Source organism: Rhinoraja longicauda, chromosome 1 (genome assembly GCF_053455715.1).
Source record: "Rhinoraja longicauda isolate Sanriku21f chromosome 1, sRhiLon1.1, whole genome shotgun sequence".
Taxonomy (NCBI): Eukaryota; Metazoa; Chordata; class Chondrichthyes; order Rajiformes; family Arhynchobatidae; genus Rhinoraja; species Rhinoraja longicauda.
The window spans coordinates 56,345,528-56,489,706 of NC_135953.1; the positions used below are offsets into that span (position 1 = coordinate 56,345,528).

The following is a 144,179-nucleotide window of genomic DNA, read 5'->3' on the forward strand; positions in this document are numbered from 1 at the left end:
TGAATATCTGGACTTTCTCTTATTATCAAGGATTTCAGTTGGTATATTCCCCATTATCAACTCTAATAACAATAAACCTCAATTATTAGTCCTTACATTTTAACACTAAATACACAAGCAATTAACAGATTCAAATAGTTGCAGTCAGGATCAATTAGCACTTTCAATAATGAATTATTAATAGAGTTAACAAAATGAACGTAACTTCCAATGGCACAAAATGGCAGCGTGGCGCAGCAGCTGCAGCTCACCTGCAGTCCGTTTGTCTTTTTTGTCTTAATTGTAGTGTTTAGATGTGGTGTAGTATTTTTTGTGGTTGTGTATTATGTGGAGGGGGGGGGGGGGGGAACTGTAAAATTGTCTCCTCCAAATGGAGACCCGACCTTTTTTTACTGGGTCGTTCCCGCTGCGGCCTACCATTGACCAAACACCTGGAGCTGGCGGCCTCCAGCTGGGACCACCTGGGGCTCTGGTTCGCAGAGCCCGCAGACCGTACTGTACTTACCATCTGCGGGGCTGGTTGCCATCGGAGGCTGGGGTAGCGCTGCGAGAGCGGCTGCGACTCGCCTTCGGAGGCTCTGGAGGCTTCGGCCATGGGCCGCGTGGACGTCGGAGGCCCGCAGGCCCTGCCCTGGGTGGGGGCCGACATCAGGAACTCCGGCAGCGGCAGCGTCTTCGCCCGCCCCGAATCGCGGGGCTTGGGTCGGCCCGCTGCGGACCTTTCACCGTCCGGCGCGGCCTGGAATAGGCCACGGGATTTTTTTATGCCCGGCGGGGGCTTCAATGTCGGGAGCCCCGACCGCCCCGACGTGGCAAGTTCCACAGCCTGACCGCGGGAGAAGACAGCAGAGGAAGAAAAATGACATTCTGGCCTTTCATCACAGTGAGGAGGTGACTGGAGGAGACTCACTGTGATGGATGTTTCTTCTTTTTTTTGTTTTGTGTTGATTTGTGATTGTGTGCGTTATTGCTTATTTTTATTGCTCTTATTGTTGGACTGTGGGTAACGGAATTTCATCCAAAAGACTTGTTTTTTTGAATGACAATAAAGGTTATTCTGATTCTGATTCTCAATATGAACTGAATCACAGATTAAATTGTAACTGAGTCCTTGTATGAGACTATTTCAAAGGAAAAAATCCCAGGATGCTAATAAGTTAACTAAAGGTTGATCATGCAGCATTTAATGGGAATCGAAGGACTTAAGTTGACAATCAATATGTGAATGCTTGCTCCATGTCCAAGTCGCTCCACCCACAAGATTGTACGACTAACCATTCAGAACACTTTATTTGGCCAACACTTGCAACGTTGAGGAGCAGTACGATGGCGCAGCAGTAGAAGGTACTCCAGTTTCCTCCCACATTCCAAAGAAATACAGGTTTGTAGATTAATTGGCTTCGGTAAAATTGAAAATTGTCCCTAGTGTTTAGAATATGGGGTGATCGCTGGTCTGCACGGACTCGGTGGGCCGAAGGACCTGTTTTCACACTGTATACCTAAACTGAACTAAAATCGCTCTGTGGATCTGGAGAGCGTGTCTACAGTTTGCAGAGTCTCTGTGGGTGTGATCAATATTCAAGCAAGGAACAGCACATGCTGGCTTAGAAACACCACAAACTGTTAGAGTAACTCAGCGGGTCAGGAGGAATATCTGGAGAATGTAGATAGGTGATGTTTCAGATCATGACCCTTCATCAGATTCATAGTTGACATTTTGGGTTGGGACTCTTCTTCACCTATCCATGATATCCAGATATTCTGCCTGACCCATTGAGTTACTCCAGCATTGCGTTTTTTGGATATTCAATATCCAGTCTCAAAAGGCTTATTGCTCACCTCGGTTTTCTAACAGAGCAGCAAAATTTGACACAGACACAAGGAACTGCATATGCTGGTTTACAAAACAAAACAAAGCACTGGACTAACTCAGTCACAGCATCTCTGTACAAAATAGATAGGCAACAGACACAAAAGGCTGGAGGAAATTCAGCAGGACAGGCAGCATCTTTGGAGAGAAGGAATCGGTGACATTACGGGTCGAGACCCTTCTTCAGACTGAGAATCGGGAAGGGGAGGAGGATATACAAAGATAAGGAAGTGAAAGGTGTGAGAACGAGACATCAAAAGGGGTGGAGATTAAGGAAAATGTAGAATAGATCATTGTTTGCTCGGAGAAGGCAACAACAAAGCAAACAGATGAAATGTAATCAGGGACAGTCAGACTGGTCAGAGAACTAGGAAGGGGTAGGGATGGACAGAGGGAAAGCAAGGGATACATGAAGTTAAATAAATCAATATCATACCACTGGGGTGTAAGCTACCCAAGCAAAATATGTGGTGCTGTTCCTCCAATTTGCGCTGGGCCTCACTCTGACAATGGAGGAGGCCCAAGACAGAAAGGTCAGTGTGGGAATGGGAGGGGGAGTTAAAGTGTTTAGCAACCAGGAGATCAGGTAGGTTTAGGCAGACCGAGCGAAGGTGTTCAGTGAAACGATCGCCGAGCCTGCGTTTGGTCTCACTGATACATCAGAGTCCACACCTGGAAAAAAAAGTGTCAAATAGGGAAATAAGGATGGCGGAAGTGCAAATTGTAAAGCTGGAGGAAGGATTACAAGCAGACAAGGGGCAGGGGGAAGGGGAAAGGGAGAAATGAGTATGCATCTAGGAGGAGCACAGGAAAGAAGGGGGTGTGTTAGCAGATTAATTATTTAAAATTAGAGAATTTTATATTCATCCTGTTGGGTTGTAAGGTACTCAGGCAACACGCGAGTTCTTGCTCCTCCAATCTGTGTGTGGCCTCCATCTAGCAATAGAGTAGGCCTAGAACAGAAATATCAGTACGAGAATGGGAAAGGGAGTTAAATTGGTTGGCAATCGGGACTTTCAATAGGCCTTGGTGGACCGAGCGCATGTTCAGTGAAACAGTCACCAAGTCTAGTCTAAGCTTGATAAACACAAAATGATGGAGTAACTCAGCAGGACAGGCAGCATCTCTGGAGAGAAGGAATGGGTGACGTTTCGGGTCGAGACCCTTCTTCAGACTAAGCTTGATCTAGCCGATGGAAAGTCCATATCCTGAACACTGAATGTAGTAGATGTGGTTAGAGGAAGTGCACGTGACCCTCTGTCTTATCTGGAAGAACTACTGGGGACACTGGATGAATGTAAGTGAGGAGGCATAGAGACAGGTGTCTCATTGCCTGCAGTTGCAGTGGGAAACAAAGATTTTCCTTTAATCTCTGATCTCATAGGGAGTTTGTTAATTTCAAAGTTTATCCACGCATTGGCAACCTAAATCAAATTACCTGTTTATATCTGCAGAGATTATATATCATCCTTTCCAGTCTCTTATTACCAATTGGCTCTCAATGAGAGAATATTTATATTTAATTATCCCGTTGCCACCAGCATCGTGAAGACAAATATCTTTTACTGTTGTCGAGATTGCTGGAGCAGCCAGAAATCAAATAAATAGATCTCTGCATGAATGCAGAGACTAAGAAGATCCTCAGCACTCAATCCAGAGAGATTTAATTCTAATACAAAACCAAAATCTGACCTTCTCAAAATATCTAATGTTCTATCTTAGAAAACTCCCCCTATTATTAATATCCTACTGTGCAATAACTATAATTCACAACTTTAATGGTCCTCCAGCATTTGGCGAAAGCAGCAGATTGTAGACAAAAAGATCGGGAAGGGTGACCAAAAGATTGGACTACAAAACAGATTTTCAGTGGGTTCTTTGAAGGACAGAGAAGGTACAAGGTTGAGTAATGCAGGAAGAGAATTCAATGGAAGGAGCCTGGAGAATCCACCTTTCATTAACAATGAAAGTAGTGGAAGCACAAAAAGCAAGTGTGATTGGAAGCAAGGTTGTGGAGATGCGGGAGAGGTTGTGGAAAAATGTGAAAGAGTTTCGGACTGACTCAGGGCCAAATTTACACTCTTTGTTTACTATTAACTCTTCTGTCTTAATGAAGACACAAGAGACTGCAGATCCTGAAATCTGAAGCAACAAACACTCTGCTGGAGGAACTCAGCAGATTGAACAGGATGAAAAGGAATGATTGACATTTCGGATTGAAGCTCTCCCTCAGAACAGGGGCAGGGTTTTGATCTGAAATGTCGACCATTGCTTTCTATCCACAGATGCTGCTTGACACGCTGAGTTCCTCCAGCAGAATGTATATTGAAAAAAAGGCACAAAGTGCTGGAGTAACTCAGCAGGTCAGGCAGCATCTCTCTCTCTCTCTCGAGAATATAAATAGTGACGTTTGGAGTCAGAACCGTTCTTCAGATTGCTTGATGTTTCTGTCTCAAAGAGTTTGGCTCGTGATTTTACTACCCACCTTCTCTTTCAATTCTGATGTACAAGTTGCGTAATAAGGAGAGCATTCAATTAAACCTCTTTCAGAAATACACTTTGTTCAGTGGCCTTGCCATTTAATCACTGCAAATTAGTTTTGCCTGCAAAGCAGGGTGAAAATTTGGAAAAATATTCATGAAATATTAATTGATTGATAGGACTTGTCAAGCATTCATGTTATGCACCAATAGTAATGTTTTAAGTCAGAAAATCATTTGAAAATACATTTTAGATCCATTATAATTTAGTAGAGTTTTATATGCAGTTTTGCAGTTAATGAAAGACTTTCTGACTGACAACAAGAACACACAGCTTTTAAGGCTTTGTGTTTATCATATTGTCACGGCAATGGTTTAGGGCTACAATACCTGTGGTGCAGCTACTTATCCAGGCTATTAACTGATTCTCCTTGTGAAAGACCCAGTGTGAGGATATTATAACAAATTTTCTAAGTAGGTTGCCCATTCCCTTAGGACCATAAAGAATCTGCGGGGGATCACCAAACTCATCAGAAATCTGCCTGACAATGACTTTCTCTTTCAGCGTTTGCAGAAATTGTTAGTATTTGTTTTACAGGACCTCCACCCCCTGCATTGAAAATCCGTTTTAGAGATTCAAGAAATCCGCTGCAAACCCTCAAAATCTGACATAAAAAACGGAAAGGCTTGCAAATGCTCAGCAGGTGGGTTGGCACCCATGGAGAGAGAAACAGGAAAATGCAGATTCATAACCAATGTGCATTTCCCCTTCTACCTGCTCAGTTACCGCAGTCAGCTGGACACCGGATTCATTTTCATTTCAATTAACATATCATTGCAGATACCAATTCAGGTTAGGAACAGTAGTGCACTGATTTTGTCAAATGGAATAATTTGCCTTGTGGGTACTAGTAGCTGCATAAACTAACAAGTGCAGAATTAAACTGCATTCCAAGGACATCAACTACCCTCAAGTGCATAGGATCAAGTGATTGGTCTTCCACCCTGCCATCTCTGACACCTCCCTCCCCTTTCTCGACCTCTCAGTCTCCATCACAGGGAACAGACTATCAACCAACGTCAAACCTACCACAAACCCATGACTCCACAATTACCATGACCCTGCCCACCCTGCCTCCTGCAAGGACTCCATCCCTTACTCTCAATGTCTTCATCTCCACTGCAACGCCTCCTAAAATGAGACATTCCACTTTCCGAGATGTCCTCTTTTTTAACTAAACGTGATTTCCCCCTAAGTTGTGGATGGACCCCTTACCTGCGCCTCCTCTGTATCCTGCAGCTCTGTTTTCACTTCCTTTACTTGCAGACGGAACAACGATAGAGTTCTCCTCCCTCTGCAACTTCTTGGTTGAAGTGCTCAGAAAGAACAAGAGCAACAAAGGGCCGCTGGGGAGTGAGATTAAGGGCCCTTGCCTACCTCAGCCACTGACAGAAGTACCCATCAAATCCAGCCACAGAAACTTCACCAATGGATTCCATACTTCCTTGTTCAAGTTAAGACTTTCTATTGGAGGAAGTATTGAGACCCATGAACAAAGGAACTCGGAGGCTGAAACCGGTGGTTATAAAAGTCTAACAAGTGCAGGACCAAACAGTATCCCAAGGATATCAACTGCCCTCCAGCGCATAGGATCAAATGACTGTCTTCCACCCTGACCCCGTATTCACTTGGACTATCTCTGACACCTCTCCCCCCTTTCTCAGCCTCTCTGTCCCCATCACAGGGAACCGACATTGTCTCAGTAGAATCTCCCAAACTCAAAGTACATCAGTTTTTATACTTTTAAATTCAAAGATACCAGCAAGTGATTCAAGACAATTCCATTAACTACAATAATATTGTTAATTTCGATATTTTGAGACTGACAAAGGTTCTATTGAATTACAATGCAACTGACAATGCATCTCTAAATGTTGCAACACCTTTCCTGGTTCAAAATAATTCATTTGAATGGTCCACAAGCTTCTGAGGACAGAGATCCCAGATACTAAGGAAGATACAAACAATCTCCCAGATGTTCTAGTGGCCAGACATCCTAGGGTGACGGGGGAACTGAAGGAAATCCACATTAGGCAGGAAATGGTGTTGGGTAGACTGATGGGACTGAAGGCTGATAAATCCCCAGGGCCTGATGGTCTGCATCCCAGGGTACTTAAGGAGGTGGCTCTAGAAATTGTGGATGCATTGGTAATCATTTTCCAATGTTCTATAGATTCAGGATCAGTTCCTGTGGATTGGAGGGTAGCTAATGTTATCCCACTTTTTAAGAAAGGAGGGAGAGAGAAAACGGGAAATTATAGACCAGTTAGTCTGACATCAGTGGTGGGGAAGATGTTGGAGTCAATTATAAAAGACGAAAATGCGGAGCATTTGGATAGCAGTAACAGGATCGTTCCAATCAGCATGGATTTATGAAGGGGAAATCATGCTTGACTAATCTTCTGGAATTTTTTGAGGATGTAACTAGGAAAATTGACAGCGGAGAGCCGGTGAATGTGATGTACCTCGACTTTCAGAAAGCCTTCGACAAGGTCCCACATAGGAGATTAGTGGGCAAAATTAGAGCACATGATATTGGGGGTAGGGTACTGACATGGATAGAAAATTGGTTGGCAGACAGAAAGCAAAGAGTGGGGATAAATGGATCCCTTTCAGAATGGCAGCCAGTAACTAGTGGGGTACCGCAAGGCTCGGTGCTGGGACCGCAGCTATTTACAATATACATTAATGACTTGGATGAAGGGATTAAAAGTACCATTAGCAAATTTACAGATGACACAAAGCTGGGTGGCAGTGTGAACTGTAAGGAAGATGCTATGAGGTTGCAGGGTGACTTGGACAGGTTGTGTGAGTGGGCGGATGCATGGCAGATGCAGTTTAATGTGGATAAGTGTGAGGTTATCCACTTTGGTGGTAAGAATAGGAAGGCAGATTATTATTTGAATGGTGTCAAGTTCGGAAAAGGGGATGTACAACGAGATCTGGGTGTCCTACTGCATCAGTCACTGAAAGGAAGCATGCAGGTACAGCAGGCAGTGAAGAAAGCCAATGGAATGTTGGCCTTCGTAACAAGAGGAGTTGAGTAAAGGAGCAAAGAGGTCCTTCTGCAGTTGTACAGGGCCCTAGTGAGACTGCACCTGGAGTACTGTGTGCAGTTTTGGTCTCCAAATTTGAGGAAGGATGTTCTTGCTATTGAGGGCTTGCAGCGTACGTTTACTAGGTTAATTCCCAGAATGGCGGGACTGTCATATGTTGAAAGACTGGAGCGACTAGGCTTGTATACACTGCAATTTAGAAGGATGAGAGGGGATATAATTTTCGAAACATATAAGATTATTAAGGGGTTGGACACGCTAGAGGCAGGAAACATGTTCCCAATGTTGGGGGAGTCCAGAACCAGGGGCCACAGTTTAGGAATAAGGGGTAGGCCATTTAGAACGGAGATGAGGAAAAACTTTTTCAGTCAGAGAGTTGTAAATCTGTGGAATTCTCTGTCTCAGAAGGCAGTGGAGGCCAATTCTCTGAATGCATTCAAGAGAGAGCTAGATAGAGCTCTTAAAGATAGCGGAGTCAGGGGGTATGGGGAGAAGACAGGAACGGGGTACTGATTGAGAATGATCAGCCATGATCACATTAAATGGTGGTGCTGGCTCGAAGGGCCGAAGGGCCGAATGGCCTCCTCCTGCACCTATTGTCTATTGTCTATACCCAAAATTAATATTGTGAGAGCCAGCTCTTTGGAGTACATAAACATCCCAATTATTGATGGACATCAAACATGCCTATGACCTCATGACCCATGATACTGGACCTGGTAATATCTATAATCCAGAAAAAGATCTCTGAATAAGGCAAAGGCTCCAAATCTTATCAAAATCCCAAACATTCTGCTGCTGAAGAGCAGACCACATCACTAGTCAGGCTGTTATCAAATGGCACAACACTTCCATCTACCAAGAGTGGAAAAATGTTCAAGTAAATTCTACATCTTGTGGACAGGATAATTCCATTAAAATTAACTACTCACATTTCCACTCTCCGTCATCAGCAAACTGATGAGAGGTATTGATGAAAGTATTAACAATACTCACCATTATCACTTCTCAAAACTGGGCATAACATTTTTGGAATGGAAGGAACTGTGGATGCTGGTTTACACCAAAGATAGTCTGAAGTATTTAGTCTGAAGGGTGGTGAATCTGTGGAATTCCTTGCAAAGGATGTGGAGGCCAGGTCAATGGATATTTTTAGGCCAGAGATAGATGGATTCTTGATTTGTACGGGTGTCAGGGGTTCTTGGGAGAAGTCAGTAGAATGGGTTTAGGAAGAAGATATAGATCAGCCATGATTGAATGGCGGGGTAGTCTTGATGGGCCAAATGGCCTAATTCTGCACCTATCACTTATGAACTTATGACCATGCTTGATGTGCCAAGTGCCAAAATAATTCTGGTGTTGGAAGCTTCCTTCATTTCTATCACAAGGTGCATAATAACTTAAGATGAAGATACATGGTTTGATGTAGACCAATTGATAAACCACATTGCCTTACATTTAGTTTAGAGATACACCGTGGAAATAGGACCTTCAAACCACAGAGTCCATGCGGTGCATTGATCACTCATACACTAGTTCTATGTTATCCCACTTTTGCATCCTATACAGATGGGGCAATTTATAGAAGCCAATTCATTTATTAACCTGCTCGTCTTTGGAATGTGGGAGGAAATCGAAACACCCGGAGAAAATCCATGTACTCACAGGAAGAACATACAATCTCTGCAGAGAACCGGCACCCATAGTCAGGATTGAACTCGGTTCTCTGGGGCTGTGAGGCAGCAGCTCTACCTCTGTGCCACTGTACTGCCCTATGTTACATATGAGAATGGGAAGCCTGTCTGTTTGCAAAGCTATCCTTTCAATTTCAAACTGATTACTGCTTCCAAACAAGAGATAACACCACACATGCATTCAAGAGAGAGCTAGATAGAGCTCTTAAGGATAGCGGAGTCAGGGGGCATGGGGAGAAGGCAGGTACGGGGTACTGATTGAGAATGATCAGCCATGATCACATTAAATGGCGGTGCTGGCTCGAAGGGCCGAATGGCCTCCTCCTGCACCTATTGTCTATTGTCTACTCTTACCACCACTATGACTCATTATCTGACTGGGACAAGATGTGAGCACGGCTGTGCACAACCACCAAAATTGGTTCGGATCAGTTTCAGGATCACTAATCAATAGCTTCTGAAATAGCATGTTTTCACAAAGCTTAACTGCACTGAAGTTCTGGGAATCACACAATTACCGACTGACGGGGCGGCATGGTGGCGCAGCGGTAGAGTTGCTGCCTTACAGCGCCAGAGACCCAGGTACAATCCTGCCTACGGGTGCTGTCTGTATGGAGTTTGTACGTTCTCCCCGTAACTTGCATGGGTTTTCTCCGGGAAGCTCCCATTTCCTCCCACACTCCAAAGACGCATGGGGTTTGTAGGCTAATTGGCTTGGTATAAATGTAAATTGTCCCTAGTGCGTGTCGGATAGTGTTAGTGTGCAGGGATCGCTGGTCAGCACAGACTCGGTGGGCAGAAGGGTCTGTACCTCTAAAACTAAAACAAGCATGGATACCTTGGCATCAACCAGAGGGGAATATCTATCCACCTGGAGTTCCAGAAAAAAAAAATGTTGTTGAGGGTGAGAGTTGGTGGTGGTTACTGGAGATCAACCCTGGGGATAGACATAAATTGCTGGAGTAACTCAGCAGGACAGGCAGCATCTCTGATGAGAAGGAATGGGTGACGTTTCAGGTCAAGACCCTTCTTCAGAGAGTCAGGGGAGAATGAGATATAGAGATATGGGAGGGTAAGATGTGAAAACACAGAACAAAAGGGAAGCTGACTGGTTCCCCGATGTTCATCATTCACCTCGCCACTGGATCCACACTTGCAAACCGAGATCAGAGCAGTGACGTTCCGAATGAAGCCGGCTCCAATCTGGTCACCAAGACTCAGCACCGATCAGCGTTTTCCAATCATAACCGAGGGATGTGCTCACGCAAATGATTTTCCAAAGTGGGAAGCCTCTCTCAGACCCAACCTTCTGCCATAACTGTAAAATAATTTCAATATTGTGAATGCCTCTGACATTCAGAAAGTATTAAAAAGTAATCATACAATTAAAATCAATAATTCATTCAAGACATTTTGGTTTCAACTGAGAAATTCAAAACACTTAAAGACTCGCTTGGAAATGCAGAACTGTCAGCTTTGGAGAGGAAAATTAAGAGATGCTGTTGCACAAATTAATGGTTAGTTGAAGTGATTAAACACATGTGTAAACATCTATTTTCTAAACTTACTTCAATATTGCAAACTTTAGTAATTTAAAATGCATCACCCTTAAAGCTCTGCCATACCAAAAAAAACATTTAATTTTGCTTCCAAAAAACATTCCTACAGTTTCAGCAGTTGAAAATTCTATTTTATTAAAGGACATTCCTTTAAGAAGGAGATAAGGAGGAATTTGTTTAGTCAGTGGGAGGTGAATCTGTGGAATTCTTTGCCACAGAAGGCTATGGATCAATGTATATTTTTAAGGCAAAGATAGATAGATAGATTGATTAGTACAGGTGTCAGGGGTTATGGGGAGAAGGCAGGAGAATGGGGTTGTGAAGGAGAGATAGATCAGCTATGATTGAATGGCGGAGTAGTCTTGATGGGCCGAATGGCCTAATTCTGCTCTATCACTTATGACTTTTATCAGAAAAAAAAAAATCCTTTCGGTTCTTATGAAACTAAGTTCATGATTTGTTCAGTTTGACTGTGTCTGCAAAAGAACCTCAGCTCCTCAATTTGGTTTTCACTCAGAGATGGCAGAGATGGACATAGAATTGGTAATCTGTCAATTAAGCACAATTGTTTAATTGGCAGATTACCAATTAAGGTATCATATATTTTAGTTGTATTTTTGATTTCTTTGTTTTCCATCGAATGCCTCAAGGGTCAGAATGTTTCACTGTTTATTGTTTGTAACTCTAATTCAGATATTTTGTTGGATAGATTATCACAGTATTTAGATGACCAAACTTTAAATTGAATTATTCTATTAATAACAATTTGCAATCCTAAAGATATAGAAAAATCTGCAAGTAATTTAGTTGTAGGGTTCAATAACTATCATAAAACAGAACCACTATATGAATCAAGATTAAGGTTACAATTAATAAGGAATTAATTGTAACCTTATTTTTATTCACTTTCTGTGAGTAACAATGATTCTGTAACAACAGTGGTCAGCTGCCAATTCAACTTTTATTGTAAAGCAGAGCTTGAAAATTAATGTGACTTTCTTCAGCATACAAAATTCCCTTCACCATTATTTAAATGCCAGTGCTGTTGAAGCCTATTCTCAAGTAATCACTATGTCCTAATAAATCTTCTTTCTGTTCAGCTTGAATGTGTCTGCAAAAAGAACTTCAATTTGGTTTTCACTCAGAGACGGAGATAGGATTGGTAATCTGCTCCTTACTTCTTCCATTCCATTGGTTACAGCCACAGAATGGAATTTACAGAGTCTTACATCCAGGGTCCATTTGCTGTGAAAAGTTAGCAACACATGCACCTAAAAAGAAATTGAAATAAAGAAAAATAACTTTTTTAATTGAGCCCAGTCCACCACACAAGCACAATGTCCCTCCGTTGACTCCATCTTCACTTCACGATGCCTTGGAAAAAGAGCCCACCCTGGTCATTCCTTCTTCGCCCTGCTCCTGTCAGGCAGAAGTTACAGAACCTTTAAAGCACACACCACCAGACTCAGGAACAACTTCTTGAGCAGTTCTTGGCCCCATGTCTGAGAAAGGATGTGCTGGTGTTGGAGAGGGTCCAAAGGAGATTTACAAGACTGTTACCGTGGATGAATAGATTAACAATATGATGAGCATTCGATGCCACTGGTCCTGCACTCACTGGAGTTTAGAAGGATGAGGGGGGACCTCATTGAAACTTACCAAATAGTGAAAGGCCTGGATAGAATGGATGTGGAGAGGATAATTCCATTAGTGGGAGAGTCCAGAACCCGAGTGCATAGCCTCAGAATAAAAGGATGTCCTATTAGAAAGGAGATGAGCAGGAATTTCTTCAGTCAAAGGGTGGTGAATGTGTGGAATTCATTGCCAGAGACGGTTGTGGAGGCCAAGTCAGTGAGTATTTTTAAGGCGGAGATTGACAGATATTTGATTGGTAAAGATGTCGAGGGTTATGGGGAGAAGGCAGAGGAATGGGGTTGAGAAGGAAAGATAGATCAGCCATGATTGAATGGCGGAGTACACTCGATAAGCCGAAAGGCCTACTTGTGCTTAGATGATTTATGAATTTATGAAATATCTCGATAAAATGATACAGTTGAGTTAATTCTGTAAATCAATCGATACAGTGTTTCACTATAATAAAAATAACCTGTATAGTTGGCTTCAAGAGATACACAAAATCTACATTAGTTGAAAACATGTCAGTGGAATTGTGCAAGTTAATAACACCCTTCCTTCCCTACTTGCACTCAAATTCACTTGGACCATCTCCAACATCGCCCTTCCATTTCGTGATCTCACCATCTCCATCGCAGACTATCGATGGACTTCTATTATAAACTCACTGACTCCCACCGCTATCTGGACTACACTTCTTCCCACCCTGCCTCCTGCAAAGACTCTATCCCTTACTCCCAATTCCTCACTCTTGTCTCCTCGGTGCCCCGCACCTCTGCTCTTGCTCCCCCTCCGCCCAGTCGTAACAGGGACAGAGTCCCCCCGGTCCTCACCTTTCACCCCATTAGCCGTTGTTTACAGCACGTAATCCTCCAACATTTTCGCCAACTCCAACGGGATCCCGCCACTAGCCACATCTTCCCATCTCCACTCCTTTCTGCTTTCTGCAGAGACTGTTCCCTCCGCAACTCCCTGGTTAACTCATCCATTTCTACCCATACCACCCCCTCCCCAGGTACTTTGCCCTGCAATCGCAAGAGATCCAACACCTCTCTCGATTCCGTCCGACCCTGACTGTCTTTTCAGGAGAGGCAGAGGTTCACTTGCACCTCCTCCAACCTCATCTATGGTATCCACTATCCAAGGTATGGACTCTTATATATGATCGAGACCAAGCGCATGCTCAGTGGTCATTTCGCTGAACACCTCCGTTCAGTCCACCTAGACCTACGTGATATCCTGGTTGCTAAACACTAACTCCTCCTTCCATTCCCATACTGACCTTTCTGACCTGGACCTCGTCCACTGTCAGAAAGAGGCCCAACGCAAATTGTAGCATCTCATATTTTGCTTGGGCAGCTTACAACCCAGTCGTATAAATATTGACTTCTTTAACTTCAAGTAATCCTTGCTTTCTCTCTCTCTCCATCGCTCCCCCATCCTAGTTCTCCAACTAGTTTTACCGTCCTCCTGATTACATTTTAATAACTGTATGCCCCATTGTCACCTTCCCCTGAACTAACAATGATCCATTCTACATTTTCCTACTTTTGTCCCCTTTGATCTCTCGCTTTCACACTTTACCCTTTCATATCTCTATGTTTCTCTTTCCCCTGAAGAAGGGTCTTGACCCAAACCATCACCCAGGAACGGGGTACTGATTGAGAATGATCAGCCATGATCACATTGAATGGCGGTGCTGGCTCAAAGGGCCGAATGGCCTACTCCTGCACCTATTGTCTATTGTCTATTGTCATTCCTTCGATCCAGAGATGCTGCCTGTCCCACTGAGTTATTCCAGCATTTTGTGTCTATCTTAGCTACGATTTTGATTAGAAGCAGAACACACGTATGGGGCTGTAAAGTATCATTACTATACTGATTTTTTTAATCATTTCCCCAAAAACTTTACCACCGTACTGTGTTCTACTACACCTCTGGGCCTGGTTATTTTGGCCTCCTTGGTGCATTTTGAAATGCTATGTTAAAGCTATTATAAAAATATGTGCTATTAACTTTATAATACCACTGGGATTTTCTTACTGTACCTCTCACTGAATCCAATGTTTGGTACGGCCTTTATTTAATTTACAATTATATTTTTGAAACAGTAAATTATATTTTTTATTTAATTTTAATTTTATAGCCAGATAAAAAGCTAGGTTTGTAAATCCACCCAAGTATTTGAGACTCCCACTACAATCTCACTGCTCTCCCCTTACTCCAATGATTTATTAGCAGAATGAGAAACCAAGGTCAGACTTGTAAGTTCCTGAGTCATAGATGCAGAATTAGGCCATTTAGTCTACTCCACCATTCAATCATGACTGATCTATCTTTCCCGCTCAACCCCATTCTCCTGCCTTCTCGCCATAACCCCTAACACCCTTGCTAATCAAGAACTTGTCAAAGGTAGACACAAAATGCTACAAGCATCTCGGGAGAGAAGGAATGAGCGACGTTTCAGGTCGAGACCCTTCTTCAGACTCATTTCAATCTCCACTTTAAAAATACCCATTGACTTGGCCCCCACAGCCATCTGTGGCAATGAATTCAACAGATTCACAATCCTCTAGCTAAAGAAATTCCTCCCCATCTCCTTTCTAAAGGTACATTCTTTTGTTCTGAGGCTGTCTTCTGGTCCCAGACTCTCCCACAAGTGGAAATATCCTCTCCACATCCACTCTATCCAGGCCTATCACTATTCGGTAAGTTTCAATGAAATCTTCCCTCATCCTTCCAAACACCAGCAAGTGCAACATGCACCTCCAGATACATGAAACTTTATTGGCCAGTTGTGATTATTTTGTTAACATTTTTGGGAGACAAAGTGTTTTAATGCAGTGCTTTTAGAGTGGAAACCAGATTTCTCTTTAGGTAAATATATTGTGTTTGTACCTATCTGTGAAAGGGCTGGATAGAGTGAACATGGAGAGGATGTTTCCTCAAATAAAAGGACATACCTTTAGAAAGGATATGAGGAGGAATTTCTTTAGCCAGAGGGTGGTGAGTCTGTTGAATTCATTGCCACAGACGGTTGTGGAGGCCAAAGTCAATGGATATTTTTAAGGCGATTTATAATTAGGAGATTGACAGATTGGTGATTAGAAAGGGTGTCAGGGGTTATGATGAGAAGGCAGGAGAATGGGGTTGAGGGGGAAAGATAGATCAGCCATGATTGAATAGCAGTTGACTTGATTGGCCAAATGGCCCAGGACTGCTCTTGTAACATTATGAACTATCTGACTCACATGATGAGGGAGAAATTTAAAATAAAAATTATGATTTTAAAAAAAAATAATGATTCTGTGAAGTGGAAGAGACAAAATATATCAGGATTATTTGTTATTGCTAGTCTTTATATGTTACATAAAATGGAGGTGTGTATTTAGATCCAATATTTTACCGCTTGATCTGGATGAGGTTGGAGTTTCTGTCAACATAATACGCGTGCAAATAACCAAATGTATATAATTCGGTCTTCTAAAATGCTTTTTTGTATATCATCCCGCACTAAATACATCGTTATTTCTGCTAACTGTGCTGCAGCCCTTATGAACTTTATTTATCTCACCTTTGTTCGCCAAGCAGCATGCAGGATTCTGCGGGACATAAAACCTGGACTTCAAAAGGAGAAAGAGTTCAGGATACAAAGCTGGATTAAGGTTTTTGATTGGGCATCAGGTTGGATTTGGTTGAAGGAAATTGCCACGAGGCAGGAGCATGAACTCAATGGCAGACTGGCGTGATTGTACCAGCCATCGGGCAAGTTCAGAGCAGGTCTTTGAAAGCAATCTGGAGAGCATGGAATGAAGGGTACCCAAAGCTTCCTTGTCCATATCCGCTTGAGATTCTGATTTGTTAATGCCCTCTTGAGCCTGGAGCAACATTTACAGGCGAGAACGCAACCAGCCGCCCCCTCCCATATTTGTGTGGATGCATTTGCTTAGGCTGTACACTACTGTCCCAGGAAACAGGTGCTCCCACAACAGTGATCTCATCACTGTGCAGCTCAGTGTAGCATTCATAGAGTCATAGAGTGATACAGTGTGGAAACAGGCCCTTCGGGCCAACTTGCCCACACCGGCCAACATGTCCCAGCTACACTAGTTCCACCAGCCTGCGCTTGGTCCATATCCCTCCAAACTTGTCCTATCCATGTACCTGTCTAACTGTTTCCTAAACGTTGGGATAGTCCCAGCCTCAACTACCTCCTCTGGCAGCTTGTTCCATTCACCCACCGCCCTTTGTGTGGAAAAGGTTACCCCTCAGATTCCTATTAAATCTATTCCCCTTCACCATGAACCTGTGTCCTCTGGTCCACGATTCCCCTACTCTGGGCACTCTTCACCCCTGTCGAGTGATTTCTGAATGGCAACAAGCTCCAATGGATGGAGTTGTGCAGCCAATCAAGGAGGTGGGGAGAAGTAGCTTCATCACATCCAACCATCAGTGATGAAAGTGCAGAGACCGAGCAGTCAGGCAGTCTGTTAGCAGATGGAGGAGCCGTTGTGGCTGCATTCACCTCGCAGCCAGGGGGCAGTACATAAACCCCACAGCTCTGTGCTGAGCAGCCAGCTTATGCTCCAGTCTGCCTCACAACAGCCCTCACTGGCTGACTTTGCAACAATGCCTCAGCGGTTCACTCTGCACCAAGCCATGTAGCGCTGAGATCATGAGAACTGTTGCATTGTTGTGAGAGTGCCAACGAAAAGGATGACCCCCTCATTCAGGATCCCAGCACAGCAGCACTGTCAGTAATGCATCAATCCATATATAATGCTGTAATTAACTTTTTACCACTGATTCCATTAATCCTCTCAATCTCTTGGAATTCATCACAGAACAAGCACCAGTGTACTGATGCCAGCCGTGTTCCACCCCCGCCTCTTTTCCATCTTTCTCCCCCCTCCCACTATAATCAGAAGGTCCCAACCTGAATTGTCACCTATCCACGTCCTCCAAAGATGCTGCCTGACTCATGGAGTTACTCCAGCACTTTGTGTTCTAATGTAAAGACTAATCATTGTATCATGCAGGAGCAACTTCAGGGTGGCCCAGTGGCGCAGCGGTACAGTTGCTGTCTTACTGCGCCAGAGACCCACGTTCGATCCTAACTACCGGTGCTGTCTTTACAGAACTTGTATGTTCCCCTGTGGCCACATCGGTTTCCTCTGAATGCTCTGGTTTCCTCCCACACTCCAAAGATGTACAGGTTTGTAGGTCTGAGGAAGGGTCTCGACCCGAAACGTCATCCATTCCTTCTCTCCAGAGATGCTGCCTGTTCCGCTGAGTTATTCCAGCTTTTTGTGTCTATCTTAGGTTTGTAGGTTCATTGGCTTCAGTAAAAATTGTAAATTGTCCCTAGTGTGTAGGATAGTGCTAGTGTACGGGGGTGATCGCTGGTCGGTGTGTACTCGATGGGCCAAAGGGCCTGTTTCCACGCTTTATCTCCAAGTCTTCACTTTCATTTATCAGATATTTAGCAGCTTTCGAGATACACAGGGAAAGGTGGCAACACACAGTACTTCAGAACCTTTTGTGACCACCCAACAGTCCAAACGCCGAATACAAAACTGACATCAATCTCTGTGGCCAAAAGTTTTAACAGATTTAACTAAATAATGGCAAAGATTTTACAAATCTTTTGCAAAGATCACAAATTCTTCGGGTGGGATTTAAGTTCTCCCTTAAATCAAAGGGCACTGCTGCCATCTACATGTCAGTATGGAAATGTACAACAACTGATTTACAATGGCCAAAGCAGTAGTTAAAACGTAAAGACACCAGCTTTATTTCTCTTCTGCATACTGATCCATTGAAGATATTGGCCAATTTGTCTGTATGACAATTGGAGAGTTCAGCATGTTCTTCCAAAACCATTCTTTGGATGAACTGTCGATGAGCAACCCTCACATCATTCACTGAAAAGGTCCTTACAATGAAACACCAGTAGTTTCCTTATTTTATTGTGTTTCAAATGATTTTCCTGCACCCAAGGTGCTGTTCCTGTGGGCAAATTGTTCAACAAGCACCTGTCTACTCTGCAGTACCTTGTCCAAGTAAGTAAGCTCCACTTATTTGATTGTAATTGAGTTGGATCCTGACTGGGCCTGATTGGGCCGGGTCCTATCATATATCTGATATTAATAGATGCATACTTTCTGCTCAATGGGTAACATCTCTTTCTTCCACCACATGCAGAGGTAGAGAATAATTGTAATAACCCAACACCACCAACTACTCACAAATCAGACTGGGAGAAATAAATAATGCACGGGCCTGAAATCATAGCCCTTTGTGATCTTTGTTTAGAGATACAGTGTGGAAATACGCCCTTCGGCCCACCAAGTCCACGTCGATCATCAATCATCCGTTTACACTAGCCCTTTGCTATCCCGCTTTCTCATCCACTCCCTGCACTCTTGGGGCAATTTACAGAGGCCAATTAACCAACAAACCTGCATATCTTTCGGATGTAGGAGGAAAAGTACGCACCTGGAGGAAATCCACGTGGCCACAGGGGAACGTGCAAACTCCACACAAACTGCACCCGAGTTCAGGATCGAGCCCACTGTGTTGCCCTCATTGAGCTTCACATGGTGCATTGGAATTTATAGGAAAACCAATTTATTTTTATATTGGAAATGACCGGTAATGTTCAGTGATGGCTAAAAAGTTCCAATATTCTCTGTATATAAGTGTCAAGAATGGCATAATTGAAAAGAGAACATCTAACAACACCCCACCTAATTCAGCATCCTGGGCCATAACAAAAACCAAAATCAGTGAGGCAATGAGGAGGCAATAAGTTTACGAAGGGATTTGGATCAACTACAGAAACAGGCCAAGGAATGCAGATGCAATTTACCTCTAACAAGTTTAGTTTAGTTTAAAGTTACAGCGCGGAAATAAGCCCATTGGCCCACCGAGACCGCGCCAACCAGCGATCCCCGCACACTACCACTATCCTACACACAGGAACAATTTACATTTATACCAAGCCAATTAACCTCCAAACCTTTGGAGTGTGGGTGGAAAGTGAAGATCCCTGAGAAAACCCATGCAGGTCACGGGGAGAACATACAAACTCCAGACTGGCAGCACCCATAGTTAGGATCCATCCCGGGTTTCTGGTGCTGTGAGGCAGTAGCTCTACCGCTGCGCCACCACGCCGCCAAGTGTGAAGTAATGTATTCTGGTAAGTCAAACCAGTGTAGGACATACAGTAGATGATGGGGCCCTATGGAGTAGAGAGATATGGGGATAAAAGTACACATTTCCCTGAAAGTCGTGACACAGGTAGACAGGTAGTGAAAAAAGCATTTAGTACACTTGGTAAGGTGTTATACCAGAATTTTGCCCAAACAGTCTATGACCCATAGCGCTGTGGCCAGAGTGTAAGAAGTGTAGATTTCCACAAATCGTTTAACTTCTACATAAGCGTTTTATTAAATACAATGCAGAGAGCCAGTGAGAAAACCTCTGCATGGCACACCTCATGGTTACAAAGTGAAACGAATTTAATCAGCAGCATAATACAAGTAACACTACCAAAACCAGGCATGGATCATAAATCAGGTCAGCAATACGAAAGTCAGGCATGGATCAATCCACCTAGGGGATTGATCTACATCTTCCCTTTCTAGGCTTAAACCTTACAACTACTTACATCTTACAACTACTCACAAGCATGCAAAAACACAAAGAAAATAGACTGCAGCGCAGCAACCCAAAGTACAAGGCAGCAGAAAATACGGGATGCTCATGTCAGCGAGTCCTGGAAATACCCCTAGACATAGTCCTTATATCGTGGATTGGACTTGCAGATCCGCACGAGTCCGATAAGGCCCCTCCGAGGCACCCTTCGCTGGGGATGCTGCAACCGGCACTGGCTTCCCCGGGGATCCCACCACAGGCCTCGCAGGTGATTGAGACACTGGCACCAGCCTCACTGACGGCGCATTCATCGGTGTTGAAACTGCCTCTTGCCCCAGGTCTGTGGGTACCCGACCATCGTTACCTCCCTCCGACCATAACACATCGTCCGGGTCATCCGGCAACACATTTTAGGACCCACTGTGATGGCATCGGCTCGCTCACCAGCAAGATGTGTCTCCGGTTCCGCCTGCACAGGCCTCCTTCCGATTGAATGAGGTAAGACCGGGGCTCCGCACACACCTCCTGAACAACACCCATGCGGTCGTATTCCTTCGGGGACTGCAGCCGGACAACCTGACCCGCAGACAACTGGGGAAGGGGGCGGCTGGATCGGTCGTAGCAAACCTTCTGGGTCAGCCTCTTGTGGTGCCGCCAGGTCTGAACAATAGCAGGGTCGTGGACTTCCGGCTGAAGCAACTGTTTTGAAATGGGCAGCGTAGTGCGGGTCCGCCTGGACATCAGGCGCTGAGCCGGAGAGACGAGAGTTGCGTCCCGCGGGATGTTGCGGAGATTGAGGAGATCCATGAAGATGGCCGAACCCAATCTGCTGGACTTCTCCAGGGCCTGCTTCGCACTGCGGACTGCCCGCTCCGCCAGCCCGTTCGACTGCGGATACTCAGGGCTGCTGGTGACGTGTCCCAACGTTTCGCAAAGTCCCGGAAACGCTGGCTGGTAAACTGCCCAGCATTGTCAGAGACTGGAGGCGTGGGTTCGGATCCCACTTCTGACACCATGTAAGAAGTATAGATTTCCACAAATCGTTTAACTTCTATATAAGCGTTTTATTACAAATACAATGCAGAGAGCCAGTGAGAAAACCTCTGCACGGCACAACTCATGGTTACAAAGTGAAATGAATTTAATCAGCAGCATAATACAGGTAACACTACCAAAACCAGGCATGGACTATAGATCAGGTCAGCAATACGAAAGTCAGGCATGGATCAATCCGCCTAGGGGATTGATCTACACAGCTATATTTAAAGCCCATAGCGCTGTGGCCCGTAGCCCTATATTTAGAACCCATAGCGCTGCAGCCGACAGCTCTTTGTTTAAATTCCTACGCACTACGCCAACAGCAATGTTTAAACCTTTGCATGCCAAGTCTGTAGCGCTGTATTACCTTTAGGGGCCAAATCTGTAGAGCTGTGTATCACTTTCCCCGCCAGTCTGCGGCTGATAGCACTTTGTTCCCAAAATGGGGGGGGGGAGGGGGCCGTGCTCAGATGCAGGGTTTGGGACCTCCAACAAAACAAGTTAATTTGTGCCATACATGGTCATACAGACCCGGCGACTGGTTTGACCCTGAGTGGGGTAAAAGAGAACCAACCTTGCTGACCACATCCAATTCGAAGGGTCAGAGAACAGTACCACAACCACAGTCCCTCGGGAGGGTGGTGGACAACAGTGGTGCACTGGGGACTGACCATTGGGACAATCTCGTTGGCCATAATATTACGACGTGTATGTGCGGATTGGCATCAGGACCGCGTGGACTTTACTACAGCCTGTGGGTCGGATGTAACGAGGTAATGCCTGCGGGGCCGGATATGACGGTAACCAGTCTGTTCGAGGGGTGGAATGTTATCCGAGAATTTTGCCCGAACAGTCTGTGACCCATAGCGGTGTGGCCATGGCGCCATCTTTAACGCCCATAGCGCTGTGGCCATTGCGCCATCTTTAACGCCCATAGCGCTGTAGCCATCGCGCCATCTTTAACGCCCATAGGCAGTGCTGTGGCCAGTAACACTACATTTAGAGCCCGTAGCCCTGCAGCCGGCAGCTCTTTGTTTAAATTCCCACGCACTGCGCTGTTTAAACCTTTGCACGCCAAACCGGCAGCGCTGTGTGTATTACCTTTACACGCCAAGTCTGTAGCGCTGTGTGTATTGCTTTGCATGCCAGTCTGCGGCTGATAGCACTTTGTTCCCAAAGAGGGGGGATGCAGTCCCCTGCCATTAGTTATAGTTTGAATTTGGGAGCAGCGCTATTGGCCAGGACTTACCGGCGGTTATTTCAACAGCTGATCTCTTACCTGTATAAAGGCGGGCGCCAGTAAGCCATAAGTTAGTTTATGTACGAGAGGGGTTCACCGACGGGCTGCGTTGCGATCAGCGCCGCGGACGGAGGCAGAGACAGAGAGAGGTGTGCTGCTGTAAACCAGACCCTGTGCACACCAAGACAAGTATTGTTTTTGTTCTCTCTTGCCAATAAAACTGATTTTTTAACTAAACAGATGAGTGTGCCTTTTTTTCTGTCAGATCCTTGAACCTTTTCCCTTGTAACATAAGGATACTGAGTACAGAAGTTGAGACCGCATTCTACAGCTGTACAAGACTTTGATGAGTCCACATTTGGAGCATTGTGTTCAGTTCTGATTGCCTGGCTATTAGAAACATAGAAACATAGAAAATAGGTGCAGGAGTCGGCCATTCGGCCCTTCGAGCCTGCACCGCCATTCAATATGATCATGGCTGATCATCCAACTCAGTATCCCGTACCTGCCTTCTCTCCATACCCCCTAATCCCTTTAGCCACAAGGGCCACATCTAACTCCCTCTTAAATATAGCCAATGAATTGGCCTCAACTACCTTCTGTGGCAGAGAATTCCACAGATTCACCACTCTGTGTGAAAAAAAAACGTTCTCATCTCGGTCCTAAAAGACTTCCCCCTTATCCTTAAACTGTGACCCCTTGTTATGGACTTCCCCAACATCGGGAACAATCTTCCTGCATCTAGCCTGTCCAACCCCTTAAGAATTTTGTAAGTTTCTATAAGATCCCCCCTCAATCTTCTAAATTCCAGCGAGTACAAGCCGTTGGAAGGACGTGATTAAGCTCGAGAGGGTGCAGAATAAGATTCACAAGGATGTTGCGGGGACTGGTGGGATTGAGTTATAAGGACTGACTGGATAAACTAGTACTTTTTACCTCAGGTCATGAGACTGAGGGGTGATCTTATATAGGTAAAGAAAATCATGAGAGACACAGATAAGGTTAATAGTCACAGTGGTCTTCCCAGGGAGGAGGAGACCAGAACAAAAGGCTGTGGGGTTAAGGGGAGTGAAGAAAGATTTTTAAAAAGACAAAAAAGAAGGGCAATCCCTTCACAGAGGTTGATGCATATGAGGAATGAGTTGCCGGAGGAAGCAAGAATCTTTCTCCTGGGCTGGAAATGACAAAAGCTGGAGGGCATGGCTTTAAGGTCAGAGGGGGAAAGGAGATGTGCAGAACATGTTTTATTACACAGGGAGTTGTAGATGCCTGGAACACATTGTCAGAGATGGTGGTGGAAGCAGATATGATAGTTGCATGGAAGACACTTTAGATAGGCACATTGATATGCAGGGAATGGAGAGATATAGATTACATGCAGGCAGAGAAGGTTAACTTGGCATCACGTTTGGCACAGATATTGTGGGCCAAAGATCCTGTTCATGTGATGTAGTATTTTATGTATGTTTTGTGGGATATGGGATAAACACATGCAGTCGGGACTAGCTCAGCTATGAAACCTGGTCGGCAGGGATGAATTGAGCCTAAAGGCCTGTTTCGGTGTTGCATGATTCTATGACACTATACCTTATTGCGCTGGCCACATAAACAAAAGAACATGACTGAGTGTTCTACAGCAAATAACTCACCTCCGGATTCTCCAGAGCCATCTACAAGACAAAGATCAGAGCTTTGATGAAACACTCGACAGTCTCCTGAATAAGTTATATCAATAACTCTCAGGTAACTCTCTACCATCCAAAACAAAGTCACACCCTATCTTGAGTTGGAAATACATCTCCATTCCTTCTTCATCACAGGGTACAAATCCTGGAACTTTCCTTAACAATAGTTCACTTCAAGAAAGTAGCTCGCCTCTACTTTCTCAATACATTCAAGAATAAATGCATGTGTTACTGTTAAGGGCCTGTTTCACTTAGGCAATTTTTTAGGCGACTGCCGGCGACTGTCGTAGCAAATCGCCGAAATTTTATTTTACCCCACGACAATGACCACGACAATGCCGAGTCAGGTCGAGATGACACCGTCTTCGGAAACATCGTGAAATTCCCACGCTTATCAATGCTTCTCCGGCGTCCTAATTTTCGCTGAAATCACTGACAAGTCTGTAATTACTTGAAAGTTTTGAAATATGACATCTTGCCTGGGTTACTTGAAAACCAAGCTTCACGGTAACAAGGCATAAACTGGATTGACTTCCAGTTTACTAATAGCAGTATTAAGAAATTTAATTTTAAACGTGGTTAAATGGATTATTGTGCGGAGTGTGGGCATTCTTTGAAAATGTACGGGAGATGCATATCTGGTTTCTGGGTTGCATATCTGAGTTGGGAGCCTACTTTAAATGTAATCGCTGAAACATCGCGAAAATTCCCACGCTTACCTGACCGTCAAACTGTCGCCTCCAATCTACCTGTCAAATGTCCTGACGGTAAATAAATTGGTTAAACACAAGTATTTTATGGTATCTTCAAATGGCTTTACTTAATTTAATATTACGTGCTTCTAAATGCATCTAAGACAACCTAGCAAACCTGGGGACAGCATGCGACAGTGCCCGCAATAAGCAACGATAGCTGGCGACAAGCCAGCTGTCGCCGAGAAATTTCAATCCGGTTGATTTCTCAGCGGCGCGCCGAGATCCACTACGATTCTTTGAAGACTCCTCACGATCATGCCTGCGACACCCCGGCGAACTGTCGGCGACAGCCTAGTCGCCGGCAGTCGCCTTAAAATCGCCTAAGTGGGACAGGCCCTTTAGTGAATACATACATATTTTTTAAGCAACTCTTTCTACTTAATAGCAGACCATAAAAATCTTAGTAGCTGCCGCAACCATGCAATAAACTATATTAAAGGGTCTGGACAGCTGTAGAATTATGGCAGTATTGCAACAAAATCTCACAGACATTGATCAAACTTAATATGTCACAGCATATCTTGAGGAATTAAGGGGCTTTGTAAGGAGCTGCTAAAGAACAAGCTGTGAGAGGAACCAGATACAAGAGCCACCAACATGTACTTGCCAAAGGTCAAGGATTTTTTTTCTTCTCTGATCCCCTGTGGTTTTGGCTGTTCACAAACCCCTAAAATTCACAGGAAAGTAACAAGCTTGGCTCCAGTATTTCTGGATTCATACCCAAGGTCTTTGGAGATGATAATACTTAAATGCTTGTTAGGACCAAAGGGCTCCTCAAACTGCCTGTAAACATAACTTTTCCCACCAGAAATGTTTTTGCATACTGATGATCAATTTTTCAATGAATTAAATTTCCTTTGTGGGAATGATCTTATTAATTCAGGCAACTGCAATAAATAGAATGAAGGTGATGCAATCAAAGGAGGCAAGTGGGGGAAGTAACAAGACCAGTTGTATGAGGACAGGTTGACCTAAGATGATAAAGTAAGAGAAGATCCTGCATTCCCAAGGCCAAGGGAGTATTAGTAGTTTAGTTTAATTTAGTTTAGTTTAGTTTATTGTCACATGTGAAAAGTTTTTGTCGCGTGCTAACCAGTCAGCGGAAATACAATACATGATTACAATCAAGCCATCCAAAGCGTACAAATACATGATAAAAGGAATAATGTTTCGTACAAGGTGAAGTTCAGTAAAGTGCGATCAAAGAAAGTCTGAGGGTCTCCAATGTACAAACCTTGGTTGATGATCAAAAGGGGAAAGTGAAAAGACAAGTTGATAATGGCGATCAGAGTTTTACTTTAAATGTACAACCTCTCAGCTAGCACAATGCAGTCCGGGAACAGTGACCCAGTCAGTCACTAGAATATATCAACCGGGGTTAATGACCGGGTCAGATAGTGCACAGGGGAAGAGTGATTTGCACATGTGCCCAGGATCACCCAATCGTCAGCAGGTTGAACCTAAATCAGCCAGCAGCAAAGTGTTCATCTCATAACTTGGAATGATAGTGTATATCATAGTGCCAGCCGTTACATTTGAGTTATTGTGATCCCGAAACTCAAGTAAAGGTATATAATCAGAAAATGCTGCAAACAATTAGCAGGTCAGGGACCATCAGTAGAAGGAGAAATTGGTTAATATTTCGAGCCGGAGACCTTTCATCAGAATTAGAAGATGCCATGCTATCACAAAAAATCACTTTCAATCTTAAAATATTTTTGTTCCTACTTTCATCTTATGAGGTAATGAACATCGATTTGATATGTGAACTGAAAACAAAACGAAAGGTAAAGTCACCTATAATTTCAGAATGTTGGACTTCTAAACAGTGGACAGAAGTGTAAAGCTGTTAATACCTTAGAACAAAATCAAAAATCAATACGTTATTTCCTATGTGTTATTATTCTTCCTGGTTTGCAGCACAATAAATAATTTTCCAACAATCGTTCATTTGATGCTACTTGCTGCAGCTATTCAGCAGTTCAGCTACAATAAAACCCACTGTAGTGAGTACAGTGCCCATTTTCAGATGACTAAGGCAATACAACAGGCTGAAAATCACCACAGTAAACATCCCTGAACACTTGTATGTGACCAATGTGCATTCTGCTTTGATGATGGACCAGAAATCAGGGAAGTAGAAATGGCAGTACAGTACAATGCCTATCAAGTGCAAATCATGGCCTTTCACTGAAACAATGACCCCAATATAGCTTTATTTAAATTAGTGCCAGTGAAGGCTCTTCCGGTTGCATGACTATCTTTCCATTCGTAGAATCTATTTTTCTGAGTGGAGAAAAAAAGACACAAAGTCCTAGTGTAACTCAGCAGGTCAGGCAGCATCTCTGGAAAACATGAATAGGTGTCAAGCCATTCCATCGGACATTCCACCAATTGAACAACCGGAGCACCAGATGGACATTAGTCCCCCAAAGTGGAGGGAGGTGGAACAGACAGTAAAGCGGGCAAGAGCATCTTCAGCCCCAGGGCCAAATGGGGTTCCATATCGACTCTACAAGGGTGCTCCTGATGTTCTTCGCTTCCTGTGGAGACTAATGAGAGTGGCTTAGGAGGAGAGAATCATACCCAAAGCATGGCGTAGGGCAGGAGGAGTCCTGATTCAGAAAGAGAAGGAATCCACAGATATCAGCCAATTCTGCCCTATCAGTCTCCTCAATGTAGAGGGGAAGATCTGCTTCAGCATCATAGCTCAAGAGGATGACCAACTATTTAGAGAGAAACAACCTTGTGGATACAACAGTCCAAAAAGCAGGCATCCCAGGGTTCTCTGGATGTCTTGATCACACCTGCATGATTTGGCATTAAATCCAGACTGCAAGAAAAGAGAAGAGAGATCTGCATGTCATTTTCCTTGACCTTACCAACGCGTTCGGAACTGTCCCTCACAGTTTCCTGTGGGCATCCTTTGACTTCTTTAGGATACCAGCGACTATTGCAAACCGTGTCAAGGCTTATTTTGAAGATCTGCCGCTCTGTTTCACCACGCCAGACTTCACCACCACATGGCACTGCATGGAGATTGGCATAATGGCAGGGTGTACCATCTTCCCATTGATTTTTACAATGGCAATGGAAGTCATCATAAGGGCCTCCAAATGGGTAGTGGGTGGCGAGCGGCTGAAGTCTGGAGTCCGTCTACCACCCATCAGGACCTACATGGATGACATGACAATCATAACAACAACAGCACCTTGCACCAGGCGCCTTTTAAGGAAGCTTCAAGAGAACATCACTGGGGTCAGAATGAAATTCAAGCCATCCATATCAAGAAGCATTTCTAAAATCAAAGGCAAACTGACAGACCAAAGGTTGATCAAGAACCTATCCCAACTGTGTCAGAGAAGCCAATCAAAAGTCTGGGAAGATGGTATGACTCGAAACTGAAGGACACTGATCAGGCAAACGAGCAGGCAAGAAATGATCAAAGGCCTGGCGAACATTGACCGATCCATGCTGCCTGGAAAGCTGAAAATCTGGTTCCTGCAGTTTGGGTTACTACCTCGCCTTATGTGGCCACTAACCATGTATGACATCACCCTCACAAGAGTCGAGAAGATGGAAAGAACAATCAGCTGTTTTGTGAGAAAATGGTTAGGTGTTCCTCGATGCCTGAGCAGCGTAGGCTTGTACGGTCAGGGGGTACTTCAGCTGCCTCTCTCTAGCCTCACAGAGGAGTTCAAGTGCATTAAAGTCAGACTAGAGATGACCCTGGCAGAATCAAGGGACACTGTCATCCGAGCAGCTGCCCCAACCCCGGCAACAGGAAAGAAGTGGACGGCTAAGAATGCGACACAGCAGGCAAAATCTGCTCTCCACCAAGGTGACATGATAGGGCAAGTCCAACACGGACAAAGTGGCTTGGGGCTTGGCGGAAAGCAACCTTGCTGGAACAAGGCATCCTCACTGGAGCACCGGAAGTTGGTCGCGGCCGAAGTGCGCCGACAGGAAGAGTCGAGTAGGTGTGCCAAGCCTGTGTCGCAAGCTAAACAGGGCCAGTGGATGAGATGGGAGAGTGTGGAAAAGCGGAAGATCAGCTGGAAGGACATGTGGGAGATGGAGGCGAGCAGGATAAGCTTCCTCATTCGGGCAACCTATGATGTCCTTCCTAGCCCAAAAAATCTCAACCAATGGCTGGGCGAAGATCCATCATGCCCCCTGTGTTCAACACCAGCCACGCTTAAGCACATCCTCACTGGGTGTAAAGTAAGCCTCTCCCAAGGACGGTACACCTGGAGACATAATCAAGTGCTCAAATGCCTGGCAGCGACTCTGGAAAGCAGGAGAACAACCAACAATGCCCTGCCACCCAGAACAACCAACCCAGTTATGTCAATTGCCTTTGTTCGGGAGGGGGAACAAAGGCAACAGAAGATTCCACCAAGGACAAGGCTTGGACAGTTGGAGGCAGCCCGGGATTGGCAGATGCTGGTGGATGTGGACCAACGGCTTACAGTTCCATCAGAGATAGCCATCACCAACTTGAGGCCTGATCTTGTCCTCTGGTCCAACTTTCAGCGCATGGTGTATTTTGTGGAGCTCACAGTCCCTTGGGAGGATGCTGTGCAGGAAGCCTTCGAAAGAAAGAAACTGCAATATACAGAGCTTGCAGTGGAGGCAGAACAACAGGGCTGGAGAGCAAAGATCTGCCCGGTAGAAGTTGGATGTCAGGGATTCGTGGCAATATCTACCGTAAGACTGATGAAGGACTTGGGGATCAGTGGACAAGCTCTACGCCAGGCCATCAAGGAAACATCAGGGGTGGCAGAGCGGAGTAGCCAGTGGCTCTGGCTGAAGAGGAAAGACCCCCATCTGGTCTCCCAAATAAGCCAGCTAGGCAGATGCAGAGGGGGGTGGTTCTGGGACGCCAGAGTGCACTGCTGAGCCTACTGGAGACGTCCAGGGCCCAATCAGCGAAACGTCGATGCACTGGAAGAAATTCAATTTTAGCTCAGCCACACTTGGCAATTTGACCAGTTGCAATGACGCACCTTGTGGTCCATATCCACCCTGACAACCATGACCCACTGCGCACTGAGACAACAAAAGATAAAAAAGAAATGGACAGCCAACCCAACCCCAACCACAGTGTACAGAGTGCAGCCCTTGTCTTTCACCACCACCCTTGTGGTACAAGTAAATGGAGGAAACTCTGCCTCCTAAACAGAAGTTACACCGTGGAACTTCAACAAACTCTGTAAAAGTAAAAATCAGCTAACAATTTCCCCTTACAATCTGAAAATCAACCTTCCTGTCAATGACTAATCACTGAAACCCTATTTCTTTCACTATTTTATCGCTCCTTTCCCCTCCCTCTTTTTAGTCTCTCTCTCTCTCTTTTCCTTCTCCTTTATCTGTTGTTCCCCTTCCCCTTTCTCCCATCCATTTATTTTTATCTCCCTTTTTCCACTCCTCTGGTCTCATGGTTCTGTTCCTTTACCTCTTACCTCCTTCACCTTCTCCCAAACATCCCTCACCTTTCTTTCTCTCATTTCCCTGCACTCTGCTCCCCAAATTATTTCAACTTGAATTCAGTCTCACTGCTTCAATGTACTTGGGTCAGCTGCTCTAGTGTGAAAAGCCTGTTCATTTCTTTTCGTAGACCTGCTTTCATCTGGTGCTAATCCCGATAGCCGGTCTGTGATTACCAACTCATTATCTGGGTGACATATTACTGTTTCAGATCTCATGCCTCAATCTCGGCCATCCTCACATCTTTAACAAGAATCAAAAGTAATGTTCAATGGTGAACGACTCTCCATTTCAGAATCCAACGTACGGAAGAAAATAATAAATTACCAAATAGATAACAGCAGCTGATTGATCTAAAGTGTCACTATTTGCTAAGTGTAGTGCCAAGTAACAAATTCTAAGCAGGCACATACTTGGCATTACTTCATACAACACATGTTTAAAGAAAAACAACTTTAAGGACATCACAGAGTAAAAGAAACCAAAGAACTTGGCCCTGAACCTCCTCAGGGAATTTCCCAATCTCCTGCTGCAGTTTTGGCAGGAGATTAACAGAGTCTGAAAGAAACAGCAGGAACAGCCATTTGCTCCATTTCTCCAGAGATCAAATCAATCTCCCAACAAAACCACAGCAGGAGTTTGGAAGATCCCTCGTGTAGTGCTTCTACAAACTTAAGATATCCCAAAGTGCACCAAACCTAATTACCCATTTTCAAACTAAAATCTCCTTTGTTTTATGAGCAAACATAATTCTCCTGCTGCAGAGTCCCTCGAACAACAATGAGACAAGCAGCAGGTAAGCTCTTTTGAGTGGTGTTGTCCAGGACCCCAGCAATAGAGTGATACAGTGTGGAAACAGGCCATTCGGCCAACTTGCCCACATTGGCCAACATGTCCCAGCTACACTAGTCCCACCTGCTCGCATTTGGCCCATATCCCTCCAAACCTGTCCTATCCATGAACCTGTCTAACTTTTTCTTAAATGTTGGGATAGTCCCTGCCTCGACTACCTCCTCCACAACCACCACCTTTTCTGTGAAAAAGTTACCCCTCAAATTCCTATTAAATCCTTTCCCCTTCACCTTAAACCTATGTCCTCTAGTCCTCGATTCACCTACTCTGGGCAAGAGACTCTGTGCATCTACCCAACTACTGAAGAAGGGCCTCGACCCGAAACGTCACCCATTCCTCTCCAGAGATGCTGCCTATCCCACTGAGTTACTCCAGCTTTTTGTATCTACCTTTGGTTTAAACCAGCAGCTGCAGTTCCTTCTTACACACTGTGCATCTACCCGATCTATTCCTTTCATGATTTTATGCACCTCTATAAATCACCACTCATCCTCCTGTGCTCCAAGTAATAGAGTCCCAGCCCATTCAACCTCTCCCTATAGCTCAGACCCTCCCTCTAGTCCTGGCAACATAAATCTTCTCTGGACCTTTTCCAGCTCGATAATATTTTTCCTATAACATTGTGCCCAGAACTGAACACAATAATGTAAATGCGGCCTCACTAACATCTTATACAATTGCACCTCGACCTCCCAAATTCTATAATGCTCTGATTGATGAAGACAAATCTGCCAAAAGCCTTTTTGACCACCTTTTCTACCTGCGACTCCACCTTCAAGGAACCATGCAATTGCACTCCTCGATCCCTCTGCTCTATAACACTCCCCAGAACCCTTCCATTCACTGTGTTGGTCCTGCCCATGTTAGACTTCCAAAAATGCAACACCTCACATTTCTCTGTATTCATCAACCATTTCTCAGCCAATCGATCAAGATCCTGCTGCAATTTTTCACAACCATCTTCACTATCTGCAAAATCACTCTTTTGTATCATCTGCAAACTTGCTAATCTTGCCATGCATGTTCTCGTCCAAATCATTGATATCGATAATCATTGATATAGACTGGAGCTTGTACTGTAAAACTCTGGGAATGTTACCATCAAGTCCAAATTATTTTGAGCTCATTGAATTTGAAAGTATTGGTATTGGTGTTGCTTCATTATTGTCATGGTTACCAAGATACAATGAGAAGCTTTTGTTTGCAAACTGTCCAGTCAAATTAAACCACATTATTCATAAGTACAATCAAGCCATACGCAAGTACAACAGATAGTGCAAAGAGAAAAATACCATAGTGTGTTTTACAGCCTTTGTATTATTACAGTAACAGAGAGAAAGTCTGATGTCCACAATGAGGTATGCTGGAAGATCAGGACTACACCCTTGCTTATGGGAAGACCGTTCAGTAGTCTGACAACAGAGGCGAAGAAGCTGATCTTGAATCTGGCGATACGTGCTCTCTAGCTTTTGTATCTTCTGTCTGATAGGAGAGGGAAGAAAATTGAATTATCATGGTAAGAAAGGTTCTTGGTTACATCCCGGAGGCAGTGTAAAGTGTAGATGGTTGATGGTGAAGAGGCTGGTCTATGTGATGGACTGGGCGATAACCACAACTCTGCAATTTCTTGCTGCCTTCAGCAGAACACAGGAGGAGAGAGGGCATCAAAAGAAGAAAATGAAAGGGTTGGGGAGGCGGGGGGGGGGGGGTGGGTCCAGCTGAATTACTCCAGCACTTTTTTTTTGTTGTAAACCAGCATCTGCAGTTCCTCGTTTCTTCAAACTGCATGCAAATAGTTTCATCACATTTTAATGGCGTTCAATATGTTTGAGACAGTTGAAAAATATTTTAAATATTATGAAGGCTCAGAGATTGTAGCTCAAAACCCACCAAAAGAAAAGGGAGTTGAGAATTCAAAAGTTAATTTCTTCCTGCCACATGCCATTCCAACAACATGCACCATAAATAATATTCCTCAGGAATGTCTGCAATTTAAACAAACAGACCATGTTTTATGATTATTTCCATCTTTCACAAGCTGTTTTAAAATGGTCAATGGAGTGGAAGTATTGAAAGTCCACTCTCACTTCCATTGTAAGTGTTACAGTAGGTATCAGGAGAATGCTGGGATAAACTGTTTCTACTTCCCTTCCTTCTCTGTGCCAAATCTATTTAAAACCACTTGGAAATGGCAAGAAACATCCTCCCTGAACTTCTACATGTGTACAGTGGAGAGCATAGACAGCATGACTGGCAACTTGAACACCCAAGAACAAAGGAGATTACAAACAAATGGTGGACACTTGCCTGGTCCATCAGGGGTACTGACCTCCCCACCATCGAAGGGATTTATGGAAGATGCTGCCTCAAAAAGGCAGCCATCGTTATCAAGGACCCACACCACCCTGACCATGCTCTCGTTTCACTTCTGCCATCGGTAAGAAGGGATAGGGGCGTGAAAATTGCGACCTCCACATTCAAACCAACAACTATCAGGCTCTTAAACACAACAAATACCAACTAAATTACAAACTGTCTTGGTTGCACAAAGGATTTTGGTTTTTTGATTTCCATTAATATTGGATTTTTTTTAAATGTATTTAACATTTGTTTGTCTATTGTGTTATATATGAGTATTTTGTTGTTCAGTTTTCTGTACATATGAGAATTAAGCACTTTTAACTCTCTTGACTTGAATGAAACCTTACATATAATGGAAAGAATTACTACAGTGATTCAGTGATGTGCTGACCTTTCCTACTGACCTAGACGTGTAAGATTTAAAAATGAATAAAAGTATATTTTTAAAAATGTCACTCTCATAGAGTCATAGTCATACAGCGGGGAAACATGCCCTTCGGCCAACTTGCCCACAGCAACCTTCATGCCCTATACTGGAAAGCAATGTCAGTTTTCCACAAGTTTACAAAGATAGTATACTGTTTGCCATATTGAGCTATCACAAAGGATAATTAGATTCAAACTTAAATGATGTGCAGAACAGTCTTACCATTCATCCTCACCACCTCAGTAACCCTACCCCACAATCACCCACTCACCCCCTTGGCCTCCCACTTCATGGTCTTCTGACACAGTCAGATACAGGATCCATACACAGGGATGGTTAGTTGGCTGGCTGGAGAATATTCTAGATTGCTTTGTAGATGTTTCCTGCCCAATGAAAGAAACGTGCCTTTTGGGTAGTTCTCGTAGTTTTAAATAGTTATGAATAAGGCAAGGCTGGTCCACAAGTTAAAGTTCTGAATTAGAACAGGGCCAACTTTAATGGTACTAGACAGGAACCTGCAAAAGTTCATATCATATCATCATCATATCATCATCATATATATACAGCCGGAAACAGGCCTTTTCGGCCCTCCAAGTCCGTGCCGCCCAGCGATCCCCGTACATTAACACTATCCTACACCCACTAGGGACAATTTTTTTTAAAACATTTTACCCAGCCAATTAACCTACATACCTGTACGTCTTTGGAGTGTGGGAGGAAACCGAAGATCTCGGAGAAAACCCACGCAGGTCACGGGGAGAACGTACAAACTCCTTACAGTGCAGTACCCGTAGTCAGGATCGAACCTGAGTCTCCGGCGCTGCATTCGCTGTAAAGCATCACATTTTAATGGCGTTCAATGTGTTTGAGACAGTTGAAAAATATTTTAAATATTATGAAGGCTCAGAGATTGTAGCTCAAAACCCACCAAAAGAAAAGGGAGTTGAGAATTCAAAAGTTAATTTCTTCCTGCCCCATGCCATTCCAACAACATGCACGGAGTGGATTGTTTGTGGGTAAAGGACGTCCGTAAAATGGGATTCTTTTAAAAGTGTGATGGTGAGAGTTCAAAGCACACATGTTCCTGTTGGAGTGAAGGGCAAGGCAGGTGGGAGTAGGGAAGCCTGGATGATGAGGCTCTGGTCAGGAAAAAGTAGAAGGCATGAGCCAGGTCATGGCAGCTGGGATCAAGTGTATCCCTGCAGTTTACATGGAGGAGCATACTTAAGAATGAAATCAGGAGGGCAAAAGGACATAAGAGATAGCTCTGGCAGATACGATTATGGAGAATCCAAAGATATAAAATATATATGTACATTAAGAGAAAGAAGCTAACTGGAGAGAGAATCGGGCCCCTCAGAAACCAAAGCAGTCATCTGTATGAGGAGCCACAGGAGATGAGCAAGACTTCTGTGAATATTGCTCCTGTTTTTACTTTGAGAAAGACATGAAGTCTTGAGAACTTCTGACAGGTAATGGAGACGTCTTGAGGATAGTCCATATTACAGTTGAGGAGGTGCTCAACATCCTCAGATATATAAAGATGGATCATTATCCTGGGTCGGATCAGATATATTCAAGGACACTGTAGGAAGCTCGAGAAGTAATTGCAAGAATCCTAGCTGAGATATACGAATCACTGTTAGACAGGGGTGAGGTCCAGATCTTAAGTGCTGCCAGCAGGAAAGCTATTACTAGGAAGTGGTTGAAACCTGGAAAACCTAATGTGGATGACTGGATTAACATTGTATATGATATTTTTATAATGGAAAGGATAACTTTTGCTTTAAGATTGCAACAGGGAATATTTTTGAAAAGGTGGGAAAAATGGATGTTGTACATCATGCCCGTACGGCCATCATTCGTTTAAAGCGGATCTTTGTATCCTACTTCCGTGTCCTATCTAATTTTCCTTGATTTCGTACCGCTCCAGAAGTAGTGATGAAATATTATAGAGGTATACCCCAAATGTTGGTTTTAGTTGTTTTTGTTTTTGTTTTTGTATGTAGTTAAGTTTTGGACATGATCAAATGTCCAGTAAGTCATTACCCATCCTTGTAGTGCTTCCAATACCTGTGGTATGCTTTATTTTGGGATATGCAGTATTTGTTAACTAAGGAGGGTTTAAGGTGAATGAGAATGTGTATCATTGCGGAATGTATGGAACTGGAAAATCAAAATAAAAATAGAATTATTTTTTAAAAAAGACAGGGGTGAGGTGCTGGAAAACAGGAGGGTGGCCAATGTTGTGCCTCTATTTAAGAAGGGCTGCAAAGAAAAAACTGGGAAGTTTAGACCAGTAACCCTAACACCTGTGGTAGGAAAGTTACTGGAGGGGATTCTGAGGGAAACGATGTGCATGCATTTGGAATGACAAGGATTAATTATGGATAGTCAGCATGGTATTGTGCATGGGAGATCAAGTCTCACAAATTTGGTTGTTTTTTGAAGAAGTATAAAAATATTGATGGCTATAAACATAGTTTATATGGACATCAGCAGAGCATCTGATCAGGTTTTGAATGGTGGTCGGCTCTGGAAGGTTAGATCATATGGGATCCAGGGAGAGCTAGCTGCCTGGATACAGATTTGGATTCATAAAAGGAAGCAGAGGGTGGTGGTGAAAAAACTCAAAAGGCTGAGCTATAGGGTGAGATTGGGCAAGCTAACTAAGACTAACTCAGTCTGAAGAAGGGTCTCGACCCGAAACGTCGCCCATTCCTTCTCTCCTGAGATGCTGCCGGACCTGCTGAGTTACTCCAGCATTTTGTGAATAAAGACTATTCTTTGGAACACATGAGGCTTAAGGGCCTGGTCCACAGGCGATTTTTAGACGACTGTCGGCGACTAGGCTGTCACCGACAGTTCGCCGGGGTGTCGTGGGCATGATCGTGAGGAGTCTTCAAAGAATCGGCCTTCAAAGATCTCGGCGCGTCGCTGAGATATTTTCCGGATAGAAATTTCTCCGGGACAGCTGGCTTGTCGCCAGGTATCGTTGCTTATTGCGGGCGCTGCGCAAGCTGTCCCCAGGTTTGCTAGGTTGTCGCAGATGCATTTAGAAGCACGTAATATTAAATTAAGTAAAGTCATTTGAAGTTACCATAAAATACTTGTGTTTAACCAATTTATTTACCGTCAGGCCATTTGACAGGTAGATTGGAGGCGACAGTTTGACAGTCAGGTAAGCGTGGGAATTTTGCGATGTTTATGGCCATCAGCGGTTACTTTTAAAGTAGGCTCCCAACCCAGATATGCAACCCAGAAACCAGATATGCATCTCCCGTACATTTTCAAAGAATACCCACAATCCGCACAAAAATCCATTTAATCACATTTAAAATTAAATTTCTTAATACTGCTATTAGTAAACTGGAAGTCAATCCAGTTTATGCTTTGTTACCATGAAGCTTGGTTTTCAGGTAACCCGGGCAAGATGTCATATTTCAAAACTCTCAAGTAATTACAGACTTGTCAGTGATTTCAGCGAAAATTAGGATGCCGGAGAAGCATTGATAAGCGTGGGAATTTCGCGATGTTTCCGAAGACAGTGTAATCTCTTAGCCAGGTGCTAGTTTCACAAAAAAAGTAACTTGTATCGACCTGACTCGGCATTGTCGTGGTCAATGTCGTAGGGTAAAAGAACATTTTGGCGATCTGCTATGTCTTTGACAGTCGCCGGCAGTTGCCTAAAAAAATCGCCTAAGTGGGACAGGCCCCTAAGGGATGATCTTACAGAGGTGTATAAAATCAGGAGGGGAACTGATAGGGTGAAAGCACAGAGTCCTTTACCTAAGGTAGGGGATCGAGAACCAGAGGACATGAGGTTTAAGATGAGAGAGGAAAGATTTAATAGGAACCAGAGGGGCAACAATTTCACTCAGAGGGTGGTGGATATATGGAATCAGCTGCCGGAGCAGGTAATTGAGGCAGGTACAACATTTGAATGACACGTGGACAGGTACATGAATAACAAAGGTTCAGAGTGATAGGGGCCAAATATGGGCAATTGGGACTAGCTCAGATGGCATATCTTGGTCGACATGGGCAAGTTGGACTGAAGGGCTGTTTCTATGCTATATGACTATGACAGCGATAGAAATACATTTGCTTTGCAGGGGGAAAGTGTCAGAAGCACACTCATTACCCAAGTTAAAAAAAAGAAAATAAGAGATATTCAAGTGTGATTCAAGGGCTGGAGATGGTTGGGGGGGGGGGTTTACCTTCTTGGGGCATTGGAGCCAGGGAAGAGTCGCATTAATCTAAACTGAAATGCCGTCAATTTTTTTTTGTTAGAGTATTAACAGAACAATGGGTAAAAATTCAAACCAAAATGGCAAGAGATGCAGATAGCCTTTACTTGATACAAAAGATAGAAAGGAATGTAGTTAAATACTTAAAACTATCATAACATAACATAACATAACATAACAACACTTTATTGTCACTCGGCACAACACCGAGCGAAATTTCAGCAGTCACACAAAATACAGCAAAAAGAAAAGAACACAGGACACCCGACCCCAACACAAACATCCATCACAGTGACTCCAAACACCCCCTCACTGTGATGGAGGCAACAAAACTTCCCCTCTCTTCCCCCCGCACCCACGGACAGGCAGCTCGACCCCTACCGAGGCAAACGACACGCACAGCCCCCGCAAGGGGATGGAAGGCCCCCCGGCCGAGCCGCCCCGGGCACCGAAACGTCCCGCGGCCACACCGGGCGATGTTAAGTCCAACGGCCGAGCCGCACCGGGCACTGAAACGTCCCGCGGCCGAACAGCGCTGACGATGTTAAGTCCAGCGGCCAAGCCGCGCCGGGCACTGAAACGTCCCGCGGCCACACCGGGCGATGTTAAGTCCAGCGGCCAAGCCGCACCGGGCATTGAAACGTCCCGCGGTCGAGCCGCACCGGGCACTGAAACGTCCCGCGGCCACACCGGGCACTGAAACGTCCCGCGGCCGAGCCGCACCGGGCACTGAAACGTCCCGCGGCCACACCGGGCGATGTTAAGTCCAGCGGCCGAGCCGCACCGGGCACTGAAACGTCCCGCGGCCGCACCGGGCGATGTTAAGTCCAGCGGCCGAGCCGCACCGGGCACTGAAACGTCCCGCGGCCGAGCTGCGCCGGCAATGTTAAGGCCCGCAGCCGAGCTGCACCGGGCACTGAAACGTCCCGCAGCCGAGCTGCGCCGGCAATGTTAAGGCCCGCAGCCGAGCCGCGCCCCGGGGAAGAGACCTAAAAAAATAAAGGTTTCCCCCCGCCCCACCCCCCCACCCCACCCCACACCCCCACCACACACCCCCACCACACATACACAGCCAAAAACAGAAACAAAAACCATCCCAACACCGACACAAACAAAAAAAAAAGAAAAAAAGACAACAGACTGCCAGAGAGCCGCAGCCGTTAGGCGCAGCCAACTCCTCCCAGAATGGGAACATAACCAAACCTCACAATGTAAGCATTTGGAAATGAAGGCAGTCCATCAACTAATTCACTCCACTGATCCTGTTGAGTTCCTCCAGCAGCTCTCCTTTTTTTGAACTATTTGGAAATAGAGGGTTAATCAAAGAAAACCATGGATCTGTTAAAGGAAAGCCTGACAAGTTAATAGAGTATTTTAAGTAACTGATTGGATTACGGAATTCAATGATATGGTGTATATACTATTTTAGAGGCTGATAACGTCTCTCACAAGAGAACTGATAGAACATTTCAATTTGTATTGTCTGAGAGGAAATGTAATTGCAAGAATAGAAAGTTAGTTGATAGAGAGGAAACAAAAGTAAATTGATGTTGCTGGGAATAGATTAGAGAATAAGGGGATAAACCCAAGGCCCAGTGCTGTGACCAATTTTGTTCTCTTTAAACACAGTTGATTTAACAGTAGATATAGGGAACACGATATTACAAAAAAGTGAGGATGTTTAGAAGAACTGTAAAAAAACAAAAAGATGCACCTGACTAGAAATTCAAGCCTGGTTAGCAGTGCTAAATGTCATTGCACTGTACTCTCTCTCCAACGTTAGTTTAATTGACTTTACTGGTATGAATTTGGGAGGCTGAGTACAACACGTCAACGTTCCTACACAATGGGCCAGAAGGTGCCGGACTTGACATGCTGCCCAAAATGACCTGTTCTAAGTTCAGAAGGCCAATTGAGTTGACCCTCCATGTCGAAGAGGCAATGCCAGGTGACTAAACCACAGGCATCAGATCCTAAGGCCTCACCCTGATGGACATTTAATGGCTCACTGGGTCCTAGGCTTTAAACTGTTCCTTGGTGTCAGAAGCAATTGAGACTTCAATAATTTTTTTTAATGTAATTAAAAATACCTTGACTTTTGGTGTTTTTAATTACATTTTTTAATATTTTCTATGAGAAATTAGTTAAAAGCTACAGGATAGTAAGTAGAGGTACTACTTCATAGCGCAGAGACCCGGGCTTGATCCTGACCTCTGGTGCTATTTGTGTGGATTTAGCTCATTCCCCCTGTGATCGTGTGGACTTTCTCTGGATGCTCTGGTTTACTCCCACATCCCCAAGTCATGCAGGTTTGTAGATTAATCGGTCTCTGTAAAAATTGCCGCTAAAATGCAGGGAGTGGATGAGAAAATGGAATATCATAAAACTAGTGCGAACAGATCAATAGTTGGCATAGACTCATTGGGCTGAAGAACCTGATTCCATGCTGTATCTCTAAACTACAATAAACGATATATTGAATGTACCTTTTCATGCTGAACTTCGTCACTAGCTTAAGACTAAGCTGACAGATGCAAGTTTGGCCCCTCTCTCTCTCAGTACATCCATCTCCTTAGCTGGGCCCAGTAGCAAGTCCAGCAGCAGAGTGGAAAATCAGATATTTAGCATTTGACCTCCAGCTTGTTTCTGACTTCTTCATTTCAGCTTTTCAGCATGGAAATTGGAGATGAGTTAAAGGGTGAGGAATAGATAGCCACTTGTTCATTATGGAACCACCAGCTAAAGGGGTGTATGATCCAGCCCAGAGTGCATAGACATTAAGCCAGGGATGGATTTCGAGGCAACAGATTTTGGCAGAGTTGGTGTCCAGTGTTGGTTACGATTTAACATGAGGTATTACATTCCATGAGAAAAAAACAGGAACTGAAATATATTCTAATGGAATGAATCTAGAAAGACACAGTTGAACAGACAGACCTCGGAGTTCAAATACATAATTCCCTGAAAGTGCAGGAGCAGATAGATAAAGTCATAAAAGGTGACGGTATCATTAGTAATACGGCAGTGAAATGTACTGTGCTTGCTATTTGATACCCAATATACAGGACATTAAAGATATGAAGAGATAGATTGATCAGGATGATGCTACAGGTAGTAATTTAAAGTCGTAAAGTAAACCTTGAGTTACTGCTGATAGTTTCACTGGAGTGCAGACTGAGAAGAGATCTAACAGATGGTAATAAAATAATGAGAAGTTTTAATAGAATGAAGGAAGAAACACTATTTGCTCCAGCAGGGCCATCTGTAATGAGTAGTCATTCTGTTGATGTTATCACGAAGACAGTAAGGGAGGAAATCATTTGCAGGAGAGTTGTGGCAGACTGCTCCATCACAAAAAATGACCAAGGCAGAGAGACTAATGCTGAAGGAAAATTGGATAAATACTTGTAGATGAGGAAAACATCAGGGCATTGAAGAGAGTGTAGCAATAGGATAAGGATCGTATTGCTTTTTAAATGAGTCACAAGAAACATGATGTGCGAAAAGATCTATGTGCTAAACTTCAATAATATTAGGGCAATGAAGGTTTGGCCTAGATTCTCTTCTTTATCTCAGTAACAAAATGCTACTAAAGGAATGGAATACCATTCTCTTGGCTTTAGATAGGAGGAAGGGAGTCAATCTGAAAAGTCATCTTTGTCTGAAAATCAAAAGTTATCCGTCCATTTCCCTCCATCAAAACAAAACAAAAACACAACAATCAACAAACTAATCTCCAGGAAAGATAACTTAAAAATAGGAAGAATGCAAAACCTTACCAAGGTCAACTAATCAAAGAATTAATCTTGTTGAAAAATTATTGTGATCTGAATCTCGAGCTACGACAAAAAGTCACTTGAGACTTTTACTAGGCAATGAAATCAATTGACCAAAGTCATGCTATACTCAGTGCTTGCCTAACACTAACACTATATAACATTAGTTTCACCAGGGGGAGGAGACAGTTCTTGATGTGCTTGCTCTTGAGCTGCAGGTTAGGAACTTTTCAGGACAGGTTCAAATCCTTTGTTTAGAAATAGTCTGCATTTATTAAGAGGAGTAGCATTATCAGTACGATTCACACAAGATTACATGGCAAAAACTACAAATAAATAAGGGCAATCACCCCCTTCTTCACTCATTCATCCAGAAAACCACCATTCATTTCTTAAATTGATCCAAACTTTCATTCTGTGAAACTGGGTCCATTTCATGTTTTATATATATAAAGAACATAGTGTCTAAAAATTGTACAATTTACTCATTTAGACGTGTTTTACTGCCATATTGCTATAATTTGTTGTTGATATTTTTAAATTATCTTATCCGTTCCTTTGACCATCTCAGAATATCAACTCACAGCACAGCAATTAATCACGGAGCTATTCAAAGGCTCTTTTGGACATTACCAAAGAGGGTCAGGTCAAGAGAGCAGTTTTGAGCTCCTCTTGGGTAAACTGCCTTCCTCACAACAAAGGGTGACTGCCATTTCAGAGTGATCGATGATCTCTACAGCTCAAGCGATAAGTCATGGCACCTGAACAAAAGGGTGCTTATTGACCACCTAGCCGAGGATCAGATCAGTACGATTACTACAAATAATGTTGCCAAAGATTTCCTTCCCTGTGCAACTGAAATCCTGAACAAACTGTAACTAGAGCCCACTAGCCACTTATTTACTAAGCAGAGCTCTGCTATGGTAACAACAAAGGGAAGAAGAACTACTGAGGTAAAAATAGAGCATCTTTCAATCTGTACTTAAACCCACTTCAAAGTATTCAAGAGCAACTGCAGAGGTATATTATCTCTCAGTGAGTCATGAAGCAGGAGTATTGTTAGGAAAATAAAGCAGCATCAAGAGATGCATTTTTCTTACAAGGCATGAAATTATACAAAACATTTCCCTACTAATTTCTTCATTTACTAGAATTTGCCATCGACTGTTAGTCTCTGGGTTATTATCAATATCCACGTCGTTGCAACATGCCCATTAGGGGCAAGAATAGCTTGTGTCTGTGTAGCACCAATAAAGTGGCAACATGTTCCAAGCTGCTTCATGGGGTACCAACAAATTTGTCTCCACGGCATATCTGGAAATATGAGGACAAATAATCTTGAAGGGGTATTCAAATGGGGCTAGAGAATTGGCAAAGTAGATGGATAGACAATAGATAATAGACAATAGACAATAGGTGCAGGAGTAGGCCATTCGGCCCTTCGAGCCAGCACCGCCATTCACCGTGATCATGGCTGATCATATACAATCAGTACCCCGTTCCTGCCTTCTCCCCATATCCCTTGACTCTGCTATCATTAAGAGCTCTATCTAACTCTCTCTTGAAAGCATCCAGAGAATTGGCCTCCACTGCCTTCTGAGGCAGAGAATTCCACAGCTTCACAACTCTCTGAGTGAAAAAGTATTTCCTCATCTCCGTTCTAAATGGCCTACCCCTTATTCTTAAACTGTGGCCCCTGGTTCGGGACTCCCCCGACATCGGCAACATGTTTCCTGCCTCTAGCATGTCCAATCCCTTAATAATCTTATATGTTTCAAAAAGATCCCCTCTCATCCTTCTAAATTCTAGAGTATACAAGCCCAGCCGCTCCAGTCTTTCAAAGTACGACAGTCATGCCATTCCGGGAATTAACCTCATGAACCTACACTGCACGCCCTCAATAGCAAGAATGTCCTTCCTCAAGTTTGGAGACCAAAACTGCACACAATAATTCCAGGTGTGGTCTCACTAGGGCCCTGTACAACTGCAGAAGGACCTCTTTGCTCCGATAGTCAACTCCTCTTGTTATGAAGGCCAACATTCCATTGGCTTTCTTCACTGCCTGCTGTACCTGCATGCTTCCTTTCAGTGACTGATGAACTAGGACACCCAGATCTCGTTGTATTTCCCCTTTTCCTAACTTGACACCATTCAGATAATAATCTGCCTTCCTGTTCTTACCACCAGTGGATAACCTCATATTTATCCACATTAAACTGCATCTGCCATGCATCTGCCATGCATCTGCCCACTCACACAACCTGTCCAAGTCACCCTGCAACCTCATAGCATCTTCCTCACAATTCACACTACCACCCAGCTTTGTGTCATCACAATGTGTTTCAAATTCAAATGATGTTGAACGCTAGGCAAAGCTACCAAGAATCTCAAACAGGTGGATCAAGGTCCATATCAGAGGATTTTAAGGCTGGTTTGAAAGTTGAGGGCCTGTCCCACAGGCGAATCTTTAGGAGACTACAGGCGGCTAGGCTGTCGCCACATGGTCGCCGGGGTGTCGCCTGTATGGTCATGAGTAGACTCCAAAGAGTCGTAGCGTCTTTCTGGTCGCCACTGGATTTTCAGAATGTTGAACATTTTTCGGCGACAGTGGGTTTGACGCCAATGAGCGTAGCTTGACGTATCCTGACGTAGGTAATGTCGTAGGTTGGTGCCAGGTGATGTAGTTTGTTGCCGGTGCTGACTTCGGTGAATTCCAAGTGTGGATTTGATCTGATCACGCATCAGTGTAATGTGCCCATAAATGATGTTAGGTTTTGTATCTTTTTGCACGTGTATTCTGTTTAAAGTTTGAATTTTAAAGTTTGAAGTTTATTGAGATTTATTGAAGTTTATTACAATATTTTTGTATGCACTGTTGTATATTCTTATCAACCTTTTTAAAAATTTTGTTTGTTTCAATATCAATAAAGGAAATTCTTGACATTTTGATAGAAAATTGATGTATGAAGTTATTGTATTTCAGAGTAGTTTCTCATGGCATCACTTTCAAATAGTCATGATGCAGAATGATTGGAAACCCTACCATGCACCCCCTTTTATAGAGAAATTGGGTGAAACGTGAATTGTCTTCAGTTGTCAATAGACAATAGGTGCAGGAGTAGGCCATTTGGTCCTTTGAGCCAGCACCACCATTCAATGTGATCATGGCTGATCATTCTCAATCAGTACCCCTTTCCTGCCTTCTCCCTATACCCCCTGACTCCGCTATCCTTAAGAGCTCTATCTAGCTCTCTCTTGAATGCATTCAGAGAATTGGCCTCCACTGCCTTCTGAGGCAGTGAATTCCACAGATTTACAACTCTCTGACTGAAAAGGTTTTTCCTCATCTCCGTTCTAAATGGCCTACCCCTTATTCTTAAATTGTGGCCCCTGATTCTGGACTCCCCCGACATTGGGAACATGTTTCCTGCCTCTAACGTGTCCAACCCCTTAATAATCTTATATGTTTCGATAAGATCCCCTCTCATCTTTCTAACTTCCAGTGTATACAAGCCTAGCTGCTCCAGTCTTTCAACATATGACAGTCCCGCCATTCCGGGAATTAACCTAGTGAACCTACGCTGCACACCCTCAATAGCAAGAATATCCTTCCTCAAATTTGGAGTCCAAAATTGCACACAGTACTCCATGTGCGGTTTCACTATGGCCCTATACAACTGCAGAAGGACCTCTTTGCGCCTATACTCAACTCCTCTTGTTATGAAGGCCAACATTCCATTAGCTTTCTTCACTGGCTGCTGGACCTGCATGCTTCCTTTCAGTGACTGATGCTCTAGGACACCCAGATCTCGTTGTACGTCCCCTTTTCCTAACTTGATCTGCCTTCTTATTCTTACCACCAAAGTGGATAACCTCACACTTATCCACATTTAACTGCATCTGCCATGCATCCGCCCACTCACACAACCTGTCCAAGTCACCCTGCAACCTCATAGCATCTTCCTCACAGCTCACACTACCACCCAGCTTTGTATCATCTGCAAATTTGCTAATAGTACTTTTAATCCCTTCATCCAAGTCATCAAACTTAAGAGTCTTCAGTCTTCAGGGTCGTAGTTTGTCATAGCTTGTCGTGGGTGGACATAGGTTGACTTCGGTTGTCGTAGGTTGTCGCCTCTGTGGTGGTAGGTTATCGTAGGTGTCGTCATTGGTTGTCATAGGTACGGTCGTAGGTGGACGTCCTACTCGCGACGATTGGGTCGCCGGTTGTCGGTAGCTTGCCGTAGCTTGACGTCAACTAGGTGGTAGGTTGTTGTAGCTTGTTGTTGACGTTGTTGTCGGGGGGTCCAGTCGCCGTTTTTTCGGCGACCTGCTACGACTACGGCAGTCGCCGGCAGTCGCCGGCAGTCGCCTAAAAAATCGTCTCAGTGGGACAGGCCCTTTAGGCGGGGTGAGGCCAAGGAGAGATTTGAGAATAGAGATGAGAATCTTATGGATGAGGATCATATTTAATGAGAGTAAATGCGGGATAGCAAGCACAGGGTGATCAGTACAACAAGGGCTGCAAACCAGGCTACAGAGTACCACACAAATTGGCTAGAAGTGGTTCAAAACTTAAGAGTAGCAGTGGCAGGTATGGGCTAATCAGTCTCTCCATTCATTAAGATCACATCTGATCCAATCATGAACTCACCTCAACTTGACTCTCTTCTAGTTTTAATGTCTGTCAAGAATATACAGATCTCAGGGTAACAAAGGAATAGATGAGAATTTGAACAGCAGATGAGATGAGCTATGGGTGAGGTCAGGTTATGTTACAGAGGTAGGAATCGATGGTCTTAGCAATGTCTCAGATACTTGGTTAAAGATTTACCAGTGAGTGAGATGGTGGTCAAATATGACGCCAAGGTTGCCAATAAGGTCACAGCTTAAGGATAAGGGGGAAGTCTTTTAGGACCGAGATGAGAAAACATTTCTTCACACAGAGAGTGGTGAGTCTGTGGAATTCTCTGCCACAGAAGGTAGTTGAGGCCAGTTCATTGGCTATATTTAAGAGGGAGTTAGATGTGGCCCTTTTTGCTAAAGGGATCAGGGGGTATGGAGAGAAGGCAGGTACAGGCTACTGAGCTGGATGATCAGCCATGATCATATTGAATGGCGGTGCAGGCTCGAAGGGCCGAATGGCCTACTCCTGCACCTATTTTCTATGTTTCTATGTTTCTAATAGTCTGTTTCAGTCTCAATTGTTAGGGAGATCAGTGAAGTCAGTAACTAACATGTGACTGGTCTATTTACATTTCACTGTACAACTTACAGTCATGGGGCCATACTGCATAGAAACAAGCCCTTCAGCCTACTGAGCCCACGCTGACTGTCAAGCACCCATCTTCACCCTAATCCTACCCCAATCGTGGGGTGGCAATGAGTCTATGGGTGATTAGTACTACCAGGAGTCAGTAGGGTTTGGTGTTTAGTTTCTGACTGCTGAGTTTCTTCAGCACTTTGTGTCCTTTTTAGCAATTTTAATATAGCTTTTGACTAGTGAGTGGAAGCTCTTTTTCAGTATGCAAAAGCCTCAGTTCTCTCTTATTTTCTGTGATAACATTTTGCCTGAGCAATGTCAAGCCAGTATAGTTCGCCATCGGACATCAGTGCACAGCACCATGAGGCACCTTGCACACAAACATCGAAGTACTAGTAACAATTTCAATGCACTATCTTTGCTCCTGACATGAAAATGGTATATGCTGCCGTTATGTCCATAAATCCTCAAGTCAGCAGCATTACCACACCAGGTGCATCCTCCCACCAAAAGGCATCCTCTCGCCCCTTTGTATTCCAGCTTCCTCTGTCAGGGGTTATGGGGAGAAGGCAAGAGAATGGGGGCTCGGAGGAAAAGATAGATCAGCCATGATTGAATGGTGCAGATTTGATGGGCCGAATAGCTTAATTCTGCTCTTATCATTTATGACCTTCACATCTGTTGAATCCAGATCTAAAATACCACCTTCTAATTAATGGCTTTGTAGCGCACGGTGGCACAGTGGTAGAATTGCTGCCTTACAGCGCCGGAGACCTGGGTTCAATCCCGACTACGGGTGCTGCCTGTAGGGAGTTTGTATGTTCTCCCCGTGACCAGTATGGATTTTCTCCGAGATCTTCGGTTTCCTCCCACACTCCAAAGACGTAAAGGTTCGTAGGTTAATTGGCTTGGTAAATGTGAAAATTGTCCCTAGTGTGTGTAGGAGTGTTAATGTGTGGGGATCGCTGGTTGCCGCGGACCCGGTGGGCCGAAGGTACACTTCAAGTAGCCCTTGCTTTCCCTCTCTCTCCATCTCTTCCCCCTTCCCAGTTCTCCCACCAGTCTTACTGTCTCCGACTACATTTTATCTCTGTACCGCCCACTCTCCTGACATCAGTCTGAAGAAGGGTCTCAACCCGAAACGTCACGCATTCCTTCTCTCCAGAGATGCTGCCTGTCCTGCTGAATTACTCCAGCATTTTGTGTCTACCTTCGGTGGACCGAAGGGCCTGTTTCCACACTGCATCTCTAAACTAAGCTAAAATATATCGGATGCAGCAAAAAAATCTTATTTGATGTCTATTTTTATTAACAAACTATATCATCTAGTTGACTTGTGGCTGTGCTGTGTTGTCACCATAATCTTGTGCTTGCCTGCTTAACATTGTTCACTACAGGTGTCCCTTAATCCATGATAGATTTACATTCCAGGAAAACATTTTGTTCAGTAGAAATTCATCAAACAAAAGAATATTTTACATTCTACTACAACCAATGGAGGTCCATTTTCAACAACCAATTGTGCCATCAACAAATATGCCAGTAGGCTGTAGGTTCTGTCATTGGGAACTTGAGACAATGGCAATGGCCTCAAAAAGGCAGCCAATACCACCAAAGGCCACACCATCCTATGGTCTCAGTTCACTCCTACCATTAGGAAGAAGAAAAACTGTAGGAGTCAGAAAACTGACCACTGGTTGCTTCCCAACAACCACCGGACTCTTGAACACTGCACCTCATGTTGCAGGTGAGTTGGAGCAAAAATAGCTTTTCACTGTACCTCACTCAGTACATGTGACAATAAATTAAACTAACCAACAACACTAACCTCTGCTATGAACTAGTGGACTGTCTTAGGTTGCACTCCCGACGTAAGGTTTTTTGCACTAGTATTATGGTTATTAATTTGTTATCTTGTTTATTATATATTATCTATGGGTATTGTCCTTACAGGCATGTAATGCTGCTACAAGGATTTCATTGTCAGTACATATACCAATTACACATTGTACTGTACTCCATCTACTCTAGGCCTCCCCCAAACGCCGGCATAGACATTTGCAGCAGTTGTCCATCCAGTGGCCTGTTGATGATGCTGCTGCCTCGCATTTCAACCGCCACTTATTGCTAACATTAAAGATTGGTCGTTAACGCGCCAGCAAATACTTGTTATAAATCGAGTACATGTACCTTCAGCAGTTAATTATGTTTAAATTTATGTCACCCTTCCACTGCGTGTCGCTGCTGCTGGAGATGTCCCTCCGCGCCGCAGGGCGGCGCTGCGCTCGGTTCCGGAGATGCCCCGTCTCCGCCGCTGGGCGGCGCTGTTCCCGATGCCCAGTCCCTCCCGCCGCTGGGCGGCGCTGTTCCCGGTGCCCAGTGGTGTCCCTCTCCCTCCCGCCGCTGGGCGGCGCTGTTCCCGGTGCCAGAGATGCCCTGTCCCCGCCGCTCCCGGTGCCCAGTGGTGTCCCTCTCCCTCCCGCCGCAGGGCGGCGCTGTTCCCGGTGCCAAAGATGCCCCGTCTCCGCCACTCCCGGTGCCCAGTGGTGTCCCTCTCCCTCCCGCCGCAGGGCGGCGCTGCGGGCCTCCCTCCCTCCCTCCCAACATGGCGGAGTATTCCTGTGTGAAGCGCACGAAGCTGGTGCTGAAAGGCGTGAAAAGGTCTGGGTTTAATTGAGCTAAGGTTGAAAGCGCGCGGAGTCGGCGTGTGTGTGTGTCTGTGATCCGCGGGTCGGACTGATATTGAGAGGAAGATTGAGGGGCGTGTGTTTGCAGAGAGCGAGAGAGGCTGGTGTTTACCAGTGAACGCAAGAGTGGGCAGATACGGGGGCAGTGGGCAGATACAGGGGCAGTGGGCAGATGCAGGGGCAGTGGGCAGATACATGGGCAGTGGGCAGATACAGATGCCCACTGCCCCTGTATCTGTCCCCTGCCCCTGTATCTGACTCCTGCCTCTGTATCGGCCCACTGCCCCTGTATCTGTCCCCAGCCCCTGTATCTGCCCCTTGCCAGAGGGCTGATACAGGGTCAGTGGGCATATACGGGGGCAGTAGATAGATGCAGGGGCAGTGGACAGATGCAGGGGTGTCCGAGGGGTGGGGCTGAACGAGGAGATAGTAGTGTTCATAAGTGATAGAAGCAGAATTAGACCATTTGGCCCATCATGTCTACCCTGCCATTCAATCATGGCTGATCTATCTCTCCCCCTAACCCCGTTCTCCTGCCTTCTCCCCATAACCCTTGACACGCGTACTAATCAAGGTTCTATCCATCTCTGGTTTAAAAATGTTAATTGACTTGACCATTTTCAAGTACTGGCAAAGAATTCCACAGATACACCACTCTCTGACTAAAGAGGGTGTCTGAGGAGAGGGGAGTTGTGTCCGAAGAGCAGGGAGGAGGGTTGTGTCCGAGAGGATGGGGGGGGGTCCGAAGAGAGATGGGGGAGAGGAGTGTCCGTAGAGAGGAGAAGGGGGGTGAACGAGGTGAGAGGTTGAGCAAGGAGAGGGATGAAGAGGAACTCCAGAAGAGCGGAGATACGAGGGACTGCAGATGCAGGATTCATGAAGGAAAACAGTACTGGAGTAACAATCGATCAGGCTGCATCTGGAAGGAATGGTAGTTTCATGTCGAGATCCTTCAGACTTATCTCGAACCTGGAAGAGTATCCAATATTTCATTAGAGTAAGGGGTTGACTTTTAGCCCATGAGAAATGCAGAGGAGACACTGGGAGATGGACTCATATTTACACGGAGGCGAAGTGGGTTGCGAGTCCATTTATTAAACTTCTTTTTGTGTCTATATCACAGGCATTGAAATTTGCTTGTTCCTTCTTGAGTGGAACTACATCATTTTTTGTGCTGTATTTCAACTGTAGAATTGAACAGTTTTTCCTGCCAACAATAGTATTGGTTTATTATTGTCGGGTGTGCCAAGATACAGTAAAAAGCTTTCTTTGCATGCTATCAAATTGTTGCCATTCATGAGCATAGGTAGTTCAAAAACTGAAAAGAAATAATGCAGAATATGATGATGCAGCTTCAGAGAAAATTCAGATACCAAAGAAAAATGTAAGGGTTGCAACATGGGAGAATGGATATCTATAAGTTATGAGAGGTCCATTCAAGAGACTGGTGGTGACAGCAGGGAAGAATCTATTCTTGAATCTAGTGGTATGTGTTTTCAAATTTTTCTGCCCGAGGGGTGAAGGGAGAAGTGTAGATGGAGCCGAGACAGGTCCATAAGGTCATTAGGAGTAGAATTAGGTTATTCGGCCCATCAGTGCAGTTGGTTTGCATGGTGGACTGACTGGGCTGTGTACTCAACTCTGCCAGAAATAATTATAGACAATAGGTGCAGGAGTAGGCCATTCGACCTTTCGAGCCAGCACCGCAATTCAATGTGATCATGGCTGATCATTCTCAATCAGTACCCCGTTCCTGCCTTCTCCCCATACCCCCTGACTCCGCTATCCTTAAGAGCTCTATCAAGCTCTCTCTTGAATTGGACCAGCACTTCGGCTAGCAATGTTTTTTTCAATATTTACTTTAAATGAGCAAAAGAAAATCGCTTACCAAGGTAGATGGTAGCTCAGGATCGTACTCTCGCTGATGAGAGGGTCCATTCAGTTGCCTCATAACTGCTGGGAAGATACTGCCCTTGAATCTGGAGGTATGCATTTTCAAACTTTTGTCTTGCCTGATGGGAGAGGGGAGAATAGAGAGTGATCAGAGTGAGACTGGTCCTTAATTATGCTGGCAACTTTGCAGAGGCAGCGTGAAATGTAGATGGAGTCTATGGAAGAGAGGTTGGTTTCTGTGATGATCTGGGTGATGTCCACAACACTGCAATTTATTGCAAACTTGGATTAAGCTATTTCCAAACCAGGCTGTGATGCATCCCGATAAGATGCTTTCTACGGCGCATCTGCAAAAGTTGGTGAGGGTTGTTGGGGGTATGCCAATCTTCTTTAGCTATCTAAGGAAGTAGAGGCGTTGCTGTGTTTTCTTCGCCATAACTTCCCTGTGGCTGATCCAGGACAAATTGCTGGTGATATTTCCTCCTTGGGATTTGACGCTTTTGACCATCTCTACTTCGGCACCCACAATGTATACTGCGGTGTGTGTACTGCTTCCCTTCCTGAAGTCAATCACAATCTCTTTTGTCTGTCAACATTGAGGGAGAGGTTGTTATCTTGGCAACAAGTTATAATGTTCTCAATCTCGTTTCAGTTCTCTATCTCAATATTATTTGGTCATGTGATTGGAGTAGAATTAGGCCATCCGGACCTTCAAGTCTACTCCGACATTCAATCATGGCTGATCTATCCCTCCTAACCCCATTCTGCCTTCTCCCCATAACCTCTGACACCTGTACTAATCAAGAATCTATCTATCTCTGCCTTAAAAATATCCACTGACTTGTCCTCCACAGCCTTCTTTAGCGAAGAATTCCACAGATTCACCACCCTAAATACATTTCTCCTCATTTCCTTCCTAAAAGAACGTCCTTTAATTCTGAAGCTATGACCTCTAGTCCTGGACTCTCCCACTAGTGGAAACATCATCTCCACATCCACTCTATCCAAGCCTTTCACTATTCTGTATTGTTTCACTGAGGTCCCCCCCCCCCCCCCCCCCCCTCATTTTTCTAATCTCCAGCGAGTACAGGCCCAGTGCCGACAAACGCTCATCATAGGTTACCTACTCATTCCTGGGTTCATTCTTGTAAACTACCTCTGGATCCTCTCCAGAGCCAGCATATCCTTCCTCAGATATGGTGCACAAACTTCCTCACATTATTCCAAATGCGTCCTTATCAGTGCCTTATAGAGCCTCAGCATTGCATCCCTGTTTTTGTATACAAGCCCTCTTGAAATAAATGCTAGCATTGAGTTTCCTTTCTTTACTACCGATTTGACTTGCAGATTAAGTTTTGGGGAATCCTGCACCAGCACTCCCAACTCCCTTTGCACCGATTTCTGGATTCTGTCGCCATTTAGAAAATAATCTACGTCTTTATTCCTACTACCAAAATGCATGACTCCACAGTTTGCTACACTATATTCCATCTGCCACTACTCTGCCCACTCTCCCAACCTGTCCAAGTCCTGCACAGTCCCTACTTTCTCTACACTACCTGCTCTTCCATCTATTGTTGTATCATCCACAAACTTGGCCACAAGCCTTCAATCCCCTCACCCAAACCATTAATAGGCACCGTAAAGAGTAGCGGCCCCAGCACCGACCCCCGTGGAAATTCGCTAGTCACTGGCAGCCAACCAGAAAAAAAAAACCTTTATTACCACTCTTTGTCTTCTGCCATCCAGCCAACCTGCTATTCATGCTAGTATCTGCCTTTAAACACCGTGGGCTCTCATCTTCCTTAGTAGCCTCATGTGTGGCACCTTATCAAAGGCTTTCTGAAAATCTAAGTAAACAACATCTACTAACTCTCCTTTATCTGTCAAAAAGGCTTTTGGAACATTGGCCTTCATCAGCCAGAGTATTAAGTATTGAAGTTGGGAGGTCATGTTGTAGTTGTATAAGAAGTTGGTGAAGCCACAGTTAGAATATTGTGTTCAGTTCTGGGCACTATTACAGGAACGATGTTATCAAGTTGGAAAGGGTACAACGAAGATTTGCGAGGATGTTGCCAGGACTAGAGGGTCCGAGCTACAGGCAGAGGTTGAGGAGACTGGGACCTTTTCCTTGGAGCGCAGGAAGATGAGGGGTGATCTTATAGAGGTGTATAAGATCATGGGAGGAATAGATCGGGTAGATGCACAGAGTAGGTGAATCGAGGACATTGGTTTAAGGTGAAGGGGAAAAGATTTAATAGGAATCTGAGGGAAACTTTAATGGTCAGGCATCATAGCGCTAACTCCTGTTCATGGTTTACATATTAAAGTCTGTTATAACATTTCATTTTAAGTAAAAAGAAGAAAAACAAAGAAAAAAGAAAACGAACGGATGAGGAAGAACAAGTGGTTGATATTGTTGGTAAGTGAGTTTAGTAACAAAATATCTATTTGCTCTTTTGAGTTTGTCATGTAAATTTTACACCCTTACATTTTCAAACATGAGAAAATATCTTACTTTAATCTAAATGAGCTTGCCTGGAAGTTTGTTGGTAAAACATTCACTTCAAATACCACAAAAAAGAGGACACTAGAGGCGGGTACAATTACAATGTTTAAAAAACGTTTAGACAGGTACATGGATAGGAAGGATTTAAGGGAATATGGACCAAACATAGGCAAAGAGTATCGGCTCAGATAAGCAACTTGGTCGGCATGGACAAGTTGGACATTCTATGTAACTCTGGCTCTAAATGTCAAGCAGAATGGAGTTACATATTATCATTCTCCAAATTTCAATGTGATTTTTCACTGGATTACAACGATCCAAGTCAGCTCAACTTTCGCAAGACAATGGGCAATAAACGCTAGATTTTTACTATTTAACACTCTTTATCTCCCTCATAACTTTATATACTTGTATCAAGGCAACATATTACCTGTATTGGATTACCAGAGTGATCAGACTTGCAGCATTTAGTATCTAAAGATGATTGTTGGTATTTTTAAGTGGAGAAGGAGCACAATTTTCATGGAGTCTATGAATTACAGAAAATAAACTATTCCTGGTTGCACCCAAGTTATGCGGCCAATACTATTCAGTTTGCTTTGGGATTTAAACTGTATTTATACATGTAGATGCTTCCCCATGATCTTGTATCAAATGTGTCTAAGGTGAGAGAAGTAGAACCTTCACCTCTGAAGAAAAACAACTGAATTCAAACCCCACTTGGTTGCGCCCTAGTTCACATCTCAGTCTCTTACCGAACTGCCATAGGGGCGATGTGTGGTTAACCCACGTTTACAATTGTTTGTTTAGATAAATGTAAAAGATACAATGGTACTATTTTTAAAACAAAATAAGGAAGTTCTTTTCGATTAACATCACAATAAAAGATTTACTAGCATTTATCTCTTTGCTACTTGCGAGACTTTGTTTAACTTGGCCACTTCAATTAGAGTGGCTTCTCATCAAACTCATGCAATAGTTGTGATGTTCTTGAGGTTGTCATCCTTGGTGTTAAGTGATCAACACTTTCAATGTGTTGCTGATTTTATAAATAATGTATTTATACTTTTATTCCAGGAGGATGGTGGGCAGTTCGGAATTTTGGAGAAATTACAGGAAGTGTGGCAATAGAAATGGGAAATGGCACCTATATGCATGCTCTGGATAATGGTCTTTTTACTCTTGGAGCGCCACATAAAGGTTTGTTGACACAATATGAAAAGTTTTAATCTGTAAAGTAAGATTAAGAAGATCAGTACTCTGGATACTCTGCATACAAATTTGTAATGGGGTTTAAAAGGGTGCAATGTTTTCACCTGGCTGGGGTCATTGGAATCAAGGTTTACACGCTCAAAATCAGGGTCAGCCATTCAGGTCTAAGTTGGGTAAAAATGTCTTCACATAGAAGGTAGTGAATCTTTCGAATTCTGCCCCCACGATGTTTAGTAGCTGAGTGCATTAGTCAGAAATCAATAAGCTTTAGGATTTTAAGGAAATCTAGAGGTGTAGCGATGAATTAATCTATGTATAGGACCAAGGGATGTAGGTGAGGTCATATATATATATATATGATGAATTGATTATCTAGCCTAGGTAGGTATTAAAAAGATTAAGGTGTTGTATGTCTTGGGACAATTAAGGCAGATAAACACCCCAGGATCGATGAGATCTAAACCAGAATGCTAAGGGAAACAAGCAAGGAGAGAGCAAGGACAGGAGATTCTTTTTTTGCCACCAGCAAGATACCTATAGCTACTCCTGCTACTTTATTTGAGAAGTAAGGATAAAACAGGTAACTATAGGCTGGTCAGCCTTCAGCCAGTGGAAGGGAAATTAATGAAGATACCCAGGTACAGAATTTGTATTCATTTGGAAAGGCAGATACTGATAAGGAGCAAGGCTTTTTGAGAGGTAAATCGTGCTTCAATGGGTTTTTTGACGGTACAAAGCAAGCAATTCGGGTGCATTTCTGATTGGAAATCTATGACTAGTGATGTACTATAGGGATTGCTGCTGGAATCCTTGCTAACAACTTAATGCAAATGCAGTTATGATTACATTTGCTAATGACACAAAACTTGGTAGTGTTGTGGATAGGAAGGAAGGTTGTCTAGTACTAGAGTAGGATATAGATCAATTGGGTGGAGTATTGGCAGATGGAATTTAACCCCTATAACTGCAAGGTGATGCATTTGTAAAATCAATTAGGGGTAGTAGATACACAGTAAATGTATAGTAAAACCATAACGAATGTCGATGGACAAAGAGACATAGAAACATAGAAAATAGGTGCAGAAATAGGCCATTCGGCCCTTCAAACCAGCACCGCCATTCAATGTGATCATGGCTGTTCATCCACAATCAGTACCCCGTTCCTGCCTTCTCCCCATATCCCTTGATTCCGCTAGCCCTAGGACCTAGGATCCAAGTACATAGTTCACTGAAGATGGCAACAAAGGTTGATAGGGTAGTGAAAAAGGATATGACATGCTTGCTTTCATGAATCAGTTTGCTTTCATGAATCAGGACTTAGAATATAAGAATTGGGACATTGTGATACAACCGTACAAAACACTGGTTAGGACACACATGAAATATTGTGTGCAGTTCTGGTCACTACACTCAAGAAAGGTTATGATTGTGCTGGAGAGAGTGCAGAGGAGATTTCACAAAATGCTGCCTGGATTGGAAGACTTTAGTTATGGGGAACTATTAGATAGGCTGGGCTTAGTTCACCTGGAGCGAAGGATGCTTGACCTGAGTGAAGAATATACGATTGAGAGGCATGAATAGGGTAGATAATACAAATCCCTTCCCAATGATGGCGATATCAAAAACAAGAGGACATAGTTTAAAAATGAGAGGTAGCATGTCAAAGGAAATCTGAAGGGCAATAATTTTCTTACACCAACAGTAGTTGATATCTGGAATGTGCTGCCAGTGTAGGTGGTAGAATCTGATACAATTATTAAATTTAAGAGGCATTTAGCCAAATGAGCATTGAAGATTACAATCCTATTGTAGGCAAATGGGATTAGTCAAGATGGGGGGAAATGTTGACACGAACATGATGGGCTAAAAGTCCGGTTTCTGGGCTACACAACTTTGTCTCCATTAGCCCACCTACTGTCTGTGAAACCTCACCGACAGATTTTGGTTTCGATTGAGTTTTGATTCAGTTGAGATATTTGTTGAAAAGAATATCAGAATATTAACTTAAAGGATATATTGTGCTTTTACATTGTAACTATTCAACATATGTCAGCTTGCTTCAAAACAGCACTCCACGCAGAAGGTTGGGCATTCAAAATAAATGCTGGGAAGACTCAGCAAGTCCAGCAGTGCCCATAGAAAGAGATGCTTAATTATCATTACAGATCAGTGGCATTTCATTAGAGCTGAGAAAAGGTAGAGATGTCTGAAGTTGCAGAGAAAAGGGAGGGATGGAGATTAATTGGCGATAGACTGAGAGAGACTAAATACTGTAAGACCAAAATCCTGCGGCAGAACAAACACTCGATGGACATTTCCAGCAACGGGAAATTAAACAATAATTATACAGCAAAAAAAATCTGAGGATGCTGGAAATCTGAAAATGGTTGACATAGGCAGGTAGTATCTTTGAGAGTAAGAATTCAAACCACACGATGGGATTTGAGCCTATTAATTTCAATTTACCAGGGTATTGCACAGGGATTGCTTTCTTTCAAATAAGACTATTAAACATTGAATCCTATCTATTTCTTCTCATGTTTATAAACAATCCATTAGCACTAACCAGGAACAAACATTGTGCCCTGACCAACTTTCACTCTTCAACAAAGACCGTGGAGGATTAATTGATCATTTATCTGATCAGCGTTTTGTACACAGATTGACTGCAACATTTTCATGCATAACATTAGTCCTGCACAGTAAAAGCAATTGCCCTAAAGGACCCATGTCCTTTTGAGTCGTGAATGATGTGTACGTGCAACTTTGTTCATTGTTTTTGTAGAAAGAACACACTGTTGGAAGTAATGATATTGCTAAAACTTTCAGTATGACAGTTGCACACCATGTCTTTGTCAGATATAATCTGTGTTCATTCATTTTCATTCTGAGCAGATAATGAAACCCCGGATCCCCCAGAGCAGTTAACTGCTATCAAGTTATCTGAAACAAGGTGAGAAATGTAAGTTATTATAAAACGATCATTTTGAAGATTCCTATTTTCTGATTCCGGCCTCAACTGCCCCAATGTTCCTACCCCACTGCCAGCGATTCTCACGGATAATATGAGATGGATGATCAGTGTCAGAATGAATCTGATTAAGTTGCTTGGATACCAATATCACTTATGAAATTCATAAATCATGGTTATCGACACTACAGTCTGTCCAAATTTAATCAGATGGTAAATAGTTGTCTTCTTAATAAATTTGGAAGCATTCGATAAGGTGCCACACAAAAGGCTGGTGCATAAGATAAGAACCCGCGCTATGGGGGAAAATGTGTTAGGCTGAAGACTGATTATCACACAGAGGGCGCTGTCAGAATATGTGCAGTTCATTATCAGGCTGGCAGATGTAGCTAGTAAAGTGCCACAAGGATCTATTCTTGGCCCTCAGTTATTTACTGTTAACTTCAAGGAGGGGACAGGGTGTAAGGTATCCAGGTTTGCAGATTTACACAAATAGGTAGTAGAACATGCTGTGATGAAGATATTTGGACTCTGAACAAGAGATAGATAGGTTGAACAAGTAGGCAAAAATTCAGCAAATGGAGTGTGATTTAAGAAAGTGTGAGCTCATGTACTTCAAAACAAAATTATCTTAATTGAGAGGGATTGTAAATGAGTAGTGTAAAGAGGGAAGATGAATCTAGGTGTACTTGTAAATGAAATACAAAAAGTTAGCATGCAGGTGTAGAAAACAGGAAGGCAAATTATATATTGACCTTTATTGTCAGGGGGTTGATGTTTCAAACTGGAGAAGTACAATTGTACAGGATGTTGATGTGGCTGCATCTGGAGTGCTATGTATAGTTTTGGTCCCCCTTAAGAAAAAATATACTAGCATTTTTTTTCATTTATTCAAGAGACGTAGGCTTCACAGGGTGAACCAACATTTAATTGCCCCTAAGCTGCCTTCGTAACCCACTGCAGACCTTGAGGTGTGGATGTATCCATTCTGCTGGTCAGGAGAGAGTTCCAGAATTTTTACCCGGCAATACGTTTCTAAGTCAGTATGGTGTGTGGCATGGAGGGTAATTTCCAGATGGTGTTGTTCCCATGCTTTTGCCTTTCCAGCAGGTAGAGGTGTGTGTGTGGAAGGCGTTGTGGTGAGTTGCCGCAGTGCATCCAGTAGATGGTACAAACTGCTGCTACTGTTCATTAGTGGGAGAGGGTGGATGATTATGGATGAGGTGCAGTCTATCATGCAGTCTGTTACGTCCTATATGATGTTAAGTTTTAACATAGAACAGCACAGGAACAGACCTTTGGTCCATTCTAAGTTGAACACAATGCCAAATTAAAATATTCTCTTCTGCCTGCACGTGACCCTTATCCCTCCATTCCCTGCTTATCCTTGTGTCTATCTAAAAGCTTCTTATACACCTCAGGATCTGCTTCCCTGGCAGCAATAGACAATAGGTGCAGGAGTAGGCCATTCGGCCCTTCGAGCCAGCACCGCCATTCAATGTGATCATGGCTGATCATTCTCAATCAGTACCCCGTTCCTGCTTTCTCCCCATACCCCCTGACTCCGCTATCCTTAAGAGCTCTATCTAGCTCTCTCTTGAATGTATTCAGAGAATTGGCCTCCACTGCCCTCTGAGGCACGGTAGCGCAGCGGTAGAGTTGCTGCTTTACAGCGAATGCAGCGCCGGAGACTCAGGTTCGATCCTGACTACGGGTGCTGCACTGTAAGGAGTTTGTACGTTCTCCCCGTGACCTGCGTGGGTTTTCTCCGAGATCTTCGGTTTCCTCCCACACTCCAAAGACGTACAGGTATGTAGGTTAATTTTCTGGGTAAATGTAAAAAAATTAAAAAATTGTCCCTAGTGGGTGTAGGATAGTGTTAATGTATGGGGATCGCTGGGCAGCACGGACTTGGTGGGCCGAAAAGGCCTGTTTCCGGCTGTATATATATGATATGATATGATAATTCCACAGATTCACAACTCTCTGACTAAAAAAGTTTTTCTTCATCTCTGTTCTAAATGGCCTACCCCTTATTCTTAAACTGTGGCTCCTGGTTCTGGACTCCCCCAACATTGGGAACATGTTTCCTGCCTCTAACATGTCCAACCCCTTAATAATCTTATACGTTTCGATAAGATCCCCTCTCATCCTTCTAAATTCCAGTGTATACAAACCTAGTCGCTCCAGTCTTTCAACATATGACAGTCCCGCCATTCCGGGAATTAACCTAGTAAACCTACGCTGCACGCCCTCAATAGCAAGAATATCCTTCCTCCAATTTGGAGACCAAAACTGCACACAGTACTCCAGGTGCGGCCTCACTAGGGCCCTGTACAACTGCAGAAGGACCTCTTTGCTCCTATACTCAACTCCTCTTGTTATGAAGGCCAACATTCCATTGGCTTTCTTCACTGCCTGCTGTACCTGCATGCTTCCTTTCAGTGACTGATGCACTAAGACACCCAGATCACGTTGTACGTCCCCTTTTCCTAACTTGACACCATTCAAATAATAATCTGCCTTCCTATTCTTACCACCAAAGTGGATAACCTCACACTTATCCACATTAAACTGCATCTGCCATGCATCCGCCCACTCACACAACCTGTCCAAGTCACCCTGCGACCTCATAGCATCTTCCTCACAGTTCATACTGCCACCTAGCTTTGTATCATCGGCAAATCTGCTAATGGTACTTTTAATCCCTTCATCCAAGTCATTGATGTATATTGTAAATAGCTGCGGTCACAACACCGAGCCTTGCGGTACCCCACTAGTCACTGCCTGCCATTCTGAAAGGGACCCATTTATCCCCACTCTTTGCTTTCTGTCTGTCAACCAACTTTCTATCCATGTCAGTACCCTACCTCCAATACCATGTACTCTAATTTTGCCCACCAATTTCCTATGTGGGACCTTGTCGAAGGCTTTCTGAAAGATGAGGTACACCACATTCACCGGCTCTCCCCTGTTAATTTTCCTAGTTACATCCTAAAAAAATTCCAGTAGATTAGTCAAGCACGATTTCCCCTTCGAAAATCCATGCTGACTCGGAACGATCCTGTTACTGCGATCCAAATGCCACCTCCTTAAGCACCCTGGGATGCAGACCATCAGGCCCTGGGGATCATATCATATCATATCATATATCTACAGCCGGAAACAGGCCTTTTCGGCCCTCCAAGTCCGTGCCGCCCAGTGATCCCACTATCCTACACCCACTAGGGACAATTTTTACATTTACCCAGCCAATTAACCTACATACCTGTACGTCTTTGGAGTGTGGGAGGAAACCGAAGATCTCGGAGAAAACCCACGCAGGTCACGGGGAGAACGTACAAACTCCTTACAGTGCAGCACCCGTAGTCAGGATCGAACCTGAGTCTCCGGCGCTGCATTCGCTGTAAAGCAGCAACTCTACCGCTGCGCTATTAGTCTTGAGTCCCATTAGTCTACCCAAAACTTTTTCCTGCCTAATGTGGATTTCCTCCAGTTCCTCTGTCACCCTAGGATCTCTGGCCACTAGAACATCTGGGAGATTTTTTGTATCCTCCTCAGTGAAGACAGATCCAAAGTACCGGTTCGACTCTTCTGCCATTTCCTTGTTCCCCATAATAAATTCCCCTGCTTCTGTCTTCAAGGGACCCACATTTGCCTTGACTATTTTTTTCCTCTTCACATACCTAAAAAAGCTTTTACTATCCTCCTTTATATTATTGGCTAGTTTACCCTCGTACCTCATCTTTTCTCCCCGTATTGCCTTTTTAGTTATCTTCTGTTGCTCTTTAAAAGAGTCCCAATCCTCTGGCTTCCCACTCTTCTTTGCTATGTTATACTTCTTCCCTTTTATTTTTATGTTGTCCTTGACTTCCCTTGTCAGCCACGGGTGCCTCTTACTCCCCTTAGAATCTTTCCTCCTCTTTGGGATAAATTGATCCTGCAACTTCTGCATTATTCCCAGGAATACCTGCCATTGCTGTTCCACAGTCTTCCCTGCTAGGGCCTCCTTCCAGTCAATTTTGGCCAACTCCTGCCTCATGCCTCTGTAATCCCCTTTGCTATACTGTAATACTGACACCTCCGATTTTCCCTTCTCCCTCTCCATTTGTAGAGTAAAACTTATCATATTGTGGTCACTGCCTCCTAATGGCTCATTTACCTCGAGTCCCCTTATCAGGTCAGGTTCATTACATAACACTAAATCCAGAATTGCCTTCTCCCTGGTAGGCTCCAGTACAAGCTGTTCTAAGAATCCATCTCGGAGACACTCCACAAACTCTCTTTCCCGGGGTCCATTACCAACCTGATTTTCCCAGTCTACCTGCATGTTGAAATCTCCCATGACCACCGTAGCATTACATTTGTGACATGCCACCCACTCACGTGATGAAGCCACCCACCACGCTCTATGTGTAAAAAAAGGTTGCCACACACATCATGTTTAAACTTTGCCTCTCTCACCTTAATGCTGTACCCTCTCGTATTTGGCATTTCCAATCTGGGGAGAAAGGTTCTGGCAGTCTGCCCTATCTATGCTACTCATAATTTTAGTCTCGACCCGAAACGTCATACATTCCTTCTCTCCAGAGATGCTGCCTGTCCTGTTGAGACTCCAGCATTTTGTGTATACCTTTGATTTAAACCAGCATCTGCAGATCTTTCCTTCACCATCAAGTCTCCCCTCGGTCTCCACTGCTACAAAGAAAACAATCCAAGTTTATCCAACTTCCCCTCATAGCTAATAGCTTCTAATCTAGGCAGTATCCTAGTGTACTGCTCTGCATCCACTCCAAAAACCTCCATATTCTTCTGTAATGGGACAACCAGAATTGCACACTTGCCACACATGGTGGCCTAGAGTTCTTCAGTGGGGTCATGGTCATTGGGTAGGTGTGAAAATGTGTTCACAAGTTCAATTATGTGCTACATTGAACAGGTATAAAGATATTTGATATTGATATTATTGGTAATATCTACTATGGTGCCTAAAGATAATGCAAATGTGCAAAGCCATGATACTTAGCAAGCCATTTAGCAAGTGGGAAAAATACATCTCTAACTAGCCATTACAAGAATGAAAAATATTTTATGAAAAATAAACTTTTGAAATTACTTTAAATACAATTACTCTGTATATAAATTTTATACTTTCGTATACATCACTATTGCAGACTGGATTTTCATTACTTCTTGTTTCCTGCAGGATAGCACTGAAGTCTGGCTATGGCAAGTATATGGGAATAAATTCTGATGGAGTTGTTACTGGTCGATCAGATGCAATTGGATCAAGAGAACAGTGGGAGCCAGTGTTTCAAGATGTAATTGCCACCTCTAAACTTTATTTAATCATTATTGTCACAAACAAATATATCTTGCTTTCTTCCAGTATTCCTAACACAAAGTGGTAGTCAGCAAAGCCTCATCTGGAGCATGTTAATTTTAAAGAACCATGCTGTGCAAAGAATATTAGTGTCTCGAGGATACAGTGTAAATTTTCTGGAATGGTACTGGGGTAAGAGATTTGTCTATGTGGAGATATGGAGAAGTTGGTGTTAATTTCCTGAGTGCAAAAGAGAGGAAGAGATTTGATAATTTTTCAAAATCATGAATGATTTTTTTGTTCTTTCTACAATATCCTTCCATAAAAACCAAATCATCCCTCCTTGATAACTGTTTGAAGCTGAGCCAGACTGTTTGATACTCTTTGGAGCCTTCATTCACCCTGATTGAGCTAACCACTACACACTAGCACTCTCAATAAGACTGTTTATATCTCCATTATGTTGTCTAATGCCACTCTGGTCTCACCCCATCTGTTGCTGAAACACATTGTCTTGTTTTTAACTACAGGACCAGACTTTCTTCAATAAGGATCTGCTTGCTCTTTCATCTTCAACCCTACACTGACAAGCTCATTGAAAGTTGTGTTGTTAGTATTCTACACAGCAGTAAATCCTACTCAACTAATATCTTCTGTTTACCGACCTACACTCACCAATGTCTTGAATTTATAATTCTCATCCTTATTTTCATAGTTTCATATCCTCGTTATCCTACTCTTTGATCCTCTGGGCTATCTATGTAATTCTGGCACTTGTGCATCTCTTGTTTTAATTACTGTACAATCGAAAACCATGACTCCATTTCATATCATATCATATCATATATATACAGCCGGAAACAGGCCTTTTCGGCCCACCAAGTCCGTGCCGCCCAGCGATCCCCGCACACTAACACTATCCTACACCCACTAGGGACAATTTTCATTTACCCAGCCAATTAACCTACATACCTGTACGTCTTTGGAGTGTGGGAGGAAACCGAAGATCTCGGAGAAAACCCACACAGGTCACGGTGAGAACGTACAAACTCCTTACAGTGCAGCACCCGTAGTCAGGATCGAACCTGAGTCTCCGGCGCTGCATTCGCTGTAAAGCAGCAACTCTACCGCTGCGCTACCGTGCCGCCCTTTTGCCATGCATAACTTTTGCCATGCATAGTCTAAGATGAGGAAAAAGGGTCTCCTCATCTGCAATTATTTTATCTTTATATAAATGGCCAGGTAAGTTGGAAATAATGGGTGAAGGGGAAATGTTTTTTAGAGCTCTGCAAAATCTCTTGGAAAAAGTTCATACCTTGTAAATTTTGTGTCTGACTTAACTACTAGAAGTGGCAAAGTAGCCTGTTTACTATTTTTAAAGGAAGACACTGCAACAGTGTAGCCTTTATTAGTGTACCAAAATGTTGGTTTCTCTTGTGTAAAATTTGACCTCTTGTGTATTTTGCACCATGTACTAAAATGCATCTGCCTTCTTCACTATCTGATGTACAATTATGAGTGTTGTGTAGACTTCCCAATTTAAAACTACATTGGGTGCTGCATTAATCAGGTATAATTTGTTTTGAATTGGCGTATGTAACTACAGTCAGTTAATTTTCCTACCCAATTTTTGACGGACAAGAAGTGCTATTCAATAACCAGAAATGCCAATAATTATTGACGAAAGCCTTGCCATTAAGTCCAATAATAAAAATAATTAAAAATATAACCTCAGATGCATTTAAGGGAGATGATCAAAAAGCTGTTTAATGATTTTATGGTGCTAGTTAAAGGTGAGAGATATAGCCACAATGGTTTATAAATGGATTTCCACATCCAGAGCTTGGACAGCAATTTATGTGACCGCCAGTGATGGTGTACTCATGACAGAGTTTGCATGCCATGTTTTAGAGTAGATTAACTCGTGACTCATTGTGAAATGTCTAAAGTTGTTTACTGAAAGTGTCTCTAAGTTAAGAGCCTGTATTTTCACTAAATGAGAACCCATTAAGTATCCATCCCATGGTGTAAGCTTAACCTACAGTATTATGACCTACAACAAAAAAAATCGCATAACTCTGGAGAAAAATCAATGACCCTGATCTGAGTTAGGAGATACTAACGATTTATGAGATGAGTTTGTGAACTACCAGTTTCTTTCCTTGTGTTGTCTTAAGATGGTGACGTTGTGATATATTTGGGAGGAGATGGGAAGAATCCAGAAGAGATTCTAATATGTGTGTGATAAGAAACAATTGAATTTTATTTTCCAGGGAAAGCTTGCATTGATGGCTTCAAACAGTTGCTTCATTTCATGTAATGATGAAGGTGACGTTATTGCAAAGCAAAAAACAGCTGGAGAGGAGGAGATGATAAAGGTATTTGTGGGGTGGTGGTGAAGTAGTTAATTGTAAATTTAGCCAGGAAATAAATTGTTTCTTCCGTTTCTGTTTTTAAGTTGACATGGCTATGCTATCAAATGTCTAACATTAAAAGATCTGATTTATTATCATCTTACATTCTGCACGAGTATTCTAAATAGTGTTTTTTTAACATAATCTACTGTTACTGAAAAGACACCGTTGTGCCTTTGCAGATAATTTATGCATTCAGTCTAAACAATGATGGATGTAGGAACCTTAATATCAATCGATATAAATTGGAAGACAGGATGTGCTTGTTGGAAAAACACCTGGCCTTTTCACCTAATGAATCTGAACACAAGCAGTTTAAATGTATACTACTTTTAACCAAGCCCTGGGCAGATTACATATGGTGTACTTTGAACTCTTTGAGCATCAAACCTTATAAAGAATGTATTGATTTTGAAGAGATTGCAGTATTGATTCATGAGATTTATACTTGGACTCCAAGAGTTAAATCAGCATAACTATTTACATGGATTAAAATTATATTCCCTGGAATTTGAAGATTGATTGGGTTGTTGTCGTCAAGATATTAGGGGAAAATATTAGGATTTTGTAGAGAATGTTTTTTTGGTGGTTGGGGAATCAAATAAAATGCAGCCACATCTTTCAGGTGTGAATTTTAGAAATGTGCTTCACACAAGGTATAAAGGAAATTATGAGCATTCTGCTGCAAATGGTAATCGATGCTAGATGAGTGTTAATTGTAACTCTCAGATTGATAAATTTTGCTAACCAATTATATTGACATACAAGGAAAACACAATTATGTGGAGTTTTGTCACAGATCAGCATAGTCTTGTTGGACAGAATAGGTTCAAGACTAAATAGCCTATGTGTTTTCTCAGATCAATAAATTATTATAATAATAATAATAATAATAATTCATTTATTTTATATAGCGCCTTATCGCATGCTCAAAGCGCTTTACAAAAACAATTAACATAGAAACAAACAGACAAACTATCCTGACGGAAAAGCGGCGAATACACAACGCCAGCGTCCTCTCACGTCAGGGTCCGGCAGTAGACATTAAAAAGCACAATACACACAGATATAATTTTTTACACAAACAGCCATCACAGTGATTGCTCTAGGCATACCCTCACTGTGATGGAAGGCAAAGTCTTATCTCCTCCTCATTCTTCTCCCGTGGTGCCACGAGGTGATCGAGGCTCCCAACTTTTTGAAGCCCCCACCGGGCGATGGAAAGTCCCAGTTTGCATATCCCAATTATTCTCATGATCTGCCTTAAGATATTTTCCTTTCTTCCTTTTCCTGAACTAGATCCAGCAATGGTTTTTAATTGGAAATATACTGATCTCAGACCAACTTCATCATTTCTCATTAGTATATTATCCAAGTCTGTCTTGGGTTAGCTGAAATCACATTGTATCATTGTCTTTTTTCATGAAACATTGTGAACTCTCTGCAAATCTATTTCTCAGTTTTACCTCCGCTTCGGATTTATTTGCCATCTTATTTTATTCCATTTGATAGATTGTTTTATTTATACTGCAACATCATCACAACTTTCTTCTCTGTCCTGCAAATCTTGTAACTAGAATTGGTAAATTAGACACAACATATAATGAAAAGTTGCTCTTTCAGATAATATCTATGGAGAGATTTAACATTTTGGTTGATGACCTGTAATTAGAAGTGGAAAATCATGATAGTGGTTTGGTATCTTTATGATTTCCAGTCTCATTACTTAAGTTTCATTAAAATACAACAAAAAATAATTATAATTGCCCAATAACCCATCACATATCATTAAACATCAGTGCTTTTAAGTATGATATTTTGCCTGCAACTGGAAAATCTGGTTTAATATCATTTGCCACTTCATTGGTGTTCTTTCTCACCACTCTTTACATTTCCAGAAATAATTTGGGTCTAGGTTTATTATTGTTATGCGTACTGAGATACATTGAAAAGCTTTGTTTTGCATGCTATTCAATCAAATCAAATAATACTATACATAAATACAATCAAGCCAAACTCGAGTACAATATGTAAAGCAAAGGGAAAGTTACAGAGTGCAGAATATAGTTCGAACTACTAGAAATGTTGCTGGATTTACAGGTAGAAAAAGGATTTAAAAGAGCAGGCTAATTGTATCATATGATCGTACATCCTCCTGTGGGACCAGCACTCAAAGAGTCGCCAGGCACGGGCACCATCTATAATTTCATACTCTTATCGTAGAAAAACTTTATCTTGTTGTGCCTACCTCTTCTCGGTACATGCAGATTTGCCAAATCTAACTATGTACTCATATCAGTAACCTGAATTTTTATTTCAATAGATCCGTTCCTGCGCTGATATTGTAATAAAAGAAAAAGATGAGCTTTTGGATGAAGACAAGGGTAACGTAAAACACTGTGAGATTAACTATATGTAAGTTCTGCAAAACCTTTTAACCACAATTGAGCCAGTACCCAAGTAGATTTAAGTGTTTTATGCTTACTAAGAAATGAGAATGGAAAAGAGAAGCAGGTTATTTAAATAATGAAAATCTTCAAAGCTTGCGATTCTGAGAGGTCTGGATGCCCTAGTGCATAGTCAGGAAAGGTTAGTTTCCAGTGACAGAAAATAATTGTGGATACTCAAGAAGTTTTAAAGAGCAAGAGGGAACTTAATGGAAACTTAAAACATCCTAAGAAATCTTGAAAGTAGATGTTCAGAGGATGTATACTCTTGTGAGATTCTCTGGAACTGGAGATCATTGTTTAGAAATAGAGCCACCTATTTAGCCGCAGATGTCTCTTCAGAATGCTTCCTCAAAGATGGTGGTGGAGTGGGGGCCAGAGGTTTTGAAGCAATTAGATAGAGGCTTGATAAGGTGGACGATATGAAGTTGAGACTATTGGACGTTATCTTATTAAATAACAGTACAGTCAGCAGGGACCAAATGGGTTACTACTCTTTCATCGCATCTTTTCATTACCAGACCTAGGTTCATGTCTTGCCTAAAAAGATGTAGTGAGTAGATCGTAGATTAAATTTTGGTCCTCAATTCCCTGTTGAGTTTGGTTAGTTTTATTAGCTTCAGCTACTGAAGAAGCAATCTGAAATGGTGAAAAGAAATGGTACTGGTGACGCAATTTATCAGGAAAGCAGTAAAGGTGTATCATGGGAGAATGTCATATGATTGCAGTAGAAAGGATCACGTCATGAGTATAAGCCTGGAACACCAGGCAGTTCTGCCCTATGCCAAACACATGCTGAGCAAACCTGTAATAATTTTTTCTAGAATTTAAAACTTGGAAAAGAAATGGCATTCTTCATTCCTCAAATGTCTAAAATATTGCACATAAAATCAAAGGTTTATGAGGACTAGAGGGTCTGAGTTATAGGGAGAGGTTGAGTGGGCTGGGTCTCTATTCCTTGGAGCGCAGGAGGATGAGGGGTGCTCTTATAGAGGTGTAAAAAAACATGAGAGGAATAGATCGTGTAGATGCACAGAATCTCTTGCCCAGAGTAGGGGAATCGAGGACCAGAGGACGTAGATTCAAGGTGAAGGGGAAAAGATTTAATAGGAATCTGAGGGTAACTTTTACCACACAAAGGGTGGTGGGTGTATGGAACAAGCTGCCAGAGGAGGTAGTTGAGGCTGGGACTATCCCAACATTTAAGAAACAGACAAGTACATGGATAGGACGTTTAGAGGGATATGGACCAAGCGCAGGCAGGTGGGACTAGTGTAGCTGGGAGTTGTTGGCTAGATCATGAGTTAGATCATGGACTTTCTTCCTAAATCTCCTTCCAGAGTTGTAGTCCTTAGAAATGAATGTGGTACGGTCAATGCATTCTAAACAGACATGCAAGTAAGATAAATGTCAATATTCCATAAAGTTTAATTATATTTGTAATTGCCCACCAGCTCTTAGTGATTTCTGTTCACAAGTTCCTAAATATCTGGTAGTCAGTCCACAGTTCCAAGTTTCCTATCACTTACAGGGTATTCTGATTGCCCTTTCAGAGATTTAAATTAAATAAGCTCACAACTTTGTGCACTCATTAATGTTAATACCCTTTTAATCTTTTTAACAGCTGAGACCACCAAACAAAGTTGTCAATGATTTTCCATCAAAGGTGTGCACCATCCAATTTAATTCTAACCTGACCCGCTGAGTTACTCCAGCATTTTGTGTCTATCTCCAATTTAATTTTCTCCATCTGTAACATTTGATGATGATGTTTCTCGTCTCAAATTTCAAAACTGAAACTCGATCCAGAGTTAGGACTTGGAGCGGAGGAAAAGTAGAGTAGAACCCGTATTGAGTTTTTTGTTATATTGTGCTGACCACTTATTTTGTGTTCCCACTGTATCCCTTTATTGCAGAAAGAAATTTCAGAGCTTTCAAGATCAAAAATTGAGAGTGAATGCAGAAGACAGTAAAACACTGAAGAAAGCCAGACAAGACGGTGCTTTCCATGAGGCTTTGCTAGACAGGTAACTGTTTAAGTGTTTAACAAATCACAAAATGTTATCCATTTAGATTATTTGGCAGTCTTAAATCTTTAGCTTCATAATACATTTTCTGTGCTTTGCTCTGCAGGAGATCCAAGATGAAAGCAGACCGATATTGCAAATGAAGTCAGGATATATTTTAATGTCTTGTTTTTTTTAACTGGATATGTGACCATTATTTTTGTGTTCCAAGTTGTACAGTAATCAGTGATGGTGTCATGTAAACTTGATATTTTTAAATGCCTTGAAGGATATACAATGAAAGTAACCTTGAGTGGCTACTGTTACGGATATATCTTCTCATAAGAATAAATTGGAAAAAGAAATAGATTTCCAGTTCATTGTGATGATTTAGCATCTTAATCAAATTGTTACTTTAATAAAACTACAGAGTGCTGGAGGAACTCAACAGGTTAAGCAGCAACTGTGGGGGGGGGGGGGGGGGAAGGGAATTGGAAGAAGATATTTCAAGTCGGAACCTCCTTCTTCAGACTCCATGTTTCAATAAATCATCCAAGTAAGAGAACAATGAAAGGGAAGCTCACAAACAGAAATTGAGAAGCAAGGAGGTCATTGACCTGAAACATTAACTGTTTCCCTCTTTCCAGCATTTTATATTTTGATCTCAAAAACAGAATCCTTTTCAGAATTTTATAAGCAGTGCGTTTTGTGCTCAATGTTAATAAATCCTTCTTGGGATCCATTTTTGGCTCACTTTATTTATTCATTCACAATCAACAGTCAGTGATGTAAGCCTTGAATCAGGAACCCCAAAATATTTAGCTAGGTGAAAGATCATAATAATAATCATACTTTATTAGCCAAGTATGTTTTGCAACATATGAGGAATTTCATTTGCCATACAGTCATACCAATGAAAAGCAACAGAACACACAAAATATATTTTAACATGAACATCCACCACAGCGACTCCTCCGCATTCCTCACTGTGATGGAAGGGGGAAAAAAAGTTCAATCTCTTCCTTCTTTGTCCTCCAGCAGTCGGGGGCTCTAACCTTCTGTTGGCGGGACGATCTTGACTCCCGTAGCCGGCGGTGGGCCTCCCAAGTCAGGGCGATCAAGCTTCTGCATCGGGGGCGAATCTCAGCTCCCCCGCACTGGGCAATCTACCTCGGGTTGGGGCTGGTCAAACATCATGCGGCTTTGGGGCCTCCCGACATCGGTCTCAACCCGAGACTACGAGCTCCTTGATATTAAAGTCCGTCGGCCGCGGTTGGAGGGTCAAACCCAGGCAAGGGATCGGCTCCGAAGGTAAGTCCGCGCCCCGCGGTGGGGCTCAAAGTCAGTCCCAAGCAAGGCCTCCAGCTCCACGATGTTAGGCTGCAGAGCGACCAGAGATACGATCCGGAAAACAATCGCATCTCTGGCAAGGTAAGAAATTGAAAAAAGGTTTCCCCCCACCCATCCCCCACATAAAACAAACCAGAGAACAGTAACACATACTTTCTAAGCACACCAAACATAACAAAAAAAGACGAAAAAACAGACAGACTGTAGGCGAGGCTGCCATAGCTGCGCCACCCGGTGGAAAGATTAGCATAAACCTGGTATAAATGTATGCCCTCAGATAAATGAGGAATAAAGAGAGTGGTCAACTGCACGTTTTAACTATTGACACCCAGGAAATTATGGAATCCAACTGGGTACCTGCCATTGATCAAGGCACAAGATTTGGAAACAGCAATGTCACTCCTGGCTCAGTCAGGCCTGTAAACTCCTCGCCAATAGGACCGAGATTGGGTTTGAAATTGGAAGAGCTATTTCAACTAGTTAAATAGCCACTGGCCCACAACCTTCTTTACAATCCTTGGGTACATCCTGACTCACCAGAAGCAGCAGCAGATTAGTACACTGTTAGGGGGTAAGTGCCCTTGAGAGTCAAATAACATTGACACTAACTTGGGAAGTCTCATGGCACCAATTCAAACACAAATGAAATCATCCTTGATTACCACCTATTATCCATCCTCAGCTAATGAATTGATATTCCTCTATGAACAATACAGAATATATCTGAGTGGCACTTCATTTCCTCTCACTAAGAGTGTCCCAGTAACACTTGCTTATCAAGGAGATTGAATCTCAAAGGGTGAAGGTGCCACATCTAGTTTCTGACAGGTGGTAAGTGTTCAGCAAAGGAGGTACATTTGCCAGCCTTTATGAACACATCTACCTGGTGTGTGTAATCTGGCTATGCATTATTGGTGGGAATTACCTTATGGAAACAAAGTTTTGTGTTCACACTGAACAGGTACTCTTGTGTTGTGTGACACTGATTATTGCCAAGTTTTAATAAATTATATGAACAGATCAGAAGAGTCAAAGCTGGGTGCAACAATGCATTACGGTGGACCATCTGAAGTAAAAGGATTGTGATAAGGCCCAGTACAAATTTTGACCATCATATCAAGCTTGGAGCAGCCCTGGTTCATTGGAATGCATGAATGTTGGGAGCAGCACCAAGCCTTCCTAAATCCATGATCTATTGTAAAACTGCAATATAAGACTCTATATTTGCAAAACAATTTGTAATAGACAGTTAACTGATCCCACACATAGTGGATTTATCAAATTTCTACTGTCATGGCACATTCAGTGGTGGTGGATTAAAGAAATCAACTAGCAGGGAATGGTGGTTCTAAACTTATTGCCATGCACACAAGAATTGAACGCCAAAGTCTAAACCCAAGCATTTACCACCAAATGCAGCCATAATCTGTTCCAGCTTGCTTCTGAGGTCTGGAGCATTTCAACCTATTTGCTTCACCACCATATGAATGGTTGAAAATGCTGTTTACACCAAAGACTATAGGGCATGCCAAAGTTTTTGTTGTAATGCTAAAAGACTTGCTCCTGAACTAACCAGCCTCTAGCCACTGCCCTATCCAAAAATGTGGAAATGTCTGGTATATCCTGGCAGCCAAAGTATTACCAGTATCTAAAATGCATAAGTCAGGAAGGTGGTGAAACACTCTCCACTTCATTGCTGAGTGCAGATCCAACAACATGCAAAAGGCTTGATACCATCACAACTAACAGCTCCCCTAATTGGTGCCCTGTCCAACATTCACCCTTTTGAGATTCAATCTCCTTGATAAGTAGCACTCTTTCCAGCTTAAGACATCCTTACTATAGCAGGGTGACCAAAACTTGACACAATTCTCCAAATGTGGCCTCGCCTTGTAAAATGGTATCATAACATCCCAACTTCTATACTCAATACCCTGACTGATGAAGTCCAATGTATCAAAAGCCTTCTTGATCCACCTATGATGCCACTTTCAGGGAACTATGTGAAGATCCTGCCCAGGTTACACTTCCCAAAATGCAAAACCTTGCACTTACCTGCATTATCTGCTGAACTCCATTAGCCATTCCTTAGCTAACTTGCTCAACTGATCAAGGTTCCAGTTAGTGTGGCACATATTGCACAAAAATAGTGAGGTACAGATGTGGCACATATTGCACAAAAACAGTGAGATACAGATAAATTCAAAATCTTGCTTGCAGCAGCACCATAGGCACAGAGACTAAGGCAGCACACAAAAACATAAATTATTCAAGACGCTGAAAAAAATTATTAACAAAAAACAAGGTCATTTAGCCTCTCCTGCTCCTCATTTCTTATGATATTCATCGTTTGTCCCTGGATTAAAATAACACAATGTCATTTGAGGAACTAATTGAAGGAGCAAAACACTGGAATGACACAATCAGGCAGCACAGCTTTGGACAGGCTGTGTGCAAAGAGAGTTAAATACTCTTGAACTTCTACAGGTGTATGGTAGACAGCATGTTGACGGTTGCATCATAGCCTGGTTCGGCAATTTGAATGCCCAGGAATTAAGAGGATTACAAAGAGGAACTATCGGAACGTTTAAGAAATATTTAGACAGATACATTGATATGATAGGTTTAGAGGGATATGGACCAAACGCAGGCAGATGGGAATAGTGTGCCGATGAACATGTTGGTCTTTATTAGGGTTGCCAACTTCCTCGCTTCCAAATACGGGACAAGGTGACGTCACCGCCCCGTGCCCCACGTAACTTCACCCAGCCAGCAGCCACGTGTTCCCACTCCACCAATGGTGGCCGCCCGGGCCGGGAGGCGGGTTGCTACGCAACCTCCGTCAGGCGGCGCCCGGGCCTCCAGACCTAGACTGTCCGCAGCTAAAATGTTGGAAACCAAGAGTGTCGGGGCCCACAGTGTCAGGGTCTACAGTGTCCTGGCCTACAGGCACCGCCCGACGGAGGCGGCTACCATTGGTGGAGAGGGAGCACATGGCCGCTGGTTGGGTGAGGTCATGTGGGTGTGGGGCGGTGACGTCTTCCTTTGTCACTTATTTGCGAGTGAGGAAGTTGGCAACCTTACTAATACGGGACAAGGGCGGTCCCGTACGGGACAAACTAATTTAGCCCCAAATACGGGATGTCCCGGCTAATACGGGACAGTTGGCATAGAAACATAGAAACATAGAAAATAGGTGCAGGATACCATTTGGCCCTTCGAACCAGCACCGCCATTCATTGTGATCATGGCTGATCATCAGGGGCGGCATGGTAGCGCAGCGGTAGAGTTGCTGCTTTACAGCGAATGCAACGCCGGAGACTCAGGTTCGATCCTGACTACGGGTGCTGCACTGTAAGGAGTTTGTACGTTCTCCTCGTGACCTGCGTGGGTTTTCTCCGAGATCTTCGGTTTCCTCCCACACTCCAAAGACATACAGGTATGTAGGTTAATTGACTGGGTAAATGTAAAAATTGTCCCTAGTGGGTGTAGGATAGTGTTAATGTACGGGGATCACTGGGCGGCACGGACTTGGTGGGCCGAAAAGGCCTGTTTCCGGCTGTATATATATGATATGATATGATCATCATCATATCATCATATATATACAGCCGGAAACAGGCCTTTTCGGCCCTCCAAGTCCGTGCCGCCCAGTGATCCCAGTACATTAACACTATCCTACACCCACTAGGGACAATTTTTACATTTACCCAGCCAATTAACCTACATACCTGTACGTCTTTGATATGATGATATGATCTACAATCAGTAATCTGTGCTTGCTTTCTCCCCATATCCCTTGATTCCACTAGCCCCTAGAGCTCTATCTAACTCTCTTTTAAATTCATCCAGTGAATTGGCCTCCACTGCCTTCTGTGGCAGAGAATTCCACAAATCCACAACTCTCTGGGTGAAAACGTTTCTTCTCACCTCAGTTTTAAATGGCCTCCCCTTTATTCTTAGACTGTTTGGACTCCCCCAACATTGGGAACATTTTTCCCTCATCTAGCTTGTCTAGTCCTTTTACAATTTTATACATCTCTATAAGATCCCCTCTCATCCTTCTAAACTCCAGTGAATATAAGCCCAGTCTTTCCAATATTTCCTCATATGACAGTCCCCCCCATCCCAGGGATTAGCCTCGTGAACCTACACTGCACTGTCTCAATAGCAAGGACGTCCTTCCCCAAATTAGGAGACCAAAACTGCACACAATACTCCAGATGTGGTCTCACCAGGGCCCTTTACAACTGCAGAAGGACTTCTTTGCTCCTGTACTCAAATCCTCTTATTATGAAGGCCAACATGCCATTAGCTTTCTTCACTGCCTGCTGTACCTGCACGCTTACTTTCAGTGACTGGTGTACAGTGCATTCAGAAAGTATTCAGACCCCTTCACTTCTTCCACATTTTGCTACGTTACAGCCTTCTTTTAAAATGGATTTTAAAAAAAATTATCATCAATGTTCACACAATGCCCCATAATAATAAAGCGAAAACAGGTGTTTAGAAATTTTTGCAAAGTAATTAAAAAGAAAAAACTGAAATAACACATTTACATAAGTATTCAGAACCTTTGCTATGACACTCAAAATTGAGCTTAGGTTCATCCTGTTTCCATTGATTATCCTTGAGATGTTTCTGCAACTTGATTGGAGTCCACCAGTGGTAAATTAAATTGATTGGACATGATTTAGAAAGGCACACACCTGTCTATATAAGGTCCCACAGTTTATAGTGCATGTCAGAGCAAAAACCAAGCCATGAAGACGAAGGAATTGTCCGTAGACCTCCGAGACAGGATTGTGTCGAGACACAGATCTGGGGAAGGGTATAAACAATTTCTGCAGCATTGCAGGTCCTGAAGAGCACAGTTGCCTCCGTCATTCTTAAATGGAAGAACTTTGGAACCACCAGGACTCTTCATTGAGCTGGCCACCCGGCCAATCTGAGCAATCGGGGAAGAAGGGCCTTGGTCAGGGAGGTGACCAAGTATCCGATGGTCACTCCGACAAAGCTCCAGAGTTCCTCTGTGAACATGGGAGAACCTTCCAGATGGACAACTAAATCTGCAGCACTCCATCAATCAGGCCTTAATGGTAGAGTGGCCAGACTGAAGCCACACCTCAGTAAAAGGCACATGGCAGCCCGCTTGGAGTTTGCCAAAAGGCACCTAAAGGACTCTCAGGCCATGAGAAACAAGCTTCTCTGGTCTGGTGAAACCAAGATTGAACTCTTTCGCCTGAATACCAAGTGGCACTGCTCATCACCTGGCCAATACCATACCTACGGTGAAGCATGGTTATTTAGATAGAGCTCTTAAGGATAGCGGAGTCACGGGGAGTATAGGGAGAAGGCAGGAACGGGGTACTGATTGAGAATGATCAGCCATGATCACATTGAATGGCGGTGCTGGCTCGAAGGGCCAAATGGCCTCCTCCTGCACCTATTGTCTATTGTCTATTCTTTTTAATTACTTTGCAAAAATTTCTAAACACCTTCGCTTTTTTATTATGTGGTATTGTGTGTAGATTGATGATTTAAAAAAAAAAGAATTTAATCCATTTTAAAATAAGGCTGTAACGTAGCAAAATGTGGAAAAAGTGAAGGGGTCTGCATACCTTCTGAATGCACTGTACAAGGACACCAAGGTCTCGTTGTACTTCCCCTTTACCTAATCTGACACCATTGAGATGATAACCTGCCTCCTTATTTTTGCCGCCAAAGTGGTAACCTCACATTTATCTACATTATGTTGCATCTGCCATGCATCTGCCCACTCACTCAACCTGTCCAAGTCACCCTGCAACCTCCTAACATCCTCTTTGCAGTTCACACTGCCACCCAGCTAGTGAAGCCAGATCGAAGTACCTGTTCAACTATTCTGACATTTCCTTGTTACCCATAATAATTTCACCTATTTCTACCTTCAAGGGACCCACATTTGTCTTTACTAATCTTTTTCTCTTAACATACCTAAAGAAGCTTTTATTGTCCTTCTTTATATTCTTGTCCAGCTTCGCTTCCTACCTCATCTTTTCAGTCTGTATTGCCCTTTTTGCTATCTTCTGTTGTCTTTTGAAAGTTGCCCACTCCTCTGGCTTCCCGCTACTCTTTGCTATCTTATACATCTTTTCTTTTATTTTTATTCCATCTCTAACTTCCCTTGTCAGCCACGGTTGCATCTTACTACCTTTAGAATCTTTCTTCCTCTTTGGAATGAAATGATCCTGCATCTTTTGGATTATGCCCAGAAATTCCTGCCATTGCTGTTCCATCGTCATTCCTGCTAGGATCCCTTTCCATTCGACCTTGGCCAGCTCTTCTCTCATGCCTTCATAGTCCCCTTTGTTCAACTGCAACACTGACATTCCTGGTATAATACAATACAATATCTTTATTGTCATTGTACAAGTACAACGAGATTAAGAATGCCACTTCCATATCGATGCTATAAAATAAATAAAACACGGCGAAAACAAAGACAACAAAAGGAGGGGGAAAAAAAGGAAACAAGGTAAAGTGCAAAAAGGTTCATGCTGGGTCAGTTGTGCCAGATGACCCTGGGGGCAGAGACAGATCATGGGCGGCTCTCAGCAGGTCCAATTCAGTGCAGCTCTAGCTCTAGGAATAAAGATGTTTCTTAGTCTGGAGGTGCGGGCGTAGAAGGCCTTGAAACATCTGTCAGATGGAAATAGTTCAAACAGGGTGGCATGGGTGTGTGGAGTCCTTGTAGATCCTGGTGGCTTTCCTGAGGCAGCGTGCGTTGTAGATGTCCTCCAGGGCTGGTAGCTGTATCCTAATGATCCTCTGTACACGACCCGCTGAAGAGCTCTCCTATCTGCTGCCGTGCAGCTGAGATACCACACAGAGATGCCATATGTCAGTATGCTCTCTGTGGTGCAGCGGTAGAAGATTGTCAGTAACTGTTGGGGCAGACCAGCCTTTTTCAGCGTTCTCAGGAAAAACAGCCGTTGCTGTGCTTACTTGACCAGCGCAGTGGTGTTAGTGGACCACATGAGGTCCTCTGAAATGTGTGTGCCCAGAAACCTGAAGCTGGACATTCTCACCACTTTGTCCCCGTTGATGAAGACTGGAGCGTATTCCGTATTCTGTGACCTTCTAAAGTTGATAATTAGCTCCATGGTCTTAGTTGTATTTAGGGACAGGTTGTTCTCTGAGCACCAGCTAGCCAGGTTCTGCACCTCCACTCTGTAGGCTGATTCATCGCCATTGGAGATCAGCCTGATCACCGTTGTGTCATCTGAAAATTTGACGATGGTGTTGGTGGCGAATGCAGGAACACAGTTGTGTGTGAAGAGGGAGTAGAGGATGGGGCAGTACACAACTCTGTGGTGTGCAATACACAACTCAGAGTGGTATTGGAGGACAGGTGGAGGCCCATTCTCACTGCCTGAGGGTGCTCCGCCAGGAAATTCAGGATCCAATTGCATAATGACGAGTTGAGGCCTAGCTGGTGGAGTTTGGAGGTGAGCTTGGTGGGGATGACAATATTGAAGAACCTTCTCCCTCTCAAATTGCAGATTAAAACTAATCATATTATGATCACTACCTCCACGCGGTTCCTTTACCTTGAGGTCCCTTATTAAATCTGGTTCATTGGACAACACCAAATCCAGAATTGCCTTCTCTCTGGTAGGCTCCAGTACACGCTGCTCTAAAAATCCATTTCAGAGGTTTGTCCTTTGTACAAATTCCCTTTCTTGGGGTCCAGAACAAACCTGATTTTCCCAGTCTAACTGCATATTGAAATCCCCCATAACTATAGTGGCATTACCTTTATTACATGCCAATTTTAACTCCTGCTGCAACTTACACCCTATATCCAGGCTACTGTTTGGGGGTCTGAAGATAACTCCCATTAGTGTCTTCTTACCTTTACAATTCCTCAACTCTATCCACACTGACTCTACATCATCAGTCCCAATGTCACCCCTCGCAAGGGACTGAATTCCACCCCTCACCAACAGAGTTACCCCACCTCCTCTGCCCACCTGCCTGTCCTTTCTATAGGACTTATAACCCTGAATATTCAGTTCCCAGTCCTGATCCTTCTGCAGCCACGTCTCTGTAATCCCCACAATGTCATACCTACCAATCTCTAACTGGGCCTCAAGTTCATCCACTTTACTTCTTATACTTCGCGCATTCATATATAGTACTTTTAATCCTTTGCTCATCTCAGCTTCCATATCGATTCCTATTACACTTGGCCATTCTCTCCATTTGCTTTGTGAGCTTTCTGTCCCGTTAATTCTGGGGTGTTTCTTAATTATTCCTATACTCTCTTTCCCTTTAACTCCATCCTTGTCTACCCCATTTGAACCCCTCCCCACTATTTAGTTTAAAACCACCCATGTAGCAGTGGCAAACCTGCCTGTTGAGATGCGACCCATCTCTTTTGTACAATCCACCCTGACCCCAAAACAGATCCCAGTGGTCTAAGAATTTAAATCCCTGCCTCCTGCACCAGCTCCACAGTCACACATTCAAGTCCCGTATCTATCTCCCTGTTCCTGCCCTCACCAGCACGAGGAACTGGAAGCAAACTGGCAACCCTAGTCTTTATGGACAAGTTGGGCCAATTATGGCAGTTGTGTCCATGCTGTATGACTACGACTTAGAGGTGAACACTGCCCGGTCCATCACGGATGCTGCTGACCTCCCCATCATCGAAGGGATCTATAGCAGGCACTTCCTTAAAAAGACAGCCTGTATCATCAAAGACCCACACCGTGGCTGTGCTCTCGTTTTACTGCTTTATGAAGAAGATATAGAAGGTGTTGGTACAGGGCCGACTTCCCCCCAACGACCGTCAGACTATTGATTGAACAACAGAAAATCTAACTAAACTCTGAACCACGAACGGCCTTGGTTGCACTCGGGACTTTGGGCTTTGTTTAGTTGTTTGCACTCTTTTGGGATTTTAATTTGATTCCAATGTAGTACAAACTACAATAGGACTTTTTACTATGTGCTTTTTATATTATCTACGAGTGCTGTGGTTACAAACCTGTTGTGCTGCTGCAAGTAAAGAATTTAATTGTTCCGTTTGGGTGCACATGACAATAAAACACTCTTGATGACACAGATTTGGTCCGTCGTGGGGGCAAGATTGCGATGCGGTTGAGTGCTGGCGACAACCCCGCCCCTTCCTGGGCTGGGCTGGGCTCGCTCCGCTGTCACGGGCTCCGCTGTCACGGGCTCCGGGCCGCATTCGGAAGGTGTTGCAGCGACAGGGAGGTGCGGGATGCAGTCGCTGGGCTGGTGCTCGCTGCTGGCTGCCTTCACCGTCTTCACATCGGCGCAGTTTGTGCCGCCGGTGAGTGAGTGAGACCGTCGGGGGTCCCTGTCAGTGGTTCCGGGTTGGTGCGGCGCCCAATGGGTTGATCCCTCGGTTCTGTCGAGCACAAACAAGGAGCATCTGACAATGAGATGTTTGAAACATGTTTCTGGACAAAGTTTTCTTCACATACAGTTGCGGGTTCTTTTTGTCACCAACCTTTTTACAAATAGTTCTTCACCTTCCTTAAAAAAAACACAATTGTATTTAGAAGCACAAAGAACTACAGATGTTGGTTTACAAAAAAAAAATAAAGTGCTAGAGTAACTCAGCGGGTCAGGGGCAGTATCTCTGGGGATAGACACAAAGTGCTAGAGTAACTCAGCGGGTCAGGGGCAGTATCTCTGGGGATAGACACAAAGTGCTAGAGTAACTCAGCGGGTCAGGGGCAGTATCTCTGGGGATAGACACAAAGTGCTAGAGTAACTCAGCGGGTCAGGGGCAGTATCTCTGGGGATAGACACAAAATGCTGGAGTAACTCAGCGGGACAGGCAATATCTCCGGATAGAAGGAATGGGTCGAGATCCTTTAAGAAGGAGTTACTCCAGCTTTGTGTGTAAATGTAAAACAGCATCTGCAGTTCATTCCTGCACGTATCTCGAGAACATGGATAGGCGTCGTTTTGGGTGGAGATCATTTTTCAGACTCAAGTGTCCCGACCCGAAATGTCACCTATTCACGTTCTCCAGATATGCTTTCTGACCCGCAGAGTTACTCCAACACTGTGCCTTCGTTATATTTAGAAGTTGATCAGAACTGGTCCATCGTTCGCATGGGGTAGTTTTCCTGATGTACGCGACTGGTTTATTTGCCACTACTTATCCGTGTCTAGCTGGGACCAAACTTGTTGCCCGTGGCAGAACTAAGTTTGATAATAAGTGTGGTTCTCAGTGGTCAGGTGGTGTTATCACATGACCAGAAACCGCATGATACAGTGATTTCACTGCTTCGGTTGGGAACTGGCAAAACTCTCCCCAAGTTTCACGCTGGAGATAAGCACAAAACTCCAGATTTACACTTCTATGTAACACTAAGAGAGGGATCGGGGCATTTATCCCTGTTTGTTTTGTTGTATTTATCTTCTATCAGCTAACAATGATCTATTCTACATTTTTCCTTGATCTTATTTCCTTTGTCCTATTTTCGCATCTTACATTTCCTGATTTGTGTATCTACCTTTTCCCTGACATCAGTCTGAAGAAGGGTCTCAACCCGAAACATCACCCGTTCCTTCTCTCCAGAGATCCTGCCTGTCCTGCCGAGTTACTCCAGCATTTTGTGTCTATCTCCAGGACATTGATCCTCATTTTATCACAACATCAGTTTTCCTCTAAAATAGCAATGGTGTTATAACACTGCAGGCACATTATCCATCCCTAAACCTATGCTCTTGCGGGCAGTTGCATTGTTTAATTTCTCGTGAATTAATTGATTTATCATGTATTGGCATTTCTGAGAAGAATAGAGAATTTATACCATTGTTTTCATTAGTATTTACCCTCAAGTCCATTTCAGCAAACTTGATTACAGTACATGTTCATAAACACTACTGATTATGACTAGACTGATTTATTTTTCATTATCAATTAGTATTTTCTGAGGTCATGAGTCACTTGTGGCATTTGCTTCCTACTTAAAAGTGGGGCGTGTCTTAGTTGTATCTCAATACCATCAAAATCTGAAAAGGTTATACACAATTATTATCAAAAATGACTTTATAAATTAAAAAGAAAAATGCACAAGTTATAATATTTATTAATAAGTTATCCTGGAATAATTTGAAAAGAAAACATCAAGAATTAGAGTGATATTCACTGAGCTAAAGTGCCTATTTCTACACTGGCTGGAATGAGAATTCCTGCCCTTTCCACTTATTTCTAACTTGGTCGTTCAGTTGATGGAATATAAAAATGTGCAAGTGGGTAGAAATAAGGAAGTGAAATAATGAAGTGAGAAAAATAATAAAACTATTTTTTAAAAATGCAACGGAGCAGTTAACACAACAAACAGCTCAGGAACTCAGCGGGTTAAGTAGCGTTCGTGGACGGAAATGGCAGATAATATTTTGGGGTGGGGCTCCCAAGTCTGAAGAAGGCGCTCAACCTAAAACATTGTCTGTCCATTTCACTCCACAGATGCTGCCTCCCCTGATGAGTTCCTCAGGCAGTCAGTTTTTTTGCTCAATTGCTAAATGTAATCTTGTTTCTTTGCTCTATTTTCTTTATGTGTTTCTTTCAAACTGTCTCAATTGTGATTTGCCCCAAGACAATAGGTGCAGGAGGAGGCCATTCGGCCCTTCGAGCCAGCACCACCATTCAATGTGATCATGGCTGATCATTCACAATCAGTACCCTGTTCCTGCCCTCTCCCCATACCCCTGACTCCGCTATCATTGAGCTCTATCCAGCTCTCTCTTGAAAGCATCCAAAGAATTGCCCCCCACTGCCTTCTGAGGCAGAGAATTCCACAGATTTAAAAACAGTATTTTCTAAGAAACTCCTGATTTGGGGATGGTAGCAGGGTGGAAATTTGGAGCTCTTCCTGTTAGAATCACACTGGTTAATGTCCTTCATAATTTCCACATTATTGGAGATCAATTTATTTCATTGTTCACATCCAATTGATAATTGGACCTTCCGTAAAATTGCCTGATGGAAAGATCTATCAATAACTTCTATGAGCAAAGCTGATTAACAATGACAAAGTTCAGATTTGACCAGCTTGAATTTCAGCATCAAAGCTTTTAAAGTAAGTGTTGTGGGCCGAGAGGTTTTCAGCTTTTGATTTTAATTTCCCCAATTAAGGATTTGGTTGTTTTACTGTATTTCCTGTGAGATAAAGAGCTTTCACTTGCACTTAAGACGTTGGCAAATTACACCTGATTAAGTGCATCCCTTTGTATGGATATCAACAGAAATGAGAGAATTGCACTGAAGTCATTTATGAGCAATTCCACCTGTTGTGCCCCTATTCGGCACTGTAGCGCAACTGGTAGTGCTGCTGCCTCACGGTGCCCGAAACATGGATTTGATCCTGACTACGTGGAGTTGGCATGTTTTCCCTGTGACCATGTGTTTCCTCCGGATGCTCTGGTTTCATCCAACATCCCAAGACGTCTGGGTTTGTCTGTTAGTTGCCCTCTTTCAAATTGCCCTGAGTGTTTAGGAAGGGGATGAGAAAGAGGGATAACACAACTAAGGTGAAAGGATGATTGATGGTCAACGTTGACTTAATGGGCCAGAGGGCTGTATCTCCAAACTCTAACACTTGCAAATATACTTGCATGATGTGCTGGTAGTAGATACGAAAATGCAAAGTTCTTAAACTAGTTTTACATTTGGGAAGTCTGTGAATCTCTGCTGGCCCAATAATTCTGTATTGCTCTGCAATTTCTGACCTCTCATTTCTCAAGTAAATTGTCCTGATCCCAGCATTTGCCCTGCATTTCCACAAATGGAGCAGGCCTCATACTAAATGTCATTCACTCACTGATTTTCTTCTACACATTGCTTGTGTTGGTTTATAAAAACTAACATTGACCTCTGTACCATATAGAACCGATTATCTTTTCACAGTTCCGACATGTATTTGGAGAATGTTTTGAAGAACATAAAGTAGATTTACAAGATTTTTTTTACTATAATCCAAAAATTATATTAGGATTTTCAGAAGCATTATTTTCCTTTGACAGTATACCGAAGATTGCAGAAAAGGCATGTATCCACCAGCAGGCCCCACGTAAGTACTAAAATATTTTTTAGCCAATTCATTTTAGAAATGTTTTGTGCAGAATTACATTCAAAAGAAAATACAGTGCATTTGAGATGTCCCCTTTTCCCTTTGCAAACTTTAAACCACATGTGAGGCTTACTGGTTTAAAATGAGTAGTTGGTGTCATAATCTCTGCCTAACTTAACATGGTCATATCAGTCCACCAAACACTGTTTTTTCCTATGTACAGCAATTTGAGAGCTGAGTAATATGCAATGTGAGAACGTAGAACAATATAGCATAGGAACAAGCCCTCTCACTCGCAATACCTTTGCCGAATGTAGTTAAATTGATTTCCTCTCCCTGCACATGATCCATTTACATCCATTCCCTGCACATCCATGTGCCTATCTAAAAACCTCTTAAATGCCACTATCGTATCTACCTCCACCACCAGCATGTTCCAGGCGCCCACCATTCTGTGTACCAAAAAACGAAACTTGCCCCACGCATCGCTTTTAAACTTTGCCCTTTCACCTTAAGCATATCATAGAAACATAGAAAATAGGCGCAGGAGTAGGCCATTCGGCCCTTCGAGCCAGCACTTCCATTCAATATGACCATGGCTGATCATTCAGAATCAGTACCCCTCTCCTGCTTCCTCCCCACATCCCTTAATTCCGTTTGCCCTAAGAGCTATATCTAACTCTCTCTTGAAATTAAATATCCATTGTACAATAAAGGTTCTGACTGGCAACCCTATCTATGCCACTCATGATTATTTCTACTTCTATCAGGTCTCCCTTCATCCTCAACTCCAGAGAAAACACTCCAAGTTATTCCAACCTCTTATAATTAATGTCATCTTATCCAGAGAGCATTCTGGAAAACTTTGAGAAAATATAAGTTTTCTTTTTGAGCTTTTCTATGTTTTCTTAGGCTTGTAGAATTATGAATTCTGTAATGTTTTTATATTTTTGTCAGGTGAAAGTGACCAATAAAGTAAGAATTTTACAAGAGTCTTTCCTGAATTTCTGATGTTTGTTTCTGGGATTTTGAAGCACTCAAATTGAAACAGACAAAATCATTTGTGACTAACCTCGATTGTTATCCTGCACCTATTATGCTGTGATAGCCTTTATAGTAGAATTGTGGTATTTTCATCATCAAACATTTAGCATTTGAGTATCTCATCCATTCAATATTCAAAACGCACGCCTTTTATAATTGGCTCCACACCAGCCTAACACCACCTCCCCGAATATTCAATGATTGTGAACTGATTTGCAACTAAAATGCAAACAGAAATGATGTGGAAAATAGTTTTTTTCTCCAATCTGTCTGAATCTTCACAATTTAGTTAAAATAGAACATTGGAACTTCTAAAGCCCATTTAGGGAGATCAGTAATTGAATGATATCAAAATATTTCATGAATTATCTTGTAATTTTGACTAATCGTCCTCTGGTTATAATATCAGTATCTATTAAGAAACATGTTTCTATTTAATGCCACATTGTAATACATTCTCAAATGTTTTGAAGGATTGTTGACCACACCACTAATGCTACCTGATCTGCTGAGAGCTATCAGCGTTCTGTCTTTGTTTTAGATTTACACCAATTGTACTTTTTGCACCAACTTTTCTGCTGTATATGTTCACAGATTTGAGGGAAATGTTCCTTGGTACAAGATAAATCTTGATTCAGCTCCATATCAAAGGTGGCATCAGGTGATTAGTGATAAAAAAGTGGAGGTATGTGACTACCATTTTTTATGGATACATTTTTTAATACATCATTTAAAAAAAAAATCTTTCTTTGATACATTCCACAAGAATGGCTGAATTCTGGATGGCACAACCAGGACAGCCCAGATTTAATGTTCCCCACAATAAAATTCATTAATGATTAATGGGCGTAAGGAGTGGGCCAGCAGGAGAGGGACTGCGGTATTGCCTATAAGATCGGCTGCAGGAGGTGTCTACGGGACACTGAGGCAGTAGGGCGAGGAGAAGGACATTGGTTTGCAGGCTGAGCCGGTCGAAGAAGACGGAGAAGGCCGTGGAGCAGCCTGGAGCTTACCTGATCGGGAGCTGATCCAGTATATAGAGCACGTGGACCAGACTTTAGACTTTTTGTAAATGGCGCTAAAATATGGCAACTTGTCCACATGTGATCTATGCAAAAAATAATGTTGCACTGCAGTGCATATGTGATAATAAAGCACCATTGAACCATTAATGCCAATCAGAGTGATGTTCAAAGCAATGTTATTGGTGTCTCCTATCTTGACTGCTTCCAAACCACCTCTCCCTGCTAACCTCGTTTGAAAATGCATTGTGGATATTATGCAGATCATTCTTGCTTCTGATTCCTTATAATTAAACAAATAATATTCACAATCCTGGCTCAGCTGTTTTAGCAATCCTGGCTGCCAGCTGTCCTCCACTGAATAACTTTGCCTCAGACAGAAAAGGTTTTTAAAAAAACGGCAAATAGGCAGCATTTTACTGGAATGTGGTTTTCTTTATAGATTCTAAAAGGGAAATAACTTGGTTCTAAAAATAAAATCTGTTGAATTATGGTTATAATGGTCACATCAGATGTTAACCGTTATTATTGAGTAAAGTAAGATTTTTTAGAAATTAACCATTAATTACAAAAATAGCTATCAATCCCTGTTCGTTTTGTCTTGTGATGAATTTGGTTCATTCAACTTCCTCTTTCAGATGAGCATAAATATGAAGATGTCAATGTGATATTTCTTTGTAACAAATCGGGGCTATTTATTGGTGTTGTATAGAAATTATATTGGAAAAAAAACTAAACTGGGCCATTTTGAAAATAATATGTCCAATTTAAATCTGTATTTGCTCCATGTTTTGCACAGGTAATTCACCACTTTGCCCCTAATCTGTAGAAAAATGTTTGAAGGAAAACACCAGCGCCCACAGTTCAAATAAAACATTGTGTTTAACCAACTTCTCATTTTATCGAATAACTTAACATGTATGGGAAAATTACATATTATTATCTTATTTATTTCAGCTGACCAATTTGATCAGGGTAATCAAGGAAATGGCACTTGATTTCTTCCCCAGTGGAAAAATAATTGATCTCGTGGACAAAGGTTTGGTAAGGATATTTTTAGATTTTATTTCTGTGTTTCAAAATGATTGAGATCTCTAACAGTCTATCTCATTGCTTTATCTGTAGAAACTCTGATTCTGAGCACAAGTTATTTATTTCTTGTCAGATTTTGTTAGAGGCAAGCGAACATTGGGTTAGATGTGAAAAATAAAGCTGTCAAAAACCTTTGCAAAACTGGTGTCCTAGCTGGAAATACACTTGTAACTCAATGTCATGAGTCCTCTCTCTTCAAATAAATTAATTATATAATGTTTTAGTGCCAGTTAATTAATCTCCTGGTGCCCAGTTGGGGAGTTCATTGCATAGATTAAGCCAACAGTATCAACCTCTACTTTTACAGATTTTGATATCATATATCAATATTATAAATGCATTTTTACTTTCAGGCTCCACTTGTAGATACACTTCCTTTTCCATTTAACGAAGAACTAAAGGGAATTGCTGATGTATCTGGTGTGCCTTTGGGTATGACGGTTATTTTACAATAATCGTTATTTGTCATTGAAACTATGTATTCTAGAATCAAATGCATCATAGACATTTTTTAAAGTATGGATACTATCATTTACTATTGACGACTCGAGCATCTTAAATTACATACAGTATTCCTGGCTATTGTCTGTTAATCTCAAAGAATTTTAAGATTTTCTGAAAAAAGATTATTTAAGAACATTTTAGTTGAAATTGCTGCAAGCCACAAATTGATTTCCATAATATTTTTATCATTGCATGATCTCTAATTACTGTTTAATTACTATCTTTGGCTTCTTGAAATTACAATGTGATATAAATTGGATACTGCATACCTTTGTGATCTTTAAAATACAAAACCAGTCTGGTTCCACTGTCTGAAGGTATTTATTCACAAAATGCTGGAGTAACTCAGCAGGTCAGGCAGCATCTCGGGACAGAAGGAATGGGTGATGTTTCGGGTCCCGAAACGTCACCCATTCCTTCTGTCCCGAGATGCTGCCTGACCTGCTGAGTTACTCCAGCATTTTGTGAATAAATACCTTCAATTTGTACCAGCATCTGCAGTTATTTTCTTATACTACATATGGTTCTACTGTCTGCTGTGAAATGTGTTTCTTCCATTTCAAATCAAATTTGATGCTCCATTTATAGTGCTGTTGTTTGCTGCACACTTTATTTTGATAGGATTTTAAAATCTGCATGTGATCATTGGTCTTTCCCTGACCCATTTCTTTGCACAAGTAGATTACACAACACTACTGCTTCCGTCACACTGAACAAGGAAGTATATATACACCTTATGAAATCAGTCCCTTACCTAGTTTTACATGGATGTTTATGATAATCATAAGAATATGGAATAGGTAACTGAGTGGTCCTCTCATCAGCTAGAGTGCAATCCTGACCTCTCATCCACCTCACTGGAAACCTTTAAACTATCTTTAATCAGATTTTGTCAGACTTCAATGATATATCTTGCACTAAATGTTGTACCCTAATCCTTTATCTGTGCACTGTGGACAGCTTGATTGTAATCATGTATAGTCTTTCTTTGACTGGATAATACACAAACAACGCTTTTCACTGTACATCAGTAGATGTGACAGTAATAAACTAACCTAATTAGCAATCTACTTATAAAGTTAAAAAATTGAACTTTTAAGAATAAAATAACCAGATTCAAAAGATAATTGTTTACTTATACCGTGTAACCAAAGAGGGCAGATATTCAGAATCTTTTTCCCAGGATGGAAATGTCCAACACTGGAGGCATACTTGTACAATGAGGAGGGAGTTTAATGGAGATGTGCAGGGCAAGTATTTAACGCAGAGAGTAGTGGGGGCCTGGAATGTATTGCCAGGAGCGGTGGTGCAATAGACAATAGGTGCAGGAGTAGGCCATTCGGCCCTTCGAGCCAGCACCACCATTCAATGTGATCATGGCTGATCATTCTCAATCAGTACCCCGTTCCTGCCTTCCCATACCCCCTGACTCCGCTATCCTTAAGAGCTCTATCTAACTCTCTCTTGAATTCAGAGAATTGGCCTCCACTGCCTTCTGAGGCAGCGAATTCCACAGATTTACAACTCTCTGCAGGCAGATACGATAGCGGCTTTAAAGAGGCTTTTAGATTGGCACATGAAAGTGCAGGGAATAGAGGGATATGGTTCATGTACAGGCAGGCAAGATCAGTTTAATTTGGCATCAGGTTCAGCACTAACATTGAGGACCAAAGGGCCTGTTCCTGTGCTGTACTGTTCTATGGATATATTTGCCAACTTCCTTCATACTTCAGCCCAATTATAGTTACTAACATTGTATGCATTTAGCTCATTTCAGAACATCACATATAGCAGCGAAGATCTGTGTTTTACGTGATGAGATTTCTCTAAATAGTTGCTGTTTTAAGTGCTTCTAGTTAAAGTGGAGTGATCAAAATTCCACAATAATATTGGATAGTTCTTTATCTTGTGTGTTAAATCACTAGTAAATTGATCGTGGATCTAGCTGAACTTCAATGGAGGTTCATTTCTTTTCACCCATAATTATTGCAGGCACATTAAGGTGAGAAACCTCAATCTAGTTCACAGTGAGTCCGACATTTTCAGTCTTTAACTATATTCACATCACTTTTCTAATTACTATCTGTTGGAGGCTTCGTTTTCAGGAAAAAAAACATAGTCTCTTCATGCAAGATGCATTTCAGGTTGGGCTTGTACCCACTCCTATGGAGTCAGAGGAGTTTGGCTTACTTTCTGTACAAGATGTCAAAAGTGGAACTGTGCTTGTTTCCCCTGCAGGATGGAACTGTCTCATGAATATAGAAACCACCAGAAAACCAAGGAGAAATTTGAATATAGCTTTACATTTTTAAAAAAATATTCAAATGTGATTTGCTGAATTTGGGAAGACATGTAAAACTGACAAACTGATAGTTGTACTCTACTTTTAAACCATGTTTCTTTACATTACCAGGGGAAATTATGTTATTTAATATCTTCTATGAGGTGTTTACAGTGTGCACATCACTTGTAGCAGAAGATGAAGCAGGTACGTCAGCAACAGTAATGATTTCTCATTTACGGTTTTAGTTTTAGACATTCAGCACGGAAACAGGCCCTTCGGCCCACCGGGTCCACGCCGACCAGCGATCCCCGCACACTAACACTATCCTACACCCACTAGGGACAATTTTTACATTTACCAAGCCAACTAAACTATAAACCTGTACGTCTTTAGAGTGTGGGAGGAAACCGAAGCTCTCGGAAAAAATTCACATGGTCACAGGGAGAACGTACAAACGCCGTACGGACAGCATCGGTAGTTGGGATCGAACTTGGTCTCTGGCACTACATTTGCTGTAAGGCAGCAATTTTACCGCTGCGCCACCGGTTGAGTTGGTCTATTTTATCGGAGTGGGTAAAAGGAGAAAACTGAAGAAATTAACAATTCTTGGGTAAAAATATTCAAACATACCTTTTAGAGAAAAATATGCATTAACTGGTAGAGCTGCTGCCTCACAGTACCAGAGACCCAGGTTTGATCCTGACCTCGGATACAGTCTGCGTGCAATTTGCAAGTTCACTCTGTGACCACGTGGGTTTCCTCCAGGTGCCCTGGTTTCCTCAAACATCCCAAAGACATGAGGGTTTGTAGGTTAAATGAGTTCTGTAAAAGAAAATGGCTCTAATGTTTACGAAGTGGATGTAAAAGTGGGATAACAGAACTAGTACGAACAGGTGATCAATAGTCAGTGTGGACTCGGGGTCGAAGCTGTATCACTAAATTAAACTGTTTGAATTGTTACTTTTAAGTGAACCTCGCTCACCTTTTGTAATGGCATGTACACAAATTTTAGTCCTTTATTGTCTATTTCTCCAGTTTACTTTCCCAGATAAACTGAGATTTGCTTGCTTTTACTGTGGGGTGGCAAGCAGGTGCCAATGGGTTGAATGGATTCTAAAGCTTCTGTCTATGCTACCAGCATACTGAGATCAATTAAAGGAAGAACTGAACAAATTTATCTTTCTTACATTTAGGGAAATTGTATCATGCTAGAAATCTGGATTTTGGATTGTTCCTCGGGTAAGAGCTTGATTTTATATTTTAAAGACATTTTCAGGTGTTAATGATCAGTGAATTTAGGTTTTGGATCTGATGATTGTTTCAAGCATTGCTTCAAATAGCTAGATTTGGCGTCTGTCTGGATTTGTACTCCAGAAGAAACAAGATACCAGTAAAGGTTCACTGCAACAGTACCGGTAAAGGAATGTCAGTGCACATGTATTTAAATTGTGAAATGGTAACCTTGGTTTAAGCATTGAAACTATGTCATCTTAAAAGTCATAGTTATGGTGTTGGTGATGGTTTCTCTTCCAGATAATTGCCTTTTTGGCTTATTTTGATATGTTGTAAGATCTGACTGTGGAGAGCAAATAGTATTATGATTGCTTTGTATTAAACTTGCTAATAGCTTAACCCGATTGGCCACTGGTTCATCCCAAACTTGCTCCAAGTTCCCTATTCATGGCTATCAACAGTTCAACAAAAAAGAACACAAGACACACGACCCCAACACAAACGTCCATCACAGTGACTCCAAACACCCCCTCACTGTGATGGAGGCAACAAAACTTCCACTCTCTTCCCCACGCCCACGGACAGACAGCTCGTCCCCGACCGACCCGCACAGTCCCCGCGGCCGAGCCGCACCGAGCGTGGAAACATCCCGCGGCCGAACTGGGCGACGGAAGGCCCCGCGGCCGAGCCGTGCGCAGCTAAGTCCCGCGGCCGAGCCGCACCGGGCACCACTAAGTCCAGCGGCCGAGCCGCACCAGCGATGTTAGGCCCCGCGGCCGAGCCGCACCGGGCGATGTTAAGTCCAGCGGCCGAGCCGCACCAGCGATGAAAAGTCCCGCGGCCGAGCCGCACCGGGCGATGTTAGGCCCCGTGGCCGAGCCGCACCGGGCGATGTTAGGCCCCGCGGCCAAGCCGCACCGGGCGATGTTAAGTCCAGCGGCCGAGCCGCACCAGCAATGAAAAGTCCCGCGGCCGAGCCGCGCCGGGCGATGTAAAGTCCCGCGGCCGAGCCGCACCGGGCGATGTTAGGCCCCGCAGCCAAGCCGCGCCGGGCGATGTTGCGCCCCGTGGCCGAGCCGCATCGGGCACTGTTAAGTCCAGCGGCCAAGCCGCACCGGACGATGTTAAGTCCAGCGGCCAAGCCGCACCAGACGATGTTAAGTCCAGCGGCCAAGCTGCACCGGATGATGTTAAGTCCAGCGGCCGAGCCGCACCGGACGATGGAAGGCCCCGCGGCCGAGCCGCACCCCGCGCCGTGAGGAAGAGACCTAAAAGAGAAAGGTTTCCCCCACCCCCACACCCACACCACCACCCCCCACACATACACAACCAAAAAAAACAAAAAACCATCCCAACACCGACACACAACAAAAAAAAAAGGAAAAAAGACGAACAGACTGCTAGCGAGCCGCTGCCGTTAGGAAATCAGAGTATTAAAATTAATCACCGATTGCCAAAGGTCTCGGAGAAAATATCAATGGAAGTTTTTGGCCCTCATCACAGGGCACAGCAGTAGCCACTTTATCCACCTTAACTGTCAGCGAAGCCATTTTCAGTGAACTATATACTTGTACTGTTTGATTCAACTGCTCTATAACACTCCCCAGGCCCTACCGTTCACTGTGAAGGTCTATCCTTGTTTGACTTCCCAAAATGCACATCTTACGCTTATCTAATTAAACTCCATCTGTCATTCCTCAGCACACAAGCTCAACTGATCAGAAGTCCTGCTGTAATTCTTGATAACCATCTTCACTGTACACAATACCACCTGTTTTAGTGCCATCTACAAACTGACTAATCATGCCTTGTACATTCTCCTCCAAATCAGTGATCTAGATGACAAACAGCAATGGGCCCAGCACAGATCCCCAATGTATACCACTAGTCACAGGCCTCCAGACCGAATAACAACCTTCCACTAGCACCATCTGCTTCCTACCGTGAAGGCAATTCTGTATCTCATTTGCTAGCTCTCCCTGGATTGCAGAGAAGCTGACAATAGACAATAGGTGCAGGAGTAGGCCATTCGGCCCTTTGAGCCAGCACCACCATTCAATGTGATCATGGCTGATCATTCTCAATCAGTACCCCGTTCCTGCCTTCTCCCCATACCCCCTGACTCCGCTATCCTTAAGAGCTCTATCTAGCTCTCTTTTGAATGCATTCAGAGAATTGGCCTCCACTGCCTTCTGAGGCAGAGAATTCCACAGATTTACAACTCTCTGACTGAAAAAGTTTTTCCTCATCTCCGTTCAAAATGGCCTACCCTTTATTCTTAAATTATGGCCCCTGGTTCTGGACTCCCCCAACATTGGGACCATGTTTCCTGCCTCTAACGTGTCCAACCCCTTAATAATCTTATACGTTTCGATAAGATCCCCTCTCATCCTTCTAAATTCCAGCGTATACAAGCCTAGTCGCTCCAGTCTTTCAACATATAACCTACGCTGCACGCCCTCAATAGCAAGAATATCCTTCCTCAAATTTGGAGAACACAAAACTGCAGTACTCCAAGTGCGGTCTCACTAGGGCCCTATACAACTGCAGAAGGACCTCTTTGCTCCTATACTCAACTCCTCTTGTTATGAATGCCAACATTCCATTGGCTTTCATCACTGCCTGCTGTACCTGCATGCCTCCTTTCAGTGACTGATGCACTAGGACACCCAGATCTCGTTGTACGTCCCCTTTTCCTAATTTGACACCATTCAGACACCTTGCAGAATCTTCTCAAAAACCTTACTGGTCCATTTCGACAATGTCTGTGGCCCTGCCCTCATTAACCTTCTTGGTTACTTTTTTCTAAAACTCAAATCACATTCGCGAGACACAATCTCCCATGCACAAAACCATGCTGACAATCCCTAATCAACCCTGAATTTCCAAATGCATGTATATCTTATCCCTCAAAATCCCTCTCCAGTAACTTTCTTACCATAGATCCCTGAGGTACACTATTGGTCACAGATCGTCAGTCCAGTAACAGGTCTATAGTTTCCAGGTTTTTGTTTGCTGCCCTTCTTAAAAAGAGGCACAACATTTGCCACCGACCAGTCTCAACCAGGACAATCTGATAGCACAGAAATAGGCTTTTCAGCCCATCATGTCAATGCCAATCGATTATCCATCTACACTAATCCAATTTTATAGAATTGTACAGTATCTTAGAAAAAAATGAACCAATCTCTGAATTGGAAGTGCTGATTAAGCTTTTCTTTCTTTTTCAGCTGGGACAAGAAAAACAATAGCTGGACGATTCCAGAATATCTAAGACCACTAACAGTGAATCTAGATTTCCAGAGGAACAATAGAACTGTATTTAAATCTACTAATTTTGCTGGATATGTAGGAATGCTAACTGGCATGAAACCGGTAGGCTATTGCTGAAACCCTCTTAATAATTTCAGTAAGTGCTGCCACTTTGGTTCACCAGCATTTGTTGAATATTTTGTGGGATTATGACACAATGGTTTATTTGTCAGTGGTGTTCAAAACCATCTCTGGGAATAACATCCTATCTCCATGAACAAGTCTATCAGAAATTCATATCCTGTGGGACAGGGAAAAGAGGATTACGAGTGATCTCAGTCTCCAGGACACTGCATCTATAGGATAATGGGAGCTGTGGGTAGCTGGAAACACTCTCAGAAGGCTTTGGTTTCAGATCCCAACTCCAATCAATAACCAAAAATCTAAATCAATAATCCATTGCAATACTGAAGGTGTTTCTCTAATGAGAAGTTTAAAGCAACCTTTTCTCCTGGATAGCTATAAAAGATCCCATGACACTATTTGAAGAGGGGCAGGGTGTTATCCTAGCTGATATTTATTCCTCACTCTATTTAGTCAAACAGAAATTTATTTGGTCACTCTTACATTACTGATTAGAGTAACTTTGTGTCCGCAAATTAACTGCCAAGTCTGGTGCAGTACAGCCATGTCACGGGACATATGTGGCAGCTGGAGGCTGTGTGCCATCAGGCACCTGCCCAGTCACCTCCCGCCTTCAATGACGTCTTCTGTTCACTGGTTTCAAGACCACTTTCTGAGCTGATCCCCATAACCCTTTCATTACAAATAAAAACATCACCGTGTGTATATATTCACAAAATGCTGGAGTAACTCAGCAGGTCAGGCAGCATCTCGGGAGAGAAGGAATGGGTGACGTTTCCGGTCTAGACCCTTCTTCAGACCGTGTGTATATATATATATATATCATGCTTTTGGAAGCCTGAGGGTATGAAAGTATGAAAGCTTTTGGAAGCCTGAGGGTATTTACCACATAAATGCAATTTCTTCTCATATTATAACATTTTAAAGTAATTTTCTTGTCAGAGGTTTGCAATGGGATCCCGCTACCCCTGGTGATGCATTGCGATGATTGGGGTCTTTTCTCTAACCCTTGGCAGTATCACATGACTGACTTTTAGAGTAGATCTTTTGATTGGATAAAGGAGGAAGGGGATGCTGGTGACTTATGCAATTAATGTCCAACTTCATGATTTAAAACTTCCCAACCTTGGTGCCCTGGTTAAATAGTAGTGGAAAACTGATTAAAGAAAATGTACTCGCAGTCGGAGCTGATCTAGGAATACAAACCTAAATCCACTACAACCTTTCATTACAAATGACAGATGTCATCCTCTTCATCCAGCCCAGAGTAAAAATTGGGTGAAGGGAGACACAAAATGCCGGAGTAACTCAGCAGGTCGGGCAGCATTTCTGGAGAAAAGGAATAGGTGGCATTTTGAATCAAAATCCTTCTACAAACTCCGAATCTGAAGAAGGTCTCGACCCGAAACGTCACCTATTCCTTTTCTCCAGAGATGCTGCCTGACCCGCTGAGTTACTCCAGCATTTTGTATCTTCGGTGTGTAAACCAGCAGCTGCAGTTCCTCCCTACATATCCTAACAATTGGGTAGTCCTCGACGTAAAATGTTCATTAGTGAGGAGTACAGTGACTGATCACGATGCTTTCCCCTGTTAGTACTTGAAGGCTCTGTCTGCATGGGGGTGGGAGAAGAGGAGCTGTGTTGCTAAAGATCCACTATCGTGCTTCCCAAGAGTACTGGGGTTGGTTTCCTCAGCAGCATGTTAGCTGCTTTAGAAGGAGCACTTTGTAGTGCTCAACCCATACACAGGGGTGGGTGGTGCAAACTTTCTAGTCCTGCTTAACTAGAATGTCCTTGTACTAACAAAAAGCCAACCTAACCAAGCTGAACATTACACTTATATGTTTTACGAACCTCACACTTGCCTATCAATATTCTTGCTCAGTTCCCGGCACCTTTTCCTAGATTTTGTCTGCTTTCTTTGGGACTGCGCACCATTGCCTTTACCTCTCTCTGTGGGACATTGCACGGAGATGCTGCCACAGATGGGAAAAGATGGAGCTAGATAGGTTAGTTGGCTGGGTTATTTGGCATGTGTGTTCCTCGCACTGTTACAGCTACCCCCACCATAGTCAAGTGAGGTGCTCACTACCTTCCATGAGGAAAAATTGGATGACCCAAGATTGTTGCTGAAGGGAGCTAGATAGAATAAAAAGGAAGAAACTTTTCCCTTTCATCACAACCAAAGGGCATAGGATTAATACTTATCTGCAGAGGATGCAGATTCAGTTTAGTTTATTGTCATGTGTACTGAGGTACAGTGAAAAGCTTTTATTGCGTGCTGACCAGTCAGCGGAAAGACAGTACATGATTACAATTACGCCATCGACAGTGTACAGATACATGATGAAGGGATTAACGTTTAGTGCAGGATAAAGTCCTGCAAAGTCTGATTAAAGATAGTCTGAGGATCTCCAGTGAAGTAGATAGTAACTCTAGTTGTTGCTAGGATGGTTCTATTGCCTGATTCTTTGGAGTTGGTGGTTCTCAATGTCGAGAGCTCACTGTTTGAAATGGTGCACGGGCGGAAACTATCATCTCACTTATTCAGTTTAGAGGGTTTAATTGTCTTATGTACCAACAACAGAACAACTGGAAATGTACTTGGAGAACCTTAACATGCAAAGCTTTGAACTGGTAGAAGGAGTAGGTCTTCCACGGCTAGACATCAGCAGAATGGCTGGCTCCTGTTGGGTAAGTTTTCCCCTGACCCTACATCTGTACCAGAGGTTGTCAGATTTCCATCCTATGAAGATGCATGCTGAAGGCCTTGATGTTGTTTCTCTTGAATGTCCCAGCCCATTGTCAACAGCCATTTTCATAGGTTAAACATAATCGTGGTAATGAACTTTGGAATTTAGATGGAATTTAGAATTTAGATGCCTACTGTAACAAGTAACCCAGATCTCTATTTTTGCAGGGAACCTTTACGCTCACAATGAATGAACGCTTCAGCATTGATGGGGGATATATTGGTAATTAGCACTCTTCAACAATGCCAATCAAATTGTTTAACCTTCCCTTTCTTTATTTCTTTATTGCACTTAAATTAGTTAACATTACACACAGACTAATAGCATTTTGTGAAATTTGTGCATTGTTCTAACTTGGAAATATATTGTTGCTTCAAGGTATTTATTCACAAAGTGCTGGAGTAACTCAGCAGGTCAGGCAGCATCGCAGGAGAGAAGGAATGGGTGACGTTTTGGGTCGAGACCCTTCTTCTGAGTTACTCCAGCACTTTGTGAATAAATACCTTCGATTTGTACCAGCATCTGCAGTTATTTTCTTACACTATTGTTGCTTCAATGTGGCTGAACCATAATTCTCAACATTCCTCATTAACACTTAGGAGTACCATCACAATATTTTGTTGGTATAAGAGAGCTACTCAAATTTTTTTTTTTAAAACAAACAAAGTGCTGGAGTGACTCAATAGGTTAGGCAGCATCTCTGGAGAACATGGATAGGTGACGTTTGGAATCAGGATCCTTCTTCAGATTCCTTACTATACCGTTAATAAATGCTGGTCTTCTCAGGGACATGGATAAACAAAAAATAATAATTTTAAATAATCCCAGAAATCATATTCAGTCATGAATTATTATTCTTCATGTAAAGTGTAAATGTAAGATATTCCCATTCGGGAAAATAAGATCATGTCATAGGAGCAGATTAAGCCATTTGGCCAATTGAGTCTACTACGCCATTCAATCATGACTAATCTATTTTTCCCTCTCAAACCCATTTTCCTGGCTTCTCTCTGTAACCTTTGATGCCCGTAATGATCAAGAACCTATCAATTCTGCTTTAAAATTACCCAATGTCTTGGTCTCCACAGCCATTTGTGGCGATGAATTCCACTGATTCACCATCCTCTGACTGAAGAAATTCCTCCGTCTCCATTCTAAAGTTACGTCGTTTTATTCTGCAGCTCTCCCATTACTGAAAACATTGTTTGCGCATACACTCTATCTAGTCTTTCACTATCCATTATAAACGAAAGGTTTGATATTATACACACAAACGTATTGTAGTTTTAACCCTTCTCTGTTTTTTGCAGGCATCATTGAATGGATATTGGGTAAGAGGGATGAAATGTGGATGAGCTTCCTCACTCGATCGGTGTTGGAGAATGCCACCAGGTAAAGTCCTGCATTAAATTGCAATACATTTAGAAGATAACAATTTCTCCTTTGAGATCTAACTAGTTCTGAACTTTTTCTCAGTTAACTATTTCAGACTGTTTGTTTCAGAACAAAATATTTCTAGATGTTTTGAGTTTTAATTTTCAAATAATCCATTCAAACACAACCTCGTAAGTTGACAGCACAAGAAGAGGGATTATGTATCTGCATTAGTTGATTGGTTGTGCTTTGCTTTTCATTCCAGAAGCGTTAAACTGTCTTAGTTTGAATTGTGAACTGCTTGTAATCACCAAACATAATGGCCTTTATCTTTGCAGTTATGCACAAGCCAAGGACCAATTAGCAAACACCGAAATATTGGCTCCAGCATACTTCATTCTTGGCGGCAACCAGACGGGCGAAGGGTGTGTAATCACACGCACAAGGACGGCCAGTCTCGATATCTGGGAGTAAGTGCGTCACAGAATCCCTTGGAAGGAGAGCATTTTAGTAATCCAGCTAGTTTCACTCTCCTGCCCTTTCCCCGTTGCCCTGAAAAATCTTCTGATACTCATTCAGCTTCCATTTGAACATTGAATTGCATCTTTATCCAGAACTCAATGCCTGGAATTGCAATCCAGACCCTAGTCACAGTTGCTGCATTTAAAACAATGCTTGTTGGCATGTTGCTGAACCTTTTGCCAATCCCCGTCCTTCTATATGCTGAAGTTTTTGACCCTTTCACCAGGGGGACATTTCTCCTCTAAGACCACTTTCTGATCATCTATATACTAAAACTCTCATTTGTTATCTTGTTTGTGACTGGACTTCAGCCAAAACGGTACATGATAGCGCGACAATTTTAGGCCCACCTAGTTCACCATTGTCACTTTAGACAGAAGCAGGGGAATTTATTATGGGGAACAAAGAAATGGCAGACGAGTTAAACCGTTACTTTGGATCTGTCTTCACTGAGGAAGATACACACAATCTCCCAAATGTTCTAGGGGCCGGAGAACCTAGGGTGATGGAGGAACCGAAGGAAATCCACATTAGGCAGGAAATAGTTTTGGGTAGACTGATGGGACTGAAGGCTGATAAATCCCCAGGGCCTGATGGTCTGCATCCCAGAGTACTTAAGGAGGTGGCTCTAGAAATAGTGGAAGCATTGGAGATCATTTTTCAATGTTCTATAGATTCAGGATCAGTTCCTGTGGATTGGAGGATAGCAAATGTTATCCCACTTTTTAAGAAAGGAGGGAGAGAGAAAACGGGTAATTATAGACCAGTTAGTCTGACGTCAGTGGTGGGGAAGATGCTGGAGTCAATTATAAAAGACGAAATTGCTGAGCATTTGGATAGCAGTAACGGGATCATTCCGAGTCAGCATGGATTTACGAAGGGGAAATCATGCTTGACAAATCTACTGGAATTTTTTGAGGATGTAACTAGGAAAATTGACAAGGGAGAGTCAGTGGATGTGGTGTACCTCGACTTTCAGAAAGCCTTCGACAAGGTCCCACATAGGAGATTAGTGGGCAAAATTAGGGCACATGGTATTGGGGGTAGGGTACTGACATGGATAGAAAATTGGTTGACAGACAGAAAGCAAAGAGTGGGGATAAATGGGTCCCTTTCGGAATGGCAGGCAGTGACCAGTGGGGTACCGCAAGGTTCGGTGCTGGAACCCCAGCTATTTACGATATACATTAATGACTTAGACGAAGGGATTAAAAGTACCATTAGCAAATTTGCAGATGATACTAAGTTGGGGGGTAGTGTGAATTGTGAGGAAGATGCAATAAGGCTGCAGGGTGACTTGGACAGGTTGTGTGAGTGGGCGGATACATGGCAGATGCAGTTTAATGTAGATAAGTGTGAGGTTATTCACTTTGGAAGTAAGAATAGAAAGGCAGATTATTATCTGAATGGTGTCAAGATAGGAGGAGGGGGAGTTCAACGAGATCTGGGTGTCCTAGTGCATCAGTCAATGAAAGGAAGCATGCAGGTACAGCAGGCAGTGAAGAAAGCCAATGGAATGTTGGCCTTCGTAACAAGAGGAGTTGAGTATAGGAGCAAAGAGGTCCTTCTACAGTTGTACCGGGCCCTGGTGAGACCGCACCTGGAGTACTGTGTGCAGTTTTGGTCTCCAAATTTGAGGAAGGATATTCTTGCTATGGAGGGCGTGCAGCGTAGGTTCACTAGGTTAATTCCCGGAATGGCGGGACTGTCGTATGTTGAAAGGCTGGAGCGATTGGGCTTGTATACACTGGAATTTAGAAGGATGAGGGGGGATCTTATTGAAACATATAAGATAATTAGGGGATTGGACACATTAGAGGCAGATAACATGTTCCCAATGTTGGGGGAGTCCAGAACAAGGGGCCACAGTTTAAGAATAAGGGGTAGGCCATTTAGAACGGAGATGAGGAAGAACTTTTTCAGTCAGAGGGTGGTGAAGGTGTGGAATTCTCTGCCTCAGAAGGCAGTGGAGGCCAGTTCGTTGGATGCTTTCAAGAGAGAGCTGGATAGAGCTCTTAAGGATAGCGGAGTGAGGGGGTATGGGGAGAAGGCAGGAACGGGGTACTGATTGAGAGCGATCAGCCATGATCGCATTGAATGGCGGTGCTGGCTCGAAGGGCTGAATGGCCTACTCCTGCACCTATTGTCTATTGTCTATAATGCAAGTAGTTTTATTCTAAATGGTGTTATATTTTTTAAGTTATTCACATTTTAAAGTTTAAATCTATCTCCTAGGGAGGGAGGGTGGTGGGGGGGAGGGGGGGATAAGGGGGGTTGAGGTGGAAGGGGAAGTGGGGAGGGGGTATAAGAGGGTGCTGCACCAATGCAGGAGAGGTTTGGAGGTTTGGGCCCAACTTGGTCTAGTGACTTTATAAATCTCTGTCAGATCCCTGCACAGCTGCCTCTTTTCTGTGGAAAACAATCATAGCTTTTCCAATCTATCCAATATAACCAAACTCCCTCGTCTATAGAACCATGTTAGTAAATATCTTGAGCAACCTCCAATACCTTCACATCTTTCCAAAAGTGAGGCTCCAGAATTGGAGATGATACCCAGGTTATAGCCAGACCAATAAATGTGTTCACACAGACACACACGAGACTGCAGATACTGGAACCTTGACCAAAAAACAAACTGTTGGAGGGACTCAATGGGCCAGCCAGCATCTGTGGGGGGAAATTAACAGATTGAAGTTTTGGGTTGGTTCCTTCCCTCCATCCATCAGTCTGAAGAAGGGTCCCAACATAAAACATCGTCTCTCCATTTCCCTCTGCAGATACTGCCTGACCTATTATGTTCCTTCAGCAGTTTGTTTTTTGCCCAATAAATGTGTCTGATTATAAAGCTCGGGATCCTGAATGCTTTTTCCAAACACTTTCTTAACCTAGGGTGTAGAAAGGAACTGCAGATGCTGGTTTATACTGAAGGTAGACACAAAAAGCTGGTGTAACTCAGCGGGCAGGCAGCACCGCTGGAGAAAAAGAATGGGTGACATTTCAGGTTGGAACCCTTCTTCAGACATTCTTAACCTGGCTGGACAGCTTCAACACACTATTCACATGGATCTGACTGCTCATGTTCCCTTTTTGAATTGAGCACTCGTAATTGTCCAGGATTAAACTTCATCTACCCCCTTATTCACAAAATGCTGGAGTAACTCAGCAGGTCAGGCAGCATCTCGGGAGAGAAGGAATGGGTGACGTTTCGGGTCGAGACCCTTCTTCAGACTGATGTCAGGGGGGCGGGACAAAGGAAGGATATAGGTGGAGACAGGAAGATAGAGGGAGATCTGGGAAGGAGGAGGGGAAGGGAGGGACAGAGGGACTATCTAAAGTTGGAGAAGTCGACGTTCATACCACTGGGCTGCAAACTGTGAATAAATAGATTTGTACCAGCATCTGCAGTTATTTTCTTATACCCTTCATCTACCCCCTATCTGCTCAATCCACCAGTCTATTATTATCCTCCTCATAGTTCACTGTACCTCCAAGATTATTAGTGTACAGGAGGAATATTCAATAATAGTGTTTAGCAGGGACCTGGATAAGCATTTGAAGGTAAAGGAACGGGGAGAAATACAAGAACAGAGCAAAGTACAGTACAGGAACAAACGCTTTAATCCACATAATCTCACCTACTGCGCATGATAAATATCTCTCCATTCCTTCCCTGTTCATATACCTATTTAAATGCCTATTAAACATAGTTATAATATCTGCTTCCACTACCTCCCCAAGCACCCATCAGCTTCTATATGTAAAAAAAGTATTGCCCCGTAAATCTCCTTTAAACTTGTCCATTTCAACTTAAAGTTATGCCCTCTGGTATTTGATATATTCACCCTGGGAGAATGACTGAGTATTTACCATTACTGAGTATTACTTCCATAATTTTCTGTACTTCTATCAGATCACCGCTCAGCCTCTAACGCTCCAGAGAAAATAATCCAAGTTTGTCCAACCTCTCCTTATAGCTAATACCAAGTAAATTCTGGTAAACCTCTTCTGCATCCTCTCCAAAGCTTCCACACCGTATCCTTGGTGCACCGTTTAAAATCACAATGGAGCTGAGGTTTACATAGTTTGCTCTACGTTTCAAAAGGTCAAAAACCTAGATTTGGAATGAGCTTATTAGTGTTTAATTTTCATTTGTTTCTTTAATTTTCATTTGTCTCAACTAGGCTTGACCTTAAACGCGGCAGATGGTACGTGCTGGAAACAAATTACGATCATTGGAAGGAGCCGTTGTTTCTGGATAATCGTAGAATTCCTGCAATGAAATGCATGAATCAAACAACACAGGCAGTAGGTGCTTCCTCCTCAGACTTTCTTTGAGCAACATATTGTAATATCAACAGTTCAACAACAACAGTTCAACAGAGCTTTATTTGTCATTCGGTACCAAGGTACCGAACAAAATTACATAGCAGTCATACACAAAAAAGAACACAGGGCACATGACCCCAACACAAACGTCCATCACAGTGACACCAAACACCCCCTCACTGTGATGGAGGCAACAAAACTTCCACTCTCTTCCCCACGCCCACGGACAGACAGCTCGTCCCCGACCGACCCGCACAGACCCGAAACGTCTCGCGGCCGAGCCGGGCGATGGAAGGCCCCGCAACCGAGCCTTGCACAGCTAAGTCCCGCGGCCGAGCCGCACCGGGCGACGGAAGGCCCCGCGGCCAAGCCGCACCGGGCGATGCCAAGTCCAGCGGCCGAGCCGCACCAGCGATGTAAAGTCCCGCGGCCGAGCCGCACCAGCGATGAAAAGTCCCGCGGCCAAGCCGCACCGGGCGATGTAAAGTCCCGCGGCCGAGCCGCGCCGGGCACTGTTAAGTCCCGCGGCCGAGCCGCACCGGGCGATGTTAGGCCCCGCGGCCGAGCCGCACCGGGCGATGCCAAGTCCAGCGGCCGAGCCGCACCGGGCGATGTTGGGCCCCGTGGCCGAGCCGCACCGGGCGATGTTAGGCCCCGCGGCCGAGCCGCACTGGACGATGTTAGGCCCCGCGGCCGAGCCGCACCGGGCGATGTTAGGCCCCGCGGCCGAGCCGCACTGGACGATGTTAGGCCCCGCGGCCGAGCCGCACCGGGCGATGTTAGGCCCCGCGGCCGAGCCGCACCGGGCGATGTTAGGCCCCGCGGCCGAGCCGCACCCCGCGCCGTGAGGAAGAGACCTAAACGAGAAAGGTTTCCCCCACCCCACACCCACACCACCACCCCCCACACATACACAACCAAAACAACAACAAAAACATCCCAACACCGACACACAACAAAAAAAAAAGGGGAAAAAAAGACGAACAGACTGCTAGCGAGCCGCAGCCGTTAGGCGCCGCCAATCCTTTGTGGATGTGATAATGATTGAAAATCAATATTTCTGCATATGAAGAGATCACTGTAACTTACAGTCGAGTCATAAGGACTGTAAGTTACTGAGTACACCATGTGAGGGAAGAGATGATTTAAAGTTTGTTAAAGATTTTAATAGACAGGTACATCTACATTTAGACAGATACTTGTACATTGAGACAAGTACATGTACATTGATAGTACAAGTTTAAAGGGATATGGGCTAAGCGCAGGCAGGTGGGACGAGTGTAGATGGGACATGTTGGTGGGCGTGGGCACGTTGGGCCAAAGGGCCTTTTTCCATGCTGTATGACTCAGTCATTGGTAACAGCTTTCCGAGTAGAACTAATAACATCATTTGGAACACATTTCATAATGACTCTGGAGTGGCTTCTATCAACAAAGACATTTGATGAAGATCTGAGCAATGGGCGATGTATTTCTTACTATTTGCAATGTGTGTGTTTCAGAGAATCTCTGTCGAAACTATCTATGACGTTCTGTCAACAAAACCAGTTCTCAATAAGGTGAGTCTAAATGAAAAGACTCATTTTAAAGATTTTTCTTTGTCCTTCCTTCCAAACCCCTCTTACCCCCTCCCCCCCCCCCCTCCCCCCCACTGCAATGTGAAATTGTATTATTATTTTCTGCAACAGACTCAGTTATGTTGTTTCAATTCATTAGATTACTGTTCCAGTTTAAATAGTTTTCCTTTATCAAACGGGGAATGAGTGACCTTATTGAAGGCTTTGGTAGTCTAACTGCTATCTGTAACATGTTGTGTTGAACGAAAATTCTGATTTCAAAACCAAATTAGAATTGTGTTATGGAAAAAAGTTGAGTTCTTACCATAACTATTTTGTTTTTCCTCCTCCTGTTCTAAAGATTCAGTCAGCTCAGCCAATTGAACATTTCTGCTGTTAAAATTAAATAGTCCCCTGTCATGAAAATCAAAAATTAAAACTACCTTTGCTGTTAATCTGAAATAAAAACAGAAACACGCTGTAAACATCCAGCAGGTCAGGCAGCATCTATGAAAGAAGAAACAGTTTTGTTTCAGATTTTTCACTCTGGTTATATATTGTATAAGGTTATAACACTTTATCGGAATGTTCTGTGTTTCCTGCATTTGCTGAGTTTGAGTTTTACTCCTCGTCTACATTGACACTAGAGGAGTAGGCAGTGATTTCCCCCCCCTACTTCCAGTCTCTCCCCCCCCCCCCCCCCCCCCCCCCGCTCTACTTTCAGTCTGAAGAAGGGTTCCGTCCCGAAATGTCACCCACCCTTTTTCTCCAGAGATGCTGCCTGACCCGCAGAGTTACTCCAGCATTGTGTATCTATTTTCAGTGAATTTCTCCTTGAATTTGGAACAAATGTTCACACTTGAACCTTTACAATGGCAACTCAGTAATGTGGTTAGTTTTTTTTGTTTACTGCTTGTTTATTTGGACAAATTAGGTGGCATAACCTAGAAAGTCATAAAAAGAAGTTTGATTTTGTTTTGTGTATTTCACAGTTGACTACATATACTACCCTGATGGACGTGTCTGCAGGGACATTTGAATCGTTTCTACGTAACTGCCCGGACCCATGTATGCCATGGTAGAAATTTCCACAAGATTGCAGAATGAGATATGACTACTGAATATGTACAGGAAATATGAACTGCAGAAAAAACTGTTCAATAACTGTAGTGGGTTCCACACCTTCAAGAAAAAGTCATATCCATTTCTCAGATTATACGTTGCTTTTTCTAATGGGATACAACTACGCATTTCTGCATACCATCTTTCAAATCTTATTTTATTTTGATCTTTCCAAGTGACCGCTACACATTTTTTTGCTACTGCTATTGCTATTTTGAGAAATCTTTCCTGATGTTTATCTAAAATTAGCTTTGGTAATATTCCTTTTGTATCTCCCAATAAAAACAACCTTGAATCCAATGGTATGATCTTATTCATCAATTGTTCAAATTTTTTTTTTATGTCTTTCCAAAAAGGAGTTACCTTCTGACATGCCCATGTAGAGTGTAAAAAAGTACCCACGTCTTGGTTGCATCTAAAACAAATTTCAGATGAGTTTGGTTTTAAATTGTTTAATTTTTTCGGGGTTAAATATAGTTGATGTAAAAAATTATATTGTACTAAACTATATCTCACATTAATAGTATTGTTCATACTATCTAAACACAGTCTTTCCCAACTTGGTTCATCAATGATAATATTAAGATCTGTTTCCCATCTTTGTCTTGATTTTTGAATTCCTATCTTTGGACTAGATTTTTGTAATAATTTATACATTCTTGATATAATTTTTTCTATTCCCTTGCCCTGAATCAAGGATTCAATTCCTTTAATCTGAAATAGAGACATTGAATTACCTAACTTTTCCCTTAAAAAAGATTGTAATTGATAATAGAAAAAAATACTATTCCCTGGAATTTGATATTTATTTCTCAATTGAGAAAATGTCAAAAAGTTATTTCCTTCATAGCAATCTCCATTCATTTTAAAGCTAGGATTAAGAATTGGAAATATTTAAATTTAGGATTGTTTTGATACCTTTAATAAGAATTTAATAAGAAATTACCCGGAAGTGTCTCCTTCTGGACTCCAGGTTTCTTTCTTTCTCTCTTTTTCTTTTTCTTTTTCCTTCTTTTTAACTGGGGGGGTGGGGGGAAGGGGGGGGGGGTGTGGGAGGGGAGATAATACAGAACAATACATGTATAATCGAATTTATAATGTAGTTATTATTGCTTACTATGAAATGTAACATGTATGAGTTCTGTTAAAACTTAAATAAAAAAATTATTTTAAAAATAAAAATTTAAAAAAATAAAAAATAACTGTAGTTAAATTGCTGTTGATAATGCTACAGATAAGACTAAATCTTTGACTTCAGAACCTAAGTTACCATGAATGTTTCTTTGTTGTTATATCATTCTTACAACGAACCTGACTAATTGCAATGTCATCTCTTGTCTTCTGTTTTAATAAAGACCTTTGACAAAATTGGGTAAACCTGACTTCACACTTTCTGTCATTCTTCTCTTTATTTGTGCTGTCAGTTTTACTTGCAATTTCTAGGTCAGTATCTTTGCATGAAACTTCCAACCATATTGTAGACAAATAGAACTTGCAGCCCTGTTTGGAAGACAAGGCAGTGACTACCAGTTAAATTGAATGAGGAGTATTGAGATGAAGATTATTGACAGAAAATTGAGGTGATTTTGATCAGTGAATTAAAAGTAATCCATCCTAATTTTCTAATGAATTAAAGTTGGGTGTGCCATATGCTGCGAGGAGGGTGCAAAGATACTTTGGGGATGTAGATGGGTTACATGAATGAGCAAGGACTTGGCAGATGGAAGATAAAGTGGAAAATATCAAGTAATTAATTTTGACAGAAAAATTAGCAATAAGGATTTTCTGCATGTGAAAAGAATGGAAGATGTTGATACTCAGTGGGATCTAGGTTTCCTTGTACACAAATTATTCAAAGTTAAATACAGGTACAGCAAACAATTAGGAAGGCAAACACGCTAGTCTTTATTTTTGGAGGATTGGAGTATCAAAGTAGAGATGTCCTGTTCAAATTATACAGGGCCTTTGAAAGACTGCACAAGGAACATTGCATTCAGGCCTGGTATCCTGACATCGGAAGAGAACACTTGATAAAGGGGGTTACCAAAGTTTCACCAGATTGGATTGGCAGGTTTGTCATTTAAGGTGAGGTTAAGCAGCCTGCATCCATATTGCCAGAAGTTTAGAAGAATTGTGTGCTTGTTTACATGTACAAAATTTGTATTGGCCTTGGCAAGGTAAGTGCAGGAGCAACGTTTCCCCTGGCTGGGATATCCGGAACCAGAGCCACTACCTCAAAATAAGGAGTCAGCCTTTTCGACCAGAGAAGGAATTTCCGACCAGATGGTAATGAATCAGGAGGCTTGTGGAGAATAGATCGTTGAATATTTTCAAGCCAGATCAACAGTTTTTTTGCTTGTGAAAGGCATCAAAGAACGTAAGGATAGCGCAGGAAAGTGACACACATGAAAGATCGACAATGATCTTTAAGGCAAAGCAGGCACATGGGCTGAATGGCCTGCTCCTGCTATCTCACCTGTCATCAGAATGTCATGTGGCTTTGAGGTAATGGGGGTCCTATTTGCATCACAGTTCGAGAAGTAGGCACAAAGTGTTAATGGGGAATTTAGGTGCAACCTCACTGAAGTAGCAACATTATATTTCCAAGTTTGAACAATGCACAAATTTGTACTTGATAGATCATATCGCTCCCACATGAAGAAACATAGAAGCAAAGAACTGCAGGTGCTGGTTTACACCAAAGATAGACACAAAATGCTAGAGCAGGTCAGGCAGCATCTGTGGAGACAAATAATTGGTGATGTTTTGGGTCGGAATGCTGCCGGCACTGCAGGATAACGCAGTACAAAACCCGGCCTGGATAAGGAATGGGTGCACAACAGTAAAACCAGACATGGATTTACATCCCCCTTCTTAAGCATAGGCCCCCAAACTAGATAAGAGCATATAAAGCCACTACAATATGAAAAAACTACAGCTTACCGCCATCCTAATATAAGGGATGAAAAAAACCAACTACGACAAATGCTAAGCAGAGGATACAACTCGAGTAAGATAAACAAAAGGAAACGGTAAGGACCGTAATTAACCAGAGTCCATAGCAAGTGTCTAGCCACAGTCTTGGTACTTGGGATTGGGCTTACAGACCCGTCCTGCACGAGTACGATACAAGCCCTCCGCCGTACCCATTGTAGGTGTCAGCACCATGGGTGGTGGTTCAAACGGCACTGGTCTCGCAACGGCCTTCTGCACAGGAGACTGCACCGGTGATGTCATGGGTGACTGTGTAGGCAACTTTATGGGTGATTCCATCACCGGCTCCTTTGTTGGTGTAAAGACCAGCTTGTGGCCTGCCGACGCCTGGCCTCCATTGGTCTGTAACCTGCCATCTACGACCTCCGTGTAGCCATGCGGACGCTGCTGAGATGGCACCGGCTCATTCACCGGTAGAAGGTGTTTTCTGTTCCGCCGGTAGGTTCCTCCTTCCGATTGGACAAGATAGGACCGCGGCTCCTGGCAGGTCCCACTAACTACGCCCAGACGATCATGACCCTTCTGGGTCTGCAGACGGACCGTCTGACCCTCTGACAGAGGCTGGAGAGGACGGCTAGACCTGTCGTAATACGCCTTCTGGATCTGCCGTTTATGTTGCAGCTGAGCCTGAACAGATTGGGGCTCGTGAACATGGGGCTACAGCAGGTGTCTTGCAACAGGAAGGGTGGTACGAGTTTGTCTGGACATCAATCGTTGTGCCGGCGAACCCAGTACCGGGTCACGTGAAACGTTACGGAGATTGAGGAGATCCAGGAATACATCAGACCCGGCTCTTCTGGATCTCTCCATGACCTGTTTGGCATTACGGACAGCCCTCTCGGCTAGCCCGTTTGACTGTGGATATTCCGGGCTGCTGGTGATGTGTTTAAAATCCCAGCGCGTAGCAAAGTCCTTGAAACACTGACTGGTAAATTGACCGGCATTATCCGACATGAGGGTGTGAGGAGACCCATGGACCGAGAAATGTCTCGCCAGTTTTTGAATTATCGCCGCTGAGGAAACTGTGCGGAGCAAATCGATCTCAAACCATCCGGAATAGGAATCCACCAGAACCAGATATTGATTGCCACGCCACTCAAAAATGTCAGTGGCCACAGAGGACCAGGGTAAATCAGGAACCGGGTGCAGCAAAAGTGGTTCCCTTTGCTGATGTGGGGGCAAACTGTTATACACCGCACATGATTGCACCCTCTGGTAGTGGTCAGACATAGCAGGCCAAAAAAACATACTTTTGGCTCGCTGAACCTTTACCTCAGCGCCAGGGTGGCCCCTATGTATTGCGTCAAAGTACTGCTGCCGTAGTGAGGCAGGGATCACCGCTTTGTGGCCTTTCATAATGACCCTGTTCTCGATAACCAGCTCATCTCTAACGGGGAAGTACGGCTGTACAGAGAATGGTACCATATGCGATTTGCTCGGCCAACCGTGTCGAATGACGGACACAAGCGACTGCAACGTGTCGTCCTCTGCCGTGTGTACCACTAACAATTCCAGACAAGACGAGGGGAGATGATCGACCATCATTACATCAAAACAGTGCTTCTCGGCAGCATGCTCGTTATAGGTCTTCCTGGGCGCACGGGACAGGGTGTCAGCTAGGTGCATGTCCTTGCCGGGTTTGTAGATTAGTGTAATGTGGTATTTTTGGAGACGCAGCAGCATACGCTGCAGTCTCGCTGGGGCAGCATGGAGTGGTTTGTTCAGTATGGAAATCAGTGGTTGGTGATCAGTCTCCACAATGGCAGTCTTGCCAAAAATGTAATCATTGAACTTTTCACATGCAAAGACAACCGCCAACAGTTCTTTCTCGATTTGTGCGTAGCGTGTCTCCGTGTCTGTCATGGTCCTTGAGGCATAAGCAATGGGCTGGCCATCCTGCAGGCACGCAGCACCGAGTCCATACTGGGATGCGTCGCAGGTCAGCGTAACTGGTTGATTGACGTCGAAATATGCCAGGGTGGGAGAACACGACATCAGGTGTCTGAGAGCGTCAAAAGCTCGCTGTTGTTGCTCATGCCACATCCATGCAATGTCTTTGTGAATAAGCTGTCGCAGTGGAGCGGAGAGTTCACTAAAGTGAGGAATAAACTTGCCAAGATAGTTCACCATGCCCAGGAACCTCTGCAGGCTGGTGACGTCAGTCGGAACTGCCATCTCACTGATGGCTGCTGTCTTCTCAGGATCAGCCTTGAGGCCCTCACTGGTGAAAACATGTCCTACATAGTTTACCTTGTTGACACGGAACCTGCACTTGTTGGGGTTGAGTTTTAAGTGTATCTCCCTGGCACGATTGAGTACCTTCCTTAAGTTAACATCGTGCTCCTGCACATCCTTACCCGCCACGATAATGTCATCGACAACAATCGCACATGGGCATCTGTCGAAGAGCTGATCCATAGAGTGTTGAAACACTTCACTGGCCGCGTTAATCCCGAACGGCATCCGCAAGAATCTGTAGCGTCCGAAGGATGTGCTGAAAGTAGTGAGCAGAGATGATTTGTGGTCCAGGGGAATTTACCAGAACGAGGTCTTGGCATCGAGAACGGAGAACACTGTGGCCTTGCCCATGTGTGCGGCCACCTCCTCCACAGTGCGCATCGGGTGATGAGGTCGCTTGAGTGCAGTGTTTAAATCCCTCGGGTTGATGCATATACGTATCTCCTGCTTGTCCTTCTTGGTCACGGCCACCATCGAGGATACCCAGTCAGTGGGCTCCGTAACAGGAGTAATAACTCCTAGAGCTTCCATCCTGTCGAGCTCTGCCTTGACCCGGTCTCGCATGGCGACTAGGACGCGATGAGCAGGACGGACCATGGGTCTCACATCCCGGTCAATAGTCATTGAGTAAGTGATAGGCAGCTTGCCCAGTTCGTCGCTGAACAGATCCTTATAGTTTGCGAGGATACGTTGTGTGGAGTCTGGGACTGGCGCAAGCTGATGCACGGCCTTGCCGAATGAAATCAGTCCCATGTTGATACATGCTTCAATGCCAAGGAGAGGCACGACTGTGCAATCAACGACATAGAATTGTAAATTGTGCGATTGTGCCGCGAGGTGGCACCGTAGCTCCACCACTCCGAGGAAGCACTTCGTTCCCCCCGTATTGCACATTTTTTAATTCTTCAGCTCTACGATGCCTTGAAAACTTGGCAAGAGATATGACGTTGCAAGCCGCACCTGTGTCTATTTTCACAACAACAGGCACATTGTTTATCTTTAATGTGATCATGGGATCTTTGTGCTTAATTAACCGGCCCCGGACAGAGTGTGTATTGAGGCGAATTCCATCCACTGAAGGCATACTCTCTGGAAAGTTTACAGTATCACTATCTGATAAGTCATGTGAAGGCTCTGGGTGTATCAAATGTACAGCTTGTTTTGTCTCAATCGTATTGGAACTTCTGCAGCATTTCCAGAAATGATTTATTCGTTTGCAACCATGACAAATCTGTCCAAAAGCCGGGCAGTTCTCCCGTTTGGCTATATGAGAGTAACCACAATTAGTACAATCACTAACGAATCTGGTGCCAGCCCTGCCAGGCTGGGCTTGTGTCACTTTGAACGGTCGACGTTCCTTTCTGATAAATGGTCCTGTCGAGTCAACACGGAAAACAGGCTGAGGTGCGGCACTCAAAGTTCTTGTGTTGACATCTGCCAATTCACAAATCCGACAGGTGCTAATCGCTTTAGCTAGAGTAAGATCGCAATCACGCAGAAGGTCCCTTCTCAATTTGTCATTAGTGATACCACACACAAGCCTGTCTCTCGTGAGTTCATCACAGAGGTTACCAAATCTGCAACTTGACGCGGCGTATTTCAATGAGTTTATATAGGCTTCAACCGGCTCACCCGGTTTCTGGGAACATGTAAAGAATTTGTGCCGTTCCATGATAAGGTTAGTCTGTGGATCACACAGCTGCCGAAATTTATTCTTAAGGCACACAGGGTCATGAATCGTCTCGGCAGTTGTGATAACTGCACCAGCTGCATCCAGCACAGCCTCAGCATAAACAAACAGTTTCGCCCGACGGATTGCTTCCAAACCTGCAAGATTGAGGAGAGTGGATGCTTGTACGTGGGGAGTCTTGTCGTGGTGTGCAGCAGCAATGAATACATCGTAATCTTCCTCGAAGGTGCGCCAACATTCACCGATGTTGCCGTCAAAGACAAGTGGAGCAGGCTTCCGAAAAGAATCAACTATGGCTAGAGACATCAAAAGTCTTGAGGAAACAAATTGTGGTGACTCAAAAGCTAAATAACGGCCACTTCTGACACCATATTTGTGAGTGGGTTCATTCAGAGGCACTCTGGTATATATATAAGTCCTTTATTAGCGGATCCTTCTTGTACAGATGCTGGCTACCGTTACCTCCAGTCCCCAGGAAGATCTCCCAGCTAACATCCGGATAATGCAGGATAATGCAGTACAAAACCCGGCCTGGATTACGGACCGGGTGCACAATAGTAAAACCAGACATGGATCTACATGCTTCAATTTGCAGAGAGGGGAAAGCTGTGAAAGGATGCAGACCAAAGTTATGACTGTAACAGTTACTCCTAAAAACTGGCAGTTAGTGGCAGAAAAGAAAAATAAAGCAAGTTTAAGCAGCATCCTTTGTTATTGTTCTCCATCACTAAAATCTCAGGAGGTTTAACGTAATTGACCAAAGATGAACTATTATTTTCTTATCGATATCACCATGTTGGCACCTCTGTCTTCCCCACTTCTGTTGCAGCTCCTTATAAGGAAGACAATGTACTTCAGATCAAAATGTCAGAGTAGCGGCTCCAACACACATTTCTGAGCTGTGTGCATGCCACTCAAAACTGCCCGGGGCACTAATTAACACCTAATCAGCAAAACAAAGAAAATTATAGCTCACTATGGGGATACATTCTCAGAACGTACTTGTCAGTACACCTGTTCACGTTGTTTTGTTCACTAATTAAGTTGTTATTTTTCACCTTCATTCAATTCATTGCAAACATGACAGAAAACAATTTCCTTACCTTATTAGTTTATAGAAAGTGGCAAGGAAAATGGTAACGACAGCTGCATTACACATTTAATTGCAATTCACAAAGTAGCTGCTTATGCAGAGGAGCCAGCGCTGCCGTCGCAGCTGCGGCTTGCCTGCAGTCCGTCTGTCTTTTGTGTTTTTTGTTGTTTTTGTCTCAATTGTAGTGTTAATATGATGTAGTGTTGTATGTTATGTTTTGGGGGGGGGGGGTGGGAGGGTGGGAGGGAACGGGAACTGTAACTGTAACATTCTCTCTCCAGAACGGAGACGCGACCTTTGTTCTGTATCGTGTCTCCGTTCCCGTTGCGGCCTACCACCGGCCATTCACCTGGGACCACCTGGGGCTCTGGTTCGCAGAGCCCGCGGTCCGGACTCACCACCTGCGGCGCTGGCTGCCTGCGAATGCTGCGGGAACGGCTGCGACTCGTCTCCGGAGGCTCCGGCGCGGGCCGCGTGGACGTCGGAAGCCCGCAGGCCCCTGGATGGGGGCCGACATCGGGAGCTCCGGCAGCGGCAGAGGCAACGTGTCCGCCCGCCCCGAATCGCGGGGCTTGGGTCGGCCCGCCACGGACCTTTCACCATCCGGCGCGGCCTGAAATAGGCCGCGGGATTTTTTTTCATCGCCCAGCGGGGGCTTCAATATCGGGAGCCCCGACCGCCCCGACGTGGCAACTCCAACAGCCTGACCGCGGGACAAGACGGCAGGGAAGAGAAAAAGACATTCTGGCCTTCCATCACAGTGAGGAGGGACTGGAGGAGACTCACTGTGATGGATGTTTCTTTTTGTTTGGTGTTAGTTGTGATTGTATGTGTTATTGCATTTTTATTGATTAATCTTATTGGTCTTATTGTTCAACTGCGGGTAATGTTTCATTTTACTACACATTTATGTGTATGTAACAAATAAACGACTATTGACTATTGACTGTTATCCTTCCAGCTGCTTCCTTGGGAAGTGAGAAAGCGCCCCCTCCTGGAAAAAAATATAATCACAAAACATAGGACATTTCTATGAATTCTGTGAACTACTTTGCATAGCACACGAAACCTACAACTTTATCAGAGTCTGAAAGGTCCCAAGCCAAAACCTGTCTGAAGAAGGGTCCCGACCCGATACGTCAACCATCCTTTTCCTCCAGAGACGCTGTCTGGCCTGCTGAGCTACTCCAGCACTTTGTACCTATCTCCCAAACCGAAATATTGTTTATCCATTTACTACACAGATGCTGTCTGACCTGCTGAGTTCCTCCAGTATCTTTTGCTCAGGATTTCAGCATCTGCAGTTAATTATGTTTGTGAAAGGTGGATCCAGCTGGGGATGGGTGGGTGGAGTCAGGTGGGGGGAAGAGGGGGAAAGATAACAACAGAGGCTGTTGGTGGTAGAGACATGGTTAGTGGAGGTAACCAGGGCTGCAGATAATAATGAGGATGGAAGGTGGAGTAGGGAACCAAACAAAAGTGATGGAGTGGGTGCGGAAGAAGCTGGGTGATGTTGTTGGAAAGAGGGTGAGAGTGGCAGGATCAAGGTGGCTAGAGGGACTGAGAAGAAAGTAGGTTGCCTGAAATTAGAGAATTGAATGTTCATGCCACAGGGAGGCATAGAGGGCTGGGCAGTGCATAACCAGCAAGAAATATGATTTCCTACTGATAGTTGAAGAAAATAACTGCAGATGCTGGTACAAATCGAAGGTATTTATTCACAAAATGCTGGAGTAACTCAGCAGTTTCAGACTGAAGAAGGGTCTCGACCCGAAACGTCGCCCATTCCTTCTCTCCTGAGATGCTGCCTGACCTGTTGAGTTCCTCTAGCATTTTGTGAATAAATGGTTTCCTACTGATTAACGTAAGACATTGTCAATTTCATAATCTCAGTTAAAAGTTGGAGCTCTAACATCGATAAGTTAAACTCGAAAGTTAATAACTAAAACATTTACAGTGGCACAGTGGTAGAATTGCTGCCTTACTGCGCCAGAGACCCGAATGGCCTCCTCCTGCACCTATTGTCTATTGTCTATTGTTCCATCCTGACCATGGGTAATGTCTGCACTGAGTTTGGATATTCTCCCTGTGACCACATGTGTTTTCTCTGGGTGGCCCGGTTTCCTCCCACATTCCAAAGACGTACAGGTTTGTAGGTTAATTGTCTTCGGTAAAATTGTAAATTGTCCCTAGTGTATAGGATGGTGCTAGTGTACCTCTAAAACTAAAAATAAATAACACTCCTTACCAACAGATGACAAAATACCTTTGGAAGATTTGCTGCTTTTAAACTGATTCAGTTATGGTAAAAGCCTGAGACAAAATATCCTGATCTCTTTCATTCGTTTACACTGGTCAATTTCTCACTAAATAAACTAAAATTTACTTTTTGACATGGACAAAAAAGGCTTTTAAAAACATGGTATATTCTGAGCCCCTCAGAAAATTAGCAGTCTTTAAGAATATTTGGAATCTCATTTCAGTCTGGGGACGTGGTCCATTCTGATGTTGCAGCCTCATTTGAGGAAAGAATATACTGTATCTAATTATCCTTGGAGGAAAGGCATAAGATATTTGTTTTACGAGGCATACATTCAAAGTGCTTGAGTACGCTATCTTTTCTCAAACTGGGCATTGCAAATAAACTTCCAGGTAGCACATTGGAGGTGCATCTTTTAAATCACAGTGGCCAAAGAAAAATTAGTATTTCTATTGCAATTTTTGTGACCCCAGAACATTAAACCAGGTACTTTAACATCACTTGAAGAGCTGTAAATCAGGAAAATATAGCAGTCGATCTGTGCAAAACAAAGAGTAATAAAGAACCACGATAGAAAATGACTTGGTCATTTGTTTATTATTTTCTATGTTGACCGTGTGTTTGCCAGGAAAACAGGAAAACTTTGGATGTCATGAGACTTTTTGTATCAAACTGCAAGAGGAGGGAAGACCACTGATCTAAAGGTGGTTTCCCTCAGGACTGAATCATCAGTGTGAAGAACTGACCCAAAGTCTGTACATTGAGATTCGGGCACACATTGAGATTAGGTTCAGAAGTGAGAATCTCAAAAACCATCAGTGGAGATTATCCAGTATTGTGTAGGTAAAGAGAAGAAAATTGAATATACAATGACATTAATTTTGAATCTAAACTTTGGAAATATTTAATTTTGATTATTTGCAATGTTTATTCATCAAGATGTGGTCATTCAATGTTTAGTCAGCATCATCAAACTCCAGTGAAATGAAGCACCAGGCAATAACCAGGATTCAGAGGATCATCACGTGTTCATTATGTTAGATAATTAAACTTGAATCATTTGATCAAATTGTTGTTTCCAGTTATGCTATAACATTCATTGTTGACTCTAGATTAATATTTATGGATTAATAAATCAAATCGTCTGTTTCTGTGACAAACCAATTGAACTTCATTATTTTGTCATACAATCCAGTTTTAGACACGGGAATTCACAATTATTCTTGAGATGGCCGTGGTGAGCTGCCTTCTTAAAACTGTTGCAGTCATGGAGTCAAATACTCATAGTCATACAGCATGGAAACAGGTCCTTTGGCCCAACTTGCCCATACCGACCATGATGGCCCATCTACACTAGTTCAACCTGCCTGCTTTTGGCCTATATCCCTCTAAACCTTTCCTATCCATGTACCTGTCCAAATGTCTTTTAAATGCTGTCATAGTATTACCTAAACAACCGCCGCTGGCAACTAGTTCCATGTACCACCACCATTTGTGTGAAAAAGTTGCCCCTCAGGTTCTTATTAAATCTTTTCCCTCTCAGTTCATGCAAAGGTACATCAACAGTGCTATTGGATTGAACTTAGACTCAATAGACAATAGATGCAGGAGTAGGCCATTCGGCCCTTCGAGCCAGCACCGCCATTCAATGTGATCATGGTTGATCATTCTCAATCAGTACCCCGTTCCCGCTTTCTCCCCATACCCCCTGACTCCGCTATCCTTAAGAGCTCTATCTAGCTCTCTCTTGAATGTATTCAGAGAATTGGCCTCCACTGCCTTCTGAGGCAGAGAATTCCACAGATTCACAACTCTCTGACTGAAAAAGCTTTTCCTCATCTCTGTTCTAAATGGCCTACCCCTTATTCTTAAACTGTGGCCCCTGGTTCTGGACTCCCCCAACATTGGGAACATGTTTCCTGCCTCTAATGTGTCCAACCCCTTAATAATCTTATACGTTTCGATTAGATCCCCTCTCATCCTTCTAAATTCCAGTGTATACAAGCCTAGTCGCTCCAGTCTTTCAACATATGACAGTCCCGCCATTCCGGGAATTAACCTAGTAAACCTACGCTGCACACCCTCAATAGCAAGAATATCCTTCCTCAAATTTGGAGACCAAAACTGCACACAGTACTGCAGGTGCGGTCTCACTAGGGCCCTGTACAACTGCAGAAGGACCTCTTTGCTCCTATACTCAACTCCTCTTGTTATGAAGGCCAACTCATCACTGATAAAAAAAATTGGCAAAGCCGGACAGTGTGTAATTTAGAGAGGGTGTATAGATAGCTCTGTCCCCTTATATTTCTTCCATTGTACTTTCAGGTATTAAAAATTGTGGGTTGAGGAGAAGTTGTTGCATAGATCAGATAACTTTATTAAATAATACGGTTATCATACTGTGTGCCAATTCCTTCAAATTTTGCAGAACCTTTGGAAAGTGTGCAAAACTGGTTGTCCGATTGCATCATGGCCTGGTTCGGCAACTCGAACACGAGGAACGAAGATCACAAAGTGTGGTGGACACTGTGAGCCCATCACAGGTACTGACCTCTCCACCCTAGAAGTGATCTATTCGAGGTGCTACCTCAAAAAAACAGCCATTATCATCAAAGACCTACTTCACCCTGGCCTCGCTCTAATTTCATTATATAACCATATAACCATATAACAACTACAGCATGGAAACAGGCCTGTCCGGCCCTACCAGTCCACGCCGACCATTCTCCCTGACCTAGTCTCATCTACCTGCACTCAGACCATAACCCTCCAATCCCCTCCTATCCATATACCTATCCAATTTACTCTTAAATAATAAAATCGAGCCAGCCTCCACCACTTCCACCGGAAGCCCATTCCATACAGCCACCACCCTCTGAGTAAAGAAGTTCCCCCTCATGTTACCCCTAAACCTTTGTCCCTCAATTCTGAAGCTATGTCCCCTTGTTGGAATCTTCCCCACTCTCAAAGGGAAAAGCCTACCCACGTCAACTCTGTCCGTCCCTCTCAAAATTTTTAAAACCTCTATCAAGTCCCCCCTCAACCTTCTACGCTCCAAAGAATAAAGACCCAACCTGTTCAACCTCTCTCTGTAGCCTAAGTGCTGAAACCCAGGCAACATTCTAGTAAATCTCCTCTGTACCCTCTCCATTTTGTCGACATCCTTCCTATAATTTGGCGACCAGAACTGCACACCATACTCCAGATTCGGCCTCACCAATGCCCTGTACAATTTTAACATTACATCCCAACTTCTATACTCGATGCTCTGATTTATAAAGGCAAGCATACCAAACGCCTTCTTCACCACCCTATCCACATGAGATTCCACCTTCAGGGAACAATGCACAGTTATTCCCAGATCCCTCTGTTCCACTGCATTCCTCAATTCCCTACCATTTACCCTGTACGTCCTATTTTGATTTGTCCTTCCAAAATGCAGCACCTCACACTTATCAGCATTAAACTCCATCTGCCATCTTTCAGCCCACCCTTCCAAAAGGCCCAAGTCTCTCTGTAGACTTTGAAAATCTACCTCACTATCAACTACACCACCTATCTTAGTATCATCTGCATATTTACTAATCCAATTTGCCACACCATCATCCAGATCATTAATGTAAATGACAAACAACAGTGGACCCAACACAGATCCTTGGGGTACTCCACTAGACACTGGCCTCCAACCTGACATACAATTGTCAACCCTTACCCTCTGGTATCTCCCATTCAGCCATTGTTGAATCCATCTTGCAACCTCACTATTAATACCCAACGATTTAACCTTCTTAATCAACCTTCCATGTGGAACCTTGTCAAATGCCTTACTGAAGTCCATATAGACAACATCCACAGCCTTGCCCTTATCAATTTCCCTGGTAACCTCTTCAAAAAATTCAAGAAGATTAGTCAAACATGACCTTCCAGGCACAAATCCATGTTGACTATTTCTAATCAGGCCTTGATTATCCAAATAATTATATATATTGTCCCTAAGTATCTTTTCCATTAATTGTCCCACCACAGACGTCAAACTAATAGGTCTATAATTGCTAGGTTTACTTTTAGAACCTTTTTTAAACAAAGGCACAACATGCGCAATGCGCCAATCTTCCGGCACCATCCCCGTTTCTAATGACGTTTGAAATATTTCCGTCATAGCCCCTGCTATTTCTGCACTAACTTCCCTCAATGTCCTAGGGAATATCCTATCAGGACCTGGAGACTTATCCACTTTTATATTTTTCAAAAGTGTCCGTACCTCCTCTTCTTTAATCCTCCTAATTTCCATCACTACTCTACTTGTTTCGCTTACCTCACATAATTCAATATCCTTCTCCTCGGTAAATACCGAAGAAAAGAAATTGTTTAATATCTCCCCCATTTCTTCCGGCTCAGCAGATAGCTGTCCACTCTGACTCTCTAATGGACCAATTTTATCCCTCACTGTCCTTTTGCTATTGACATATCTGTAGAACCCCTTGGGGTTTACTTTTACATTACTTGCCAAAGCAGCCTCATATCTTTTTTTCGCTTTTCTAATTTCCTTCTTAAGATTCCTTTTACATTCTTTATATTCCTCAAGAAACTCATTTACTCCCTGCCGCTTATATTTATTGTATATCTCCCTCTTTTTCCGAACCAAGTGTCCAATTTCCCTGGAAGATCCACGGCTCTTTCAAATTATTATTCTTTCCTTTCCACCGAACAGGGACATAAAGACTCTGTACTCTCAAAATTTCACCTTTAAATATCCTCCATTTCTCTATTATATCCTTTTCATAAAACAAAAATTTCCATTTCACTCCTTTTAAATCCTTTCTCATCTCCTCAAAATTAGCCTTTCTCCAATCCAAAATCTCAACCCTTGGTCCAGATTTGACCTTCTCCATAATGATATTGAAACTAATGGCAGTGTGTGAGGCAGGAGGCAGAAAAGGGAAACACTCAGACCCAATATGTAGGAGAGAAAGAAGGGAAAAGAAATAAACTGAGAATAAGAAATGATGGGTCCCTTAAATGTGTATATTTTAATGCTAGGAGCATTGTAAGAAAGGTGGATGAGCTTAGAGCCTGGATTGACATCTGGAAGTATGATGTTGTGGCGATCAGTGAAACATGGTTGCAGGAGGGTTGCGATTGGCAATTAAATATTCCAGGATTTCATTGTTTCAGATGTGATAGAATCGGAGGGGCAAGAGGTGGGGGTGTTGCATTGCTTGTCAGGGAGGATATCACAGCAGTGCTTTGGCAGGACAGACTAGAAGGCTCGATTAGGGAGGCTGTTTGGGTGGAACTCAGAAATGAGAAAGGTTTAGCAACACTTATAGGGGTGTATTATAGACCGCCAAATAGGGAACGAGAATTGGAAGAGCAAATATGTAAGGAGATAGCAGATATTAGTAGTAAGCACAGAGTAGTGATTGTGGGTGATTTCAATTTTCCTATCATCAGGAAGAAGGTACAGAATACAAAACAAATAAAGCACGACCAACATGGTCAAGAATAGTTTCTTTCAACATCCATCAGGCCCTTGAACACTACACAACTCTAACCTCAACTATGAACTTCTATGGACTGTCGTTGGATGCACAAAGGACTTTGGATTTTGTTTTGCACTAGCATTGGCATTATTAATCTATTGAATTTTTGTTTGTAATATATTATCTGTATGTTGTGTTTGCAGGCCTATTTTGCTGCTGCAGGTAAGAGTTTTGCTGTTCCATTGTCAGTACATTTGACCATTGTCAGTAATGTACTTTGTCAGTACATTAACCATTCTTGACATGTGCACGTATTCATGGAGCCCTCGTCTGAACAGCTCAACTAAAGAGACAACACAGTACGTCAAATACTGTAGTGTAAATATTGCTCCATCTTACTGAAACTCAAACCATGGCAACTCGATTTACTGAATGGGGGAACCTTCTTCATGTGAGTGTGGAGAATCATATAAAAGACATGTTCTTATGCTAAAGTTTTGCAAAGATTCCGAAGATTATTTTTCTAGAAACTGACCTGGAAATTTATGACAATGGATAAACTCTTGAATAAATTTTGACCTACATGTGAATAGCCCATCCTTTGCTGCAAGTTCTTAAACGAATTAAAACAATAATGCTTCATACCAGGCAATTCAATCTCATGCCTTTAGAATCATGGAAATGTTTCAACCTGTCCTGCCACAAGTCCTAAAGTGAATGCATATGCATTAATCTAAATGCACCTATGTCTTCCCACTTATCAAACAGAAACTAGGTTGTATGCTTAAATAATTTGCCCATTATTGATAAATGTTAGCCATCGTAGGCAATTACCTTAATGACTAATTATAGACAATAGACAATAGACAATAGGTGCAGGAGTAGGCCATTCAGCCCTTTGAGCCAGCACCGCCATTCAATGCGATCATGGCTGATCATTCTCAATCAGTACGCCGTTCCTGCCTTCTCCCCATACCCCCTCACTCCGCTATCCTTAAGAGCTCTATCCAGCTCTCTCTTGAAAGCATCCAACGAACTGGTCTCCACTGCCTTCTGAGGCAGAGAATTCCACACCTTCACCACTCTCTGACTGAAAAAGTTCTTCCTCATCTCCGTTCTAAATGGCCTACCCCTTATTCTTAAACTGTGGCCCCTTGTTCTGGACTCCCCCAACATTGGGAACATGTTTCCTGCCTCTAATGTGTCCAATCCCCTAATTATCTTATATGTTTCAATAAGATCCCCCCTCATCCTTCTAAATTCCAGTGTATACAAGCCTAATTGCTCCAGCCTTTCAACATACGACAGTCCCGCCATTCCGGGAATTAACCTAGTGAACCTACGCTGCACGCCCTCAATAGCAAGAATATCCTTCCTCAAATTTGGAGACCAAAACTGCACACAGTACTCCAGGTGCGGTCTCACCAGGGCCCGGTACAACTGTAGAAGGACCTCTTTGCTCCTATACTCAACTCCTCTTGTTACGAAGGCCAACATTCCATTGAGTCTTAAGTCTGAAGAAGGGTCTCGACCCGAAACGTCACCCATTCCTTCTCTCCCGAGATGCTGCCTGACCTGCTGAGTTACTCCAGCATTTTGTGAATAAATTGATCTGTACCAGCATCTGCAGTTATTTTCTTATACCTTAATGACTAGTTGTCCGACTAACTTGGATTTTCTTCCTGTTTCCACATATTTGATTGTATATTCGATCATAATGTATATGTGATGCTTATTGTCCATAAGAAGGTAGTGGTGAGTTGCCTGATACTGACCCAGTTACAATGAAGGAATGATGGGGTATTTCCACGTCATCTATGTCGACAGAAGTGCAGCTGGTAGAGACCCGTGTTTGATCCTGACCTCTGGTGCTACATATCTTGCACATTCTCCCTGTGACGGTGTGGGTTTCTTCAAGGTGCTCCAGTTTCCTCCCACATCACAAAGACATTCAGGTTTGTAGGTTATTTGGCCTCTAGAAAATTGCCCCCAATATGCAGGGAGTGGATGAGAAAGTGGGATAACATAAAACTAGTATGAACCAATGGTCGATGGTCGGCATTGACTCACTCGGCCGAAAAGTCTGTTTCCATGCTGTATCTCTAAACTAATCTAAGTTATAACTGTAACACTATATTCTGCACTGCACTATATTCTTTTTGTACTACCTGTTATATTTGTGTATGACTTGATTGTAGTCACATATCGTATGTTTTGACGAAATAGCATAACACATTTTGTCACTATATCGGTACACATGACAATAATAAACCAATACCAGGAGTGTTTAAAGTTGGAGGGGAGCTCGTGATCCCATTAGCATTATAGACATGCATTTTGCAAATGGGACACACCATTATCACAGTGTTAGAGGATTGAGTGACAATCAAGTACGCTGCTTTGCCCTGAATGTTGTCAAGCTTTAAGTTTTGGTGGAGTTATACTAATCAAGGAAACTGCAGAACATTAATCGCACAGTGACAGAAAGTCTTTGGTGGATGAAGAACTGAGTTGCTGCAGTACCAAGACTGTTGGTAAATAATTATCTGAGGCAAACTATATCACTGTGAGAATTCCTCTTGATATTATTGTCACATAAATCATCTTCAGTTGTTTCATCAATAGCCACCTTTCATCAGAGGATCAGAAATGGGGATGATTGCACAATGTTCAATTATATTCCAACTCTTTAGATATCAAAAGGGTTCTTGTCTGCATACCTGGACAACATTAAGATTTGGGCTGCAACTACAAAGTGTCATTCATTTCATGCTAGAGTCAGACATCAATATAAAGTCTAATCACCTGCTTTGATTTTTTTCACCTTTGGTAAGGTGCCAGCTGAAGCTGCTACGGAAGATGAGAGCACATGGTACCAAAGGGCAGATGCTAGCATGAATAGCAGGTTGATTCGAAGGCAGAAGGCAAAGAATGGCAATAAAGGGGGCTTTTTCTGGTTGGTTGCCAGTGACTAGCGGAGTTCTGCAGGGGTCAATGCTGGGGCCGCAAATCTTCACGTTTTTATTTAATGATTTGGATGAGGGGATTGAAGGCTTTGTGGCCAAATTTACGGATGATACAAAAATAAGTGGAGGGGCAGGTAGTGGAGAAAAAGCAGGGACTTTGCAGAAGGACTTAAACAAGTTGGGAGAGTGGGCAGAGCAGTGGCAGATGAAATAAAGTTTAGCAAAGTGTGGGGTCATGCATTTTGCTAGTAGGAATAAAGGCGTAGTTTATTTTCTAAATGGGGAGAGAATCCAGAAATTGGAGGTGCAAAGGGACTTGGGAGTGCTGGTGCAGACTGTCAGGGGGCCTTGGATACAGTTGAGGGAGGAGGTATAAGGACAGGTGTTGCTTCTCCTGCGGTTGCAGGGGAAAGTACCTGGGGAGGGTGTGGTTTTGTGGGAAGGGACGAGTTAACCAGGCAGGGAGTTGCGGAGGGAATGGTCTCTGCGGAAAGCAGAAAGGGGTGGAGATGGGAAGATGTGGCTAGTTGGAGGTGGCAAAAATGTCGTAGGATTGTGTGCTGTATGCGATGACTGATGGGGTGAAATGTGAGGACTAGGGGGACTCTATCCTTGTTGCGACTGGGTGGAGGGGAGCAAGAGCACAGTTGTGGGATATTGAGGAGACCCTAGTGAGGTCCACATCTATGATGGGAGAGTGGAACCCCCGTTCCCTAAAGAATGAGGACATCTCAGATGTCCTGGTATGGAACACCTTATCTTGGGTGCAGATGCGGCGTAGACGGAGGAATTGGGAGTAGGGGATAGAGTCTTTGCAGGAGGTAGGGTGGCATGAAATGTGGTCTAGATAGCTGTGGGAGTAGGTAGTTTTATAATAGATGTCAGCCGATAGTCTACCTCCTGTGATGGAGACGGTGAAATAAAGAAACAGTAGGGAGGTATCAGAGATGTGTGAGGTATTTGATAAGATTCCACATGGTAGGCTGCTCCAGAAGGTTAGATCGCATGGGGTCCAGGGAGACCTAGCCAACTTGATAGAGAGTCTGTATGAAGGATCTGCAGATGCTAGTTTAAACCAAAGCTAGACACAAAATGCTGGAGTAACTCAGCGAGACAGGCAGCATCTCTGGAGAGAAGGAATGGGTGACGTTTGGGGTCGAGACCCGAAACATCACCCGTTCCTTCTCTCCAGAGATGCTGCCTGTCCCGTTGAGTACTCCAGCAGTTTGTGTCTATCAACTGGATAGAAAATTGGCTTCAGGGAAGGAAGCAGAGGGTGATGATGGAAGTTTGTTTTTCAGAGTGGTGGCCTGTGACTATGGTGCGCCTCAGGCCCATTGTTCTTTGGGATTTATATCAATGATTTGGTTGAGAACATACAAGGCATGATTCATACGTTTGCAAATGATGCTAAAGTGGCTGGTATCATAGATAGCAAAGATGGTTATCAAATATTATAGCAGGATCTTGAGCAGTTGGGCAAGTAGCTGAGGAATGTTTAATGGAGTTTAATGCAGATACATGCAAGATATAGTGTTTTGGGTAGTCTAATCAGGGCAGGACATTTAAGTGAATGGCATGGCCCTGGAGAATGTTGTTGTGCAGAAGGATCTAGAAGTGCAGGTGCATAGTTCCTTGAAAGTGAGGTCACAGGTTGATATGGTGGTCAAGAAGGCTTTTGGTACATTGGCCATCATCAATTAGGGTTTTGAGTATAGAAGTTGGGTCATAAGGTCATAAGGAATAGGAGTAGAATTAGGCCATTCGGCCCATCAAGTCAAGTCAAAGTCAAAAGTCAAAAGTCAACTTTATTGTCAATTTTCAGTTAGTTTACACAAACAGAAGATCGAAATACCGTTTCCCAAAATCCCGAGGAATAAAGTGCATTGAATTAAGTTAAAATTAAAAAGGCACAGCAAACAACAGTCAATATATACAGTTTAATAAACTATAGTCACCAATGAAAAAAGATGAAGATGTATATATTACAATCAAAAATAATGAACAGTAGTGCAAAGCCTGTCCATAGCAGCGTTAAAAAAAAGTGTCTGGTGCTGGATGTGCGTGTGTGTGGGGTGTTAAAGTCCAGGTCCAATGGGGGCAGGAGAGAGAGGAGGGAGGGAGGGAGGGGAGAGAGTTCAGCATCCTGACAGCCTGGTGGAAAAAACTGTTCTTTAGTCGGGTGGTGCTCGACCTCTGGCTGCAAAACCTTCTCCCTGAAGGCAGGAGGGTGAAGAGGCTGTTGGAGGGGTGGGAGGGGTCACCCACAATGCTCAGTGCTTTGCGGGTGAGGCGGGTGGTGTAAAGGACCAGGAGTGTTGGGAGTGAGGCGCCAGTGATCCTCTCAGCAGTGTTCACTATGCGCTGCAGGGTCTTGCGGCTGGAGGCTGTGCAGCTTCCGAACCACACAGTGATGCAGCTGCTGAGGATGCTCTCGATGGCGCCTCGGTAAAAAGTGTACATGATGGGTGTGGGGGCTCCCGCTCTCTTCAGTTTGCGGAGGAAGTAGAGGCGCTGCTGGGCTTTCTTGGCGATGGACATGATGTTGTTGCTCAAGGAGAGATCCTCGGTGATGTTCACCCCCAGGAATTTGGTGCTGCTCACCTGCTCCACAGCAGCACCATTGATGGTCAGTGGGTGGGGGTGTTGGGTGTGCGTTCTCCTGAAGTCAACAACAATCTCCTTTGTTTTCTCCACATTCAGGAAGAGATTGTTGTCTGTGCACCACGCGCGCGGCCAGCTGGTTCACCTCCTTCCTGTAGTGGGTCTCGTCGTTGTTGCTGATGAGACCCACCACTGTTGTGTCATCCGCAAACTTGACGAAGTGGTTGGAGCTGTGGGTGGGTGTGCAGTGGTGGGTCAGCAAGGTGAAGAGCAGGGGGCTTAGCACACATCCTTGTGGGGCCCACGTACTCAGCGTGATGGTGTCCGATGTGTTGCTGCCGACCCGTACAGACTGGGGTCTGGCAGTGAGGAAGTCCAGCAGCCAGTTGCAGAGAAGGGGGCTGAGGCCCAGATTTGTTCGTTTACAAACCAGCTGCTGGGGGATGATGGTGTTGAATGCTGAGCTAAAGTCTATGAACAGCATCCTAACATATGAGTTTTTAGTGTCCAAGTGGGTGAGGGCTGGGTGTAGAGCAGAGGAGATGGCATCCTCAGTGGACCGCTTAGCTCGATATGCAAACTGAAACGGGTCCAGGGAGGGGGGGAGGTTGGATCTGATCTGCTTCATGACTAGCCTCTCGAAGCACTTCATGATGGTTGAAATCAGCGCTACAGGGCGGTAGTCGTTGAAGCAGGATGGAGAGGACTTCTTGGGCACAGGTATGATGGTGGTTTCTTTGAAGCACGAGGGAACAACAGCCTGGCTCAGGGAGATGTTGAAGATGTCTGTGAGGACATCTGTGAGCTCAGCTGCGCAGTCTTTCAGCACACGACCAGGAATGTTGTCAGGTCCAGAAGCTTTTCGGGTGTTAATCCTTAACAGTGTGCTCCTCACACTGCCTGGAGACAGACAAATAGCCTGGTCATTGGGTGGGGGAGTTGTTTTCTGCGCAAGTGTGATGCTCTGTGCTTCAAAGCGTGCGAAGAAGCCATTGAGGTCGTTCAGGAGAGAGGTGTCACTGTCACAGGTCTGTGGTAAGGGTTTGTAGTCCGTGATAGTCCTAATACCCTTCCACAGGCTCCGTGTGTCTCTGCTGTCACTGAAGTGGGCTGTGATGCGCCGGGTTTAGTGTTGTTTGGCTTTCCTGATGCCACTGGAAAGGTTGGCCCTGGCTGCTCTGAGACCGGCTGGATTGCCCTCTCTGAAGGCAACGTTGCGGGCCCTCAGCAGCCCATGGACCTCCCCTGTCAGCCATGGCTTCTGGTTAGCCCGGATGGTGATGGCTCTGGTGTGGGTCACATCATCAATGCATTTGGTGATGTAGCCTGTAACTGTCTCTGTGTATTCCTGGATGTTGGTTGTGTTGTTGTATGTTGCTGCCTGCTTGAACATGTCCCAGTCTGTAGTCTCAAAGCAGTTTTGGAGTGCAGCTGTGCTGTCCTCTGACCACACACGTACCTCTTTTGAAACCGGTTTGGTGACTTTCACCCGGGGTCTGTATGCCGGTTTTAGAAGAACGGTGAGGTGATCAGAGAGGCCGATGTGGGGGAGGGGGGAAGCCTTGTATGCTCCTTTGATGGTCGTGTAAACAAGGTCCAAGGTGTTGTTTTCTCGTGTTGGGAAATCAACATGCTGGTATATTTTAGGCATGACAGTTTTTAGGTTAGCATGGTTGAAGTCCCCAGCTACGATGAGAAAGCCATCTGGGTGTGCTGTCTGCTGCTCAGAGATGGCCCGGTACAGTTCACAGAGTGCCTCCTCTCTGTCCTTGTTGTTGGAACTGGGAGGGATGTAAACAGCGACTAGCAGGATAGCTGTTAGCTCCCTCGGGAGGTAGAAAGGCCGGCACTTCACAAACATAAACTCCGCCAGCGGTGAACAGTGTTTGTAGACCAACACAGCGTCCCGACACCAAGCATCACTGATGTAAACAATCACACCGCCGCCGCGAGTCTTCCCCCCGCTAACCGTAGCTCTGTCCGATCGGTAGCATGTTAGCCGGTTGAGCTGAACAGCGAAGTCCGGGATGTTGTCATTAAGCCATGTTTCCGTGAAAACGTAAACACAGCATTCCCTCACCTCACGCTGGGTCGACCGGAGAAGTCTTATAGTGTCCATTTTATTGTCCAGTGAGCGTACATTAGCCATTAGCATGCTGGGAATAGCCGGTCTGTGTGGGCTAGCCGCTAGCCTAGCCCGGATGTCTCCGCGCTTACCCCTCTTCTGCTTCCTCTCACACCGCCTGCGGCGTCTCCTCTCCAGCCGGGGGGCAGCACTCGAGGCCGAGGTCAGGCAGAGTATTCTGAGGCCGCTAAGTTCCTCTGCAAGCGTAGCGTCCAGTGTTGTTGATGTTGTTGTTTTCTTGTCCAGCAAGAACTCACGACTATACTGTCTACTGCTGACTGTACTGTCGGTCCGGAGTTGTTGAAGTGAACTTAACAAACTTGACGAACATGACGAGAAAACATTACAAACACTCGAAAAATCGGGAGAGCGTGGGGCTGCTGCGTCTGCACACACCGCCATCAAGTTTACTCCACCATTCAATCATGGCTGATCTATCTCTTCCTCCTAACCTCATTCTCCTACCTTCTCCCCATAACCTCTGACACCTGTACTGATGAAGAAGATTTGTATATGATTGGGATATGATGTTATGGTTATACAAGATGTTGGAGAGGCCACATTTGGAGTATTGTGTTCAGTTTTTGGTCACCCTGCTATAGGAAGTATGTTGTTAAGCTTGAAATTGCGCAAAGATTTACAAGGATGTTGTCAGGACTTGAGGGTCTGAACTATAGGGAAAGAGGCTGGGCAGGCTAGGACTTTATTCCTTGAAGTGCAGGAGGCCAAGGGGTGATCTTCTTATAGAGGTGTATAAAGATCATGAGGGGAATAAACAAGATGAATGCACAGAATCTTTTACCCAGAGTTGGCGGATCAAGAACCAAAGGATATACATTTAATGTGAGAGGGGAAAATTTTAATAGGAACCTGAGGGGCATTTTTTTCGCACAGTGATGAGTATATAGAATGAGCTGCCAGAGGAGGTAATTGAGGCAGGTACGGTAATAGCATTTAAAACACATTTGGACAGGTACATGGATAGAAAAGGTTTAGAGGAATGTGGGCCAAATGCAGGCAGGCAGGACTAGTGTAAATGGGATATGTTGGTCGGTGTGGGCAAGTATGGCCAATGGGCCTGTTTCCACACTGTATGACTCTACGACTCCATGTCCTGTATGGTACCGTGGTTACAACAGTATGTCAGAGGTCATAAGGAATAGGAGTATAATTAGGCCATTCAGCCCATCATGTCTCCTCCACCATTCAATCATGTCTGATCTATCCCTCCCTCCTAACCAAATTCTCTTGCCTTCTCCCCATAACCTCTGACAACTGTTGGGTGTCTGACAATTAGGGACTCACCATTTGATATCCCAGAGCCTTCCCAGCATCCACAGTAAAGGTATAATGAAACAATCTTCATTTTGTCTGCACAGTTGTAGCTCCAGGATCTGGCAGTGAGTGTGACACCACAAAGGGAAGTGGAACCCATTTGTCCGACACCCTAACCACTGCTCCAAATACTCTCTTCCTTCACCCCCCATACCCAATTGGTAGGCATGTACCACTTAAATGATAGTCTGCTGCTTATTTGATTGCACCTTAAAAACTTGAGTCTCCTAGAAGGACTGTGACACTGGGCACATTCACTGTCCTTGAATGGATATATTTTGCTGCACCTTCCTCGTTGTTGAGTATGAATCCTGGAACTCCACAGGTAGCAGCACTGCAGGCGGACGGACGGACGGACTTTCATCACCATAAATGCAGCTGCTCAGGATGGTGCCTCACTGCAAACTTCTCGAGGGCAATCAGGAATTGTCAGTAAGTGATGTCCTTGCCAGAAAAGCACACCTCCCAAAAGAGAATAAAAAGATGCCATCATCATTTTCCTCCCTCCTACTTTCTGAGATTGAAAATTTACACACTGGCAGAACAGATTAAAAATATAAGTAGGAGTGAGAAAAGCAGCAATAAGGTTTTGAAGATTACTGGTGAGGATTCAATTACAAAATAACTGTGAGAGATAATATAATTGCACATAAGTCCTAGAGAAAGAGCATTTTCTGCACCTCATTGTACAATTTAATTGTGATTTAATTAGCCTGATTATCATCTAATTCTTTTCATGTGCTTCTACCCTCCTTTCTTGATCAGATTCTTACTTCACAGCACGTAATCAGGAGCAATAATGTCTGGTGAGTTTGATCTTTTTAAAATCTATGTTGGTTGTGTTTATGATTTTCTTTTGTTTATGTCTAACATTTGTTAAACTGCATTGTGTGTTTTAGATGACATGGGCTTGCATTAATTACCAGTCCTTCTGTGTGGAATCCTTTTGATTGAATATGTTTCCTTTTTTTGACTTTGTATACCTGTTAATTGTTTTTATTTTGAGTTTCCTCTTCAATGGTTCTGTGGTACGGTTTCTTAATATTTTGAGTTACCGAAACAGAGGCATTATTTAAATAAGTATAACTTCATATAAACTCTCTGCTTAAAGTTGTTGGTTTATTTTCAAAGTTGAAAGACTGGCTGTTTTTATATGGCTAGGATCTCTACATTGTGTCTGTTTATTGCCAAATGTCTGCTATAACTGAGTAAGCTATTATCATTGTATAAGCAGTAGCAGCAAATAACTGCAACTGCTGGTTAATACATAAAAAGTGCAGGCATAACTCACCATGTTGGGAAGCATCTCTGGAGAACATGGATGGGTGACGTTTCTTGTTGAAACCCTTATTCAGACTTTCAGTCCAGAACTGAGCCTGGAAACCAGGTGAGTCGATGGCCCTGGCCTGCTGGTAGCTAGGGAAGAGGAGAGTGTCGGCGGAGTCAATGGTCACGGCTAGAGTGTAGGTGACGGTTGGAGGCTGCAGGTGCGGCCTGGAAGCAACTGGGGAAAATGTGTGGGCTGGTGCTGGCAGCAGAAGGTCCTGCCTGCTAGTGGTGCAAGCTGAGGGTGGCACGGACAGCTGGGGCTGCAAGCAGTGGGGAAGTGGTGTTGGGACGTGGTGTAAGTCAGGGGTGGTGCAGACAGCCGGTGTTGTTACTTATCCACCCATAAACCTTCATCCCTCGCCTCACCCAGCCTCTGCTCAGTCCTCTTACCCCAGGATCGCCTCCCCCAGCTGACCACATAGGTAAGACCTTTGTTACCTTGCATCTATCGCCATCTTGATGTGTTGGTGGCGCGAGTCACAGGGTGTTGCATGTGTCTAGTGCCCTGGTATAAATCAAGATTGCAAGATGCTAGCAATTTTTGTGAAAAAGGGAGCCGAGCGCGTAAACCTCCCCCTGCCAGTACACAACAGCATCATCAAGACTCTCGCAGTGCCTCCTCGTGGCAACACATGGTAACTGGGGCCATCTTCAGTCACAGGCTAAACTGCGCGGGTATCTCGGAGCAATTCTGGCCCCCAGAGATGCGACGTGTGGACACGTCCTGACATCCATCAACCAGGTCCCAACTATGGGTTAAATAGCACTCCGCTGCCTTGTGGGTAAGGCTCAGGAGAGCCAAAGGCACTGGAGCTGGAGTCCCTAAAGACGGTCGGCTGATGTCTCGTGCGTCCGCCTTCTGGCAACTCCTGCAACCGAGTAGGCCCCAGACGCAGCAGCCACGCCGTTCCTCTGGAATTAGTCTCTGGTCGAGAGGGGAATACATATGCTGGGCAAGTTTGTATTTCCATTTACCTGCCCAGGCTCAGCGGCCAAATCAAATGGAGAGGACACTTCATCCTTGTGGGGCAAGGCGAGTGGGCAAATACATGGCAGATGCAATATAATGTGGATAAATGTGAGGTTATCCACTTTGGCGGCAAGAACAGGAAAGGAGAGTATTACCTGAATGGTGGCCAATTAGGAAAAGGGGAGATGCAACGTGACCTGGGTGTCATGGTGCACCAGTCATTGAAAGCAAGTGTGCAGGTGCAGCAGGCAGTGAAGAAAGCGAATGGTATGTTAGCATTCATAGCAAGAGGATTTGAGTATAGGAGCAGGGAGGTTCTGCTGCAGTTATACAGGGCCTTGGTGAGACTGCACCTGGAGTATTGTGTACAGTTTTGGTCTCCTAATCTGAGGAAAGACATTCTAGCCTTAGAGGGAGTACAGAGAAGGTTCACCAGATTGATTCCTGGGATGGCAGGACTTTCATATGAAGAAAGACTGGATAGACTAGGCTTATACTCGCTGGAATTTAGAAGACTGAGGAGGGATCTTATAGAAACATATAAAATTCTTAAGGGGTTGGAGAGGCTAGATGCGGGAAGATTGTTCCCGATGTTGGGGAAGTCCAGAACCAGGGGTCACAGCTTAAGGATAAGGGGGAAGTCTTTTAGGACCGAGATGAGAAAACATTTCTTCACACAGAGTGGTGAGTCTGTGGAATTCTCTGCCACAGAAGGTAGTTGAGGCCAGTTCATTGGCTATATTTAAGAGGGAGTTAGATGTGGCCCTTGTGGCTAAAGGGATCAGGGGGTATGGAGAGAAGGCAGGTACAGGTTACTGAGCTGGATGATCAGCCATGATCATATTGAATGGCGGTGCATGCTCGAAGGGCCAAATGGCCTACTCCTGCACCTATTTTCTATGTTTCTATGGCACAGTGAGATGTAACCACAGATGAAAAATTCCCCTCTCCAAGCAGGACAATGCCAAGATGCACCATCTCTCACAGATGGACGGATGCCAGTAACTGCCATCTTGAGAGTGTGTGTGAAAGGGAGACTGGGTTGTGATCACAACTCTGCAATTTCTAACGGTCTTGGGCAGAGCAGTTGCCATACCAAGCTGCAAAGCATCCTGATAGGTTGCTTTCTGCAACGCATTTGTAGAAATTGGTAAGAGTCACAGGAGACTTGCCAAATTTCCTTACCCTTTGAGGAAGTAAAGGCATTTGTGTGCTTTCTTGGCTGAAGTGTAATGTAAATGTCAATAGTTATTTATGTGGAAAGTGGATGTTATTAAGTTGGTGCTGAACACCATTTCACTTTCAATGCTGATCCAAAATCTGGGCTGTTGCGTTTCAATGTTTTGTTGTCAATCTATAGCCTTCCTTAAAAACTAGGATTGATAAGCATTATTTGATAGGGTGCAAAGTCCAAACATATGAATAGGTGACATTTTGGGTCAAAACCCTTTTGCAGACTGGAAGAAAGGTCTCGACCTGAAATGTCACCGATTCATGTTCTCCCGAGATGCTGCCTGACTTGTTGAGTTACTCCATCTTGTCTTTCTGTGTATTAACAGTTCCTTGTTTCTACAAACTGTATTCGATGGCAGACTCTAATTTTTTAAAAATATCTAGTCATTAAAACTTTCATCAAAAATACCCTTTAAGACTGGGATCATCCATGTAGATTGGCAGTGAGCCCGGGGGAAATTGGTTTCTGCCTTTAATCTGCTTATTGTAAGTTTTTAAAAAAATACTGGGAATTTGGGAAATGATGGGAAACTAGAGAGGAAATTGCGACAGCCCTGGTTGAAATTTACGAGTCGTCTTGAAATACAGGAGAGGTGCTGGAAGACTGGAGTGTGGCAAATTGTGCCTCTGTTCAAGAAGGGCTGTAGAGAAAATGCTGGAAACTATAGGCTGGTGAGCTTAACATCTGTAGTCGGAAAAGGCTGATTAGGGATAGTCAATATGGTTTTGTATGTGGGAGGTCGTGTCTCACAAATCTGAGTTTTTTCGCAACATGACCAAACGGTCGATGAAGACAGCTGTAGATGTGTATATATGGACTGTTTGTCATCTATATCAATGATTTTGTTGAGAACATACATGGCAAGATTAGTAAGTTTGCTGATTATACAAAAGTGAGTGGTTTTGCAGATGTGAAAAATTGCAGCAGGATCTTAATTGATTGTTCGGGGAATGGATGATGGAATTTAATGCAGAGAAATGTGAGGTGTTGCTATTTGGTAAGTCTAACATGGGCAGGACCCACACAGTGAATGGAAGGGCTCTGGGGAATGTCGGGATCTAGGATTGCAGGTGCATGGTTCCTTGAAAGTGAAGTCGCAGGTAGAAAGAGTGGTCAAAAAGGCTTTTGGCACATTGGCCTTCATCCACCAGAGTATTGAGTATAGACGTTGGGAGGTCATAAGATGTTGGTGAGGCTGCATTTAGAGTATTGTGTCCAGTTGTGGGCACCATGTTATAGGAAAGATGTTGTCAAGCTGGAAAGGGTACAGAGAAGATTTATGAGGATATTGCAAGGACTAGAGGATCTGAGCTATAGGGAAAAGTTGAGTTGGCTGGGACTCTATTCCTTGGAGTGCAGGAAGATGAGAGGTGATCTTATAGTAGTGAATAAAATCATGAGAGGAATAGATTGGATAGATGCAGAGTCTCGTGTCCAGAGTAGGTGAATCGACGACCAGAGGACAAGGGTTTAAGGCGAAGGGGAAAAGATTTAATAGGAATCTGAGGGGCACCTTTTTCACACAAAGGATGGTGGGTGTATGGAACAAGCTGCCAGAGGAGATAGTTGAGGAAGGGACTATCCCAAAATTTAAGAAATAGTTAGACAGGTGCATGGATAGGACAGGTTTGGAGGGATATGGACCAAACACGGGCAGGTGGGACTAATGTAGCTGGGACATGTTGGCCGGTGTAGGCAAGTTGGCCCGAAGAACCTGTTTCCACCCCGTATCACTCTGACTAATTTGTATTTCTATGCCCTTTCAGCTAATCAGGTTGATTTGAATTTTAATTAATTTTCTGATTTGATGGAAGGTACAATGGAAGGTCAAAACATGATAACTGAAATTCCTGCAGCTTTAAAACGCTTGGCAAAATACATAATGCGTGGATTCTATGGCGTGGAATATTTTCTCACCCTGGACATTCTTGTCCGCTACCCCTGCGTGAAGGAGGATGATATGCAACAATTGCTGAAGTTTGAGAAAAAGCAGCTCCGAGCTGTACTCAACACACTGAAATCTGACAAGTTTATTAAGAGCTGCATTAGAGTGGAAACCAGTCCTGATGGGAAGAGTTCCAGGCATAATTATTACCACATCAACTATAAGCTACTAGTGGTTGTCGTGAAATACAAGCTAGATGTTATGCGAAGAAAAATTGAAAACGATGAGAGAAATTCAACCACACGATCTTCTTTTAAATGTCCAGTTTGTTTCAGTACATTTACTGATTTGGAAGTCAATCACTTGTTTGATCCTTGCACAGGTAAGATATGCTCTTGAAACTTTCACGAGGAGCTCAGATTCCATCCATTCCTTGCTCTGTTGTCAACCTATAGCCTTCCTTAAAAAATAACTTAAATTGCACTAACTACTTTGCTTGCACAATTTGAATTGTATTGCAGTAACTTGACCAATTCCCATGAAACCAATGGAATATCACAGTAAGAATCTTGATGCTGACACTAGGACAGAGCACAAATGTACAAGTGAAGAATCTAAAGGTTTAGGTGCTTCCTGCTACTTTTGCTTAGATTTTGGACAGTTGGGGCAATTTCTCCCATATTTTCTGGTGAAGATAGTATTTATTTGAAGCAAGTGTTTCTGTTATATGCAGAAATAATAGAACAGGAGAAGCAAGGCCTTGGAAAGCCTCCTGAAACATGCATCATTACTAATGTTGCACGTGACTGTTCATGTCCCTGCTGTTTGCCCAAGATGCTGATGAAATAAATGTTGAAGTGAATTACTGTAAATTACTGGCAGGGTTATGAAAACATAAATGGAACCACACAGCATTTCTACATTGTATGTAACTGTCCTGCAGTCACCATTTTTCTGCTATTTCCATAAAATATACAGGTAATTTTAACTGCACTTACTGTCACGCTGAAGTAGAAGAAGATGCCTCTTTGTTACCGAAACGGAATGCTCAGACTCTACTGGCAACATTTAATGAGCAGGTTGAACCAATTTATGCACTTTTACACGAAACTGACGATATTGCCCTCCCGCAAGAGCTTCTGGAACCACAACCAACAGAGATTCCAGAACTGGCACTTGGGTATTAAGCTTTCTGCTCTCGATTGTGCTTCAATCTTTTCCGTTAGAGGATGTGAGAGATTTGTAGGCTTTCTCTGCCTGAATCTACTTACAATAACAACTACAGTGCATTCAGAAAGTATTCAGACCCCTTCACTTTTTCCACATTTTGCTATGTTACAGCCTTATTTTAAAATGGATTAAATTCTTTTTTTAATCATCAATCTACACACCATAAAAAGCAATAACTAAAATATCACATTTACATAAATATTCAAACCCTTTGCTATGACACTCAAAATTGAGCTGATGTTCATCCTGTTTCCATTGATTATCCTTGATGTTTCTACAACTTGATTGGAGTCCACCAGTGGTAAATTAAATGGATTGGACATGATTTGGAGAGACACACGCCTGTCTATATAAGGTCCCACAGTTTACAGTGCATGTCAGAGCAAAAACCAAGCCATGAAGACGAAGGAATTGTCTGTAGACCTCTGAGATAGGATTGTGTCGAGACACAGATCTGGGGAAGGGTATAAAACAATTTCTGCAGCATTGCAGGTCCTGAAGAGCACAGTGGCCTCCGTCATTTTTAAATGGAAGAACTTTGGAACCACCAGGACTCTTCATAGAGCTGGCCGCCCGGCCAAACTGAGCAATCAGGGAGAAAGGCCTTGGTCAGGGAGGTGACCAAGAACCCAATGGTCACTCTGACAGATCTCGAGTTCCTCTGTGAAGATGGAGGACCTTCCAGAAGGACAACCATATCTGCAGCACTCCACCAATCAGGCCTTTATGGTAGTGGCCAGATGGAAGGCACTCCTCAGTAAAAGGCATACAACAGCCCGCTTGGAATTTGCCAAAAGGCACCTAAAGGACTCAAACCATGAGAAACAAGATTCTCTGGTATGATGAAACCAAGATTGAACTCTTTGGCCTGAATGCCAAGCAGCACCACTCATCACCTGGCTAATACCATACCTATGGTGAAGCATGGTGGAGGCAGCATCATGCTGTGGGGATGTTTTTCAGTGGCAGGAACTGGGAGACTAGTCAGGATCGAGGGAAAGATGAACCAAGTAAAAGTACAGAGATATCCTTGATTAAAACCTGCTCCAGAGCATTCTGGACCTCAGTCTGGGGTGGAGGTTCACCTTCCAACAGGACAACGACCTTAAGCAAACAGCCAACGCAGGAGTGGCTTAATGACAAGTCTGTGAATGTCCTTGAGTGGCCCAGCCAGAGCCCGATTGAACATCTCTGGAGGGACCTGAAAATAGCTGTACATCGATGCTCCCCATCCAACCTGACAGGGCTTGAGAGGATCTGCAGAGAATTGGAGAAATCACCCAAATACAGGTGTGCCAAGCTTGTAGCGTCATACCCAGGAAGACTTGAGGCTGTAATCGCTGCCAAAGGTGCCTCAACAAAGTACTGAGTAAAGGGTTTGGATACTTATGTAAATATAATATTTCAGTTATTTCTTTTTAATTACTTTGCAAAATGTTCTAAACACCTGTTTTTGCTTTTTTATTATGGGGTGTTGTGTGTAGATTGATGATTTTAAAAAAAGAATTTAATCCATTTTAAAATAAGGCTGTAACATGGGAAAAGGTGAAGGGGTCTGAATACTTTCTGAATGCACTGAATTTGATCTTGAACAATACTCAAAATGCTGGAGTAACTCTTCAGGTCAGGTAAATACTTTGAGGAGTTACCCCAGCAATTCGTGTTTTGCTTTAATCTCCTAATTGATATTAAATAAGTTGCCTGTTTATTTTTTTTATGATTAGGTCTTCATGAATTTGTTTTTGTGATATTTAATAGTTTTATGCCGCTGGTTGTAAACAACACTTCCATTGAATGACATTGTTTTAAAACATCTAAAGAAGGGTCTTGACCCGAAATGTCACCTATTCCTTTTCTCCAGAGATGCTGTCTGACCCGCTGAGTTACTCCAGCTTTTTGTCTATCTTTGGTTTGAACCAGCATCTGCAGTTCCTTCCCACACAAAGAAAATACCTTCCTGTTGATACATTTAAAAATAAACTTCCATCTATTAGTGTCCACGTCTAAGATTTATTTGGAGAGTATTTATTAAAATGTACTTTTTGGCTGGATGGCTGTGGCAGTAAGCCCTTGTGGCAACACCATCAAAAGGCAACAAGCTTCTTTGTTGTTCAATTTAGAACACAAAAGGCTGGAGTAATTAGTGAGTCAGGCAGCATCTCAGTCTGACCCATTAAGTTACTCCAGTATTTTGTGTTCTGTGTAAGATTCCAGCACTTGCAGTTCCTTGTGCCTCCTTGTTCAATGTGACTGGCTGATCTTATCTTTACCTCTATTCTACTCTAGTTCTGCCTGTTCCCTACAAGCCACAACTCTTACTATTGCCTGTTTTTTGTATTATTAAAGGAAATAATTCTTGGTTGTTTTAGGTTAAGGGCAACAGCTCACTTTCCAGGGAAGTACAAGTAAACTTTTATGCACTTCACTGCCACCTAGGCACTTTGACTAATATTAGTATACAATTAGAAGATGGAACAAGTTTTATTATGATTGCATTTTTACCCTCAGTGAGGGGCAGAAGATGCAATTCCCCACAAATGATGCTCGTCCAGAAAGATGGTCAAAAACGGCATGCAGTGACCTCTATGAACAAAACATTGTATTCAATGTCCAAGAAGCTGAAGCCGAAACCAAGAAAAAAACTATTAAACCCCAGCCCATATGGATGACCACAAGTACTGTTGAGGGAACTGGTTTGGAAATGGCAGTGAGTTCAGCTGGTGAGTCTGTTTTGAATTTTCCAAAGTACATACAAGTTGGGAATCCAACCAAAAAAACACTGTAGATGCAGAAATATGAAAAATGTAGTGCAAAAATATCCCTTTTAGCAACTTAAAAACAGGCTTACAGATCTTCAAATTATATATAGTGGGCACTGTGCAAAAATAAAGGGGTAAAAGACCTTTTCTTGTTTGGTCAAATCTCTTTCCAATCGAGCAGTCACGGTGGCGCAGCAGTAGAGTTGCTGCCTTACAGCGAATGCAGCGCTGGGGACCTGGGTTCGATCCCGACTACGGAGAGTACGTCTGTACGGAGTTTGTACGTTCTCCCCGTGACCTGCGTGGGTTTTCTCAGAGATCTTTGGTTTCCTCCCACACTCCTAAGACGTACAGGTTTAGGCTAATTGGCTTGGTAAATGTAAAAATTGTCCCTAGTGGGTGTAGGATAGTGTTAGTGTGCGGGGATCGCTGGTCGGCGCGGACCCTGTGGGCCAAAAGGGCCTGTTTCTGCGCTATATCTCTAAACCTGCAACCAAGTTAACATTTGAATTTACTGACAGAACTGTTCCGTAAGATATCAATGTTGTTTACCTGCTAGAATACTACAGGAGAGTTTGAAAGTATCTTGGATGCTATTCCCAAAGCCAATAGCTGGAAAAATGATTAATCAGCATTAGTCAGACAACACAGGATCGCCAATCCCACACATTGTTGCTGTCCAGTGGAGGAAACAAAAATACTTTTCCTGGCCCACTGAGTTTACTTTAGCATTTTGTTCTACACCAGATTTCAGCATCTGCAGTTACTTGTTTGACCCTTTTCTTTCTATGCCCAAATACTAAGATGGTATCATGTGGAACATTTCTAGGGTATCCTGTAAGTTCTGGTATTTCCAATAGCAAACTATAAATCAACTGACATTACATTAGTGTAATGATGTAATGTCATCATTACATCATGAGCTCTTCAGTAGAGAGCTCAGCGAGGATTGGAAGGTAAGGTTTTAGCTTTGCAAACCAAATTCATCATCACAGCATCCATATGTCAAGCTCAAGTAACACAGAAACAGTAAGACACTTGTTTAGACCACGTATGGAGAATGACCCCAAAACACTTTCACTTGGCTGAAATGTCCATGTTCCACATTTTGTTTTGGCAAATGAACTGATCTTTGAACATAGTGTAGATCAAAATGAGATGGGGTGGGTAAGATACATTTTAGTTCCATTGTTTTTCCTCAATAACAGGTAATATCCTCTTTATTCCAGCTCCAATTCAAAATAGTCCATCGAATGATCAGAAATGTGCATATGGTTTGTGTGAAATATTGTGATTGACACGTGATGTTTTTTTCTTTGAAAAATTTTAGAAAGTGCCACAATTCTTGATCAAAATGCAAATTCAAAGAGTAAGGCTCTAAAGTGTGATGTAATAAAAACACTTATGATTCATGAGAAACGAGTAGTTGGAGCAACCCTAACTTCAAATGAAAATCGGCGTGAACTAGACAGTGAAACTAGTGAATCGGAAGAAGAGTTCAAAACCACAAAACCAGGACTTCAGGAAGATGAATTTGAGCTGGAGAAATCTACAGTTACGGTTGCTGGAAAACCATACCTCTATAATGAAGTCAGTCAACAGCCTGAATTAATATCTTTGATGACTGAAGAGGAGCGGGAAAACTATATTAGTACTTGCCAGGAAATGTTCCATTTAATGTATGATTAGATTCTAGTATTTCACATGTACATTTGTTCTTAGTTTTCATTAATCTGATAGAACATAATTTACTGAACAATTGATATACCTTACTGAAATTTCATTGGTGTTTAGTAATGAGGCCATTTGGCTAGGTAAAAACTAGTTGAGGTTTAAATCACATGTGCAGAATAAACCTTTCTTCTTGAGTAATTAACTAACCATAATAGAGTTTAAGGGTTGTCTGCTTCATATGTTGAGAAAAAGTAGTAAAAGTTCAATGGTGCTTTTGCAATCCACATGAAATTTTGTGAACTATATTCATTTTCAGATTGTATTCTCTTCTAATATTCTTACTGAACTAGCACTCGAGGACTTGACCAACATCTCTTATGTAGTAATTAACTTTTCCACTTCTGACATTCCTTTTATATTGGTGGTAGCTCTATAACTTTCTATAGTGGAATTGGAAGCAATCCCTCCTTTGCTAAGCTAATTTAATAAGGGGCATAACTTTCTCCTGCAATCTTTAGTTTTTCAACTTCTGCCTCAATGCTTGGAGGGTTATCAGCCAAATAGGACTAATCCAATATGCCAACTTGGACACCATGGACAAGTAGGGCCAAGGCTGTACAGCTCGGACTAATTTTGCTGGAAGGATATACAGGGCTGCAAGATGAATGGTAAAAAATTGTTAAAAAGGGGAAGTAGGGTGATGCTAGTTTAGTTTAAAGATACAGCAAGGAAACAGTTCCTTCGGCCCAGCGATTCCGCCACATTAACCTGCACACACTAGGGACAATTTTACACATATACAGAGAACATGAATTGAGTCATAACTATCCCCCAACCTAACTCAACTGTTATAGTTTATGGAGTTTGATCAAGGAGCTAGGGTGCAGAACTTCACTCTTAAAGAACTGTACAAACTTGAAGGTCACAGTACAGTACTGACTTTTTCACTCAAATGACAAGTGTTATTTTATTTTGAAATTGCATAGTACACATTAAAATTGTACATTAAAAATGCA

The 144,179-nt window shown here is 43.3% G+C and overlaps 3 protein-coding genes across 3 annotated transcripts; all 3 read left to right on the forward strand.

The window, feature by feature from the left end:
* Positions 1-49,697: 49,697 nt before the first annotated feature.
* Positions 49,698-71,343, forward strand: frg1 (FSHD region gene 1). The gene is made up of 9 exons (XM_078410351.1): positions 49,698-49,812; positions 54,086-54,153; positions 55,318-55,440; positions 58,348-58,405; positions 63,630-63,744; positions 66,020-66,124; positions 68,484-68,575; positions 70,524-70,634; positions 70,741-71,343. Exons 1-9 carry the CDS (start codon positions 49,757-49,759, stop codon positions 70,775-70,777), a joined length of 765 nt encoding a protein of 254 aa, XP_078266477.1. The 5' UTR covers positions 49,698-49,756; the 3' UTR covers positions 70,778-71,343.
* A 9,805-nt stretch (positions 71,344-81,148) lies between these two features.
* asah1b (N-acylsphingosine amidohydrolase (acid ceramidase) 1b) lies at positions 81,149-108,324 on the forward strand. Its single transcript, XM_078397711.1, has 14 exons — positions 81,149-81,306; positions 85,020-85,066; positions 86,705-86,795; positions 88,090-88,176; positions 88,578-88,656; positions 91,142-91,216; positions 92,206-92,251; positions 95,476-95,620; positions 98,562-98,616; positions 99,705-99,786; positions 100,107-100,238; positions 104,472-104,595; positions 106,119-106,175; positions 107,165-108,324. The coding sequence occupies exons 1-14, from the start codon at positions 81,235-81,237 to the stop codon at positions 107,252-107,254; spliced, it is 1,182 nt and encodes a 393-aa protein (XP_078253837.1). The 5' UTR covers positions 81,149-81,234; the 3' UTR covers positions 107,255-108,324.
* Positions 108,325-137,434: 29,110 nt separating this feature from the next.
* On the forward strand, positions 137,435-143,178 carry LOC144604561 (general transcription factor IIE subunit 1-like). The gene is made up of 4 exons (XM_078419523.1): positions 137,435-137,882; positions 138,479-138,680; positions 141,239-141,450; positions 142,820-143,178. Exons 1-4 carry the CDS (start codon positions 137,435-137,437, stop codon positions 143,176-143,178), a joined length of 1,221 nt encoding a protein of 406 aa, XP_078275649.1.
* Positions 143,179-144,179: the final 1,001 nt, after the last annotated feature.

Coding starts and splice junctions, on each gene's coding strand:
- asah1b (XM_078397711.1), top strand. CDS start 81,235: ATGCAGTCGCTGGGCTGGTGCTCGCTGCTGGCTGCCTTCACCGTCTTC. Junction 88,657..91,141: donor TGTATCTGGTGTGCCTTTGG/GTATGACGGTTA, acceptor TTACATTACCAG/GGGAAATTATGTTATTTAAT. Junction 95,621..98,561: donor TGCTAACTGGCATGAAACCG/GTAGGCTATTGC, acceptor CTATTTTTGCAG/GGAACCTTTACGCTCACAAT.
- LOC144604561 (XM_078419523.1), top strand. CDS start 137,435: ATGGAAGGTCAAAACATGATAACTGAAATTCCTGCAGCTTTAAAACGC. Junction 138,681..141,238: donor ATTCCAGAACTGGCACTTGG/GTATTAAGCTTT, acceptor TTTTACCCTCAG/TGAGGGGCAGAAGATGCAAT. Junction 141,451..142,819: donor AATGGCAGTGAGTTCAGCTG/GTGAGTCTGTTT, acceptor GAAAAATTTTAG/AAAGTGCCACAATTCTTGAT.
- frg1 (XM_078410351.1), top strand. CDS start 49,757: ATGGCGGAGTATTCCTGTGTGAAGCGCACGAAGCTGGTGCTGAAAGGC. Junction 54,154..55,317: donor ACAAGTGGTTGATATTGTTG/GTAAGTGAGTTT, acceptor CTTTTATTCCAG/GAGGATGGTGGGCAGTTCGG. Junction 55,441..58,347: donor TCTTGGAGCGCCACATAAAG/GTTTGTTGACAC, acceptor CATTCTGAGCAG/ATAATGAAACCCCGGATCCC.